This window comes from Lynx rufus, unplaced genomic scaffold (genome assembly GCF_022079265.1).
Source record: "Lynx rufus isolate CCGP_SWC_20201006 ecotype Redwood Valley unplaced genomic scaffold, mLynRuf1.p SCAF_20, whole genome shotgun sequence".
Taxonomy (NCBI): domain Eukaryota; kingdom Metazoa; phylum Chordata; class Mammalia; order Carnivora; family Felidae; genus Lynx; species Lynx rufus.
Genome location: NW_025814835.1, coordinates 9,077,379 through 9,221,557, shown reverse-complemented (window position 1 = coordinate 9,221,557; position 144,179 = coordinate 9,077,379). Strand labels below are relative to the sequence as shown.

Below are 144,179 nucleotides of genomic sequence, written 5' to 3'. Positions count from 1 at the left end.
GAAGAATTTAAAAATCACTGTATACTTATTGTTTTAAAGGTGTATCTTTCTGATTTATTTTCTCGGTAAGTTATCCAATTCTGAGTTACTCTCATTATTTTTGTTTCTTTCATTGCTTTCACAGAACATCCATTCATCCATTATTTATGCATTTGTACCTTCATCACTTATCCATATATTTGCGTATCTGCTAGAAACTCAAAGACAAGTACAATACTGTGTCCTTAAACGATTTACAGTTCCCTGAGGAAACAGGTAATTAAGTGCATGAATATCACCTTTGACTGTAGCATTCGCTTTCTGTGGGAATCAGGAGATGCCTTGCAGAGATTGTGAGAAATAGCTGTGAAATTAGGTAAAGGTTTTGATGGGGGTTTCCAACCTTACGGCTTCTTCTGAACTCCCCAGTTAGCGGATAGGGATCTGATTAATATGTTCCCCGTTGTTTTTCCAGTTAGATAGTGTTATAACTGTCCCTGGGCCTGGAGCTCCTGATCTAATCAATAAGGCCACCGGAGCAGACCGAAGACAGTGGTTTAACCAGGTGAGTTCTTTTCTCTCCATCACCAAATGCCTGCACAAGTCCGGTCATGGTCCTGGCTGCTTCTGCCATTTTCAATGTGGCTTTCATCTGAATTATGACCTCATGACCTCACGATCAAGTCATGCTTCTCCATCTCCAGCTTCCTATCCTTGTTCAAGTAAGGATAAAGAGAGAAGTGAAATGGAAAGGTATCCATGTAAGGAAGACAAAACTTTTCAAAAATGCTTATCAGGTTTCCACTTATGTTTTACTGCCCAAACTACCACATAGCTAAGTGTGTCTGTAATGGGAGTCTTGGTGACATAAGCTTTTTTTCTTTTTTTTTTTTCCAACTGTAGGGAGGAATCAGAGAAAAAATACTAGGTAGGTAAGTAGCAGACTTCATAGGGACAACCTAATATATAGAATAAAATTGGAATGCACACATACAAAAAAATCAGCTTTCACTGATGTGTGTTGAGTGCCTTAAGATATTGAGAACCTGGGGCTCCTGGGTGGCTCAGTTGGTTGAGCTTCCGACTCTTGGTTTCAGCTCAGGTCATGATTCCAGAGTTGTGGGATCGGGCCCCTCGTCAGGCTCCGTGCTGAATGTGGAGACAGCTCAAGATTCTCTCCTCCCTCTGTCCCTCTCTGCTGCTCACATGTGCTCTCTCTAAAAGGTATTGCAAACTTGCCAAGAAATGAAAACTCTAAGGCTGAATTTTCTCCTTCTTTTCTTATACTCCCCTTGGTTGTTATGGAATATTGAGCATTAAGATAATGAAGATGTTTGTGCACCCATGTGTGTTTGAGTACGTGAGCCATGGTGGCAATGTACTTTTTGAACTAAGATAGAGACACTGGATAACTTTGTTTCCATGATGCTGGTAGGTCCTATCAGTCAACAAAGCATTTGTGAGCCAGACTTGGTAATAAGCACAAAGCAGGATCCCATTCCACTTTATCTCAAGAGAAGTGAGGTTGTGTTGGAAAATGAGAAGAAACCCTACAGATATAGTCAGATTTTACTGAACAGTGATTTATCAACTTGAAAGTAAAAGCTCATGTGGTAAAACAAAAGTCTGATTGGTGTGGATTCAAAAGAGATGAAAGCAGATGAAATGAAGACAGAGAAATGGACAATTCTTTCAGGTTTTAGTATAAAATAAGTTATGATGTGTGAAGGGTGGAGTGGTATAAAGACTAGGGAATAAGAGAAAGGTTTCTAGCTTGACAGACTGCATGGATGGCAACATCATTATTTTCGATCAAGAATAAAAGATACAACAGGAGAGGTTTTGGAAGAAATATAAGAGATTTGCTGTTTGGAAATTATGGATTTAAGTGGCTCCTAGTGCCTATTCTCATTAGACTATTAGACATGCAGATCTGAAGCTTGATATTCTATTATGGGCTGGCCATATGAGTTTGGGAATTAAATGTATATTAGTGTATTTGCTAGGGCTGTCGTAACAATTTACCGCAAACTTGGTGGCTTAAAACAATAGATATTTGTTATCTCACAGTTCTGGATTGTAAATGTCCAAAACCAAGGTGTCAGCAAAGCCATATTCTCGCTGAAGGCTCTAGGGGAGGGTCCTTCCTTGCCTCTTTCTAGATTCTGGTGGTTGCCAACAATCGTTGGCTTATAGATGCACCGTTCCTATCTTTGCCAATGCATTCGCATGGAATTTGCCCCTGGGTGTCTGTTTCTAAATTTCTCTCTCTTTAGAAGGACACCAGTCATTGGACTAGGGCTCACCCTAATCCATTCGACCTCATTTTAGTTTGATTACCTCTGCAAAGACCCCATTTCCAAATAAGGTCACATTCACAGGGTCCAAGGGAGAGGACTTCCACACATCCTGTCAGAAGACACAATTTAACACACAATGATGTATGAGTGGCAAAAGTGGCCACAGAAACAAATGTGATCACCCAGACAGAGGGCTCGGAGTGAGAATAGGACCAGTGATAGTCCCTTGGAAGCACTCCACCTTGAAAACTAATAAAGGAGGGTATGGGGATATGGTACAGTCAGCAGGACAGAACAAGTAATCCAGAAAAACTGCATTCTGACAAATATATTGTAAAGAAGAGATTTGATAAGAGGGTCAAAAATCTTTAGAGATTTCAGGTAGCACGAGCAGTAGGAATAGGCCATTGTAACTCTTGCTAAATATGGAGAGGGGCAAGTTTTGAGACAGGCAAATAATTTAGGATACTGCAGCAATCCAGGCAGATCCTGATGGCTGCCTGAACCAGGATTTGGCAGTGGGAAGAGAGAGGACTGAGCATATTACTGAAGTAAAGTCAGAGCGAACTGGTCCTGGATTGGGTGTAGACTAGGAGTCAGAGATTACTTCCAGGGTTTTTCTTTAGCAAACTATAAGACTGGGTTGCCGTTATTGAGATAAACAATGCAGTGAGCCCATGGAGAGAAGATGATTTCAGTTTTAAATATGTTGATGACATATCTGTCACATTTTCTAGTGGCAGGGTCTAGAGTGCTGGTGCATGTAAGACTCAAAAGGAGACTCAAAAGAGAATTGAATCCAAAAACGAAGATACTTGAAAGTCATTTGAAAGGAAAGATAATAACTCAAATCATGAGAATGGATGACATTATCCTGAGAGGTAATAGACTTACATGGGAAAATATCTGATGTACACAGAGCGATGGGAAGGAAAAGAAGCACCACCGAAGAGACTGGGGAGAGCCAGCGAGAAAGGTCAAGAGGAAGAGGAGAGTATTGTGCTAGGATAGAGAAGAGCGTCTCCATGTTGGCAGGGGTGTGAACAGCGGTGTCAAAGGCTGTGGAGATGACAGGTACAATGAGTGCTAAGAGGAGTCTAGAAACTTAAAAAAAAACCCAAATATGCATGTATGTGAGTGCAAATGTGTGTGTTTTCAGAGAGTCACTTTGGTGCATTAAAGGGAGTAAATGGCAGATGAAATGGGGTTTTTGGAAAGAAATTTTTCAACTACCTGACCATGAAATGGAGGGGAATGGTAGCTACAAATGAAAATGAATTGACTTATGGACATAAGCGAAATGGACTGAAGCCTTGACAGTGTTTAAAATCTCCTGGGGGGATTCCAGACAGAAGGAGAGCTCAGAGGAAGAGGAGAGAGAAAGGTGATTGAGCACATCTCCAGAAAAGACCGGGGAAAGGAAACCTGAGCTCAGAGGATTAGTTCCTTTTCTACAGGAGAATGTCACCTCTCTGTTGCATTGGGATGTAAGGGGGAAGGATGCTGTTAAGTGGAAATGGATGGCAAACATATTATCCAGCTAAGAATGGTCATCCACACTAAGGAGGGAGAAAGACTAAAGGATCTGAAGACATTAACTCTTCAAATGCTGTTTCTGTGCTATTTATGAGGAATGTGCTCATTGTGTTTCTTGTGCCCTTGCCTCTTTCTTTGGGCATTTAGTGCTCGTAGCGTCAACCAGAGAAACTCTGTGGTCTGCCACCACCCCTTCCTCAGAGTGCTTCCTGACAGCTGGGTCCTGTCCCTGGAAAATCACTCCTTCCCTCCCTGCCGCCAGGCAGCCAGAGGGCTCTCCCTAGGGGGCTCTGGAGATGCAGCTCACAAGTCTGGCCACATGACTGAAATCCAGGGTTTTGACATACAGTTTTTGTATCATGATTTACCGACTTGAATATTCTATTAAATAGTCTTTCTTTTTTTTTAGCAACCTAATAAAAATCTTCCTGGACCAATGATATTTTCTATTGTTCCTGTGATCTGTAGTATAATCTCTCTTTAAATCTTATGGATAGATAACTTCGTTTCTTTCTTCTTGGCCATCTTGGTTTTTTCTATTAGTATTACAAGTTATACCCATTGCTGTTCAACACTTGTGGATGAAGGAGTGGGTATTTTCTTCCTTTTTCACTCACAGTACGTGGTTTCAAATGGGTTGGATGGAAGGATTTGGGTAACCATACTTAGGGAACATTAAAGTGATTTCATTTTGGTTCGCTTACTTGTGATCCAAAGAGGGTGTTGTATTGGTTTTGATAAAACTTCATAACCAATGGGAATCTTTTTTGAGTTAGTGCGGAGTGGCCTTAATGCTGGAAATAATCCTGTTGGCCAGGACCCCAGAGCTATACAGATGAGAAAAGGATGCAGGAAATTCTGTTGTTTACACATGTGTCTGTAACACTGAGCCGCTGGAGCAGCCCAGCAAGCCCAGAGGGTAAGATGCCTAATAACCTTGTGGTTTTCTATTTAATTATTACATTTTCCTGCTGGAGCAGAGCATGTGGTATTCTCGGAGCAAAGAAAGACAGTTGCTTATAAGATGCAGAACAAAACTACTGTAGGTCTGGGAAACAGAGGGATTAGGAGTTTCTTCTTAAAGTGGACTTGGTTCCTTCCCTCTTTCTTCCATTTTCCACTGTTGGTATTATTTATCCTGACAGCTTGCCATACTTTTCCTGTTTTCAAAAAATAATATACTAAGCAAAACTCAGGTAAGAATTTCAACTCTAAATTTAGAAAGTTATAGATTATGTTGATATTAAAACTTTATTTTGTAGTTCAAATGAATATGATGAGTTAGTCAATGTGCTGGAAGTAACCTATATTCTTAGAGTTTTAGAACAATGTAAAACTGTTATGCAAACCCTCATAATTCTGCCTCATGCATTCAGGGTTATTTTCATTTTGATGGACAGTCCTCATACTGAATTCCTGCTATTGTTAACAGAAAAGTATACTTCAAAGTTACCTGGGTTGTATGGAAGAGATATGGCATAGAATCAAACAATAAACTCCTGTACATAATAGAGAAGAAATGGATCTTTAACTATATGGAAAGTAATTGTAGAATTGAGGAGGGGAAAATGATCTTTGGAAACCATTTGGAAATGTTTGCTTATGTTTCCCACAAACATAAATTGTAAAATGAACGCTAAGTGGAGAAGTCTATTAAATAGAAATATAGGGAAGATATTCTTTAAAAAATGTAATTAGAAACCTGTAACATATGCTGTTGAAATATATAGTGATATTTCTTTATATTCTCGTTCACATCAATACTAGCTTTCTATTTTCTGATCAGGTGAATACACTTTTGCTAATATTTTTGTGGAGTAGGATACTGTTACAACTTTTGATTAAATGCCTTGTTTTTTAATCATTTCATTGTTGAATATCCTTGCATATACATTAAATATTCCTGAATTATGACTTTTGTCCACATTTTTACATAGGAATTAGATTAAGAAGGAATCTTAAAAAGCTAGTGATATAGTATCCGTATAGCTTTTCTGTGATTTTTCAATATTGATTTTAGATATCAATAAATCTATCTGCATGATATTTAGAAAAATGCTTTATGTGAATTGCTTTTTTCCCAAAACTTTAAGAAATAGTTTTCTTGTAAAATAATAGATTGTATAATGGTCCCCCTTTTACATTCTTCATGTTTTTATTGGATTCAGTAATTGCTTGATCACTGGGATATAGTTTCCTAGTGCTTTGCAATGGCTGTGGCCTTGAAATTTATGAAGGTTTCCTCTAATCATTAGAGCCACAAATATAATGGCGGTGATTCTTTAAAATTAAAAAATGATATAAGAACAGTTTCTATGTGAAGAAGTACTGTTTCTTCTGGGCTGATACCGCAAGGTTAATTGAATTTTTCTATAATGGCAAAACCTTCAAACATCCTCTTTTTAGCAAGATTTTAGAGAAGCCTTGAGAGAAAAGTCCAGCTCCCTGAGCTGAGTCTTGAAAAATCCATGGAACTTAGATAATTGCTGAAAAACAAAAAGATCATCCTACTTTGCAGTAATAGTTGGGGCAAAGAGTTTTGAGCATAAATTAATATGAAGCAGGGAAGGTTAGGGATGAGCTTCATCGGAGAAGAAATAAAACGGACCTTTGTGAGTAGCAGATATTGTGCTGAATAGATAGAACAGGGCAAAGTTATGAAGCACAAAGCGCTGTATACTCTGAATACACAGAGTAATTTTGCCCCTGTATATTATGCAGTGGGGACAACTGCAAGTTTCTTAAGAGATGAGAGTATTTATTCCTCTTTGCTTTGTCATTGTTGTCGTCATCCTCCTCCTCCTCGCCCTCCTCCTACCAGCAAAGAATAATGTTTCCTTGTAAGATGATTTACATACATACCTATGATCCTGACAGTTGTGTAATAGAATGAACTTCATTTTACGGAGTACCTTCATTTTATACGTGAAGAAATTTGATGTTCAGAAATGTTAAACGATTTCTTCAAAGCCACAGATATAGTAAGTTTTGGAGCTAGGATTCCCAATAATGTCTTTCTGGCTCCACAGCTATTTCCACTCTGCTCCACTGGTATTTTAGGAATGTGAATCTGGCCGGAGTTAAGCAGAGTGGGTTAGGATGGCTCTGGGGTTATAGAGTGCAGGGATGAGGCGGCAAGACAGCATCCGTAAATCCAAGCTAATCGCAATTTTCTCAGGTGGTGCGCTCTCGCCTTTGAGAACAGACAGAAGAAATTGATACTGAAAATAAGCAGTTTTTATATTTAAATTGGCTATTCTCGTATTCAACTCTTAGGCTTTCCTCTCATTTCCTTGGTGTCATGTTCAAAGAAGATGTCTTTTGACTTCTCAGAGGAAATTTAAGCATTGATTTTCATCAACTATCGCATATTCATAAATGAAATGCATGAGGTTACTGGAAATGATATGGGGAACACATTGGCCTTCTTTTGTTTCTTTTTGATGTGTGATATAATTGAATGCTTAGTGACCACACCTTCTTAAAATTATGGGAAGACTCAACTGTTATCAAAGAAAAGTGTCATGTAAGTTTTTTTTTTTTTTTCCAATATGTGAAGAGCATCTATCTGTTGCTGGCAGTGTGGAGTACTGTACATTTGTAGTAAAAATAATAAACCCTGTTTAACATTTTTCCTCATATATCTAAACCTTAAACATACTTTACTTTTTCTTTAAATAAAATATTTTATATATACATATATAATATATACATATATAATATAATGGTGTCTATGCTATCATTTTACAAATGTACTATCTGCTGTTTTACAAGTTTATTGTTATTTAAGTGGGCTTTATTGGAGTAATGCCTTTTGGCCATATGCCCAAACAGATGAAGATAGTTGAAATGTAAAGGTTCGTTCCTTTAAATTTATCATTACTAAAACAGTAAGTACATTTGTCAGTTCAGATACTTTCACCACTGACCTTATGACATTTCATTTTAATTAAACAGGTCTAGGCTGTATTCCAAGATTAACTTTTATAGAGGGTCTTTTGCATACCAAATGCCTGGAGCTCAACGTTTGGTCCTCAGTGCCCTGATCAACTCTAGATGCACAGTTGTTACCAAGTGTTGTAAAAAGGAAAACTGGGTATCTTCATTATTTTAAGAAGTTTGTTTGTTTATTTATTTATTTATTTATTTATTTATTTATTTTGAGAGAGAGAGAGAGAGAGAGAATGTGTGTAAATATGAGCAGGGGAAGGGTAGAGAGAGATAAAAAGAAAAAATCTGAAGGGTTCCCAGCTGTCAGCAGAGTCAGACGCAGGGCTCTAACCCACGAACCACAAGATCATGAGCTGAGCCAAGATCAATCATGACCTGAGCTGAAAGCAAGAGTTGGACATGCCTTCAGCCCCAGAAAACTGAGTATCTCACTGGCGGAAAGCAGCCTATCAAAGAGAAGATGAGTTGTGCTCAGTGTCATTCTATTAAAGTCATAGCTTTACAGAGGATTACTAATATTTTCATATATGTAAATATCTGGGTGATTTATATTTGATGATGTTTGCTAAGAGTTGCTATGTAGAAAAGATACAAAGCTATTTGATGTTAAACAACTGGTAGAAGCATTTTTTTTTTGGTAGCTGAAGACAGAAGTACCCTTTGAGTAAAAAACATATTCACTGCAGACCCCCAGAGCAGAAGGAGGAGCAGTACTGGGTGAGGTAGGAGGGGAACCATGGGCCAGAAGTCTTTCAGAAACCAAGTAAATGAGTCATTCCGGAAAGATGAAATGGCCAGTTAACTAAAATACGACTGATTGGTCAAAGAAAACAGGAGTTGGGTGCCTGGGTGGCTCATTTGATTGAGTGATAGACTCTTGATTTCAGCTCAGGTCATGATCTCCCGGTTCATGAGTTCAAGCCCTGCTTTGGGTTCACTGCTGTCAGCGCAGAGCCTGCTTCAGATCCTCTGTCTCCCTGTCTCTCTACCCCTCCCCTGCTCACTCTCTCTCTCAAAAATAAATAAATATTAAAAATAAAGACTAAAAAAAAGAAAACAGGAGTTAGCTATTAATTAGATTTAGCAATTTAGAAGTCATTGATTTCTGATTTGGTAGAGATCTAGGCTTAAAACAGAGCGAGTTCAAGAAAGAAAGAGAGGAGTGAAAATATCTTCTAAAGCTTTTTACCGTAAAAAATGTCAGAGAAATGTGATGGCCCCTGCATGGGGATCAAGATGATTTTTGTTTTTCAGGTCAAAGGTATTATAGCACGTCCATTTGCTGATGAGAATGATTTAGGAAGGAAATTTAATTTGATTAAGTAGGAGAGGACATATTTGCAGGAGCTAAGTCTAAGTCAGTTAGAGGGGATTTACATGGAACATACAAATGGGAAGTTTGGGCATATGGGTATGGAGGAGCCCGCCCTACAAGGAGGCTGAGGTAAGGGTATCCATCCGCAAGAATGGTAGGTGTGGCAGAACCAGAGTATGGCAGTTGTCTTTTGATCACTTTTCTTTTCTCAGTGAAATAAAGAAAAAAAAAAAAAGTTCATCAAGAAAGATGGAAGAGTAACAGAAGAAATGGGAAGTTTGGAGACAGAAAATGTGTGGAGTTGTTCAGGAGAACGGGGAAGTGAATTGATAAGGGAAATGTAGTACAGTTGGCGTGGCCGTGCTAGAGGCTTGTTTGATATTCAGAGTGAAGAATTTGAATTGAGACCCCATAGTGAAGGATGTTTTCTCTAAGTAATGCCGGGTGCTCAGATGCGTCTATAGAGGAGGCGGATAGTTGGATGCTATCCAGAATTGGAGTTTTCTAGGCAAGCACGGTTGAGAGAATGCCATTCTAGCTGAGAGTCATTTGCTAATAATGGAGCTCAGAAAAGGGAGGGCAATGTCGATAGGAAGTAGATGATACACAGTTAGAAGGCAATAGGATAAATTAGTAGGAGGTTCAAATTTGGTCAAAGAAGAGAGTTGTGGGACAATAGAAGGTAATCAGAGAGGTGCTTAACATTGAAATGGGAAGAAATGTTAGTATGGTAAAGCATCTAGGGTATAGAACCAGCATGGGTGGGTGAGGTAAAACCATGAGAATTAATAGGAACTGAGAGAGGAGATTATTGTAAGGACACTGCATGTGAAAATATTTTGGACGTTAAGTTAGGTTTTTGTCCCTGAAAACATTCCATCCCTCACGTACCTTAATAGTCAGTACAACAGCTGGTTTTACTAGGTACATTTTATTATTAATAAATGTTTTTGAATTTATTTCAATGTGGAAAACATTCCTGTTATAAAAATACATGGGAAAACATGATATTTCATATATGGCTCTTACAATGGTATAAAGATAGATATCCACAAGTGGACACTAACTTTAATTTCCCATTCCCATGCTGAGACTCCTATTTTGTTAGTGATTTCATCCACTTACCTTCTTGCTATATTTTAACATGTCCATCACCACCTATAGTTATCTACTTAAAAAAATTTAACTGAAGTAGAGTTGGCATATAATATTAAATTAGTTTCAGGTGCACAACATACTGAGTCAATGATTCTATACCTTATGAAATGCTCGCCATGCTACGTGTATTACAGTATTAATTGACAATATCCTCTGTGCTGTCCTTGCTTTTTTTTAAAATTTTTTTAATGTTTTTTTTATGTATGGTTTTATTTATTTATTTTATATATATATATATATATATATATATATATATATATATATGAAATTTATTGACAAATTGGTTTCCATACAACACCCAGTGCTCATCCCAAAAGGTGCCCTCCTCAATACCCATCACCCACCCTCCCCTCCCTCCCACCCCCCATCACCCCTCAGTTTGTTCTCAGTTTTTGAGAGTCTCTTAGGCTTTGGCTCTCTCCCACTCTAACCTCTTTTTTTTTTTCCTTCCCCTCCCCCATGAGTTCCTGTTAAGTTTCTCAGGATCCACATAAGAGTGAAACCATATGGTATCTGTCTTTCTCTGTATGGCTTATTTCACTTAGCATCACACTCTCCAGTTCCATCCACGTTGCTACAAAAGGCCATATTTCATTTCTTCTCATTGCCACATAGTATTCCATTGTGTATATATACCACAATTTCTTTATCCATGCATCAGTTGATGGACATTTAGGCTCTTTCCATAATTTGGCTACTGTTGAGAGTGCTGCTATGAACATTGGGGTACAAGTGCCCCTATGCATCAGTACTCCTGTATCCCTTGGATAAATTCCTAGCAGTGCTATTGCTGGGTCATAGGGTAGGTCAATTTTTAATGTTTTTATTTATTTTTGAGACAGAGAGAGACAGAGCATGAGCAGGGGAGGGGCAGAGAGAGGGGGAGACACAGAATCCGAAGCGGGCTCCAGGCTCTGAGCTGTCAGCACAGAGCCTGACACGGGGCTCGAACTCACAGAGTGTGAGATCATGACCTGAGCTGAAGTCGGACGCTTCACCGACTGAGCCACCCAGGCACCCCTGTCCTTGCTATTTTTAATGATGTTTTCTTGGTCTTACAATCTGTATTAGAGAAGAATCTTTGGGGAAAGATAAGAAATAGAATTTTTCACATCTAACAAATTATAAGCCCATAATTTTTCTAGATTTGTATTATTTTGCCAAAGTTTTGGATACAAATGAAATTATATTTATTAATGATATTCAGAAACCATGAATCAATGATATTTTTCTTGGGCTTTAGTTCATAGTAAAAGCGATATGTTTAACAACTACATATATTTTAGTATTTAACAATTATGTTTGTCTAAAAGCCCATGCTGTCTAAACAGCTTCAAATAAATGGTGTTTCTTTTAAACTTAGATGAGAATGTTGAACAGCCATATCCAATGTTTTATATCATGTTGGTTTACTTTGATGTGACTGACTAATACAGCATCTCTTGCGTATATGACCATGTGGCAGAGAATGAAAATGTCCTGTTCATTTGTATTTGAATGGTAGCCATGTTTCTTTGGCGTATATTTCCATTATCAATAGGATGCATTTTTCCAAACATATATTTGTGAATAATGTTATTAGAAATCATCTTAATTTGAAGCATAGATAGGAAGCCTCTGTAAGATAGAGACAGAAATTTTGTGAGACCCACTGGATATATTTTTGAAAAAATCAAAGCATAGCTTTCTGTTTCTATAAAAGTCTCTATGAAAAAGAAAAGCCCTTACATTTTTTCGATGTTCTAAAGTAGAGCTGTCCAATAGAAATATAATCCAAGGAACATTTACAATTTAGTTACATTTAAAAAGTTAAAAATTAAATGTGATATTGATTTTAATAATATATTTTACTTAACCCACATCTTTAAAATATTACCATTCTAAAATGTAATCAATATAAAATTAATGAGATGGTCTACATTTTTATTTTCCACCTGTGCCTCATTTCGACTTCTAGTACATCTCAGTTCAGACTACTCTCAAGATTTCACCAGCACCATCTGCCTTGTGACTATCCTACTGGACAGCACAGGCTATACTACTCCAGAATATAAATAATTACAGAGTACTCTCATAGCAAGTGTAGATCATGCTTAAGGCATTGCATTTATCTTCTTTTGGACGTGAAGATAGGTGTTTGAGTGAACTTCCTATGGAACAGATTTACCCCAGGTTTTCTAATTCTGAACCCGGTGTTCTCTGAGCTCCACTCTACCATTCTGATGATGTCCTGTTGATGTATTTAAGTTCTACTGATACTGAGAGGTATGTAAAATAGGGTGACCATTGGAGATTACTGGCACCAATATGTTCTCCTCTCATTATAATTTAAGAAAATCTAATTGGTTGAAAAGCAGGCAAGAATGAAAATGATGAAACCCAATTCTAGGATTCCACACATTTCTTAATTTTTTATTTTTTATTTTTGTTTTTTGTTTTTCTTTTTTCTTTTCTTCTTTTCTTTCTTTTATAAATTAAACAAAAGATCCAAATCCGGTAGAGCAGAGAAACAGAAAAAGTGAAATAAGAGTTTCAGAGGAAGATTTAAAACTGTGGCTTTATAGGGATTATTTGAGAAAGGATTGAAAGGAAATATTTATATGACTAAGAGGGTAAATAAAAACAAGCAAGTTTTCAGAAATGTATCTTTTTAATCTGGTCTTCAGCTTTTTGCAGTTCTCTTTGCACATGTCTTACATTTTCTATTTTAGGGACTGGAAAGCCAGATCTTTTGAGAAATGTAAACACGAGCTATTCACTTCCTGTTGTTTTGACATTTTTAATCCAATCCCTTGTCTTTGCTAAGGAAATAAAACACTATACCTACAATGCAAACAGATGAAAACTCATTTCAGATCAATTAGCAATTTGTTACGAACTCTGCTATATAGTTAAATTGCTTTTCTCTTTAGTGTTATCTTCTCTTCTGTCAAAGACAAAACCCTGAAATATCAACACTTAAAAAGCTGATTGTAGACTCTATGTCCAGAGTACAAAGACATTTTGGCTAATATAGAGAATGTATAAAGAGGAAAAAATTTTCACTTGCATGAATAGTAACTGAACTTCAAATAAAAATCTAACATTTATGCTTTGTAATGTTTCATGTCTTTTCTTAAGATAAATGAAATTTTCCCAGTGAAATCAAGATTTCGGATCTCATTATTATTAGTGACTTAGGTATTATACAACCACCAGATTTGTTTTTCTGGAGAAAGTATTTTCCTCCAAATAATATATCTGAAAGCTGATAACTTGTTTTATTTTACATGAAAATTTGAAAGGATTAGAACAAAATATATGGTTGCTATTATTTTAATCTTAGGAGAGTCCATAGAAATATAACAAGGCTATAAATCTAATGCTAGTAACTAAGATAAGAAGTCAACATTTTGTCTAAACATCAACACATTATTAACTGCTGTTCTGATAATTTGTATTCTGATAACATATTACTATTTCTCTTTTTGTTACATAGTATAAGAACGTTCAGTTTTGTGGGGTACCTGGGTGGCCCAGTTGGTTGAGCATCCAACTTCAGCTCAGGTCATGATCTCATAGCTCATGAGTTCGAGCCCTGCGTCAGGCTCTGTGTTGACAGCTCGGAGCCTGGAGCCTGCTTCGGATTGTGTGTCTCCCTCTCTCTCTGCTCCTCCCTTATTCGCGCTCTGTCTCTGTCTCTCTCAAAAATGAATAAACATAAAAAAAATTTTTAATAAAAACAAAAAAGAATGTTCAGTTTTGAACAATTCCAATATTCCTCCTTTGCTTTTTTGTATTATTTTACTTTAGTTTTTCTAAGTATTAGAATCTTCATGACCAAGAAAAATTAATTGATTTAATATATTTATACTACTGTAAGTGAATATAGTACTATAAATGACTATGTTTTAATTATATACAAAATCAAGTTTACATATCCCTTTTGTACTTTTTCCATTTATGTCACAAGAGATACAATATACTTTCTGGAACCTCTGCTATTTCTACTCACAGGTAGACAGCCTTGTGATTTCAAAATAGATTAATCATGTACGAATCATGTTTTAAGAAAAAACATAATTATGAAACTTGGGTAGGTTCATATTCACTAATAATTTTATTTTCTCATCATCCTCGGCAATCACATTCATAAAGACTTATAATTCACGGACTAAATCTGACCTGCAGTAATTTGGAGTATTCAAGGACTTACATGGGCTCCTGTGGTATTGCACTTTGAACACATTGCCATGGGTGGGTGGAGGCAGCTGGTTTCCTGTTTAAAATATTTTTGAGAACTTTTAGAAAGTTCAGTTCATTCTCAGCCCAGAGTTCCTTCAGAAAAGAATAGTTTAACATGTGCAAATATTTATATTTGAAAGATTAATTAGGAATATGTGATTAAACTCCAAAAATTGGGTTAGTTTGTTTGTGTTCTAGTTTATGCAATTCTGTTATACCCAGTTCTTCCAACATGTCCAAAATAACTTGTTTTGGTTCTTTCATAACAAAAATTTGGTTCCATTTTAAAATGTGAAAACATCTTGATAATTTGCTGCAAGGGAATCTTTGGAGAAAAAAAAATGATTTACACTTGAATTTCTGAGTCAGATTTCACATGTAATCACAATGTTAAGTTCCATGAGAATAGATATTTAAATCCATTTATTTCCTACGTACCTCCAAACGCCTGGAACAGTGTCTGTGGCACATAGGAGAGATTCAGTAAATAGCTTTTGAAGGAATGCATGAATATTCAGAGCTCAAAAGTGAAAGAATGTTTATCCTTATGCTATGTTAGCAACATGCAGAAATGAGTAGTCATTATTATATACACATGCATGTAATTTTAATAAAATTATTATCAAAATACACTGTTTTACATGCATTTTGCTGGTTTTGCCTTTTATTTTGCCTCTGCCTTACACAGGTTGCTGAAATGATTTTAAAACCCTAATCCTAAATTGGCTGAAAATTGAAATAAATAAATAAATAAATAAATAAATAAATAAATAAATAAATACAGTTTTAAATGATTAAAACTACGATTTTTAAGTCAATTAAACAAAGAGGTCATTAGACTGATGTCACTTTAGTGCTGTGGTGATCTTAGGACAGCCAATCACAGACAGACAGCTAGGCTTTCTCTAAGTTCTAGCCAATCAATAATTTCCTTACTTTGTTTCCGCCTTTTCTCTACAAAGGCCTCTCCCTGAGCTCCTATGGGTGGAGATCTCCTATCCACTTCTAGTTTGGCACCATTTAAATCAATTTTTGTTCAAATCTTTAAAATGTTTAATATGCCCCAGTTTATCGTTTTAAGCTATGGTTACCACTGCTTGCTTTTGATCCCGTGATTGTGAGTTTGTATGACAATTCTTCAGTCAAATTTAGTGACAGGGAGGTTTGTGAGAGTGTTCATCTTTGAGTAGGGTGCATTATGTAAAGCGATGTTGGTTTAAAAAAAACTAGTAGGACCAAAAATTTGGAAAGAGATAGGAAGCAATATTTTTCACATGGATTTTTTTTATCTTTACCTGTTTTTTCAACCAAGGAAGTTATTTGTGTACCTCAGCGAAGAACTTTCATAAATGGACATTTGCAGAAACACGCTCAGCAGGTGGTAAATCCCTGTTCAGATGTCACTGTGTATCACACATATGACTTCCATCTGATTGAAATGAAAATGCAGCAACAATAAAAACCCAAAGTATTTTTTTTGCAATTCTTTTTTTTTTAAATGTTTAATGTTTATTTATTGAGAGAGAGAGACAGAGCACAAGCAGGGGAGGGGCAGAGAGAGAGGGAGACACAGAATCCAAAGCAGGCTCTAGGCTCTGAGCTGTCAGCACAGAGCTCGACGTGGGGCTCGAACTCACTAACCATGAGATTGAGCCAAAGCCAGATGCTTAACTGGCTGAGTCACCCAGGCGCACCATTGTTTTGCAATTCTACAATGCCATTAGAAAAAAAAGTTCCCAATCTACCTTAATCCAGAAAATAAAGTCTTTATTGTTAGTGTCCTAGACTGCATAGTTTTTGAATGCCACCTGAATGCACCATATTCTCTGGGTATTGGTAAATTTAGTGATTTTTTTTTTTAAGAGAGACTCTATTTTGAAGAATTTTTTTAATTATGAAGTCTAAATATAAAGCCATACAGAGCTTCCATGGAAAATTTCAAGAAGACTAGGGCGCCTGGGTGTCTCAGTCAGTTAAGTGTCTGACTTCAGCTCAGGTCATGATCTCACAGTTTGTGGATTCGAGCCCAACGTCAGGCTCTGTGCTGACAGTTTGGAGCCTGGAGCCTGCTTCGTATTCTGTGTCTCCCCCTTCACCTGCTCCTCCCCAGCTCATACTCTGTCTCTCTCAAAAATATGTAAACATTAAAAAGAGAGAGAGAAAACTTCAAGAAAACCATTTCCTTGCTGTATTTATACAATGCAAACTGGAAGAAAGTAAGCGATTTAGGCAGGCAAACTCTTCTTTTGAAGAAAGGGCTTTGAAAGGGATAGCCAAGGTGATTGAGTGAAAGGCAGGATGCTTTCTGGAATGTCAGAACATGCGAGACAGCAGGGCTGACTTGGTGTTCCATGAAGCATGAAGGACAGCAGGCTGACTCTCATATGTAAGGAGAAAAGCTAAGTTAAGAGAGTCAATGCCTGGAGGTAGAGGAGACCTACAGTAGACTGACTTTGGATTTAATGCACTGAGTATGTTCACTTAAATGAGAAGATGATTTGGTCACCAAATGTGGTTATCTTCTAAGTTATCCATATGGGAAATATATAAGATGTTCCTACTGACACAGAATGAGAGAACTCCCCTGAGGTATAAGCATAAATATACTTTGAGTGTTAGATTTTCATTATTGCACAGTCAGTGCTTAATGTTTTATTGTTAACCACTTTATTGTTGAAAGTAGGGGGACTGCAAGAGCTGTAAGTCATGGTTGAGTTTACAGAAAAGAAAATCAGCTTTTCATGTTTCCATTAGGAAGTTTCAGTATGTTAATGGGAAAATAAATTTGAATAACTTTATTTAAAAGGATTCAAACTCTGCATTACATTAATATGTCAAGTAGTGTTTGTTCTACTTTATGAAAAGTGTTGTTAAAAAATGCATTTTGTGACAAATTTAAATGTTAACCAAAGCATTTATTTCAGAAGAAATTTCCCTTTTAAGTCCTCTGAGCTTTATAATAATTTAGAATTGTGGCTCTATGCGATCACTTGATTATGGAAGTTCTAATGCAGCAGAAAACAACTGTCATGTGGTGGTTCCGTTTAAGTAATAGAAAAGCATTTAAAAAAACATAATAATGAGTTTGAGTAGCTGCTCCTTATGTTAGCATGTCATAAATTATGTCTTTTACATGTTTAGTATTAATTGAGAAGGTTGATATTTTGCATAAATCAAGAGGAAGAAAAAGAAACCAAGGATTTAATGAATATTTAAGAATTATCTATTTTTAAAATACAAAACATACGTATTTTAGTTCAAGTTGGAACTTCTACACTTTTTGTGGAAGAAATATTCCTGCCAAAGAGTGAATATATAAGAATAGAGTATTGACACCCAAAGGAAGTTGAATTATTTTGGTAATCCAAGACTAAAAGCTTGGCTACAGTGGGACGTGAGATCTCCAGGTGTCCAAGCACAGGAGACTTGGAGATGCTGAAATGGAAAGGTGAGTAAGGGAGCCCAGCAGGTAAGACTGATGTAAGGATTTTGAACTTAATCCTGAGAATAATGGGAAAACAAATTGAAGGGGTTTCAGCAAAGATTAAATAATCAAATGAAAAATATATCTCTGCAGTTGTTGAGTGGCAAACAGTATTGGAAGGAAGGACTTTGGGGCTCCTGAAAGAGTGGGCTGTGTTTGCACGAAGGTAGCTGAGAAGGAGAAAAGTAAACATAGATGAAAAACCTCCCAAATGGTGAAATGAACAGGACTTGGTAATTGACTGGAAATAGGGGATGATGAAGAATGATCAGTAAGGGAAATCTAAAGTTTTGGCATACACAAACTGAGAGAATAGTGGTGACTTTGATTAATGAGGGAAAAAAATGGCGGAAAGCCAGTTAACCTTCCATAGAGTAAGAAATGTAAGAGCCTTCCCTAAACTCCCTGAAGCAGCAAAATTCACGCTATTTCCACATAAACACAAACACACACAGCAAATGCTCTTTTCACTTCCAACAGGCCTGAGGATTCCACATGAATAAAATAAGACTAATTTGTTAAGGCCCAATGGACATGCATAAACATAATTGCATACATATGCATTTTGGCAGATGTAAACTCTATTTTAATTGAATGGTTCAATTAGTTTCCTCTAGATTCATTAATTGAGTATCTTCTATATTCTAGTTCCCTCTAGGTTCATTAATTGAGTATCTTCTTTATTCTAGACATTGAGAAAACAAAGATAAATAAAAGGCAAGTTGCAGAAGTTTGTGGAAGCTCATAGACTGATTGTGGAAATAGATGTATTAAAATTACTATGCGATTTCATAAACCCAGAGTAAAATAATCAACCAGAGCATGGGGCCACAGATAAAAAAGGAATGAACTGACCTGGGAACTTAGTGTAGATCCATTACTTTTCTCATTATTAGTCATTCTTTCTCTTTCCCTACCTTTACATGCGCAAACAACACGACACACACACACACACACACACACACACACACACACACACATTAACAAATTGAACTCTATTTGGGTTTTCAAGTAGTTTCTACACAAACATCTTTTTATAGGCACAAGATCTATTCTTTTTATCTAGACCGCATAGCTCATATATAATAAGTGTAGGCTAAGAGTTGATGACAGGACCAGAGTAGAATAATAGAACAGCCTGCTTTTCATGTATGTGAGCCCTTTATTTGTGAATTGTGCATCCTATTTGGAGAGGAACCAAGGAAACGTCAGTTTGGATTGTTTATTTCAGTTTATCATTTCATCGTTCCCATGGCTTCAGATAATTTGGAAGTGGGATTGTTTACATTCCTAGAAATTCTTCTTTGTTTTATCTTTAAGTGTTTTGCTTTCTAAATCTTATTAATCTCACTTTTTCTTGATTTCATTATAGCAGATGATTTTATTACCCAAACAAGGGAGAGAGAATAGAATAAATTGTTTAAAGAGCTGATTCTCATGATAACATCTTCTACCTTCACTAGTCATAAGAAATGTGTGAACATTGATTTTATACTCTTTATTTTTGTTTTAGCCACAAATTCATGATATGCAGAAAGGGAATCTTATGTAGTAAAAAAAGAAGCATAAGAGAATATTTACCATTTATTGAATATCAACATTGTGCCCAGATCTTTTATGTACTGTAGCAAACATGCTCCAAGCAAACTGATAGGTATTATCGCTCCATGTTTATTATCAAAACTAGTGGGGAAAAAGTTGACTTCTCCAAGGTCTCACACACAGTCACAGGTTACATCAAGTCCCTTTGCAGTGTTCCCTTCTTCCTATTTTGTTCTCACTTTTCGGAGTAACAAAAGAAATTGCAGACATTTTCTTTGAGAGTTAGCTATTATAAAATCAGGAACAATGGCCAACGGCAGCCGTAAATAGTAAAAAGATCAGTTTGCCTAACGTTACAGTATAACTAAATGGGAAAGAAAATGTTTTTGTATTCAAGTTAACTTCTGTTATGATTAACAATATGTGCTTGCCTGCCCTGTTACTTCACATTATGATAGTGTATTCAAGCCAGAACAGTCCCGAGGTAATCAGAACACTTACTTATTCACTGTTAAAAAAAAAAAACTTCAATTTTTTTTTAACTTGTTGGGACAGTCTGCTGTTTTACAATGTTACATGTGTTTTTTTAGTTTCATTTTTTATTACTTTTATGAAATGCTTAAATTACATTTGATTATATTTGTCTGAGAACTCTTTTGACTTGCATTTGTATAGATTATCTTAAAGCATAGAAGAACTTTGAATATGGGTTTGTTTTTCAGATTTTAAGCAACAAAACTCAGTAGGAGACTTGGGACTCTGAGGTCAGATCTTTTATGCTGCCAAAGATTGTTAGAAATTTAAAAGTAGATCTGGCTTTCGTAAACATAATGAAGCAAGCGGAGTTGAGCATTTGAATTCAGTCATCTTCCAAAGTATCAAGTTACTTTCCTTCTTCCATTTTCCATTTTAATTTAAGCTTTTGAACAGCAAAATAATTATCTTGATTTTGTTTTTGTCGGTGCGAAATTTTTGAAAATGGAAATATGTTCAAAGAAGGTAGAAGAAGTAGTTGGCTTTGTCCCCTGCCCCTCCCACTACAATTTGTGTTAATACTCGTTATCTTGAAGCAAGCTCAGGTAATCTTGGCTATCTGTTGAAATGAAACGTTTTTATAAATGCAAGAAAGATAACTGTGAATGGAGACATTATCAAGTATTTTTTGATCTGTGTGTGTGTGTGTGTGTGTGTGTGCATGTGTGTGTGCATTTGTGTGTGTGTGTGTGTTTAAGGGAAACAGGACAATTGACTATTTTGTCATAAGACTTGTTAAGGACTTTGCAAACCATTTGGGGAGACTCATGCCTTCACTTCCATTAAGAGGAGGTATACTTGATAATGAAATTCTGATAATCTGAACACAATCGTTCTAATGAGCATTAATTTCATATAACAAGGTAACATCTGGAGAATTTAATCTCAGTGATTGGATAACTAAAGTGTGAATCAACCAGAACATTATGTTATGTTTCTTTGCATTAAAGAGACATGATTGGGGGGGGGGCGGGGAAACAAAAATTTTAATTGTAAATTATATGTACAGGTTTCATCAAGCTTTTTGTTGAAATTAAACCCAGTGAATTTATGGGGAGTTTTTTGTATTTTATGCTCATTCAAAGTCTGCATGATAAAACTATTTCAGTACTGGCAATCATTTAGTGTAAGCAAAGTATTGTCCTTTCAGGGAACGTATTTCCTTTCAAGCAGAGCTGACTGATCTACAATTTGCTGACAACGTTGACCAGTCCTGTTATCATGTTCTTTTCCCCCTCGTGTGACCAAAAAATTCTTACTCGCACATTTCCTTGGCCGCAAGCAGAGGGACACGTTCCCTCTCCTATGCTGCCTCTGAGCTCTGTGCTTCCATTAAAATGCACACTACTATATAGTGTGATAATATTCTCTTTATCATGTCTATTCTCCTGCCTCATCTGAAAGCTGCTTAATGGGTAGAAATCTGGGTAGATACAGTATTTGTAAAGATGGAGCCTGGCAACTGGCTGCTTTCGGATTATCCCAATGAGGCTCAATGTGGATGGCTTCATGTAAAGTGAACAAACTGTAAACATATGGTGCTCAATGAATTTTTAAAAATAACACGCCCATGTGCCCACCCCCAGATCAAATAATAGAACTGTTAGCATTCTAGAAGCCTCCTTCATTCTCACCAAAGGTAAACGCTGTCTCTAGAAATAGTTAAGTCTCTGTCATTACCATTCTCACCAAAGGTAAACGCTGTCTCTAGAAATAGGTAAGTCTCTGTCATAAGGAGTAGCGTTGCCTCTTTTTGAACTTGTTATAAATAGGATGATGCGAAAGGTATCATTTCATACCAGCTTCTTTCTCTTATTCTCTCTGTGAGCCGCATGTCTCACTAGTGCCAGTGCATCCACTTTTATCGTCCTATAGTTTCTATCACAAGACTATAATGAAGTTGATGTGTCCATTTTTAGTTTATGAAAATGGACAGATTTAGTTTTGAGCTATTTGGAAAAATGCTACCATGAAACTTCTTACGGCTAGTGGTTTTACATTGTAGTTTTAATTTGCATTCCCTTGATAACTAGGGACGTAAGGTAAGAACATTTCATTTGTTTAGTAACTATTTGAATATCACCTTTCACGAAGTACATTTAAAAATTTCTAGCATGGGAGCATCTGGGTGGCTCAGTCGGTTGAGTCTGGCTCTTGATTTCAGCCCAACTCATGATTTCATAGTTCGTGGGTTCAAACCCCATGTCAGGCTCTGCATTCTTAGTGCAGCGATTCTATCTCCCTTTCTCTGTGCCCCTCCCCTGCTGGCTCATGCGCTCTCTCTCTCTCTCTCTCTCAACAAATAACCTTAAAAAAAAACTTCTAGTATGATTAAAAAAGACATGTTAACTCTTTAAAATTTCTGATCATTCTTTATGCTTCCTACATATGAATCCTCGGTGGGTATACATGTGGCCGAGACCTCCCGTGCAATTGTTTGCATTTTCATTCTGGTAACAATATCTTCTCACAAACAGAAATTCTTACTTTTAATAAAATTCAGTTGATAAACGTTTACCCTAATGCTTGCCGTCCTATTTGCTGACTACACGGCAATGAGAGATTTTTCTTAGCTAACTTTTATTAGGAGCTTTATTGTCCTTTCGTAGAGATTTAGGTCAGTTCACTATTCGGAAGTGATCTTTTTATATGGTATGATATAGCAGTTAGTTCCATATGGATATGTGGTTGAGTAGCACCTTTTGTTGAAAAAAAAAGGCAAAATAATTTCACGTACTGAACTGTCGTAAATCAGGTATCACTGAGGTGTGGGTCTGTATTTGGAAATCTGTTCTCTTACATTAGTCTATTTCCCTCCTTCTGCCAAAACTTCATCGTCTTAATTACTGTAGCTTTATATTGTTTTCATATCCAGTTGTATAATTCCTCTTTTTTCTTCTTTAACATTTTCTTGGCATTTTTGGCTCTTGGCATTTACCATAAATGTTAGAATCAACTTGTCAGTTTCCACAGAATAAACTTTCTCAGGTTTTAGCTGGAATTACATTGAAGCTGTAGGTCGATTTGGGTAAAAATGGCATCTTTACAGTCTTGAGCTTTCCAATCCATAACCATGATATATGCCTTCATTTATTTAGATATTCTTTAGTTTCTTTCAATAATGTATCGTAGTTTTTAGAACATATGTTTACCCATCTCCTGTGATATCCCTAAGCTATTTTGATATATTTAATGCTATTATAAAATGGTATTGTTATAAAACATTTTATATTTGATATGTATTTGTTTCTAGAACATATACATACACCTGACTGTGTATATCCAGTAACCTTACTAACTTCACTTATTAGTTCTAATAGTTGGCGAATTGATTTGAATTTTGACTTATATAACCATGTTTAGTCTTATTCCTTCCTTTCTATTCTTATTTAATTTTCTTTTCACTAGCTGTACAATACTAAGAAATAATAGTATTAGTAGGTACTCCTTTCATATTTTTGATTTTGGGGGAAAAACATCCAATAATTCACTATTAAGGATTGTTGTTTTAGGTTTTGTGGAGATAACTGTTATCATGTATTTTCCCTTCTGTATTAGATTTTCTATGTTTTTAAATCATAAGCTAGTGTTGAATTTTATCAAATGCATTTTATTTATATATTGAGATTTTTCTTCATTTTATTAGTATGGCTTATTAAATAAATTGCAATAATTGATAACCAAAGGCTAAACCAAAGTTATATTTCTGGCATATATTCAACTTCTTTGTGATATATTAATTTTTTTTAATCACTACATTTTTCTTGCTGATGTTTTCATTCATGTTTTTATATCCATGTTAGTGGGAGACATTTGTCATAAAGTTCTTGTCAGGTCTTAGTATTAGGGTTGTTTTGACTTCATGAAATTAGTTGGGCTGTGTTCACTCATTTTCTTTTACGTAAAGTGTGGAAAATTGGTATCATTTCCAGATATGAAAATATTATCCTTACAAACTCTTTATAAATAATCTTTGCTAGATTCTAGACACTTTTCTCTTAAATACCTCTCATTCATTTAATCTTTCATTCAACAACAAATATTTACTTAATGTTTACTTTACCCCCCACACTGTCCCAGCCCCTGGGGATGGAATGGTGAGCAAACACAAACAAGGTCCTTACTCACACTGAGCTCACAGCTTAGTCAGTGGGAAATATAGAGAGTAATCAAATAATTTTAAAATAGGGACCAAACCATGTTAAACATTTTTGAAGAAAGGGGACCAGTCTTCAGAATTCACAGCAGGTGGAGGCTTATGGAGGCTTCCCGAGGAAGCTAACAGTCAGAAATAGATAGGCAACAAATTTACCTTCTCTTATTTGAATGGACATCTAACTCATATGGCTGGAATGCTGTGAGTGAGGACAGTTGTCCAGTGTGGTTTATTTTTCATGTTGTGTAGCAGATCTCCTAAAGTCAAGGAGCTTGGTAATCCAGAAGCAAAGTAATGTCCTTCACACTAAATGAAAATCTGGCACAAAAGCTGCATATCTAGGTCAAGAAAAGAAAACACAATAAATAAGCCTCACTGCGCTCTTAATACCAATGACTAAAATAAATACTTGCTGCTTTTCTTAAATTCAGTGCAGTGACTTTTCTTATCCTTTTTTCGTTTGCAAATATATTAAAGTTTGCATTTTCTAGGTTGTATTTTATATTTTATATTTGTTTTTTTTAATTTTTATTTATTTATTTATTTATTTTATTTATTTTATTTATTTATTATTTTTTATATTTATATTTTATATTTGTTTCTGTCTTTAATCTCATAAATATAATATTTATATTTAAATTAACTGCTATTACATTGGAAGCTAGCTAATGCAAAAGGAAGCCATGCCAAAATGCAGCAAGATAATACGCATAATATGTTGCAAAGTTCTTTTAAAAATTTTTTTTTCCTAGGGAAAAATCAGTAGTATTTAATTAGTAAATAAAACAAGTTACTTAAAATTTAGAACTACCAAAGAACATAATTATCTAATGTAATTTTAAGTAAAAGTATTTTAAGTAAAAATAAAATAAACTATCTAAAAATAATTCCAAAATTCCCTTAGGAGATAACTGTCAAAGAGTTGCAAGATTTGCATTATTCTATTTGGAACATAGCAAATTTGGAGCTTTCACTAAATATGCTGTCAAGTTTCACTTTAAGCTAGTGACTTGTAAAACTATAGACTTGTAGCCCATTCTAAATATCACAGGAATTGCTTTGGAAGTTTTCTAACAACAGTGGAGTTTTTTATTGTTTAGAACAGAAATTTTACATTTGCAAGTGCATTAACGTTTACCATATCAAATTGGTATTTTGGTTTGAAATAGGGAATTTTATTTTTTTATTTAAAAATTTTAAGGTTTATTCATTTTTGAGACACACAGAGAGAGAGAGAGAGAGAGAGAGAGAGAGAGAGAGAGACATAGCATGAGCAGGGGAGCGGCAGAGAGAGAGGGAGACACAGAATCTGAAGTAGGCTCCAGGCTCTGAGCTGTCAGCACAGAGTCTCACGCGAGGCTTGAACCCAGGAACTGTAAGATCATGACCTGCACCAAAGTCGGATGCCCAACCGACTGAGCCCCCAGGTGCCCTGAAATAGGGAATTTTAAAGCTTTGATTTTTAATTATATTCCTGAAATATATTTCGCTGAAAAAACAACAGCCAGAAAAATGAAAATATTGAAACGTGCACATCATCACTTGAATAATACAGAAGAGCCAGACTAAAGTGGTATTATAAATAGGTGGAAATCTTTTCTGTTAGGCCAGAGAGTCTGTGTAATCACAATTAATAAAAATTATTTACAATAATTAAATATTTACAACAGATTTTTGCTGAAGAATTTGTCTATCATACATGTACACATTTTTATACATCTACATATTCCCTCAGAAGAAATAGAAAATAAGGAGGCATAGAGAGATAAATACCATAAAATATACCACTTGGATTATGGTGAAGAGTAAAAACACTGATACATGTTAAATGCTTAAGAAAATATTTGATAATTTCTCTCACTCTTTCTCTGTCTCCAGACGTCATTGTAGATGCTGAGCTGTTCAGTTTATGATCATTTGATTTGTAGAAATTATTCTTATCTTGAGAAAGATAAATATTACAAAATATATTAGTTGATAAGCACTTAAAAACAAGTTATCTTCAAATTAATTTTGATAAACTTCAAGATTTTAAATAAAGTTAAATAAGGTGTTGTTTGCATGGACAGCCTTCCTCATACTACTGTACTTTGCATTCAAAAATGGGAAAGAAAAAAATCTAAATCATTGGTAGAGACTTCATTTTTCTGAAAGCAAAACAATATCTTGATTTCATTATAAAAACTCATTTTAATAAATAAATTTATCAGAAGGTCAAAATGTACAAATGAGCATGCCCAGTTTTACATCTCGCACAAGAAAAATCGTACACATTGCATTAAATGTGCGTCTCATGTTGCAACCTCACATCTTTGGTAATTATACGTAGTCACGTGCTCTTGAGAAACATTTTAGGAAAGTGAATCTGTACACTATTCGCATTTTCTGATTTTAAGTTTTTAAAGGCATTGTTGGATGCCAGTTCATATTTCCTGGTATTATTACCTCTCAAAGGGCCAACATAGTAATGAAAACCCAGAATATTTCTCCCTTGTTGGTTTTTGATTTCCCAACTATCAGCAGAGACTAAAAATGAATTTTTCTGAAAATTCACATTTTGTGTGTGTGTGAAAGCTGCAGTCTTTTAGCTATTTTAAAGTAATTTGTAAAGAAACTTTTCTCTGCTGGGGTATCTGAGTGGCTCAGTTGGTTAAGCATCCACCTTCAGCTCAGGTCAAGATCTCACGGTTTGTGGATTCGAGCCCCATGTCGGGCTCTGTGCTGACAGCTCAGAGCCTGGAGCCTGCTTAGGATTCTCTGTCTCTGTCTCTCTCTGCCCCTCCCCCACTCACACTCTGTCTCCCTCAAAAAAAAATAAAACATTAAAAATATATGGGGCGCCTGGGTGGCTCAATCAGTTGAGCCTCCAATTTCGTCTCCGGTCATAATCTCATGGTTCGTGAGTTCGAGCCCCGTGTCAGGCTCTATGCTGACAGCTCAGAGCCTGGAGCCTGCTTCAGATTCTGCGTCCCCCTCTCTCCCTGCCCCAACCTTGCTTGTGCTCTCTCTGTGTCTTTCAAAAATGAATTAATGTAAAAAAATTATATATATATATATATATATATATATAAACATTAAGAAATTGCAACTTTTCTCTGTTGTCAAACTAATATCGGAATTTTAGAGGAATGACTAATGACCAGAAGCTGTCTATAGACTGTACAGTTGAATTTGGATTTCAATTGGCTTAAATATAATAAACAAAAACAATGAAATGTAATTATGTTCATTGGTGGCCGTCACCCTGATTACGAATCTCATTTGCTTGGTTTGTGATGGCTTTCTTCCTTTTTGGATTGGTTACCTAATATTCTTCCTATAAACTGATGGCATGGGTAGCTGTCTCTTGTGATAGCTCTTAAAAAGACTAGTCAGTTTTACCTTATGTTTACACATCTACTTTAACCAAGAGAATATACTATTTCTTGCATTTGATTACTTGAATATATCTTTATAGCAATATATTTTTAGTGCCATGGACTCTTTACATTTTAAGATTATCTGAAGCTACATTATAAAATTGATTTACTTTAATCCTGTGATTGGCATTTGAATTGAGACTTACTGTTTCCTGTTCCCTCATTTTATATCATTTAACTTTCCAATTGGGCCTGACTTCAACCGGCAAATTTTAACATTTTTTTTTCTTAAGTACTTACATTTTTGTGTGAGGTTGGAACAAATTGCAGTAAGTGACAATGATAATTGGTCATTTGAGGAAGTGTTTTTTATAGTCATATATTGCCTTTCCGTATCGCTGTGTTAACAAATTACACCAAAATTTGGTAGCTTAAAACATTATTGTCTCACAGTTTCTGTGTGTTAGGAATGCAGGTGAGGGCTTAGTTGGGTCTCTGAAGGGGCTGCAATTAAAGTGTCAGCCAGTGCTGCACTGGTCCCCTGGTTCAACTTGGGGTGGGTCTGCTTCTAAGCATCTTTGGAATGTTGTGGGAAGGATTTAATTTTTCATAAGCTGTTAGCCAGTTTCTTGCCTCAGTTCCTAACCCTCTCCACAGGAATCTTAGGACATGGCTCTTGGCTTCATCAGAGTGACCACAAGAGAGGCAGTAGAGAGAGTGCTGGCAAAATCATCCTTTTTTATAACCTAACTTCAGAAGTGACATCTATCACTTGTGCAACATTATATTCATTAGAAGCAGGTCACTAAGGCCAGCCCCAGTGAATGGGAGGGAATTACGCAAGGTTGTGACTACTAAAAGGTGGGGATAGCTGGGAAACGTTGTAGACATATGCCCACTATACTCTCTTTTTATCATATTCATAATAATAATAATAATAATGATAATATAAAAACTTTATACGTACATTGGGAGGAAACATTTTGAACCATTTTCCTTTACCATTTTATCCTTTACCATTCTTTCCAATTTCCTGAGGCTAACATCTGAAACCATAGAACAAGCCATAGTTCTGTGGCTTGAAGTCATAAACATAATCTTATTTTTTATTGGAATTTAATTTTTATTGGCAACACCTGACTCATTACATTAATTGTTACATAGCTGCTACCTTTATTTGAAATTTGAGGATGAGTTAAAATGAAAAAATTCTATGCTATAATTTTCATATTACTTAATAACCAACACTGAATTCCTAATATAGAATGTCAACAACTTGGAACACCAACTCGAGTGGCATTGAATTTTTCACCTGAATCCATGAAACCCACAAGGATGTGGCACATTTGCAAATGCTGAGAAAAAAAAGAAAAACTAAAAACCATATACCTAGCGAAACCATCCTTTAGGAAAGAAAAGGAAATAAAGTTATCAGATGAAGGAAAACTAAAAACTGTCATTCACAGACCTACCCTTAAAGGAAGTTCTTCAAAGAGAGGTAAAATGTTAGAAGAAGGAATATTGGGACATCAGAACACAACAAACAAATGCCAGAAATATGATTACATATAATAGAATATCTTTCCCATAAGCTTTATAAATCATACTTGATAATTGAAAGAATGACAGAGCGGGGCGCCTGGGTGGCGCAGTCGGTTAAGCGTCTGACTTCAGCCAGGTCACGATCTCGCAGTCCGTGAGTTCGAGCCCCGCGTCGGGCTCTGGGCTGATGGCTCAGAGCCTGGAGCCTGTTTCCGATTCTGTGTCTCCCTCTCTCTCTGCCCCTCCCCCGTTCATGCTCTGTCTCTCTCTGTCCCAAAAATAAATAAACGTTGAAAAAAAATTTAAAAAAAAAAAAGAAAGAATGACAGAGCTATCTTATACTGAAGAAAGTGATTTTTAAGAATGGAGGAGATAGGAAGGGCCTCAAAGAAAGTAAGTTTTCCTCATTTCACTCAAAGTGGTAAAATACTGATTTTAATTGACTATGATGTCATATCCATATGTCTTAAATCCCCGAGCAACCAGTATAAAAACTGTACAAAGTGATACACTCAAAAACATTCTAAACGTATCAAGTGAACAATATCTTTAAAAATGTTCAAGTACTCCACATGAAAGAAAAAAAAATAGAGGGAAAGAAACAGGAATGAAATAAGGAAAACAAAAAAACACATAATAAAATGGCTGACATAAACTCTAGCATATCAATAATTTCCTTAAGTGTAAATAGCATAAATTCATTGATTAAAAGACAGAGATTAGTAGTGTGGATAAAACAACAGACAAAACAAACAAAAACTATGAGCAAAGTATATGCTTTTTAAAAAACTCATTTCAAATTCAATGTTATATGTAAGTTGAATTTTAAAAAAGGGAAAAGTACACCATGCAAAATCTGTTAAAAAAAAAAAAAGCTAGAGTGGCTACATTAGTATCAGAGAACTTAGAGTAAAACCAAACAAAAACACCACAGATCTACAGATAAAAAGAGAAATTTCTTTTTTTTTTTTCAAAAAATTTTTAATGCTTATTTATTTTGGAGATACAGAGACAGAGCATGAGTAGGGGAGGGGCAGAGAGAGAGAGAAAGAGAGTGGGGGGGGGATCCAAAGCAGACTCCACACTCTGAGCTGTCAGCACTGACCCCAACGCGGGGCTCAAACCCATGAACTGCGAGATCATGACCTGAGCTAACGCTTTACAGACTGACCCACCCAGGCACCCTTCAAGAGAGAAATTTCATAATGATAAAAGGATCAATCCACAAAGAACACATAATGATCCTACATGAGTAAATAGCAAAGCAACACAGTTTTTAAATGCATGAAGCAAAACCTGATAGAGCTGAAAGGTGAAAGTATAGTTGGGGACTTCAACAACCCCTCTCAGCAACTGATAAGTTAACTAATGAATCTAGGAAACAAGACCAAAAATCAGTGGAGATTTAGGAGATCTGAATAACACAATCAACCAAATTGATCTAATTGTTGTATATCGAACCTTCCACCTGCAAACTGTTCAATACACGTATTTTCAAGTGCCATTGAATATTCACCAAGATAAACCATGTCCTAGGCCAAAACTAACCTGCAATACCTAAATAGTTGAAATCATGCAGAGAATGTTCTCTTACCATACTGGAATCAACCAGAAATCAACAATAGAAATATTGGTAAAGAAATAGAAATTAAATAGCACATGTCAAAATATTCCCTGAGTCAGTGAGGAATTCTCAAAGGAAATAAAATTATGCATAACTGTTTGAAATGAAAATATAGCATATCAAATATTTAGGAGATACCTGAAGTAATGCAGAAAAGGAAACTTGTAGCGCTCAATCTTCATGAGAAACAAGAAAGCATTTGAAAATAATAATAGAAAACAAAATAGACAAACCAAACAAGTACAAGTTAAAATGGGAAAATCTGAATAAGGTCAGTGAGTTGTATTTATTTCAGTAACCTGATTGGACATTGTGCTGTCATTTTGGAAGAGACTACTGTTGGGAGAAACCAGCTAAAGAGTACATGGGATGTCTTGGTATTCTTTCCTACAACTGAATGTGAATCTACAATTTTCTCAGTAATAAATTCAACTATGACCAATAAGAAACTTAGGTCGTAACAAGTGTTTGTCTTGCTATTGAAATGAATTAAAGCCTCCCAATGTAATTGTACCATACGAGAGAGAGAGAGAGGGAGAGAGGAGAGAGAGAGAGAGAGAGAGAGAGAGAGAGAGAGAATATTACCTATTCATGGTCGGAAAATAAAATGGTTACTGTTAATCAAACAAAAATGAAAATGTGGTCTATTCAAAGTTCTCAGTAGTAAGGCTGGAAATCCACATATCTTGTGAACGTCTCAAATACTTGCACGCACACACACTCTTCAACACGTTGCTTCAACATCAGTGTCCTGCTCAGTGCTGGGCTCATAGTAAGTATTCTAGTCGACTGTTCTAATCCAAAAGAGAATTTAGGAATTAGAGCAGACTTACATTTAACTTAGCGTCCTTTTAGTTCTGTGGTATTAATTCCATACATTGCAATATGTTTTCTTGTCACCACATACCTATGATGCATCATTACAGTATCTAAAATCTACATAGTCTTGCTATTAGTTATGGTCCTTCTGATGGTTTTTCCAGTTTCTTCCAACTCCGCCATTTGTTGAATATTTTGGATGCAAATATGTTTAAAATTAGGATTTAATTCAAAATCTCTATTTTGTATATTATTGGGTTATCATTTGAGTGATTGTATATACAAATGCATGAATCTGTATATGGAAAACTGTGCTATATATATTATAAAGCAGGATAAAGAAGAAAAGTATAATCACACATATCTAGATAAAATCACTGTTAAAAGTTTACATATTTTTACTGCAATCATAATTGCTTTAAAAATTAGGCAAAAAACATTTTTATGCAACTTTTGCTCCCTTAATATTTTATCTATATTTTCAACATTGAAAATCGTTGCTATTTTAAATACATTGGTAGGCAGTATTTTTAAAAATATGACTTTTTGAGGATAATACGACAGTGCATCATTTAGAAGGCAATGGACTTGAGAATAAAAGTGCCCTGATTTCCTGCTAATATTTCAATCTCCTCTGCTTCGAGGTACTCACGTACTATAAAGTACTTACTAGTCAAAACCATAATCATTTGAAAAAGATTGCTATGGGTTAGGTGAGAAAGGATAGGACAAAGCATGGGAAAATTACTGTTTTTAAATATATACCTTTCTTATTTTGCTTTTCTCTTTATTTCTCAGTTTTTCTGGATCCAGAATATGAAAACAAAAAGTAAAAACCTCTCAACTATCTGATACATAGATTCATTACTACTTATTACAAAGAGCTTAGTAAAGATTGATATTTTAGAGTAGAGATATTTCAAAATAGGATAGAAGGTTCAGTTTACTCAATATTAGAGTGAAAATCTCATGTGTCTTTGGGGGTAGTTGAATTCCCTAACTTTTCAAATGTTTTGTGTTACGGAAACCTCAAATGTATTTTGTTAAATTCTTTACCCTTAAGGTTTAGACTCAAGTGTAATTTAAAGGAAATTCCATCCATATGTTTATAATTTAATATGTTAGGCTGTTCTTTTTTTCTTTTCTTTTTATATTTGGTGTCCAAGAACTCTCTTGAGCTACTTCTTTCAGGGATCTTTTAGCAAGATTAGACCAAGTCAAGAACTGAAAATTTCAGTTTGGAATTCAACATACATCCATAAGGTGCAGATTCTAAGCAATACCAAGAAATTTTCTCATTTTGATTCTAAATTTCACAGAGTTGAAGATTACTCTGTGGCATTAAAGTAACATTAAGGGACATTGAAAATAATTCCAGTTAATGTTGACTGAGAGTCAATAAATTTTCTTATTCTTAAATTATACCTTATTTTGGAAGAGTATTAGTATTCTTCTTAGCAATTCTTTAAAATTTCTTTACCATTTGCTATTTAACAAGAGTGACTGTTCAATGAACTACTTTAACCACACATTTTCATCTGCTCAACCAACCAGATCTGTCAAACAATTTCTAAATGTCTAGTCTTTAAATATAGATTGTACTTTTTTTCTATCATAGCATAAGCCATGCAGAGTAAACACGCATGATTTGGATTTAAAAATATAATCTTCATACGTGTTAGTGATTAGTAATGTATGGTCTATAAAGGAGCAAACATTTACTGAGAACTTGATAATATATGCACTTTTCATTTTCTGAATCTAAAAGAGACTTTATAAGCATGTGATATGAACCTCGGAAACAAAAATGAACCATAGAAATTCATATTCAAAATACATGAAGGGTAACTATGATTTTGTTTGAAGTCTTTGTTTCATGTAATTTTAGTGAAAATGGATTAAACAGAAAAGTGATTTGACATGGAGGAATTATTTTCTCCATGGACTGCTGACATTCTTAGATATACACTAAAGTTTAGCTCAGTCTGCTAAATAATAATATTAAAATAATATGCAACCCAATTAAAATATGTGTGTATACTGTGTGTGTATATTTATATGTTTGTATATAATATACACACACTTGTGTGGTATGTATTTTTTTAGGTGACTTGGGGAGGCACTATAAGGGTATGAGACATTGTGTTTTTTAATTTCCTTTTTTTGAAGAAGGAATTTAATGTTTGTTCATGGTGGAAAGCTGGGCTCCAAAAGAGTATCTTGTTCTGAGGCCAAGAATGGGAGAATGGGCCTGGAGTCTTGGTACCACCACTTTCCTCTGTGTCTAGTCCTCCTGGTCTATGGAGTTTTCTTTTATAATTTTATTTTTTTTAATTTACGCCCAAATTAGTTATCATACAGTGCAACAATGATTTCAGGAATAGATTCCTTAATGCCCCTTACCCATTTAGCCCATCCCCCCTCCTACAACCCCTTCAGTAACCCTCTCTTTGTTCTCCATATTTAAGTCTCTTATGTTTTGTCCCCCTCCCTGTTTTTATATTATTTGTTTCCCTTCCCTTACGTTCATCTGTTTTGTCTCTTAAAGTCCTCATGTGAGTGAAGTAATATGATATCTGTCTTTCTCTGACTTACACCGTACACAAAAAAAAAATGGATGAAAGACCCAAATGTAAGACAGGAAGCCATCAAAATCCTTGAGGAGAAAGCAGGCAAAAACCTCTTTGATCTTGGCTGCAGCACCTTCTTACTCAACATGTCTCTGGAGGCAAGGGAAAGAAAAGCAAAAATGAACTACTGGGACCTCATCAAAATAAAAAGCTTCTGCACAGCGAAGGAAACAATCAGCCCAAACTAAAAGGCAACCGACAGAATGGGAGAAGATATTTGCAAACGACATATCAGATAAAGGGTTAGTATCCAAAATCTATAAAGAACTTATCAAACTCAACACCCAAAGAACAAATAATCCAGTGAAGAAATGGGCAAAAGACATGAATAGACACTTCTCCAAAGAAGATGTCCAGATAGCCAACCGACACATGAAAAATGCTCCACATCACTCATCATCAGGGAAATACAAATCAAAACCACAATGAGATGCCACCTTACACCTGTCAGGATGGCTAACATTAACAACTCAGGCAACAACAGATGTTGATGAGGATGTGGAGAAAGAGGATCTCTTTTGCATTCTTGGTGGGGAGGCAAGCTGGTGCAGCCACTCTGGAAAACAGTATGGAGGTTCCTCAAAAAATTAAAAATGGAGTTTTCTTTTATAAGAAACACAAGAAGGTGGCATTGGCTACTAAATTCTGTAGCCTTCTGGATGGTTTCATGGAGGTTGAAACTGAATTCTTCTTGACCCTTACTCTCCCTAAGTTGAGGCACAATGAGATCACACACTTTGCTGTGGTGTTTGGGTCAGGATGCTGGTGTTTGTCCTGAACATTTGTAAAAGAAACAATTTGGTATGGTGGAGATAGCTCTGAATTTTGAGATGAAAGATCTGAATTAAGTCCTGTCTCTGCCACTTGTCAGCTGTTCTGACATTGGTCCAGACACCCATACCCACCTAATAGAATTTCCATAAGCATCATGCAAAATGTACATTAAAAGTGTTTTAAAATAGATATGTTATACACATGTGAAGAGTTACTACACTGGGAGGTTGTGCTTAAATTATACTAGCATTTTGTCCTCTTGATTTGAACCTTCAAGGCCTTGTAAAGTTACATACTCAGAACAAGGGAACACATTTGAATCCAAAGATCTGAGGGAAGAGCATTCCACCCACAAGATCCTAAGGCAAGAATGAACATGGCCTCTTCAAAGAATGAAAGGAAGTTAGCGAGACTGGAGCAAAAAGGGTAAGGAAAGGAAGGGAGATAGGAATCAAGGTCACGGAGTAAGGCTGGTGGGGCGGATCATATGAACCAGACTGTGATTAAATGTTTTCATTTTAGGGGCGCCTGGGTGGCGCAGTCGGTTAAGCGTCCGACTTCAGCCAGGTCACGATCTCGCGGTCCGTGAGTTCGAGCCCCGCGTCGGGCTCTGGGCTGATGGCTCGGAGCCTGGAGCCTGTTTCCGATGCTGTGTCTCCCTCTCTCTCTGCCCCTCCCCCATTCATGCTCTGTCTCTCTCTGTCCCAAAAATAAATAAAAACGTTGAAAAAAAAAATTAAAAAAAAAATGTTTTCATTTTATTCTAATTGTAATAGGCATTAGTAAGTTGTGATTAGAGTTATATAACTTTATTAAATTGTAAAAATTTTTTGACTGCTTCATACCAACTAGATAGAAGTATTTGTAGGCATTTCAGAAGTCGTAATGCTGTAAGGGTGGTGGTTGTTTCCACAGCATAGAGGCAGGGAAGGTGGAACGAAATACACGGGTCTAGGAAGTAATTTGAAGGAATGAGGTAATAGAACGTGCTAAGTGTGGGTCAGAAAGAAACTAGGTTTTTGACTTGAGATGTTAGATGGATGCTGGTCCCATTTCCTGGGATGCTGACAATGGAAAGAAAACAAATTTGCAGTGGGCTGGGGATCGAGAGTTTAATTTTGTAATTTAAGGTTGAGGCAGAGATTCCTTTAGTGGAATCCGAGTGGACGTTCAGAGGAACTCTGTGAGCCTGGAGCTCAGGGGAGGTTAAAAAACTGGAGATAAGAACTTGACATTCAACAGCAAAGACATTCTGTTTCGTATTTTTAAGCTTTGGACTCTCTAATACAGAGAGAGGAGTGGTAAGGAGAGACAAAAGAGGCCTAGAAGGAAGAGGTAACAGAATAATGAAAAGAGTGTGGTAATTAAGGGGGGGAAAAGACAGATGTGTTTAAAGAGCAAGGAATTTTCGATTTTTGTGAATAATGTTGAGGTCACATGAAGCAAGGATGAGGAATGAATATCTGATTTGGCGATATTAAGATAATGTGTGATATTGACAAGTGGGATTTCTGTGGAACAGAGGACAAGATTCCCAGTTGAAATGGGTTGATGAAAGAATGGGATGGGAGGAAATAAAAGCAGTGAAAATAGACAACACATGAGATATACTGTCTTCTTTGCCATAGGAGCAAAGAAAGGGGGCATTACTTCATGGAGAAGGCAGTGATGATGCAGTCAGTTGCTGAGAGTGTACTGAAGGAAGTGACCCACACAGAGGAAAATTCATGTGACACCCTTGAAACAACCATGGCAAAGCTATTAATAATCCCATTTTATAGATGAAGAGACTTTCACATAAATTAAGTTTCTAAGGTCACAAGATGGTAAATGATAAAGCAAGAATTTGAAGTACTATTTATGTGGTTTCCAAGTCCAATCTTTTTCCTCCCCCCTATATCAGCTGCTGTAGGCTGAACAATGCCTACACAACTTAATCTCTGGAACCTGTCATACCTTACTTCAGATGGTAAAAGAGATTTGACAGACATGATTAAGTTAAGCATTTGAGATAGGGAGATTATCCTGGGTTATCTAGGTGGGTCCAGTGTAATCCTGTAGGTCCTCATAGAAGAGAGGAAGATGAGTGTTGGGGATAGAAGACCTGATGACAGGAATGAAGGGGTGGAGTGGTCTCATGAAGAGGCCACTAGCCAAGAAATGCAAGGAGCCTCTGGAAGCTGAAAGGGGCCAGGAAATGATCCTCCCTTCAGCACCTCTGGAAGAAACCAGCCCCACCTACACTTGATTTTAGCCCAGTGAGATTTATTTTGGGCTTCTGAACTTCAGAAATATAAGATAATAAATTTGTGTTGTTTTAGGCCATGGGGATTTTCTACAATGGCAATAGGAATCTAACTGACCACCCTTCCTATGTTAGTTAACTATTTACAGAATTGTCTATTGCTCCTTAGTTCCAGTTAAATGTATTTTAGCATGTCAGCGTCCAATGATTATACTGAATCAGTAAATACTAACTACTGTATTAATTTTTTTATATGTTTCTTTATTTCTGAAGGAGAGAGAGACAGGGTGTGAGTGGTACAGGGGCAAAGAGGGAGACACAGGATCCAACGCAGGCTCCAGGCTCTGAGCTGTCAGCACAGAGCCCAGCACGGGGCTTGAACTCACCAACTGTGAGATCATGACCTGAGCCGAAGTCAGATGTTTAACTGACTGAGCCACCCAGGCGCCCCCCCCCAACTTCTATATTTAAAACATTGCTTTACTTGACCATCATTACAAGGATGACAACTTTGCACCACTTCTTGGGGGGTATATTTGAAACTTCTGAAGATTACTGTGACAAATATTTTGGGCATGAGGTCCTCAGTAGCCCTGGAGAGGAAGTAGCTACAAATCTGAGGGTTCCAAGTTGCCTTTTGAACTCTGGGGAGTGTGGGTTTCTTAAACCTGGCCTTGTCCAGAAAATACAAAAATAAAAACTATCTTACCCCATCCCTTTTGGATGCTCTCTGCAACTTTTGATGAACCAGTCATCTTGTCATCTGGGGGGAGTTGGGCTTTTTAAAGACTTCTCCTTTGATTTGATTTATAATTTCAAGAATGAATTTTAATCTCTACCACCAATATGGTCATAGGTCTTTACCCTGAAGATTAAATTTCAGATCACACATAAGAAATAAAACTTAATAAATAGTATCTTTCATGCCTTTATATGAGTATTACTTTGCTTTACCAAGAAGTAGAGTGAATGAAGTAAAGTGTTTGGAAATATTATGCATAGGTATGGCTCACAGAAGTCTACATCCATCATAACATTTCTGCTGCTGATTCCAGTTTTTTCTCGTAGCTTTTTGATGTGGGATACATTTAAGCCAATTTGGATTATTAATGTAAAGAATGTACAATTGGGGAAATGAAACAGACTTAAAGAATAAATTTTTTTTATTAAAAACTTTTATAACTGCGTTTCAAAAGTAAATATGACAATCATTTGGACCGTATTCTCCAAACTTCATTATTAAGTCTGTGAAAACTTTCCAGTCAGCTAACGCAGAGTAGTTGGCAGCTATGTGCGTTCCATCAAATGGGTGTGAGAAAATATTACTGAATCACACTGACATGAAAGGGCTTTCTCTTGTTCACTATAAAGTGTAACCAGATCTATGAAGAATTTGTGAGTTAGCCTCATACATTCTTTAAGAGCAAGTGTGAACACAGTAAATGGATTAGAAATTTTTCTTAGGAAATGCATAGGCAAACTGAAATGGCTTGTGGCTTTGTTTACTGAAACTCTGAAGTGGACATAAATATTGGAAAATGTCGATGGTTTCAACATTACCGAAAATCTAATAAGTAGCTTTTAAATAAAAAAAAAAAAAACCCAAAACTGGAAAACATAACACCGCTCCTTCAGCACTACCTGGTTTGTTGTGGAACTGGGATAGGAATTATTTTATAGGGTCATTCACTTTCACATTATAAATTAATAATAATCATAATTTTGAGTTGTTGGCTCTTTGCTCTTGTGGACTTTATTTTGATTTCTTTGTAACTAATATTTGTGGACACAGTTACAATGTCCTTTAAATTCTTTCAGTTTTATGAAATTATACAAAATTATATTTACATAGTGAGGCATATTCCAGATTCAGGGTCACCTGTCCAACTTCGGAAAATGGTAGGATCTTTGACACAACCACGTTTTTTCAGTGTTCCTTCCAATAAAATGTGTACTCTGACTGTTAGCCACCTGGAAATAGCAGCAAGATTATTCTTATATGAAAATAAGATTCAACAGGGCTTTGGAGTTCCACAGCTAATAATTTCATTTTTTGGCATAAGGTCTCAGCAGATATCTTGGCTTATTTATTTGGTGCTATTACGTTGGATTAGATTGCATGAGAAAATTGGGATCATTTGTGGTTTTGTTCACTGAAACCTTGAAACTTAAACAAAAAGTTAAGAAATGCCCAGGAATTCAACAAGTGCCAGACTTGCATGCAAATAGGTAATAAATAGCATAGACTTTGTACATACAGTTAGAAGAAATATATTTAAAGTGTAAACTCCGATCTTAGATAAAATATCATTATGCTGCAATATTTGCTCACTTATGAGACATTTCAGGAATATTTCAAAACAGAACTTGCTTGAACCTGATTGATACCCTAAGTTCTAAACAAGAGTAGTTAAATTATTTTACATTCTCCAAGAAATTCTAAATTATCTGAACCTAAATTGGTAATTGGCAGGCAAAGCACTATAAAGGCTTCAAGATGATCAGCCTGCCAGAAAAAAGAAATTTTAGTTTTCCGAGCTTCATTACCAATGATACATTGGCACTTTAAAAAATAGAAATGGATTGTGGATTCTAGATCTTTCATTGTTCCTTTATTCGTAGTCCAAAGAAGTAAGATTGACCACTTTCTATGTCTGACCAATAAGGTTTTTATTTCAAATGTAGTTTTTTTTGTACGTTTTGTTATTATTTTTGTTCTTTTTCTTCTTTTTTTTTTAATCTTTATTTATTTTTGAGAGAGAGAGACAGAGTGAGAGCAGGGGATGAACAAAGGGAAAGGGAGACAGAATCCGAAGCGGGCTCCAGGCTCCAAGCTGTCAGCACAGAGCTGGACGTGGGGCTCAAACCCACGAACCATGAGATCATGACCTGAGCCGAAGTCAGACGCTCAACCGACTGAGCCACCCAGGTGCCCCATGTTCTTTTTCTTCTTAAAGCATAGAAAACATTGCTGTTGTCTGGGAAGGGCAGTAATTACATCAAGATATGATGTGGAGAGATTATTCTGCAATAGATTTTTATAAAGAAATGGAGGTAATTTTTTATCATTGAGCATTATCTAAGAAATACATTATTTTCTCAATTTTTTACTGAAAATCTAGACTAAAGAAAAGGCGTCATGCTGCCGTGAAACAGTGACACACGGCTTCAGCAACACTGGGGAAGGTTAAGATTTAGGACTCAAGGAAGAGTCAGCTTCCAAGGGCAGGGCTTGTCATATGAGTTCCATGCCAATTCTTTAAAATAGAGTTAATTTTGGGCCCCTGGGTGGCTCAGTCTGACGTCGGGTCAGGTCAGGATCTTGTGGTTTTTGAGTTTGAGCCCCGCACATCGGGCTCTGTGCTGACAGCTTGGAGCCTGGAACCTGCTTAAGATTCTGTGTCTCTCTCTCTCTCTGCCCCTTCCCCGTTCATGCTCCGTCTCTTTCTCTCTCAAAAAGAAACATAAAAAAATTAAAAATGAAGTTAATTTCTAATTGATCAGATAATGCAATTTATAATTTCATGATGATTCTTAGCAAACGGAAATGTATTTTGTTTTATTTTATTTTTTTAAATTTTTTTTCAACGTTTTTTATTTATTTTTGGGACAGAGAGAGACAGAGCATGAACGGGGGAGGGGCAGAGAGAGAGGGAGACACAGAATCGGAAACAGGCTCCAGGCTCCGAGCCATCAGCCCAGAGCCGGACGCGGGGCTCGAACTCACGGACCGCGAGATCGTGACCTGGCTGAAGTCGGACGCTTAACCGACTGCGCCACCCAGGCGCCCCAGTATTTTGTTTTATTTTAAAAAAATTTAGTGTTTATTTATTTTTGAGCGAGAGAGAGATAGAGCGTAAGCAGGAGAGGGGCAGAGAGAGAGGGAGACACAGAATCGGAAACAGGTTCCAGGCTCATGACCTAAGCTGAAGCCGGATGCTTAACCAGCTGAGCCACCCAGGCGCCCCTAAATATGTGTATTTTAAAATGTTTACATTGATGCTTATACTACAATGCTTTTGGAAAACAAAGTTTCCAAGCTATAAATAATGTACGAGTTTATTCTATATTATTTAGTTGCCTTTTTTGTGCAAGTATTTCCTGCCTGTCTATGGCTCCAAGAGCTCACATTAACATCAACAAATATAGACTATAACTGCCTGTGTAATTTGTCACAGTGCATGGATTTTTAAAATATAAAGAACTTGAGCTCTGTTGAAGTGGTATAATCTGGCCATTACCTTACTGCCTACACCCGCTGTCTCACATTTCATATTTAGTGTTCTCTTGCAAAACTATCCTAAAAAATATCTTAATTTTTTCTGCTTTAGGCACATTCAAAATACAGATTTTTAATACTAATCACTTGTGCATGTTTGACAGGCCACATTTTAAAATACAATATGGTGTTTTACTTTCCTGAATATTAAAAACTGATTTTTCTTTTTCACTTTTTATCAGAGTGTATGGCATCGTATCTAAAGTAACAACTGTTCTTAACATTATATTTTGAATCTGTATTAATGTATTTACTCTTTTCTTATGGCTTTTCTTAAGTTTATTTATTTATTTTGAGAAAGGGAGAGAGAGAGAGAGAGAGAAAGAGAGAGAGAGAATCCCAAACAGGCTCTTCACTGTCATCACAGAACCTGATGCAGGGCTCGAACTCACAAACCGCGACATCATGACCTGAATCAAAATCAAGAGTCAGACTCTTAACCAGCTGAGCCACCCAGGCACCCCAGCTTATGGCTTTTATTAACATTATTGTGTATGCATTAGTTGTCTTATGCTTCTTAGGGGAAAAAAAAATCCAAGAAGGGTTTCATTTAGAATTCATTTCCTATAAGTTAATGGAAAGCAATAAGTATAAACAATAAAGCCAAAATCCCTTGATCAGGCAAAAATGCCCTGATAATGTAACTTCTGCCAAAAATGCTTTTATTTTTGGTCCACCTCATTCTTCGGATAATACATAAGATGTCGGTCACTTCAGAGAGACTTCTTTGAGTATATAGGTATGTGTTGAATCATAATACACCGTTTATTCCTTTCAGAGAGAGTTATAATTTGTGATCGTTAGATTTATTGCTTTTGCTTATTAACAAGGTTCCAGATTGGCAGCACAATCTGATTGCACAAAGGAGAAAGTTGAGGTTTGTGCAGGGGACAGACACGCCAGGGTGGCTGAAATCATGGAGCGTGGACGCAGCATGACAGAAAAGGGGCAACAGGATGCAGAAGCCCCAAACTTGCAGTTCCTTTAAGTTATGAGGAGGTTAAATTCACTCAAAGCACAATGTCAGGGATCACTTGACTAACTGTGCTGTGATTTAATGGGAGATATTGGAGCACAGAGCCTAGCGCAGGGCTGGAACTCACGACCCGTGAGATCATGATCTGAGCCGAAGTCAGATGCTTAACCAACTGAACCACCCAGGCGCCCTGATAAATCTTATTTATCTGTTCATATCCCTGTTTTTTGAGTATGCTGTCTCTCTTTCAAAAGAGAGAAAAGAAGCTGAAAAAAACAATGTTACATGTCCAGACCAGAGTGACATATTAGTGACTTGGATAGCACTGAGGAAAACTGTCCCCTTGCCTAAGAGACAGATGGGTCAGCCAGCCTGCAGGCATTTTTCTATTTAACAGTCACCAGAACTGAGATACATGATATTTCTGTCTCCCCTTACAGGTCAGGATAATGAGTCAAAGGCAATTTATATAATTTGTCCAAGATCATCCATGTAGAAAGTGGGAGAATCAGAGCTTGAATCGATAGAGTCTGGATGGAGCCCAATGTCTTATACATTAAATGTCTCTTTAGTGAGAGATAATGTTTAGTAGCAATATTTATACATTGTAGACCCATCATATTTCATTTATTTAGTTATTTAGTACCTTAAAAATACTTGTAGTCATCATGGTAGCCTGATTAAATGAACATTTTTAACAGCTTGATTGAGCTATAGTTAATACAAAATATTGCACATATTACATATATATATACATATATATGTATATATATGTATATATATATATAATTTGATGAGTTTGAACATATGCATGTATCTGTGAACCCATCACCAATAATCAAAGTAATAAAATGTCCGTTACCTCCAAGAGTTTCCCTGTGCCTCCTCCCTCCTTTTTTGTGGTAAGGACAATGCAAAATTTAGTGTAAGAAACCAGAGTCAATAGCATTAAAATACTTTCTCACGCATCAAAGGCTTTGTGCTACAACCGCTGACAAATCCTTTCACGGTCATTGAAATAAAACATGCATACATACAGATGCACATACATATAGGGAAAATGAATGCTTAACTAGATACACATAAGGATTCAATATCCCCATTTACAGTTGCTTGAGAAACACTTTAGAACAGGAAAAACTATTCAAGTTCAAGGACTGAATGATTAAGCCCAACTCAATTTTGTTTAGTCAGATGTGAAAAAATACATAGTTAATTGGTAGGCAAGGTCTCCACATACCAGAATCCAATTATAGAGTCTTCAAAACACTAGTGAAATAAAAGTTAATGAGACATTTTTAAAGACATTACAATTTTATGATACTGATTGATTTTGAAAAATGGCAAGGATAAATTTAAGTTTAATATGCTGAAATAAATTTTCTGTCTTCACTTTGGAATCCCAGCCAAAAGAAGTATCATTAAATAGGGAATAATGGAGATGAATATCCATATGATATGTGAACATATATATAAAATATTTGTGTGCTTCTAACTAAGAATTCCTTTTTTATTTTCTTTTTTTAAAATTGCTCTTGGTTTACCAGTGGTCTAAGAAATTTGGTGAGCTATATTATCATTGCCCTCTGAATTACAGTAAATGTAGGGAACAGTTTCTCCAAATCAGCACTAACTCAAATGTGATTGGACATATACCAATGCTAACAAAAATAATTACAACCATGAATCTATATTATTGTAAGTATTATAACAAGGAGTGAATTGTTTTGGCACCTCTACAGAATACTTGTTAAAATGTGTATTTTTCTTGCAACTGAAAAGGATATATATTTAATATTATAATAGCTTTTTCTTCAGTAAACAAAGACTTATTTTGTAAGTTGTTAGTATAATGAAACCCCTTCGATTGATTAAATGGATGGTTCATAAGGAGATAGTTTATGATCTGTAACTATATAAAAAAGCAAATAAAAAAATGAGAGGAATTAATGTCATGTGCATTAAATGTCACTTATAACAATAAATCTTACTTGATAATAAAAGTGGGTAATCTTATACAACCACAGACCTTTATTAATTTGTAGATTAAGCTGCATGTTTTAAGCATTTATTTTAAAGAAAAGGTTCTATTCACTATGTCATCAATATAGCTATGTTGCTATATTGAATAAAGTAATGGGCGTACCATACAGATAAGAGGGTCTACTCTTACCAGTTAATTTGCGTTTGTTATTATATGGCAAGCTGTTTGTAATTTCTTTATAAAGCTTTGATGTTTTTAAGACTGTTCAATGTTATCTGTGCTGTGAGGCGTCTTCATTTCTAGGAGACAGTTCAAGACTTCTGAGTATCTCCTATATATGGTAGCAACCTAACACTGATATGACACATAGTATGTACTGAAGAAAGATTGATTGAATAATTAGTGTGAATACGTATTTTTATTTTTATGTGCTTGTATTGCCCACTGAACTACAAAATCTTTGAGGAAAAACCCCATGTCTTATTCATAGTATTTGTGTAGAATTTATCATTATATCAACCATAGGGTGAAAGTGGTTCATCTATCAGTCTCATGTCATTTTGACTGCAAGTGACAGAAACTCAACAATCACAGCTTAAGTAAAGTCAGGTGATTATTCTCACATGGCAAGAAAACGAGAGGTGTGCATTCTAGATTTCATGGCATAGCTCAGTCACTAAATCAAGCTCTTTTCATCTCTGTTCCACCGATTTAAATGTTACAAGGTGGCTGTGACACTTGCCTTCTTCCAGAATCATGTCCTTGTTTTGGCGGGAAGAAAGCAGAAGAAAAGAGTTTCTCAATCTGATTTTTTCATGTTTTTTAGATGGGAAACTTCCCTGGCCGACTTCCCTTCAAATGTCAGCTAGAAGCAGGTCCTATGCTGTCTTGAGACTAGTGAATGGTCAATGAGATGGTAATGAGACTCTTCCGAATTCCATCATGGAAGAGTTAGACCAATCATGATTTAGCCTCTGGGATTAGAACACACATTAGAATATTTAGCCCCTGGGCTTCTCCTCCCGGAGATCATAGATGCCACCTTCCACTTAAGCAGGTTGTGGCTAAATTAGCACAGAAAAGAGGATCACTGAGTTGTTAATGGACAACCTGTGTTATAGTAAATATTACCTGTAAAGAACTGGATTTGTTAAAATGAATTATTCATGTCATGTGCTATCCTCAATTGCTCTTTATATTTTTATTTGTGTTCACTTGACAATATTTCATATGAGCAATTTCTGTTTCTTTCAGGCTAATTATAAATGCATTAGTTCTATATTTTTAGTTAATAGTGGAAAGAAAAATCTGCAATATTGAAAGATACATTGTTTTCATCAGCTTTCTTTTTTAATTTTTTATTTTACCATTTATTTACTATTGAGAGACAGAGAGAGACAGACCGTGAATAGGGGATGGGCAGAGAGAGAGGGAGACACAGAATCCAAAGCAGGCTCCAGGCTCTGAGCTGTCAGCACAGAACCCAACGCGGGGCTTGAACTCACGAACCGTGAGATCATGACCTGAGCCGAAGTCGGATGCTCAACTGACTGAGCCACCTAGGTGCCCATCAGCTTTCTTTTTTAAATGTCCATCTTGCTCTTGTAGTTGCAAGGGCAATTCAAATGTTAATTATGTTTTCTGTCTTCTCTTAGACCTGAAAAGATAAATATGAATTTAGATTCCATCCATCGGTTAATTGAGGAAACACACATCTTTCAGATCCGGGAGCCATCAGTTAAACCACCTTGTGACATGTTAGCACCTGCTTCATCCCCCAAGGACACTTGTCCTTCCTGTTTGCCACATCAGGGACTGCAATCACGTGCCGCTCACAACTTCTGCGCTCACTCCTGTAACACCAGTGAGTGGAATATTTGCGAAGAGCTTCGCCTGAGGGAACTTGAAGAAGTCAAGGCCAGAGCTGCCCAGATGGAGAAGACCATGAGGTGGTGGTCAGACTGCACTGCCAATTGGAGAGAAAAATGGAGCAAGGTTCGGGCCGAAAGGAACAGCGCCAGGGAGGAAGGAAGACAGCTCAGAATAAAATTGGAGATGACGATGAAAGAATTGAGTGCACTGAAGAAGAAGCAGAGTTTGCCACATCAAAAGGAGGTATTAGAAACTACCCAAGACCTGAAGCATCCTACTTTCACGGAAGTGCCTTCTGCACAAAGAGACCCATTTCACCTTGGTTCACAAACGTGGGAGTCTATCAGAGAGTGTCCGGTAAAAAGAGAATTTCCTACAAAGGAGAACCCGGATAGTAAGGTAAGAAAAACACCCACAGAGGAACCAGAGATTATGTGCACATTTGAATGCCCTATACAGTAATGGAGAGGAAAAGGAAAATGACACACTCATTGGTTGTGGTTTTCCAGAAACCTGAGTTATTCATTTTATCTCCTTAAATAGCATCAGTTTATATTGTTACCCCTTTCTATTTAATTCCATCTCTAAAAATATAAAACATATCTTGCTCTTCTATAGTTCTATCTAAACTTTTAAGCCTTTCTGTGATATATGGGATTTATGGTAGATGTAACCTAGGTTACATTGTAAATGAACAATTTGCAAAGACTGAAATATATTTTATCAGATGGTAGAACATAGAAGGGAAAAAGAAGGCTTGAGGAATGCTAGTTAAAGTTCAGTCGTATACCTCTTTAGAGACTGATAAAGAAATGAAAAGAGGAATTTGATGCTGAATCATAAGATTTGTTTCCTTCCAAAACTATGTTTTCTTTATGATTTTTCTACACTAGATGTAAAAATTTAACAATAACTGCTTTATTTTTTTTTTCAGGAAGAAGGTTCGAATATTGACCAGTTAAAATTAAATGAAGAGATGAAACTCAATCTTAACTGTCCTGATTCCTTAAAAAATGTTGTTTCTGAAAACGATATACTGAAATCTGCATTAAGGCCACAAGCAATAAACCTGCCTTTGGAGAATAAAGTGCCTGAAATTTCAGCTTTGCAGGTACATCTGGATGAGTTCCAAAAGGTTTTATGGAAAGAAAGAGAGTAAGTGCTAATCATTGTCCCCCATTAACCAAGTCTGATTTTCAAACTTATTAAAATTAAGTCTACCAAACTGGCCATTTGATAATGTATTTTATGCAAAATTAGTCATTAAGTACTAATATTTAAAATATGAGTTTGATATTTGTATATTTTTTGAACTTTTTAAAATATTAAATAGTTAATATGTAAATATTAAACAACACACTACTGCACAGGCATTGGGCCAAATAGGAAATCAAACAGCAAATCAAAATATACCTCAAAACATGAGAAAAAGAAAATACAATATTCCAGAACCTATGGGTTGCAAAAACAGATGTTAGAATGTAACTTATGCTATAAATGCCTGTATTAAGGAAAAAAGTTCAGGGACACCTGGGTGGCTCAGTAGGTTAAGCACCAAATCCTTGATTTCGGCTCAGGTCATGATCTCATGGTTCGTGAGTTCGCACCCTGCATTGGTCTCTGTGCTGACCGTGTGAAGCCTGCTTGGGATTCTCTCTCTACCTCTCTCTCCCTCTCTCTGTACCCTTCCCCCACTCACACTGTGCCTCTCTCCCTCTCTCTCAAAATAAATTAATTAATTTTTTAAAAATTTCAAATAAACAACTTAATATTATACCCCAAGGAACTAGTAAAAGAAGAAACTTAGCTGAAATTTAGTGAAAGAAGGAAATAACAAAGAAAAATCAGAAATAAATAAAATAGAGACCAGAATAAACAACAGAACACTGAAAGTAATGAGCAATTTTTCTAAAAAAATAAATGAAATTGGCAATGCTTTAACATTAAGAAAAAAAAAAGAGAACACTCAAAAACCAAAATGAGAAATGGAAGAGGAAATATCACAACAGATAACTACAGAGATATACACTGTGCAAACAGATTACCGTAAGCAAAATTAAAAAAAAAAAAAAAGATAATTCCTAAAAATGCACAAGATTGAATCATGAATCTTGAATCCAAGAAGTAGGAAATCATCTTAGACGAATAACAAGAATGAAAGTTGAACTGGGAATCAAAAATCTCCCAGCATAGAAAAGCCCAAGACCACATAGTTTCATTGGTAAATTCTGCCAAACGTTAAATAAATTTAATGACAACCTTTATCAAAATCTTACAAATAATGGAATAGAGGGAATACATTCAAAATCATTCCATGACACTAGGTCAACCCTGACACCAAAGCATAATAAAAACAATACAAGAACAAAAAAGTCTAGTTTGTCTGATATAAGAATTACTACTGTTTCTTTTGACATTCATTTGCATGATAGATGTTTCTCCCTCCCCTCACTATCAATCTGCAGGTGTCTCTAGGTCAAAAAAGAGTCTTTTATAGACAGCATATAGATGGATCTTGTGTTTTTTGTTTTTTTGTTTTTTTTTTTCTCAACGTTTATTTATTTTTGGGACAGAGAGACAGAGCATGAACGGGGGAGGGGCAGAGAGAGAGGGAGACACAGAATCGGAAACAGGCTCCAGGCTCTGAGCCATCAGCCCAGAGCCCGACGCGGGGCTCGAACTCACGGACTGCGAGATCGTGACCTGGCTGAAGTCGGACGCTTAACCGACTGCGCCACCCAGGCGCCCCGGATCTTGTGTTTTTATATATTCTGACACCTGTGTTTTTGAATAGAGCATTTAATCTGTTTACATTCAAAGTAATTATTAATAGATAGGTATTAATAGCCATAAACGGCTTAAGACCCTTACAACAGAGAAAAGTGTTACAAGAGAATTAGAGATGGAGAGTGAAATAAATGAGATCAGGAACAGGCTTGATGAAATGAACAGCAGGCTGGAAAAAATCAGAGGAACAAATTAGTCACCTAGAAGACAAAATAGTAGAAAATGATGAAGCTGAAAAAGGAGAGGAAGACAAATTATGCAACATGAGAATAGGCTTAGGGAACTCAGTGACTCCATCAAAAGTAATAACATAGGAGACGAGGAAGAAGAGAGAGAAAAGGGAGAAGAAAATTTATTTCAAAAAATAATAACAGAAAACTTCCCTAATCTGGGTAAGGCATCCAGATCCAGGAGGCACAGAGAACTCCCTTCAAAACCAACAAAAGCAGCCCCAAACCAAGACATTCTGTAATTAAATTTGCAAAATATAGTGATAAGGAGAAAATCTTACAGCAAAACAAAATAAGTCCTTAACTTACAAGGGAAAACCCATAAAGCTGGCTGGAGTTTTCTCAACAAGCTTGGCAGGCCAGGAGAGAGTGGCATGAGATTTTCAAAAGTGCTGAAATGGGAAGAATCTGCAGCCAAGTTCACTTTATCCAGCAAGTCTATCATTCAGAATAGAAGAGATAAAGAGTTTCCCGGACAAAAACTAAAGGATTTTGTGACCACCAAACCAGCCCTGCAAGAAATATTAAAGAGAACTCTTTGAGTGTAGAGCGGAGACCAAATATGACAAAGACAAGAAAGGATCAGAGAAAATTTCCAGAAACAATGACAAAGCAAGTCATTTTTTGGCTTGTTAGTTTTTAGTTTTTATCATTCTTTTTTCGTCATCTTGTTTTCATCATCTCTGGCAGATTCACCTTAATTATGTTTGAGTTATTAATGTACATGGCTAAAACAGCCAGTGTACTTTCTAATTTTTACAGCATTAGTAGACCTCAGCTAGTCAATAAAAATGAAAAATATACTGATATTTATAAGGGACAACTCAAAATTTGAGAGTTACTGATTGCAGAAAAAGGATGCTTTATTCATTGACCATTAGTGGTATAGAGCAAAGAGCACGAGACTTGAAATTAAATGACCTGGTTTTCGCCTTGGATCTGATATATTCAGCGACATGATACTGGGTTAGCTGAGAGTGTGCTGTTGTCTCCTTTGTAAGTAGATGGATCATCGTGCCTATGTCGCAGTTATCTATTGTTTCATAACAAACCTTCCCACAAAATGGTTAGTGTTGAAACAACAATCACCATATATTCTGTTCATGAAGCTAGAGCATGGTTTTGTGTGGACAACTCATCTGTCACTACATGAGGCTGCAGCCGGGATGGTTCAAGGCTGGAGATGACTGAATTGTTGGGGACCAGAATCATGTGAAGCCTCCTCTCTCATGCTCATATCTGGTGGCTGACTTTGGTTCTCCCCTGGGGTCTTACGTGGAACACCTGCAGGTGCCCTATCCATGTGGCCACTCTGATTCCTCACAGCATACTGGCTTGGTTGAAAGTGGACATTTTAAGAGCACAGAGAGGGGCGCCTGGGTGACTCAGTCGGTTAAGCATCCGACTTTGGCTCAGGTCATGATCTCATGGTCTGTGAGTTCGAGCCCCAGGGCGGGCTCTGTGCTGACAGCTCAGAGCCTGGACCCTGCTTCAGATTCTGTGTCTCCTTCTCTCTCTGCCCCTCCCCCACTTGTGCTCTGTCTCTCAAAAATAAATAAATGTAAAAAAAATTGTTTTAAAAGAGCACAGAAATATATGGCATTTTAATGACCTTGTCCCCAAGGTCACTTAGCATCACTTCTGTCTTCACTGATTTCTTTTTTTTCCTTTAATGTTTTTATTTATTTTTGAGAGAAAGAGAGACAGAGCATGAGCAGGAGAGGGGAGAGAGAGAGGGAGACACAGAATCCGAAGCAGACTCCAGGCTCTGAGCTGGCGGCACGGAGCCCAACATGGGGCTCGAACCCACGAACCGTGAGATCATGACCTGAGCTGACGTCAGATGCTCAACTGACTGAGCCACCCAGGCACCCCCTGCCTTCACTAATTTCTTGTGAGGATCAAGCACAGATAATGTCTGGGAAAGTGACTATTAGTGTGGGTTACTCGGTATGATGTTTTTGTTGTTGTTATTCCTTCATGATCACCTTAGGCAATTATTAGCATTGTGTGGAATATTTGATACACTTTAAAATGTGGTCCCAAAGTCTGCAAATAAGTATTTTTCCATCTCTTTAGTTATAAGACTCTTAATGGGCAGAAAAAAATGGAAAAAAATAAGTATGCATAGAATTCTATACATTATATAATGGTTTCAATTTTCCCAGTTTAAATGGATTGGAATAGTGACTACTCACACACAAATATTTCACAGATACTATAAGCCCTTTATCTGCCATTCTTTTTCTGTCAGCCAGAAGTTTCTCATTAGTCCCTCTGAAATTTATTCCCACCACTAATACCCTTTTCCAGATGCTTTGTCTACAACTTACCATATGAAGAGATTGTTATAATACAATCATGATACAATCGACGGTAGTAATATACCTGAGTGTATAATAAAAACTTCTTATTCTACCGTCAAGTATAAATTCCTAATAGACGTAATCAACATTGGTAGAAAGGAGAAAAAAAAAACAAATTAAATTTTAGGCACAGCCCCCTATTAACATTAATTTTATCTGGAGCTAAGTCTCAGTCAAGCTCTAATCTCTGTGTTTTATTTCCTGAAGGATTTAACTTGTTAGTGGTTATAGACTTCTCTCACACCCACTCACAATGTTACTTTACTGACATAATGTAGTACAGACCATATGGAACAGCTGTTTCCTACATGTAAACTCCCTGAGGGGCCGGTTTTAATGATACACACGAGTATCGCTACTCTCCGACTCACACACACATCCACATACATATATATCTGACTTCCTTGGAATAAGTTAACCACCTCTCTAGTACATAAACTCTTCGGTTCTCCACAACTTGAATATATAAGCCATAGACAGGCCAGAAAATAAGGGGGAAAGGGGACCTCTGATTCCACTTTGTCTCTTTAGTAAACAATCCCGTGGGCGTTATGTGTCCATGAATCAACATTAGCATGAAGTCCGCATGAGGCGATCGCGAAGCCTTTTTTCTATCACAAGAGAATGTTTCCCAAGGACATAGTATATACTGTTGCTATAAATCTATCTAACTTTTTAAATTCTGCCTCCTGGAATCTCAGCAAGTGGATGGCTGGCGTGGAGAACATGTGAATGTAATTTTGTCTACGTTCCCAGCTAGTGGGAAAATTCCCCTGACTAGAGCGCAGGAATCCGCCAAGAGAACTCAGGGGATCACTTCCACCACTCTCACTATGGAGAACCTCCTTATCAAAAGCAAGAAACTTTCTTCTATTATTTGTACTCTGAGTACCGTTCGCTTTTATGAAAATAATGATCCAGTATCTGGAACCTTCTCGTGTGTTGAGAATTTGTACATTTTTTGATCTCTTAAACTCTTCCCAGATAGAAAATTTGAGGTCCAGACAGGAACCTAATCCTCTTACCGAGCTAGGTGTACCTAGACCTTTCAGGAGAGGAACTTCGGCAATCTTAAGTAAGGGAGACCATGAGCTCTAAAATAGTTTAATGTTTAGAACCAGTTCCCAAATTAAACTGCAGAGGGCACCTGTATCCCTTAGCAAATGCTCTGCATTATTTAAGCTGAGCTATAATCAATCCTCCTTCTCAATTTTATTTCTTAGTTTATTTTCTATATAAGAAAAGTAGTATGCTTCAATTATTTTGCTTTGCTTCATTAAATTGTGTGGTTTTTTTCTCAATAAAATGAGACTGAAAATCTTAGCGGGATTACATAGATTCCTGAATGAACACAATGAACAAATTGTCATGCAAGTCTGGTTAATGTTATTTAATGTAATATTGTTAAAGATTAGACAGTCAGGGGGCGCCTGGGTGGCGCAGTCGGTTGAGCGTCCGACTTCAGCCAGGTCACGATCTCGCGGTCCGTGAGTTCGAGCCCCGCGTCGGGCTCTGGGCTGATGGCTCAGAGCCTGGAGCCTATTTCCGATTCTGTGTCTCCCTCTCTCTCTGCCCCTCCCCCGTTCATGCTCTGTCTCTCTCTGTCCCCAAAATAAATAAACGTTGAAAAAAAAAAAAAATTAAAAAAAAAAAAAAAAAAAAAAAAAGATTAGACAGTCAGGCCTACTTATTTATTTACTATTACTAATGGCGTATGCAGTAAACACATTTGCCTTTTTAAAACAGTAATTTGTGGTGTGTATTCCTTTATTTATACATACGTATTTATTTTTCTAGCTGTATTGAAGTATAACTGAGAAACAAAATTTGTGTGTATTTAAGTTGTACAGAGTGATGGGGTTTTACTGTTTTTTTAAGTTCTTATTTTAATTCTAGTCAGTTACCATAGAGTGTTCTATCAGTGCAGCTATGCAGTATAGTGATTCAGCAATTCTATATGTCACCCTGTGCTCATCCCAACAAGCACACGTGATGTACTACTATACGCCGTGAAATGATTACCACAATGAAGCTAATTAACACATCTATCACTTAACACTGTTACTAATTTTTGTGTGTGGTGAGACCTCTTATGAGGTCTTAGCACATTTCACATATGCAATATGATATTGTTAACTACAGTCTTCATGCTGTACATTCGATTCCCAGAACTTACTCATTCCTTAACTGAAAGTTTTGATTGACATCTCCTAACTAACCCCACTTCCCAGCTCCCGGCATTCACCATTGCACTCTCTGTTACTATGAGTTCAACTTTTTAAGATTCTGCATATAAATGAGATGATATAGTATTTGTCTTTCTGTGGTGGCTTATTTCATTTAGCCTAATGTCCTACATATGTACACACACACACACACACACACGCGTGCGCGCACATCTCACATGTTCCATGTCCGTTTGTAGATGGACAATTGCTTCTATATCTTGGCTTTTGTGAATATTGCTGCAATGAACATGAAGGTACAGATGTCGCTTTGAGATACTTATTTCCTTTCCTTGAGCGATCTACCTAGAAGTGGGATTGCTAGATTATAATGATAGTTCTATTTTTAATTTTTTGAGGAACTTGCATACCTTTGTCCATAGGGACTACACCAATTTACACTGCACCCCAACAATATCATTTTAACTACACTCTTACCAATCCTGGTTATCGCTTGTCTTTTTGATAATAGCCATTCTAAAGGGTCGAGGTGTTATCTCACTGACGTTATGGTTTGCTTTTCACTAATGATTACTGATTTAAGCACCTGTACGAATGCTTGGCCATTTGTATGTCTTCTTTGGAAAACTGTCTACTCAGGTCCTTTGCCCATTTTTTAAATGTTTGGTTTGCTTTGGTTTGGTTTTTGTTGTTGTTTGGTTGGTTGGTTTTTGCTGTTGAGTTGTTTCAGTTCCTTGTGTATTTTGGATATTAACCCGTGGTCAAATATATGGTTCCCAAATATTTCCTCCATTCCATAGGTTGCCTTTTAATTTTGTTGATTGTTTCTTTTTCTGTGCAGAAGCTTTTTAGCTTGATATACTGCCACTTATTTTTGCTTTTGTTTTATATGCATTTGGTGTCAAATCCAAAAACTTGTTGCCAATACCATTATCCAGGAGTTTTTTCCTTATGCTTTCTTCTAGGAGTTTAACATTTTCAGTCTTGTATTTAATCCATTTCAAGTTAATTTTTCTCTACTTTTGCAACTGTTTTTTGTTTGTTTGTTTGTTTGTTTGTTTGTTTGTTTTTTACTCTATAGTACCTTTTGTGTTTGGGTATTTCCTTACTGAAGGAAATTGAGTCTACTTCTCTGCAGAGACTGCAACATTGCTAGTAAGTCTCAACTTGAGTCTCCCTTGTCATGAAGGCAGACACTTGACATAGGAACAGCTTTTCAGATGTAGCCACCTAGACTTTTTAGCAGAAGCTAATGCTCCAAGAAGCAAGTGCCCGGAATCCATCCTGATGAGGGAGGAGGCTGCGGCAGTAACTATGTCTTGATCCCAGAGGCAGCAGTGGTCTCTGCTCTCTGGTGAAACTGTCCCACATCTGGAGTTGATGGTATTGAGGTCATGCTGGTTGTCTGTGCCTAACTGGTGGCCTCAATGACATGCTGATGGGAAGGTTGCTGTGGCTTCATCTTCATCAGACACTTAACGGATGGAGCCACTCAGGTGCCCCTACAGTATTTTTTAAATTCATTTCTTTCCTGAGGCACCTGGGTGGCTCAGTCGGTTGAGTGTCCAACTTCGGCTCAGGTCATGATCTCCCAGTTTGTGGGTTCGAGCCCCGCGTCGGGCTCTGTGCTGACAGCTTGGAGCCTGGAGCCTGTTTTGGATTCTGTGTGTGTCTCTCTCTCTCGCTGCCCTTCCCCTGTTCGTGCTCTGTCTCTCAAAAATGAATAAACATTAAAAAAAATTTTTTTAATTCATTTCTTTTCTACTTAAATTATATATGGATATTTGCTAAAAGGTGCTAAAAATGTTCCAGGATATAATTATAAATACTTGGGAGTAGAATCACAAAATGGAAAATATGTTGCTGATTAAAAGCATATTTTAAAACATTTTAAAATTATTTATAGTGGATACTAACTCTACATTTTGGATTAATAGAAAAACTGGTTTCTAGATGTTATTACAGGTTAATTATTTTTGCCTGGCCAAAACACTTCACATTAATAGACCTTTAGGAAAATACTTACCACATATTTTACAGTGAAATTTCACACAGTTCAAAAATGATGAATATTTATTCCCAAATATTAATGTTTCAGGAATTTTCATCCTTGAAAAATATTTTGGTTAATCTTGTTTTCTATATATATGTTCAAGTTGTATGCCCAATTATTATGGGATTGTGATAGTTAACAAAATATGAAAATATTGCATAGAAATATCATATCTTTCCATAAAAATCTTCTTGGTTCACTCAATATCTTTTAGTTCTGCAACTTTTATGTATTTTAGCAGTTAGATTCTTAAAAGTTTATATCATCGTATATAAGATACTACATTTTTGCTGAGCTTTATCTTATTATTTTTAGAAGAATTTGTGCATAAAATATGCAGTATCTTTTAGAGTAAATTAGGATTTTTCTTTGCCTTCCTGTAGTTCAAATGGCATGCTGATAGTTTAAATTTCAATTAGAAATTTAACTGTATAATTAATCAATTTTGAAAATCTCTCTAAAATATAGAATAAATTGATTAGGCCAGAAATTAAGAATTTAAAGGGTGCCCTCTGCTGCATAAATTTAAGTGTACAATGTCCATATGTCCTTCAGCTTTGCTTGCATTGAGTCACAAAATATTTTTTGATGAATGCATATTAAAAATATCCAAGTATCACATTATCATTAAGTAAGTTTCTATGAATTGCCAGTCTGCTGCCTTCCCTGACTAAATGGTACCATTTTACATAATAAAAATGCATAATTTTATTTCAGTAAGCCATAAATATAAATTACTATATTTAAGATGCATACTTAAAGAGATAAATAATACTACATTTTAAATGTTACTAATTTGTCTTAAATAAGGTAATAGGAATTTTCATTTTAATATACTTGGGAAAATTATATTATTTTTATTTCATGAACTGGCTTTGACTACTTGTTATAAGTCTAGATGTAATCTAGATAAAATCATATCTTTAGAATGCATCTATGTTTCACTGTAACTAAGATGAAATGTTTAATTAATATGTAGTTTGAAATGCTCTTTTTGAACCTCTTATAAAAACCTTAAAGGAATATTTACCCCAATATTTTTGGTGGCATTTTTGAAGATCGACATTTATTCAGTAGTAATAGTGAATCATTTTTGTGTTAATGTGAGCTTTTTCTGCTCATGTTAGCATTTGATTTATTAAAGTGTAATGTTAAAAACTGACAGTGATCGGAACATGTATGATTTTGAATTCATAAAATTTAAAATGTAGACTTTTCTCAAATTTTCAAGTAAATTTTTATATTATTCTACTGAAAATTTTTGAGAATATAATATTTTGATAAATAACTTGGGTGTCCTTAGCTGGCTGGGTCTGCTTTTCTATCAGGATTTTGGGCTGAGGTTGTTAATCTGGACCTGTAGACATTCATAGGCAGTGTTCATAGGACCTAGACTTTTATATTGAGTCCTTTTGTTGGTTAATTTTATATATTTGCTGTTAATAAGAGATTTAAAATTATAGTCTTATTAACGGTGAGGATCTTTTTGCAACCTGAGTCTTCTGAGGTTAAACTCTAACTAATTCTGAGACGTTCTCTTCAATTCCATGGCTTGGTTCATGCAAATATAGTTATATAACTTTTTAATGAGCTGCTTATCCATTCATTGGATTAAACTATTTATGACCTAATTCTATTTTGAATTATTTTCATAGTGTTGCTTCCTGGAAGATTCATATTTCTCATAATTATGTAAATGGCATTCAATTTTGATTCTGGGTGCATCTTTTAGATCTGTGAATATGTTCTAAGATCCTTCTAGTGACATTGTCATGGAACTAGACCCGAGTGTGTGCATTGGTTAATTAAAATTACGATAAGGTTGTAACTAACAGCCACAAAATCTCAGTGGTATACAACATTCAGACTTTATTTAGCTGGAGTCTGTGACCCAACTAACGGCTGACTGATATTGACTGGACTCTGCAGGGGAGCAGGGGAGACTGGTTATGATCCATATCTCTCCTACCCCCACTGGGAGCAGTAAGTCTGCATTGGTATGTACTTATTGCTGTAGCCAAAATATAAGAGGGTAAAACCTCTTACTGTATAAATTGTATAAACACGTTTGAAGGCTCGGCCACATGGTGCCCACTAGCATTCCACTGGTGATATCATTCACATTTTCCATTTTCCAAAACACTGCAAGTGATGATTTCATCATGTGTTTTCACTACTAAATAACACATATCACTATTTTTCCAGCTGCTTATGTTTTATCACCATTTTTCCAGCCTCTGCCCACAATCTAGTCCTGAAGTTAAGTCTACATATTTTTCATTTTTGTTACTGTAGCATCCCCCCCCCCACTTAAGTGTCATTTTCTATGTCAGTTATCTTTTGCTGCAGAAAAAACAAACAAAACAAAACACACACACACACACACACACACACACACACACACACACACACTCTTCAGTGTCGTAAAACAACTATTCTTTTTGCCCATATGGGTACAAAAAAGGTGGGGTCAGCTGACCTCCACTTGACCAGCAGGGCTTGGCTCAGTGGTAAGGCTGGGCTCAGATCTGCTTTATGTTTTTATTTGGGGACAGCAATTCCCGAGCGAAAACTCTTTTCACAGTGATGGCTGAAGCATAAGAGAAGAAGCCCAACCACACAAATTCTTTTCAAACATCTGCGTCTGTCATATCTGCTAATATCCCATTGTCAAAGACTAGAAGCAAGGGTTGAGGAAAGCAATTCTGTCCATGGGAGTAGAGAAAAGAGATTGAACATTATTAAGCACTAATCTAATGCACCACACAAATGAGGATTGTCCATCTGCAAAGGTCAATATATGCTAATTACGACCCGTAGTAAACAATTATTTTCAGTGACTCACTCTGATAGACATATGGGCATACAAAAAATCGATAATTGAGATATTAAAGGACCAGATTTCAATTCTAACTGAGTCACTTGTTCTACAAATGGAGAAATTAATGTCAATTATTTTAAATAAAGATCCCAGTGAAATTGCTTCATTAAACAAAATTGCAAATATTTAAAAAGTATTTTTATAGCCCCAGTAAATAATTGACTTCTTAAATTATTATGTAGACTCCTTGTCATTCTCTGTCATATCAAAGGATGCTTCATTCATGTATAGTCACAATATGAAGCTGGATAGAAGCCATGTTAAAATTAGAAATATATATATATCCTCCTATACAAGGAGAAATAATATGAATGAGATAATGAGACAAATGCATGAATAATATAGGAGAAAGCAGGCAGAAAGTTAAATATTTTGATACAGGCAAAGCCAAATTAAATATGTTTAACCTACTCTAATGCTAAGTGACAGAATAAAAAATTAAACCAAGTTTTATTCAATGTTTGTAATTGTTAATAAGCTGGAAAACTTTTCCTGTGATTACAATGGTCGTATACAAATATAAAAATAATGAAAACAGGAAATAAAAACACTGAATGTGTTCCTAAACTTGTCTTTAAATTGTAAGCCTGTTTTGCTTTTAATTCTTTATTTAGAAAGCGCTCATCTTTGGAAAAAGAAATAGAACGACTGGAGTCAGCTTTGTCTGTATGGAAATGGAAATATGAAGAACTGAAAGACTCAGAGCCAAAAAATCTGAAAGAGGTATGGAGACGAACAGTGTTGAGAAAGAAATGAAACTGCCAGTTTTCTCTGTTTAGATGTGTAAGCCAGTGGGCAGAAACCTCCACAAAGAGGAAAGGTTTAAAAATTGAATTTCCTCCATAAGAGGGGTATTTGAACTTACATGCTCATGTGAACTCGGTCAAACTCAGCCCATAAGAAATCTTGTTCTAAACAGATGAACATATGGGAAAGAAAATAGAGACGGGGGAAGCCAAGCATAAGAGACTCTTAACTGTGGGGGAAACTGAGGGCTGATGGAGGGAGGTGGGTGGGGGGTGGGCTAGATGGGGGATGGGCGTGAAGGAGGGCACTGGTGATGAGCATGGGGTAATATGTGTAAGTAACGAATCACTAAATATGACTCCTGAAACCAAGATTACCCTATATGTTAACTAGCTAGAATTTAAACAAAACTTTGAACAAAAAGAAAAAAGAAATCTTGTTCTAAATAACACATATTTTCAGTGATGAGCCTGACAGCATTAATTATCCATTCCAGGAACTTGTGAGGGGACGCTGCTAAAGAAGCCATTATATCATGGCACTTACAATAAACAATATTATCTTGTTCTTTTATGAAGCACTTTGAAGATATCCATTCATCTCAAGTGCATTTAGGTTCTTTTCATGCTGACTTTATAGTAATTCAGAATCAGCCTACTTGCCTTTATACTTTGCCTTTGCTTTTTCATCAATAAAACGCTGTCATAAACCTTTCCCATTTCCATGATTTATTAATATTTATGGTATAAACAATATTAATTGTACATCTTCTGTGTACTAAAGCATCGTTCCAGGTAAGTAAGTGGGACAGAATAATGAGCAAAGAAAAGAAAAATACTGACAAAATAATGGCAAGCCAAATTCTTCAAGTGAGTAAACATTTAGTTGTGTGTGTGTGTGTGTATTTATATGTATATTAATAATATGTATTAAACATCATATATTATGTATACACACACACACACACACACACACACATACAAACCATATACATGCTGAACAGCTGTGTGAGGAAGCTATCTAAATCAATTATGTAATTGTGCCTTAATCAAAAGTGCTGTTCTATCAGTTGTTAAAAAAAAAAAAAGTGGTAAGCAGTGTTTCTCTTTGTTTATGAAATCCCACATGAATGTTGCTTCAGATTTTCTTCCCGCAAGTGGTAAAGTTTAGACTCATTGACTTAAGTTTGCTAAAATTGCTTGAGGAGCCTCAGCTGGCCGCATACGCCTGATTTCTGAATCCTACGCGGGCATTCTGACTTCCACGGGGCAGCGTCATCACAAGGTTCAGATATGGTCAGCTCTGTTCACACAGTGGACCACTGAGATTTCGAAGGAGGGAGAGCTTTTCCTCATACTATTAAGCAAATATTTCCTGCTTAGAAACCACTTATTAATCAAAGGTAATTTCAGGGAGAGCCGCAGTGCAGGGTGAGTGAGACAAAGCTAACAAGCTACATAAAGTTTCCCCCTCCTTTGTTGATTCATGTGAGGTGGTCAGAGTGACTTCGTTTCTCGTTCAGACTTTAGGTACGTACACAGGGTATGCGTGTGTGCACACACATGCCTTTATATATGGATCCATGGTATGTATATTCACAGGTACCTAACTGAACGTGGTGTCTCTAGGTATGATTCTTGACAGTAATTGAATGTTATGCAGGAAAAATAGTTCACGACGCAATAATCATGTTATGTTTACAGTACACGTGTATTTGCCCTTTCTAATGGCTCTAAATTTGATTGAGAAAGCTAATACTGAAGATAGAATTCGTTTTAAATTGAATTTTACGAGGAACATGCATTTACCATCTCTTGCCACTAGTGGACGGTGCAGACTTGATAACGTTAGTTTCCTAATGCTTTTTGTTCGAGTAATTTCACATGTCTGTGCAACTGTGTTTGAGAAGTCATGGTTTTCAGTTGGTTTACAAAGTGATACGTATATTTTAAAACGCTTAATGTTTTATCGTCAAAGATGGTATTTTTGACGTTAAGCGGGAACATAGACTTTAAATTAACAAAGCTTTATAAATGAGAAAAAATAAAACCAATGCAGCATGGGTGTAAAATGGGTCTACGTTTTCACACCTATACAGAAAAATATATTAGTCCATACGTGATCCTTTTACTAGATGAAATTATAGGGCTTTTGGAACAGGGGAAACCTCAAGATTGTTGTGAGACACTTGTTCAACTATTTAAACTTTGAGTGTGTGTTTCGGTTCAATCAACTACACGTTTGAACACTGAAGGAAAGTAACAATGAACAAAAAAAGAGTTTTACTTTAGATGATGGAGAGCTAATTTAAACGGAAATAAAGAAAAACACATTGTTTGAATTATCTATATGAGATTATGTTTTTAAATGTCTCTTTCCACTCCCTAAAAAGAATTGGTGATATTCGTAAAGGCTTTTTGAAAAGATATGGGATGCACATACATTTAAATTACTTTAGAGATATTGTGGAATATTTAAAAATATTTAAAAACTGAATAAATAAAAACACTTTGTCACACGTAATGTTTAGGTATCCTTTGTTTAAGTGTTTTGTAATAGCTTATAACAGGAGAAGAATTTGACCGCACATTTGGAAATGGCCTTGTAGAGTAATTATAAGTGTAAAATATTCCAAGTTTTTATACAGTTGATTGACAATCAGGGATCATGCCATGATGCATCCTTTGGAACCTCATAGGAATTCTCTCTTCTTACTCTACCTCTCAAAAATTATGATAAATGATCTTCACTTTCACTGTAGCTCTTCATCTATAGAAAGTTCTGAATACGAGTGTAATTCTGTTTTACATGCCTGAAACTGTTACAAGCAAATACATATGTGGCCAGGAACTGCTTATGGAAAGATTAGCAATTTTTAGAGTCAGAAACAGATGTGCTTAATAGACCAAGGTTCTTAAAAATGTATTTTAAAATCTGGCATCTTTAGAGGAAAATCATTCTTAAATCACTGGTATTTAGAGTAGAGTCAATATAAGAATTTAATTGTAAAATCTAGTATTTCAAATGCAACCAAAACAATGAGTAGTAGAGATGATTATATTCCAAATGCTGTTCCTGTGCTGAATTTAATACTTATTCAGCTTTCCCTTTGCAGGTCTGTAAGTATTGATTTGAAATGGCATTATGAATTGCAAGTTTTCTGGGATGATCATTTTCATGAAATCTCATGATCTAGAGAATCAAATATTCATGGAAGCGATATTGATTATAAATAATTATGGTATCTTTGCTTTAACAATAAATGACTCTGATCCTTTCCAGAATGGAAGATATCTTTTACCATACGTGGAAAATACTGATAACATTTTAAAATTGGTCTCAAACTGAAAAAATGAAATGCAATCTGGCTTTGAAAATTTTGTGCTTTACCAGCATCTTTTTAAGGATTTTATTGAGGAGTTTTTTTGTCTTTTTGTGGTAATAATGATGTTTCTAGTAGTTTAGAATTTACAATGTTATTTTATAAATATTTATATTAAATATTTATAAAGACAAGCTTCATGGGGAGTCTTTATGGCACTAAGAGCTGACAGTAATGCCTTATCTCAAATACCTCAAAACACGTTTCTGATTTGGGGGAAATTGAAGGTTAGAATTAGGATTAAATGTAGCTAAAATTCTACACTAATACCTTCAATTTCTTTCCGAAATGCGATTTTTAAAAAGTTCTTTTTTCTTTTTACTTATTATTTTTTAATTGAGTTTGGTTGAAGATACCTTCACTTTTTGAAAGATTACATCAATGGACACTTAGGTTGCTTCCATATCTTGACTATCGTAGATAATGTTGCTGTAGACGTAAGAGTGTATTTTTGTGAATTAGTATTCTCAATTTTGGAGGTAAATGCCCAGTAGTGTAATTATTGTATCAAATGGTATTTTCATTTTTAATTTTGGGGGAGACCTCCGTATTTTTCACAGCGGCTGTACAAAATGACATCCCCACCAACGGTGCACCAGGTTCCCTTTTCTCCGCATCCTCGCCAACACCTGTTATTTCTTGTGTTGTTAATTTTAGCCATTCTGACAGGTGTGAAATGATATCTCATTGTGGTTTTGATTTGCATTTCCCTGATGATGAGTCATATTGTGTCTGTTGACCATCTGGATGTCTTCTTTGGAGGAATGTCTGTTCATGTCTTCTGCCCATTTTTAATTGGATTATTTATTTTTTTTTGGTGTTGAGTTGTATAAGTTCTTTATACATTTTGGGTATTAATGCTTTATTGGATATGTCATGTACAAATATCTTCTCTCATTCAGGAGGTTATCTGTTAGTTTTGTTGGTTGTTCCTTTGCTGTGCAGAAGCTTTTTATTTTGATGTAGTCCCAAAGGTTTATTTATGCTTTTGTTTCCTTTGCCAATATGGGAGCTATTCTGTATACATAAGGAAAGGGTCCTTGAAGATATTTATTTGAAATAGGTGTATGGTGGAGTGTTAGTACAGTTGGGAGTTCAAAACTGCCTCATTTTGCTATTTTTGTGGCTTAAAGAAATAGCCCATAGAAATGGCCAAAATTATTAATGTATCTTACCAGTTCTAGCCGTACACGGTAGCTCCTGCCATTGCTTTCTGTCTCTGCTATTTCCCCAGTCATAACCACCAGATCTACTACTTTGCCCCCTCCTGCCAGATCTTTTACCCATCACCGTTGACCTTTTTAGTTTTCCATCCAGTTGCCAGAGTGATATTTCTGAAAACAGAAATTGGATCATATTATACCCTTGCTTCAAACACTTAAGTGACTTCCCTTTTACTTCGAGTAGAGCTGCTTGCCAAGTAATTGGACGTCTAAGGAAATCTAAACCCACCCGGTTAAACACCAGACGTTTAAACTTCAAAGGATGCCCGATAAGGATACCACTCTTTTCTACCCTAACTGCCCTAACAAGCAGTGCCCCAGATTTCAGTAGATAGGACCCAGTAGATGGTAATTTTTGACTCACATACATTTTCTACATGTGTTTGAAAGTCAGCCTTCTCCTTCTATACAGTGACTTTCTGTCCCCTGGGCTCTCAGAAGTCATGCAGCTGAACACTCTGCATCTGACCAAGATTAGAAAAAAGAGAGAATGAGGATCATATGGGGATGTTTTGTGCTCCAGGCTTGGGAGTGGTGTACCTTATTTCCACTGAGAACCCGCAGGCAAGTACTCATTTGCACAGTGACACCTTATTGTAAGTAATGTTGGGAAGTGTATTCAAGCTATATACTTCAAAAGAAAAAGAAAATGAATTTTAAAACCATCTAACTAGTTTCTGCTGCAAGAATCAATATGATACCTAATTAGTAAGATTTACTTACGAATATGTTATCTTGTGAGTAAATCTATCAATTAATGTATTACTTTTATTGTTCTTGGTAAAACTTCTATTTAAAGGAAAGTGAGCTTCCTGATCCTAAAATCCGTATTAAAGAGCTTGATTTACATCTCCACAGATGGGCTGGACAGGTGAAAGCTGTGTTTCCCGTGAGACCCGTTCACTCTTCATCCTTTGTGCTTGAGAAAGATTGTGCAAGGTGTACTTCTTGCAGATATCTCTTACCCAAAGAACGGGAGAGGAAGGAACAGGGCGACAGATGCCCAATTTCCCCTTTAAATTTTCCAGTGAGATAACTCCTCCTCTTCCTGACAAGGAAAGAGTAACAGATGGAGGCACCCTTGGAGCTGTGGTCAAGTAGCTGGCCATCCACAGGGATGCATGCTTTGAGTAGAGAAAAGGCTCCCTTCTCTTGACTACTTACCATCACTTACATGATTTCACTTCCCCTTCTATGTTTTTATAATCAACTGGTGGATACCTGTTCCCGTACTGGCTGGGGTGATTGGTCCTGACTACTAGGGGGTAATTGGACTAGTGCTCTACCATGGAGATGAGGGGTGTATCAGGAATGCAGGAGGTCCCCTAGGGAGTCTTAGGATTACCGTGCCCTGCGATTATGGCTGATGGAAAACTACAGTTGGGAAACTGCCAACGCAGCCAGGATTAGTAATGGTCCTGAGCGTTCAGGAATGGAGGTTCGGGTCACCCCACCAGGTAAAGAACCACGACCATCTGTGTGCTTGCTGTACACAAGGGGAATGCAGAATGGATGATTGAAGAAGGTAGCTACAACCAGAAATGAGCACTGTCAGTTACAGAAATGAGCACTGTAGTGTCGTGAGTATTTGTTCCTTAATTTGCTGTGAATATGCCTCTCTCCCTGTCCATCTGTCTGCCAGCAGACAGCCCTGTCTCTGTATATTTATGTTTTCTTTCTCATTGCCTGCCATTAACATAAAATGTATCAATTCTATATCAGTATGTAAGCATGATTAAGTTTACTTCAGAGTATTTAAGTTATGGGATATCAGGAGAAGAGTAAACATCATTCAGGACTTTGCTTCCTCTTCTGGAGTAATGATTAGTGGATTTTTGAAAACTTGCATCATGTTCGATGGAATCATGTCCTTGTTTTTGTCTTTATTTGAAGATTAAATGTGGTTTTAAGTGATGCGTATGGATGCCGAGTTGCCAAGAGGTGGACTTGTGATGGTTAGTTTTATGTGTCAGCTTGACTGGGCTGAAGGGTGCTCAGATCTCTGACAAACATTTCTGGTATATCTTTGAAATGTGAATAGGTAAACTGAGTAAAGAAGCTCCCCAATGCAGGCAGACATCACGGAATCCACTGAGGGTCTGAATAGAACATAAAGGCAGAGGAAGGGTGAATCTGTTCTTTGCTTGAGCTAGGACGTCCGTCTCCTCTTGCCCCAAACATCGCCATTCCTGGTTCTCTGGGCTTGCAGACTTAGACTGAGAATTATACCTTTGGCTTCTAATTCTCAGGTATTTGGGCTTGTGCTAGAATTGACTCCCATTGGCTCTCCTGGTTCTCCAGTTTGTCGACTGCAGATCCTGGGACCTCTTGCTCTCCATAACCTCATAAGCCAATTCCTATCATAAATCTCTCCATCTCTCCCATATATAGAGAGATATTATAATATATATTTATCTATCTATCTGTATGTATATATTTATATTTATATTTGTAACTTATATTTTCTTTTTTTTTTTTTTTTTTTTTTTTTTTTTGGAGAACACTCACTAGTACCTTTTGGTCTATGCTGTTTTTCTCTGTCTAGAACAGTCACACACAACGCTTTCAGCCCCTACCAGCCAGTCACATCTTGCCACTAACCTCAGTTTACATATTACTTTATAAAAAAAGGAATGATTTCAGTCCAAAATATATTTCCTTCACTATTTGCCTTCAAAGAAATGTGCAAGATTTTAAAAGACGTTCTCAAAGCATGTAGCTATTTTTGTGTTTGTTTACTGTATACCTTTCCCTTTGAACTGTCAGCTTCGTGATAATATATATTGTTTGCTTTATTAATCTCCCTCTATCCAGTGCTGAACAAATGATGCTATAATTTGTGGTGAACAGCCCCCTTTTTCTTCTCCAGCTCTGTATGTGTATATTTCTGTATGGTAGCTGTGGCTACAGTGTAAAGAGGGTAGTTGAAACCCTAGACTTGTCTTGTATGAGCCTGAGGAGGCTACCACTCTATATCCCTGAGGAGTTTAGATTTTCCAGGGCGCTGGAGTGAACCTTTACCCCTAACATTGTATCCATCATGAAAATCTGTTCAGTTTGTTCTTTGCAAAACATAAATTGGCTTATCAGGCCAAAGAGTGAGGCTGATGAAATACTGTATTAGAATTCTATAAATGTATAAGAACAATGAAGCATATGGGACAGCGTTTTGCTGATATAACCGCCTTCAAGACCTTTTTAAACAAACCTAATTAAGAATAATATAAGGACTAAATGACATAAGTCAGAATTAATTGAACTACTAGTGGATAATTTATAGGCATTGCCAAGGTAACCCTCATAACACTGTGATGACTTACTTAATTTGAAGGCTATTATAAGAATTATGAATGAAAATTAGGCTATTCAAAACCTACCTTGCTTGTGGGTATAAAGATATAGTAGGTATAGATACACCTACAGATATAAAGAAAAAGACAGGTTGAAATCAGATGTTTCAATATCTATTCAAATGAAACAGTACTGTTTTATTTTATTTTTTTAATGTTTATTTTTGAGAGAGACAGACAGAGTACAAGCAGGGGAGCGGCAGAGAGAGAGGGAGACACAGAATCCAAAGCAGGCTCCAAGCCCCAAGCTGTCAGCACAGAGCCCCTCGCGGGGCTTGAACTCATGGGCCACAAGATCATGACCAGAGTCAAAGTCGGACACTTAACTGACTGAGCCACCCAGGTGCCCCAATACTATTCTACAAATAAAAATATAACACAAAGGAGTCAGCTGAGATTTAGTTAATTTATAGAAATTGATAGTTTGAGGATAATGATAAAAGTCGGTCAAAATGAAAAAATAAGTTCTCTGAGTTACACAGAGTTTCCACAGAGTAGCAACAGTTGGTCTATGAAACATCTTTATTTTATATCCCAGATGACGGGGCACTTTCCAGCAATGCATGCTTCATAAACCCCAAAATTCTTGTTTTACCTTTTCCTATAAGAAATCTCTATATGGAGGTATTCAGTTAAGACCATTCTGGAGATAAGAAACTTCCTTTAAGGGAAGAGCATTAGTATTCTTACTTTTAGGAGCAGTTTTCGTGTTGAAAAGGAGATTGGATCAGTACTCCTGTGATGCATAGGGGCACTTGTACCCCAATGTTCATAGCAGCACTGTCAACAATAGCCAAATTATGGAAAGAGCCTAAATGTCCATCAACTGATGCATGGATAAAGAAATTGTGGTTTATATACACAATGGAATACTACGTGGCAATGAGAAAAAATGAAATATGGCCTTTTGTAGCAACGTGGATGGAACTGGAGAGTGTGATGCTAAGTGAAACAAGCCATACAGAGAAAGACAGATACCATATGGTTTCACTCTTATGTGGATCCTGAGAAACTTAACAGGAACCCATGGGGGAGGGGAAGGAAAAAAAAAAAAAAGGACGTTAGAGTGGGAGAGAGCCAAAGCATAAGAGACTCTCAAAAACTGAGAACAAACTGAGGGGTGATGGGGGGTGGGAGGGAGGGGAGGGTGGGTGATGGGTATTGAGGAGGGCACCTTTTGGGATGAGCACTGGGTGTTGTATGGAAACCAATTTGACAATAAATTTCATATATTGAGGGGCGCCTGGGTGGCGCAGTCGGTTAAGCGTCCGACTTCAGCCAGGTCACGATCTCGCGGTCCGTGAGTTCGAGCCCCGCGTCGGGCTCTGGGCTGACGGCTCGGAGCCTGGAGCCTGTTTCCGATTCTGTGTCTCCCTCTCTCTCTGCCCCTCCCCCGTTCATGCTCTGTCTCTCTCTGTCCCAAAAATAAATAAAAAAAAAAGTTGAAAAAAAAAATTTAAAAAAAAAAAAACAAAAAACTGAGAACAAACTGCGGGTTGATGGGGGGTGGGAGGGAGGGGAGGGTGGGTGATGGGTATTGAGGAGGGCACCTTTTGGGATGAGCACTGGGTGTTGTATGGAAACCAATTTGTCAATAAATTTCATATATATATTAAAAAAAAAAAAAGAAAAGGAGATTGGACAATGGCCCCTGCATCTTCTCTCTTCCCAAGTGTATGCCCATTTCACCCTACCATGTACTGACACCGAAGATATTTGACTGTATACGACTGAGTGAAGAAACCCAAGCTAAAACAGTAATATATAGTATACCATTTAAATAATTCTGTATGATATACAAAATCTGGAATGATAAATTTTAAATTGTCCATTCTTTTCATATGCATTACATATCATTTTTACTTTAGAAACATCATCATCATTATTATTATTATTATTATTATTATTAATGTTTATATTTGAGAGAGAGACCAACAGACTGTGAGCTGGGAAGGGACAGTGACAGAGGGAGGCACAGAATCCAAAGCAGGCTCCAGACCTGAGCTGTCAGCACACAGCCTGACACAGGGCTTGAACTCACAAACCGTGAGATCATGACCTGAGCTGAAGTCAGAGGCTTAACCAACGGAGCCACCCAAGTGCCCCTAGAAACATCCTTTCTTATTTTTTTTTTCGAATATATGATTTAAAGGCAAGGATTCTAGAGTTGGAAGTTTATGATTTTGAGGGTTTGGAGGTAGCCTGTGTTTGGGAATTCCAAGTGTTTCTAATAATTTCTTTAGTTTTATTGGGCTATAATTGATATGCAAAAAACCTACACACATTTAACATATACATTTTGATGAGTTTGGGTACATGTGCACATCCATGATACCATCAGCACAACCAAGGTACTAAACATGTCCATCATTTTCTAAAATTTTCTTATGTGCCACTTGTGTGTACATATGTGTGTTGTGGTAAGAACACTTAACATGAGATCTATCCTCTTAATATATTTTATTTTATTTTATTCAAAGTTTATTTTTGAGAGAGAGAGAAAGCGAGAGAGCGAGTGCGCATGAGTGGGGGAGGGGCAGAGAGAGATGGGGACAGAATCAGAAGTAGGGTCCAGGCTCTGAGCTGTCAGCACAGAACCTGATGGGGGGCTCGAAGCCATGAACCACAAGATCATGACTTGAGCTGAAGTCATGCTTAACCAACTGGTGGCCCATCCCCTGTAAAGTGCATGATACCATATTGTTAACTTTAAGTACCATGCTGTACAACAGATCTCTAGAACCTATTCATCTTGCATAACTGAAATTTTATACCCATTTAAAAATAATCCTCCCTTTCCCTTTCCCTCTTAGCCCCTGGAAACTATCATTTTACTTTCCCGTTTCTATGAGCTTGACTATTTTAGATAGCTCATCTAAGTGGAATCGTGTAATATTTGTCTTTCTGTTACTGACACTTCACTTAGCATAATTTCCTGTAGGTTCTATCCTTGTTGCAAATGGCAGGATTTCCTTCCTTTTAAGGCTGGATGATATTCCACTGTTTGCATTTACCAGATATTCTTTATTCATTTATCTGTAAGTAGATATTTGATTGTTTCTATATCTTGGCTATTGTAAATAATGCTGCAGTGAGCACGAGGATGCAAATATCTCTTAGAGAAATTTATTTTGGACATATACACTTAAGTGGGACTGCTGGATCACATGTTGGTATTTTTAATTTTTTTATGTTTATTTATTTTGAGAAAGAGTGCACATGGGAAGGGTCAGAGAGAGATAGAGAGAGACAGAATCCCACGCAGGCTCTGCACTGTCAGTGCAAAGCCCAATGCAGGGCTCGAACTCACAAACTGTGAGATCATGACCTGAGCTGAAATCAAGAGTCAGATGCTTAGCTGGCTGAGCCAGCTAATACAGGCGCCCCAGTATTTTTTAATATTTTGAGGAACTTTTGTGTTGTTTTCCATAGTGGAAATTTCCCATATACCTCCGGCCCCACACACACGTACCAGTCTCCATCAGCCACATCACTCACCAGAGCATTTTTTACCAAAGATGAACATTTTTTACCAAGGATGAACATTGATTATCACCCAAAGTTCATCTTTTACCTTCAGGTTCATTCACTCTTAGCGTTGTACATTATGTGGGTTTAGGCAAATATATAAAAATATGTATCCATCATTATGGTATCAAATAATTTTTTTTAATTTTTTAATGTTTGTTTATTTTTGAGAGAGACAGAGACAGAACGTGAGTTGGGGAGGGCCAGAGATAGAGGGAGACACAGACTCTGAAGCAGGCTCCAGGCTCCGAGCTTGTCAGCACGGAGCCCGAAGCAGGGCTCAAACTCATGAACCATGAGATCATGACCTGAGCCAAAGTCGGACGCTTAGCCGACTGAGCCACTCAGGCGCCCCTCACATAGGGTATTTTTACTGTCACTGTCCTAAAACTTGTCTGTGCTCTGTGTATTTATCTCTTCTTGCTCCCTTAACCCTTGGCAGCCACTGATCTTTTTATGGTCTCCATGGATTTGCCTTTTCCAGAATGTCATATAATTGGAATTATACATTATATAACCTTTTCGAATTGGCTTCTTTCACCTACTAATATGTATTTACGTTTCCTCCGTGTCTTTTCATGACCTGCTAGCTCCTGTCTCTTTAGTGCTGAATAGTATTCTGTCGTCTGGATGTACCAGCTTGTCTATCCATCATCTGACTGAGGGACATCTTGGTTGCTTGTAAGTTTCAGTAGTTGTGAATAAGGCTGCCATCAGCATCCGTGTGCAGATTCTCGTGTAGTTTTCAGTCTCTCCGCATTTAATTATTACCCCTTCTGAGATGAGTTCCTGCATTAGATTATTTCATAGATCACCGGCCACCCTCTAGCTAGCAGCATCTGAAGGAGGCGTAGTCGGGATTGCATCCAGGGTAGCAGCTCAGCGTAGGGCAACTTGTATGGAAGTTAGCGGCTCTGACGAGAAGGGACTATAGATGGGGTGGGAGACTCGGAGTGTCACTGACTCCTCTCCAGGCTTGTGGTGCATTCTAGTGAGTATCGGTAGGGTTTTTTTTTTTTTTTCAATGTTTATTCTTGAGAGAGAGTGAGAGAGACAGACAGAGACAGAGATTAAGCGGGGGAGGGGCAGAGGGAGAGGGAGACACAGCATCCAAAGCAGACTCCATGCTCCCAGCTGTCGGCACAGAGCCCGGCACAGGTCTCAAGCTCATGGACCGTGAGGTCATGACCTGAGCTGAAGTTGGACGCTTAACCAACTTAGCCCCCCCAGGTGCCCCAGTATCAGTAGTTTTTATGTGAGTGAGAAATGAAAGAGACAGAAGGCTCCTTTAGTTGGTATTTTCACAGGAATCCTATGGGAGGACTGAAAAAGGACTGGATACTCATGGATGCATTTTAGAATGTGTAATTGTCACATGAGGCAGTGTCTCTTTGTAATATAGTTGTGAAGTTGTGATCAAAGACAATGGAAGATATAGTATATTCACATTAAAACTTCAAATGTAGGTGAAATGAGGTGCCAGTGGAATCTCATGTGGGTTCTCCCATGGATAATCTGAAACTTATAAAAAATAGCAAATAGTCCTGTAATGTAGTTGTACTGAATTAGCAGAATCATAGGATTCGTATGAAAGGAATTTTTAAATGTTTATGTATGTTTGTGTGTATGTGTGTGTATATATAAAATATATATGTGTGTGTGTGTGTGTGTATATATATATATATATATATATATATATATATATATATACATATATATATATAATCTCCAAGTCTCTTTGGACATCTTGGACATTTGGATTTAATTATTTAGGAGTGTTTATCACATATCTGTGTTTTGAGAAGCTTATTATTCTGATATGCACCCAAAATTGAGATCTGCTGCTATAAAGCATCATATCTCAGAGCAGAGTTGGAGGGACCATTGAGATCCTCAACACCAGTTGTGTGATCCTTCATTTTAAGTTATGGATCAACTTTATTCAGTCAATGTGGGCCCAGATATTTGGTCAGACATTATTCTGGGTGTGTCTGTGAGGGTGTTTCTGGATGAGACTAACATCTGAGTCAGTAGCAGATTGCTTTTCCTAACATGGGTGGGCCTTCTCTAATCAGCCAAAGGCCTGAATAGAACACAAAGACTGATTCTCCTCCATCTAGGAAGGAACGCCTCCTGCCTGCCTGTCCAGCTGGGACATCAGTTTTTCTCTTGTTTTCAGATTTGAACTGAAACATTAGCTCTTCCTGGGTCTCAAGCCTGTTGGACTCAGACTGGAACTCTACGTTGAGCTCTTCTGGTTCTCAGGTCTTTAACTTGGACAGGAACTTTCACCACTGGCTCTCCTGTATTTATGGAAAATGAAAATACAATTGGAAAATATATGGAGAGATTATAATGTAATATTACATAAAATAAGAAGATAAAAATAAAAAATTTAAATATATGAAAAGATTATAATGTAATATAAGGTTACATACAAATGTAATATATAGAAAAGTTAATACATATATATATATAGAGAGAGAGAGAGAGAGAGAGAGAGAGGGCAAGCGAGCGACCACGGGATTTTCTATTTGTTTCTCTGGTTGGTTAATACACCAACCTTAATAAAAACCCGTAGCTTAAATAGATCTACTCACTGCAAGTCCTGGCTTTTTTCTGTCCAATGAAATGTTTTCCTTTATCGACAGCCATATTCTTGGCACTTTAAGAACTACTTGGACTTCCTAGTTAGTAACATAAATGGTAAGATGGAATGGATACTTTATTTTACTTATTTCTCATACTGACTGGTAGATTGTATAATAATTTATTTGCTTATCATAGGAAAATATTGAGCTAACAGAGAGATGCTTGTTACTTGATGACTTAGTTTTTTGAACAACCCTCCCCTACTTTCGCTTCCACGAAGGACAAGGAGCGCGTTTCCTTCTCTGCCAAGGCCGCTGTGCCAATGAGCTGAAGAAGGTTCAGCTTCATGTCTCTGACATGGACCCCTTCTAGGACCTCAGCAGCTGTCCTGCCAAGATGTAAACATGGCCATATATTTTGGTGGTATTTGCAAACGTAGGATAATTGAGACACACGTCTTTAAACCTCTCCCTCTTCCCACTCTGAATTTGCCCCCAACAGGCTTGTCCTCCTGTCTCTTAGACACGAAGTAGCTGTGGAAATCTTTAGGATCTTGCCAAGGTGAAATTGAATTGAGGATACATACAGTTTGTATGTAGAGGAATATCTTTTCGGCTGTGTTTGTTATGTATACCTAGTCAATATGGAAGTTCTCTCAGAAACACGCTTGATACTTTTAAATGAAAACCGCATGAAAGATAATTTTTAGGACACCTGCCTTTGTGGGGTACAAGTTTCAAAACATGAATATTCCAAAAAGCAAATAGGCTTGTGTGTTCTGCTGTGATCTCATTTTATCCAACTTTCTTTCACAAAAAAAGTGATCAACTATTCTGGAAGAAAGACGAAACCCTCTGAAGTAAAAATGATATTACACAGTCGCTGTCATACTGAAAGCTGATGAAAGTGTATGCAGTCCAAAGTCCAGGAAAAGCATTTAGTTGTTATTTAGTAGTTATTGTTAGGACTTTGTATTATTTTTTCAGGATTTTGTGATATATTATGGTATTTGTCAGCTTTCCAAAGTTTGAGAATGGAGCTTCTTCATCCGAAATAAATTTTTACTCTCATTCCTAATTTTGTCTTCTCCCCAAATTGTAAAATACCAGCCTCCGTAAAACGTGAACATGGGTTCCTCTGCCTTCCCTTGCCTGAACCTCCCAGACTCCGCCGATGACTTTCTTCTGAAGAGTGAAGTTCCCTGGTATCCACGTGGTTATTTTGTTACTTACCACAAGTGCCTGCTTGCTTTTTGTGTTCTCACCTAGACCGGAATCCCCTTCAGGGCAGACTCCTTGGGGGCTTTTCCACCACCTAAGCCTGACTCAGTTTGACCAGTCTGTAGACATTTGCAGACAGACTTAATGAAAGCGGGTAAACATTTCAGGGCAAGGGAAGGAAGCTTGCTGGAGGATTCCAGCTCCTTGATTTTGGCCTGTTTTCCATTGTTCTGGCTCCCCCTCCCACCATATAGACGGCTTTTGCCGATTCTTCCTATCACATTGTTTGCACAAAAAGACACAAAGTCCCAAAGAAGGAAAGTGGATTGTCAGCTGTTTGTCAGCCTGACTTGCACAGGTCAGGCTTCGATATCCAAAGATTTCAAAAACGCCTTATGCTAGGGGAGAGGAGAAATGCATTAACTTCAGGTCACCAAATTAGTGAAAAAATTATATAAGATGGAGTGTTTCCAAGAGTAACTGATTTACATAAAAAGTAAACAGCATTACATGCATTTAATTAAACTTAAATCATAAGTTTAAGTACCATTCTAATATTGACAGAGTTTGGGAAGTATCAGATTCACTTTGAACCACAATCTCCATGGTAAATAATGAAATACACAGAGAAGCGAGTGGGTAGGCTTTTTAATTCTTCCTCAGATAGGGGTGCCAATGAGACAAATTAAGAGGTGAAAGCTCATTTTCAGGTAGTTTCATTAAGAATGCTCCTAATAGAAGCTCTTTGAGACTTAAAGTCAAAGGCATAATTGCTGTGATTCTTTCGATGAAATAATCTTTGCTCTTTACATATTTTTAACAAATTCGGTGAGATATGAGTCACCTCCTGTACAATTCATCCATTTAAAGAGTACAATTCGGTGGTTAATGTATTTACAGAGTTGTGCAATCGTCACCACAGTCAATTTTAAAACGTTTCATCTGTCCAAAAAGAAACCTCATATCCATTAGCATTGCCCTCCAACCACCAGAGTGGAGGCGATCACTAATCCAATTGAGTACTATAGATTTGCCAATTCTGGACATTTCCTATAAATGGAATTTTGATTTGCTTCTTCCACTTTGTGTTAGTTTTTGAATACACTTTCTGTAATCTGCTGTCTTAGCCACGATTCCTACCACAACTCAATAAAGAAAGAAACATTATGCTGATCTTCATTTTTAATGGAAACCTCATTTACAAAAAATATATATATATTAGGAGGTGTAATTTTCTATTCCCCAGAAGGAAAATATTAATACTGAGCTGTTTCGTACCTGTCTGAAGCAAGAGCTAAACATTTAAAAACATTATTTTCCTTAAATGAAAACTTTGGTTTTGACAGAAGTAAATCCTACCATTTCATGTTTAATACACAAGGACTAAATCAGAAAACAAAGAAAAAAATTCAATTTCTAAGGCTTTGCAGAAATGTAAGATCTTCTTTCACTGTTACCAAAGTTGGCACTAATTTTTTGCTTGGTGAAGTTAAATCACATCCTTTAACTCCAGTAAATATATTCAAACATGAGTATTTGATTTTTTTTTTACTTTGTTACTGTAGTAATTATATGTTGCTTCAGGCAATATTTAATTAAAAATTAAGCCAGCCTAATCCTTTAAAAAGAACATTTCCCTAAACGTAAAAATCTAAAATACCTTTTCCCCCCAAAACTTTGATATTCTATAATTTCATGGGTTTGTGGATTGTGTGTGTGTGTGTGTGTGTGTGTGTGTGTGAGAGAGAGAGAGAGAGAGAGCGCGCGCTAAAGGACTCAGGGCTCGTTTGCTGTCTCTCTTGTGTGATATCTCTCTCTGGTGTGTGTGTGTGTGTGTGTGTGTGTGTGTGTGTGTGTGAGAGAGAGAGAGAGAGAGAGAGAGAGAGATAACTTAAAGAACAATATCCTGTGATGCTTAAAAGCCTTAAAATTGATAGCTAAAATGCTATAAATTCAGAAATATATCTTGAAGATGCTTCTGTTTATGGATAGGAAGACTCAATTCTTTCCAAGACATCTGTTCTTTGCAATTTGATCTATAGACTCAGTGCAATCTCAGCCAAAACCCCAAGTTATTTTGTGGATATTGACGCCCTGACTCTAAACTCTATGGACGAAAGACTCAGAATAGCCAAGACAATATTGAAGGACAAGAATAAGGTAGTGGGGCTGACATTACCTGACTTCAAGACATACCATAAAAGTACAATAATCAAGAGAGTGTGGTATTGGTGAAAAAAACAGATCAATGGAACAGAATAGAGAACCCAGAAATAGGCCCACATAAACATAATCAACTGATCTTTGACAAAGGAGCAAAGGCAATACAGTAGATAAAAGATACTCTTTTCACCAACTTATGCTCTAATAATTGGACATTCATGTGCAAAAAAAAAAATCTAAACACAGACCTTACACCCTTCATGAAATTTAACTCAGAATACATCACAGACCTAAATGGAAAACACAAACTACCAAACTCCTGAAAGATAACATAGGAGAAAACCTGACTGACCTTGGTGTGGTGATGCCGCTTTTAGACACAGTGTTTGAAGGCACGATCATTGATAAGCTGGATTCGTTAAAATGAAAAACTTCTCTCTGCAAAGACGATGTCAGGAGAACGAGAGGACAAGCCACAGACCAGGAGAAAATATTTTGAAAATGTACCTCTGAGAGAGGATTATTATCCAAAATATATAAAGAACTCTTGAAAGTCAACAATAAGAAACACAAGCAACCTGATTTCAAAAAGGGGCCAAGGCCGTATACACCTCACTGAAGAAGATCCACGGATAGCAGATAGCCATGTGGAAAGACGCTCCGCATCTTATGTCATAAGGAAGATGAAACTGCAAGCAATGAGATGCTATTGCACACCTCTTGGAATGGCCACAGTCCAGGACACTGACACCACCAAATGCTGACAAGAACATGGAACGGTAAGAACTCTCATGCAGAATGGTGTGGCCACTTTGGACGGCTGCACGGTGACTGTAGTCAATGGCACTGTATTGTGTACTCAAAGTTGCTAGAAGAATAGAGCTTTAATATTTTCACAACAACAACGTCAACAAAAAGATAATTATGTGAGGTGAGGGGCATATTAACTAACTTCACTGTGGTAAACATTTCACAATGTAGAAGAGCGTCACATCACCACATTGTACACCTTAACCTTACGCTGTGCTGTAGGTCATACGTGTCTGAAGAAGCTGGAAAAAATTTCTCTTAGAAGACCTTTAAAGCACATTTGCTAGTTACAAGTGATGGGGGGTGGGGGGAAGACTTTTCTTCACTACTGTCTTTGAGCAATTTGATTTTCATATGTGTTGATATGATCTTTATATGTGTGCTTGAGCTTATGGAATTTCTTGAATATGTCTATGCTTTTTATTAAATTTGGAAAATGTTCGTCATTTTTTTTTTAAGTTATCTGTCCCCACCCATTTCTCAGGGGCTCCACTTACAAGTACATCAAGCCACTTGAAGTTGTCCTGGAGCTTGCTGATTAGCACTCATTGTAGTCCTGTGGTGAGCTAATGGAAATGCACTGGGGGGCTTTGACAGAGGAAGTTTGGTTAGCGGGCTATATCCGGGTCCTTGATCATTCCTGAGTTTTCAGACGGTCCTCTTTATGATTAGGTTATCTATGTATATTGAGTGGCACGGTGGAAATTGGGCTTCTACCCTCCAGATAGAGACTGGGCAATACATAGAGTGCTATCTCCTTTGTGATTGCATTTCAAAGAGATGGTTCCCACATCCTAGAGAAAGACATCCTGGATTATGCAGCTGGCAAAAAAAAAAAAAAAAAAAAAAAAAAAAAGAATGAAAAGAAAAGAGAAAAGAAAAGAAAGAAAAGAAATGAAAAAGAAAACAAAGAAAAAGGAAAAGAAAAGCCTGGGAGAAGATTTATACCTCAAAGAGGTAGAGAAAAAATTTACAATTACAGGCTGTTGTTTTCAAAAGAAACACTAAGAAAGTGAAAGTAAAGAGTGTGTAGTCACAAATAAAGGTGTCTAAAGTTTAATCAAGCTGAGGGAAACATTAAAGTCCTCTTGGTCATTTTTAATTCTATCATCTTTATTATTTCTGGACAAGTTGTTTCAATTGATTGACTTCCCTCCTCATTATGGGTCATGTGTACCTATTTGTAAGACATGTAATTTTTGATTGGACTCCTGTCATGAAGAATTTTACCTCATTGGGTGGGTGCTAAATATTTTCATATTTTAAAAAGTATATTTTTGAGCTTTGTTCTGTGGCTTAGTTCCATTACTTGGAGACAGGTTGATCTTTTTTGTCTTGAAGTTTCTAAGCCTGTTTAAATGAGACCAGAGTAGCATTTAGTCTATGGTTATTTTTTCTACTGAATCCAGAGGCAAAGCCAATCTGAATACTTTACCTAATGGGCCATGAATTGTAAGGTTTTATTCTGGCAGTTGGGAACAGGGATTATTATTACTGGACTTATTTCAGTCATAGAGATAGTTTATTTTAATCCTTTTGGGGGTAAGTTCCTCAAAATGATGCTCTGGTCACCACTCCGGTGAGGACTCTTTAGGCCTCTAGGGTTCTCCCTCTGCTCAGTACCCTTCTGGAACTCTTGCCCACACTATGACTCAGCCCTTTCACTGGGAGATCCGCCTCAACTCATGGAGACCCCCTTGCTTTTCCTTCCTAATCTATGAATTGAAAATTCCCCCAGGCAGTAAATGGGCAATTTTAGGGCTTTATTTATTTGTTTTCCATTTCTCAGGAATTGCCTGATAATCTGTGTTTTTACAACAATTTCTCTATTTTTCTTGCTCTTTTAGTGGTTTCGGGTTGGCAAATTTTGCTTCTGCTACCCCATCTTGATCAACGGTCATGGTTGTTTTGACCATATATTAGAAGTATGATTTTCTATCCTGTTTCTCCTAGGATATGACTTTTGAAAAAAGCAGTTAATTTTTATTTAGAATATGTTTTACATATGTTTTGTGAATGTTTTGGTTAGTCATAATAACTTGTTTGAAAAATAATTATCTTTTATTTTTATTGAATATATTTTCTTCTTTTCTGGATTAAAAAACAAAAGTTATTACCTTCTTTTAAATCACATTTTTTTACATAATTTCTAAGCTGTTAATCATTCTTCCTTTTGCTAATTTATCAGTCTCTAGATTCTCACTTTCATATCATATTCACACTGGAAAGTTACTTCGAATAAAATCTAGCTTATCTTACTCCTTTTATGAAAAGTAAAGTAATTTGGGGCCTAAAAGTCTGATTGTCCAAGGTCAGAAACGAGCTTTAGTAGGACAAGATCTAGAAAACAGCTTTCCTGTTGTTCTCCTAGCATCCTTTTGACCACTCTGCTGTTATTCTTTTATAAAAATGCTAGAAATTTTATTTGGAGCCTGTGACTAATAAATACAATTTTTATTGTTGTGATTTAGTATCTGAAGTTGTTAGAAATGGATAAATCAAAAGTGAAGGGGGAATAAAGGCAGTATCTCCACAATAAACATGGAATAAAGGAAAGTGATTGATTCCCCTGTTCATCAATCGTTGTACAAAATAACTTCTTTCTACTGATAAAAGAAGTCTGTATAAACCTCTCTCAACAGATATCCACAGAAAGAACTGCACACCACTGTATTCCCTTATTAGATGTTTTACATAAAATATATACTAGTTAACTTCTTAATGAAATACAAATCAGATTTCTCAGATGAACCTTATCCACAAGTCATGATTAATCCTCTGTTGACCAGTGTGATATTCTTTTATAACCTTGTGGATAAATCTGTTAAGAATCATAAATTATTCTTTGGGACTCTAATTGGCTTTCCTCTGGCCTTTGAGTGACTCTGTGGACAGAGATCAGCTATGAGCTAAAAGGCATAAACTTGGATTCTTGAAACAAGTACCGAGCCTGTATTTTAATGCAATTGGGAGAGCCAGGGTGTTACAGAATTGTGGTATTCAAAATGACCTTTCGAATAATTTTCAATGGACGCAATAGAAATGTGTTATTTTTCATACTCTTGATTTATAGTCTTTTTATGTGATTTTACGCTTGGATGAGCTGCCACTCATATTCATCCACACCCCCACAACCACATATCGAAGAAAAAAGTCACCTCCTATAACATGTATATTGCATGGCTTCTATATGAAAGTCTAATAATGTCTTTAATAAAGACAGGTTCTGGACCTGAATTACTAACAGCGAAAAGACTATGGATTAATAGAATCTATACTTTAAGATAAGCTGGAGTTGGGCAACTTTCCAAGTATGTTCACGCACAGGTATAAGAGATAGATTTTACAAGCAGGGGAACTTTTTACTATAGGAAATCTCAACTATCTACAAAAACAAAAATAATACTATCACAACTCCCAATTTTTCCATCAGCTATATTTAGTAATGATTGTCTCTTGACTAATCATTTTTACTCATATCAAATCCATCCATATTATCACTTTGTATTATTCTATCTGGAAGTATTCTGTATGTATCTCAAAACATAAGGACTCTTGTTAAACATAGCAATACGATTTTGAAATGTAAAAAATTAACAATTTTCTGATATCAAATATTTGGTGTTCAAATTTCTAGTTTACCAGTAAACATCAGCATTATTTTCATAGTTTACTTACTTGAATCAATATCAAATAAAGCTTAGCCATTTTAATTGAATGTCTTTTTTTTTTAAGGTTTACTTTTATTTATTTTGAGAGAGAGATGGAGAGCAAGCAGGGGAGGGTCAGATAGAGAGGGAGACAGAATCCCAAGCAGGCTCCACGCTGTCAGCACAGAGTCTGATGCGGGGCTCGAACTCACGAACCATGAGATCATGACCTGAGCTGAAACCGAGTGTTGGATGCTTAACTGACTGAGCCACTCAGGTGACCCCTAATTGAATGTCTTTTTAAGTGCATTTTAATATATAGTTTTTTTTCTTTATTCAACTTTTTTCCTTTTTTTCTTCTTATAATTTGTTTATAAAAAAAAAAAACAGGTAATTTGTCCCATAGGGTTCTATTCTGGATTTTATAGATTGAATTTATACATTGTATGGTTAAATATGTTATTCTGTCTACTGTATTTTCTATTAAATGTTAATTGGATCAAGAGGTATGATTTGATTCTGTTTCAAGACTGTCTCCTAGATAATGTGTTCTTCCATTAGGAAGCACATGGTATTTGTTTCTGGTGCTGATAGACTGATGCTCATTGCATTAATTAGGAATTCCAAAATTGTGATATTCTAATTATATTATTTCTGCTTCAGTTATTATTTGGAACATGTAAATAGAAGAACTTCCTCTCATACAATATTTTGTTCATTTAGGGGCAAGTGGGTGGCTCAGTCAGTTGAGCATCTGACTTGGGCTCAGGTCATGATCTCAAGGTTTGTAGGTTCAAGTCCCATGTAGGGCTCTGTGCTGACAGTGCAGATCCTGCTTGGGATTCTCTCTCTCCCTCTCTCTGCTCATCCCCCACTTGTAGTCTCTCTCCAAATAAATAAATAAACTTTAAAATAAAACACAATATTTTGTTCATTTAGACCGAGTTGGGTTACAAGATGGATTCCTTTTCCTTTCTTTACCAATCTACAAAATAATGAATTGGATCACTAGTATTCCCCAGTGTTAATCAAATTAGTTTTTTTTTTTTTTTTTTTTTTTTTTTTTTTTTTTTTTTTTTTTTTTTTTTTTTTTTAGTCAAGGGGCACCTGGTGGCTCAGTCAGTTAAGTGTCCGACTTCAGCTCAGGTCATGATCTCGCGGTTTGTGAGTTCGAGCCCTGCTTCCGGCTTTGTGCTCACAGCTCGGAGCCTGGAGCCTGCTTCAAAATCTGTGTCTCCCTCTCTCTCTGCCCTTCCCCCACTCACACTCTCCCTGCCTCTCAAAAATAAACAAACATTAAAAATTTTTTAATTATTTTTTTGTAAAAATTTTTTAATTATTTTTTTGTATTGTTATAAATTTATGAATTTAAACTTCTTAGATTTTTTTTATTGTCTACTGTACTAATTATCCTTAATGATATTCAAAAGGTACCCTAGTTAGAGAGCAAAATGTTTTTTTTATATTGGCAATTGAGAACATTTGATGCAATCCTAGTAATATTTCAAGTTTACTTATTCTAATGTATGACAAGATATAGACTCAGTGGTATGATCCTTCTTCAAAGACACCCGGGTTCTTATAATGGGAAATACCTTAAGACCACCGTCTGTGCATTGATACACTGGTGCAGTGATGGTCACTATTTCAGGCCATTTTAGTGGGAAAAAAATGGAAAATGTAACACTATGTTAAATCCTTGTCACTCTGCTCTGTCACAGTTTCTGATATCCTTTTTAATATTTATCTTGGATTTTGGTTTTTTTGCATCTTATTTCTTTTTACCTTATCTCTTAAGACATTGTCTGCTACATTTATCTGTTCTTATGTTCCTTACAGTTTATTCTGAAATAAATTTCTTATTTATTTCATATTATATATAATAATATATATAATAAATATATAATTATATATAATATATAACATATATTATATATAAATGTTATATATAATAAACATAATATATAATATATGTAATAAATTCATATTATACATAATTTTTGTTTAGGTCGCAGTGAAAAATTTGATTATTGTTTTCTTTTTCTCTAGTGGGCATGTATTTTTAGAATGTTCTCATCAGCATACTTACACTGTCTGTAAGAGCATTATTTTGTTCTTCATTCTTTTGTCCTTATAATAACATCACACATGATTCAACTATGATCCTTTCCTGTTACTCATTCTTACATAGATTTAGGTTTTTTGTACTTAAAAAAGAAGAAGCATAGACCAAGAAATGTTTCTGCCTTCATCTAGAGCTCACTACTCAGTGTTTGTAAAGTGCCCTAAATTATGACTTAGTCTTATCCTTTCCATAGTCCCCTGACTCTGTTCCCTAACTGATTTATCGGGATCATTCTCCCTTTATTGCCATGGTTCCTTTTAGTATGGATTCTATTCTCAGCATTTTATACTTTATTGTAGATGTGTTTTTAAAGGAAGTTTTGTCTCTTTTTGTTTTTGCTTTTATTTTTTATAGTATACAGAATATAGATTGTTGTACTTCCTTATAGTATACAGAATATAGATTGTTGTACTTCTTTGGACTTTTCTATGGGCCTTTTGCACTCACACACCAATTAGAATGTGTAAACCGCCCCCCTAGTTTCATCTACTGTTTTCACATTGACCTTGCAGGCATACTTGCAGGGAACGTCCGTTGTCAGTTTTGGGTTCTCATGTTCTCAGGGCATGCTGCTTCCATTTAGTTTTCTCAAACAGGTGCTGATATTCTGCAGTTCTTGAAGCTGAGTAGATCGTCTTAGGGTTTACAGGGAAAACTTGTCCTCTAATTTTGCAGTGGGCTTCCATAGGTTTTTGATTTTGTTCTTGACATTGCTCTGCCTGTTTCATGGAGAGATTCGCAGACACTAAGAGTCACCACCACACTCTGCCATTTTCCCACAATTCCCCATGGAAATAGTTATATGGATTTCACCTCCAAATTCCCAGCTTTCATATGTGGTCTTCAAAAAACCATCTGCCTAAAGACGTACTTTTCAAGCAAGTTCTCTTTTCCCACATTACCCCCCATCCATTTCTCAAATGGAAATCATGCTTACTTCCCAACCCAAGTGTTATTTTAGAACATTTTGTCAGAGTGGGAAAAAATCAAGAGTACTAGAGATATTTTGAAAAATTGGTGTTGAGAAACCCAACTAATCAATGGTTCACAAAGTCTTTGGCATTTCAGATGGCTTATATTTTTTCTTCTTCATAAAAATACTGGAATAAGACCTAATAGATTAGTCAGTTTGTAGATAATAAATGATATAAGAACAAATGTGACCTTGTCATTTATTTAGAAAGTATATATTAACTAGAATTTAAATAAAAACTTGAAACAAAAAAAGAAAGACATTAAAAAACCAACACAAACAGTGTGTCTGCTATAATGAAACATCTGCTGCTTCTATTAATGTGTGATCAACTTTCTCAGTGTCTACATTTTAAAGAGAATAAAGAAAACTGATAATAACTCTTATTTCATTCTATCAATAAGTAATTTCATCCATGGATACACAAACTAATTGAAAAAATGTATCTATCCATCTCATTAAGAGATGCATTTCCAGTAAATGATTAGTTTATATTTAATAATTACTTATCACAATATGTGCTATCTTGTCTTGTTTTTAAGTAACCATGTACCATAGCAATTCTAGAGATAATTCAATCCAAAGAAACATTGTAATGTTTGGAGCCTTACAGTCATAATATATACATACATATTTTATATACATATTTTTATTTCATATTATTGAGCAAAACTTTTTCAAATATAAACATATGTTAAAGAAATAAGAATTCAAGAAATAAAATTAATACAATTTTTTGAATAGATGATAGTGAATATCACATTTCTGTGGCTTTTCTATATTAGCATTAAGTAAAATGTGAAACAACCATTTTATTTAAAATTCAGCAGAAATTTCATTTATTGAATCTAGATAAATATACTGTTTAGTCCACCATTTATAAAAGTAAAAGATACATCAGTATGAGAGCAAAACAGTTTAAACACCACTAAGATTAGTTATTTAATGTTTTTATTTTGACGTGAAGGACACAATAAAATTTGCTTTAAACATAGTTAAACATTTTTTGTGTCTTTACTACCATTCTTTAAGGTTGAGGGAGGGAATCAGGTAAAGTTGAGTTTGAATAGTTTTGGCTACAATTTTTGGAGCTATGATATAAGGCTTGGAATTTTGGAGGCTTCTCCATGCACTTAGAGTTAATTAAAATTAGTTGGAATCTTAATTGTTGTTAGCTATCCCTGGGTCCACTGCATTTAGGTGACCTCCCATTTGGGCATATTTCCTCTTTACTTTCCTCACCTTTCATAAGAATATGGTATGGCTGCCAGAACCTGCCTAACTGCTAAACACTTGGTCTTCCACTCTGTACTATTTGATATTCAATACTTAGGGGCCCAATTATAAATGTATACGTCAACATGAAAGCAATGGGAAAAGCCATTGAAGTGTGTTGACCAAGGTCAGTTTGGTTAAGAAATAATGACTCAAAAGGCACCTAGGTAGCCCAGTCAGTTAACTGTCCCATTCTTGATATTGGCTCAGGTCATGATCTCACAATGGCGAGATCGAGCCCCATGTCAGGCTCTGTGCTGAAAGCATGAAGCCTGCTTTGGATTCTTTCTCTCCCTTTCTCTTTGCCCCTCCCATACTCTCTCTCTCTCTCTCTCTCTCAAAATCAATAAGTAAACAATTTTTAAAAAATAATTCAAACTTCAGTGTGAAGAAGAGATTTGGGGGCATGGCTGATGAGGAAACTGTTATGAATCTGTCATGGTAATCCAGAAAGAAATTATCAGGTGTCCTAAGTTTAGTGGGGGATGTGGAGAGTTCAGAAATATACAAGTGAAAGAAATTGTGATGCTCTCTTCAAACTTAGTGATTAAGTGAATGTTGGAAATGCTAGAGGATGCTAGGGGGTTAGAGAGGAGAAGTTACAGATTGCTGACCTTATCTGTGGGGTGGCCATCCACCAAAGAAGGCATATCATGAAGAAGAGAAACTTGAGAGGAAAGGACAATGGATTCAATACTGAATATATTGAGCTTGAGGTAGAAATATTTGGTGAGATTTTGGATTTATTAGTGCAGGAAACAAATGTGAATAATCATAGCGAGATGGTGGTTGAAACCATGGGAAGAAATGGGATCCCCAAGGTTGATGTATTGAATGAAGCAAAAGAGAGTTTGGAGGACTAGCACTAGGTAAGGCAGACAGAGGAAGGGAAACTGCCCCTAAGTCAGAATGTCTGGAAAGGATGAGAGCAGGGAAAAACCTTTCCTGGGGCGCCTGGGTGCCTCAGTCGGTTAAGCGTCCAACTTCGGCTCAGGTCGTGATCTCGCGGTCCGTAGGTTCGAGCGCTATGTCGGGCTCTGTGCTGACAGCTCAGAGCCTGGAGCCTGCTTCAGATTCTATGTCTCCCTCTCTCTCTGCTCCTCCCCTGCTTACACTCTGTGCCTCTCTCTCAAAAATAAATAAAACATTAAAATAAGAAAAAAAACCTTTCTTCCCATGAACCAGAGGAAAAGAGTACTTGAACAAAGACATTGTTAACAGTGTCAAATTCTGCCAAAGATTCAAGTTAAGGACAGGCTGAATATTGTATATTGGAAAGTTGAGAATGGGGGCAGCAAAAGCCAATGGAGGAAATGAGTCAGAGGGGAGCATGTGGAAACCAAACCGTGAGGGCAAGCAGCTCTTGCATGACAGTTGAAGGTAAGAGGAAACAAAGAGCTGGAATGGACAGTTCAAAACCAGAAAAGAGATGGGGCAGGAGGGAGGTGTGGGGCGGTTTTCTACACTTGGTCTCTCATATTTCCCTTTCAAACCTAAATGGTAACTATTAAGCTATTAAATATTGATGCAAGAGAAACTAAGAGATCTTGCAAATCCAGGAGAGGTACAGTTCTTAGAATGAGTTTTCCAAGTACTCCAAAGGTACTAAATCCTGACTGCAAATGTAATGATTAGTTTTTAACTCTAGGAAGGAAGGGTATTTAAGTTCTTTGACAAGAGGAAAGAAGAAAAGATTTGTACAGATGCATGCAAATTTGTAGATTATGTTACAAGAGGTTGAAGATCTTTCCTATGCATAGCTTTTCTGTTTCTCCATGAGTGAAGCTGCAAGATCGTTTGTTGAGAGTTAGGGGAGAAATGGTGGATTTGGTATTTGAGGAGATTGAATTATGTTGTATTATTAATAATATGGACATAAATATTGAATGCAATATCCCACAAAGGCCAGATCTTTGGAATAAGAAATAACTACCTAATTGTTTTAGATTATTCTGAAGGGTAAAATTGTGAGGCAGAATCAAAATAACAGGGTGTGTTAGATTATATTTTTGTGCCCTTTTGAAATGAGATTTTCTTTTCCCACTTGATCTGAATAACTAAGAAAATATTTTTATTTATATGTTACACAGTATTCTTGTTTTCCAGAATTATCTTCAAAAAGACATTCCACTCCATGCTAATTTGAATGTACTAGAATAAATATTTACATATAATGTTGCTGATTTTCCAGAAGCAAATTATGGCAGATATTTCTGAAGCCAGAGAGATGACAAGTTGCCTGGTTTAACCTTTCACAAATACTGCAGTATGAAAGGAGGAATTTTAAAGAGGAATTTTGGAATTATCTTATGGTGCAGTTTCAGAAAAGGAGTCTTAACAAGAGACTATACTTAAATAAATATTAAATAAAAGGACCTGAACTTAGAAAATGCTTTCTAATGCTGACTCATTCACTTTTTCAGGTACTTTCTATTTCTATCACTTTCAATTGAAGTAATGTGATAGATCACTTGTGGGTGGCATTCATAATTCTTCCAAATAATAATCTTTAACATCTATACATCCACAGCTTTCAACTTTTCAGCTCCTAATTAGATTTTACTTATGCCTCCATTAATCTGAACCTGAAGGTGAATAAGTGGCAAAATTAAGGTGATTTTGAGTTCAGAGTATAATTTTAAAAGGATCATAATAACTCAAGTTTTCATAAGGAAGAGTATAGTTTTATTAATCTGGCCATCAGGCTTTTTTTCTTGTTATATTGTCTTAATTGCCTTCACTGTACAATATTTTGTTTACTGTTTTCATCTTTCTTTAATTTAATTTAATTTAATTTAATTTAATTTAATTTAATTTAATTTAATTAGTTTTTGCTGTTTCGAGCCTGGAGTGTGTAGGAACAGTGAGAAGTCAGAGTGACCAACAGAATACAGGCTAGGAGTAGGAGATGAGGTTTGGAGGTTACAGGACCAGGCAGATGGTAAGGACTTTGACTTACACTCTGAATGGATTGGGAAGCCACAGGAAAAATTTGAGCGACAGAGTTACGTGACCTGCATTACTTTTAAAATGCTTTATTTGATTGCTGTTTTGGAAGGGGAACTACAGAGCTACTTGAAGAAGCAAAGATCATGGCAGCTATTAAAATAACTGATGTGAGGGGCGCCTGGGTGGCGCAGTCGGTTAAGCGTCCAACTTCAGCCAGGTCACGATCTCGCGGTCCGTGAGTTCGAGCCCCGCGTCGGGCTCTGGGCTGATGGCTCAGAGCCTGGAGCCTGTTTTCGATTCTGTGTCTCCCTCTCTCTCTGCCCCTCCCCCGTTCATGCTCTGTCTCTCTCTGTCCCAAAAATAAAAATAAACGTTGAAAAAAAAATAAAATAAAATAAAATAACTGATGTGAGAGACCATGGTGGTGGTGATCAGGGCAGCAGTGGTGCAGGTCGAGAAGTGGTTGGATCTATTATATATTTTGAAGGCAAAATTGAATTATTTTTATTTTACTTTTTACTTTGGATATGACACGTCGGAGAAAGAAAAGAGTTAGAAATAAATCCAATATTTTTGGCCTGATCAAAGAGAAAGATGGGAGTTGATCCTTACTGAGATAGCAAAGTCTGGAAGAGACACCTGTTTTAGGGAAATTCTTAATTTGTCTTTGCAATGTGTTAAGTTTTGGATACCTACGGAAGTGACAAGTAGGAAGTTGGACACATGGGTCCAAAGTTCAGAGGAGAGCTACAGGATAGAACAATTTGGAGATTGTCAGAATTCTGACTAGAATGCAGGGCTATGGGTGCACATCAGCTATCCAAAGGCGTAAATGCATCAAGACCACAGGTCCAAGAACTGGGCCTTGAGACACTAACTTTTCTCATAAAGTCTTCTAAAGGATAGGATTACTAGACACATTTAAAAAGCTTTCTTTTGGGGCGCCTGGGTGGCGCAGTCGGTTAAGCGTCCGACTTCAGCCAGGTCACGATCTCGCGGTCCGTGAGTTCGAGCCCCGCGTCAGGCTCTGGGCTGATGGCTCAGAGCCTGGAGCCTGTTTCCGATTCTGTGTCTCCCTCTCTCTCTGCCCCTCCCCCGTTCATGCTCTGTCTCTCTCTGTCCCAAAAATAAATAAACGTTGAAAAAAAAATTTTTTTTAAAAGCTTTCTTTTATTGTTCTTTTTTCTTTGATATTTTGAAATTGCTCTGTTCTTGATTTATGAGTGCAGTATAATATTCATTTTCCCCAAAGATAGTGATTATATTTTTAATAACATTTACTTTCATATCTTAAATTATACCATTTATCTTTTTTTTCTGTCAGACATTTTGTTTTATTATCTTAGATATTTTTTTTTCATGTTCTTGGTTTCTTCGTATGTCCAGAGATCCTTGATTTTCCATTGTCAATGAAAAATGAAAATGGAATTATTTTAGGTAATTAGTCTGGACTTCCTGTACTGTTGTGTATGAAAATTTATTTTCCTGCCTCCTCTCTCCTTTGAGTGGCAAAGTTGATTGGAAGTTCGGTTGACAACGAGAAGGCTTATTGATTGATGTAATTCGCTGAGAATTAATGGTCAAGATTTCAGAAGTTAAACTAAGGGCATTCAGTGACCAGAATGAGTTGGATTTTACTTTGGTGAACTTGAACCCAGAAACTGTTGCTTTGATTCAACCCTCGCAATTCATTATTTTCTTTAGCAAGTTGACTTATTTTATTTTTATTTTGGCCAGAGATTAATACCACATTGTTTATTTACACGAATGTGAGGTGAAACGTGCCTAGACTGACTTGTACTGAACTCCGTGGCATTGTGTCCTGTTCCACATTTGCCTTCCGTGGTGTATCCTCCACGTTATTGACTCTGAACATGGAGCTTCTCTGTACTCGGCAAATCAGCCCCCTAACTCCACTGTAGTTCGTTTTTAGTATGTGTCTATAAACTTTTTGCCTTTCAGTAAACTATTCCAGTGGCTTCCAGCTTTATAATTATAGATGTAGTACCGGTTTATGATTAAGCACTCTGGTAATGAATTTAGCAAGAACATTCTTAACTTTTGCTTCTTCCATTACTAGCTTTGTGAATTTGGGAAAGTTGCTTAAGCCTAGCAAAAGTATGGTTTATTTTTCTTTAAGGATAATAATAATACCTAACACATAGGATTACTCTAGCATTAACTAAGGAAATATATATCAAGTTCAGTTCCTAGAGACTAATACATACTTAATGTTATGAGTAATGTTATTTTTAATTTTAAATAGGTAGTATAATGTTTGCTTTTATTTTCTAATTTATAGTGGGATTGCACACAAATTATATAATATAAATTCTGAAAACATTTACTACATATTTTAGGGGAAAATGTAAGTTAATAAAACAATGTTTATGTGTATTACACATTTTATAGATTTACCAAATTTTGTGTTTCTGTTGAAAACTATAAGAACAGCTATGGAGAAAATTTACTATGTATTTACAGGATTTTTCTCACCTTCCTGTGTTTCACTTTATAGACTATTTTTTAGAGCAGTTTTAGGTTCACAGCATAATTGAATGGAACGTACGTACATTTGCCATAGGCTCCCTGTGTCCACTTAAGCATACCGTCCCCCCCATTATCAGTGTCCTCCACCAGGGTGGTACATTTGTTACAAATGATGAACCTATATTGACACATTACTATCACCCAAGTCCATAGTTTACCTTAGGATGTATTCTCGGTGTTGTACATTCTCTGGGTTTAGACAAATGCATAATGATATGTGTCTACCAGGGTCATACTAAATAGTTTCATTGCCCTAAAAATCTCTGTGCTCCACCTGTTCATCCCTTCCTACCCACAACCCTGAAAACCACTCATTTTACACTATCTCTATACTTTTTCCTTTTTTAGAATGTCACATAATTAGAATTATACAGTAAGTAACCTTTTCAGATTGGCTTCTTTCACTCCGTAATATGCATTTAAGTTTCCGCCATGCCTTCTCATGGCTTGAGTGCTCATTTCATTTTAGTGCTGAATAATCTTACATTATCTGGATATGCCACTCTTTACCCTGTTTTTCTGTAGGAGTTCCATATTGCATTTTATTGGCATCATTTATAAATATGTCTTTCCTAATTCGAGCGTTATATAGATGTATTTTTTCCATCGCCCAAGTTTGTCTCTGTTGTAATCTATGTACTCTTTAGACTTCATAGAAAATAGACATTAAGTAGAGTCACAAAGGGTACTGTGTTACAAATATCCAAGACTGTTAAATCAGTGTTAATTGGATTCATTTAGAATCCAGTTGGTCAATTATCAGGAGTATGTGAGGTAACCAAGTTTTGCCCAATTTTCAAATGATTAGTTTAGATTGCTAAAGCTTTGCTGATTTGTTTTTGAACAACTTAGAATTTTTCAAGTACAAATAAGGAAATAAATGATTTAACTACATTAATTATCACAGCAACGGTAAAACCTGCCAGAATCCACATAGAAAACAAACAAACAAAAACTAAACTAAAAGTAAAATGAAGGACTAATGTGGATTATCCTGGAGCCAGCCTTTGGAGCCTCATGTGATTATAATTCTAACTTCTGGTTTTGTTTTTGTTTTTGTTTTTGTTTTTCAGTTTAATATTATTCCTGGTCAACATGAAAATGAAATGAAAGAAATATGGGGAGATATAAAAGAAGAATCAAAATCTCAAACCGGCAAGGATAGAGTGATCTACGAGTTAAGAGCTGAGGTAAGGTATTGGATAAGGATTATAATACCAAAATATACCTGATTTTATTAGGTGATATACTATTTTAAGAAGTATAATTGGGGCATCTTTGGTTACTTTATGAAGAATAATGCTGCCAAAAATAAAAAAGAATATAATCAGTTTGTATGTGGTTTAAAAATGCTGTGGGATGATACTGGCTCATTGCTAGATTGGAATTACCTGACTTTTATAAAGACAGAATATTTGGTTAAAAAACATTTCTAGGCCATACGATTCTAACTGTGAGTAAATACTTATTAAAAGTTCAGTCGGCTGCTGGGTCTAATGGGTTAAGTTATCATCAGGACCAGCGACACACAAAATGTGTTGCATGTAGTGGAATTGACGTAGCCTTTGGCAGCTAGCAACGTGCGAGACAGGCAGGTGACCTCGCTTTCGGTAGTTCCTTCATTTCTTCGGTGTGCCAAGGGAAATGGTGGAAACGTTTATTTTCAACACTTCTACCGCGACCAACACCAGAAGACTTCTCACAGATTGTAAACTCTGTTTTTTCTATGTCATGTTAACAAAGGAAGAATTGTTTAGGGGACTGAATATTTTCACTGCATAGAAAATTGCATTAGTGCACTAAAAGTGAGGAATCATAAATTACTTATTTTGTATCATAATTCTGGAAGAATGTCTTGGATGACTAAGTGTAGGAACAATTCAAGAAAAGTAGGCTGGGAAGAAGATTTGTGTTTGATGGCTTCTTCTTTATAAAACTCACACCCCAGTATATTTTCCATCAGATGAACAGATAGCAGAAAATGAATAAATCATAGATTTTGGAGCTGGAAGCGGCTCCGTCACTGATCACTTTATTCTGGACAACTCCTTCTGCCTCTCCAGGTCTCAGTTTACAGAGTAAAATAATGGAAATAAGAAGAATGAAGGTTATCATACAGGATTTTTGAAAAGATCGCACACTGCAAAGGAAAACTTTTTGGAGGCAGTGTGCCTTAACTTGGGGAGTCACCACTAAGTCGTTCAGGAGAAATAGCTCTTCCTGCTTGCATCAGTGCTGTCCCTTCCCACCTCTGCCCCGAGTCAGAAAGGGGTGTTGGGGAAAGGCGAAGACAAATGGAGAGATCCATGATGAGAAAGGCTGATGTGTTGAGAACAATTCTTCCTACCAGCTAGGTCCAAGGGGAAACATGGTGGTTTGCATGATGGCTGTTTTCTAAGAGGAATCAAACCATCAGGAGAAACACTCCTTTCTTGGCTTTGAGATCTGAGAAGCATCTTAGATTAAGCTTTTGTACAACATGTATAAAAGCTTACTTAGCAGTTAGAGACAAAAACAGAAAAAGACACGCCTGGCTGTTTATTGTAAGTCTCCTCAAAGGTTGAGGGCATGATCTTATATCATCATTTTCAGATGCACTGGGAGCCATTGCAATATAGGATCTCTGATACACAGCTTTTTTAGTTTGACTTAGCGAAAAGTTCTGAGACTCATTTATTAGCCATGTGACCTGTTGTGACCGTGTGACCTGTCAGCTATTTCATATCTATACAACCCAAATGTGATACAGACTTTTTACCCAGCTGAAGGTAATCTTCCACAAGACATTCAAGTACTATGATAAATGATGTTATGATTTAAAACTCGTGGTAAAGCACTGCAAGCTGAAAGCAAAGACATGAATTGGCTATGTCTTTTACTCTGTGCACTTGAGTGGTATATACAGTTCAATTAAATACAGAAAGAAAGCTTTGTTCAGAAGAAAACAAACAGGGGCGCCTGGTGGCTCAGCTGGTTAAGTGCCCCGCTCTTGGTTTCGGGTCAGATCATACCTCACGGTTCATGGAATGGAACCCTGCTTCTGGCTCATGCTGACGGTACGGAGCCAGCTTGGGATTCTCTCTGTCCCTCTCTCTCTGCCCCTCCCCTGCTTGCGCGCGCTCTCTCTTTTCCTCTCTTTCTCAAAAATAAATTTTAAGAACTTAAAAAAAAAGAAAGAAAATATTGAGACAGATTCTTAATAGAAACGATCAGCTTCCGTGTGTGTATGTTTATGTGTGGATGTGTATGTGTGTGTTATGTATGTGAGTATATATGTGTTCATTTAAGCCTTAAATTAGGATAGAAGCTACTTTCTTTCCTTAGAAGACAGATAACCACACTTTGTTGGCATCATTTTACGTTTTACACTGGCTATGTTTAGGTCTCTAAAATCATATCATAATGTGTAATATGTTTTTTTTTAATTTTTTGTTTAACATTTATTCATTTTTGAGAGTGAGAGACACAGAGCATGAGCGGGGAAGGGAAGTGGGAGGGCATAAAGGCCATTGTGTGACTCTCTCACAATCTAATTAAAGTATAACTTATTTTTAAAAATCTGGGTGTTTTAGCTATATAATCAATACTGTAGTATGTATGTGCACATATATCTTTGGACATTTAAAAATGGCTTAGGGTAGGGGTGCCTGGGTGGCTCAGTCGGTTGAATGTCCGACTTCGGCTCAGGTCATGATCTGGCAGTTTGTGCGTTCGAGCCCCGCGTTGGGCTCTGTTCTGACAGCTTGGAGACTGCAGCCTGCTTGGGGTTCTGTGTCTCCCTCTTTCTCCCTGTTCCTCCCCCACTTGCCCTCTGTCTCTCTCTCAAAAATAAATAAACATTAAAAAATTAAAAATAAAATAAAATAAAAATGGCTTAGGGTGAATTCCTAGAAATGGTGTGGCTTAGTCAAGAGAATGTTTATTTTTTAAATATTTTATACACATTGCCAAGTTGTCCTTTAGAAAAAATTATATCAATTCACATTCTCACTCACCTGCAGAATATAAGTGTGCTCATTTCATTATTCTATAGCCAACAGTATATATTGCTATTTTTAATTTTTCATAACTGATAGGCAAAAAATATAATTTTAATTTGTATTTTTCTTATCTAAACATAAACTAATGGTTGTTTGCTCATTTTTGCTGATACAGTATTTATTTTAATAGCTACCATGTACTGATAACTTCAAAAATGTCATATGTATTGGGCTGGACCATTGAATTATAAGATCTCATTTAATATTTAGTATTTTAACCCTCTTTTGATCTATATGTTCTTTTTTAATTTCAGTTTTATTAAGTTTTTAAAATTTTAATTCCGGTATAGTTAACATACTTTTTTAAATGAAATTTTTTGTTTTATGATCTCTATATATCCTTGTCTACTTTTAAAGGAAACAGGCTTAGGTTTGTTTGGTTTAGGTTACAGAATCACCCCAAACATTGTTGAAATAATTTTTTACCTGTGTTGTCATTTAGTTCCAGTTTTTCAGAGGTGCACACTCAGATTCAGGCTGTCAGCAAGTTAGGCCACTTACCAAGGCCACGTAGCTAATGACTTTTTATCTAGAAACCAAATGCTAGCAGTTGATATTCGACATTGCGGATCTGGTCTGTCACCTGTGAGTTTACTGGAGAAACCTAACAGATTTTCAAACAATATTGTTCAAATTGGGGGAAAATATAGTATTTTCATATCAAACATCACAATTTTTTAATATTGATGACCCCCATTTATGATGGACAACTTTTAACACTGTTACTAACAGACTCACCAATCTGATAATAGTATTGCTTTCACTTGACCAGGGTGTTCTAGTTATTTTTTGAAATGCCCATTTTTTTCAGAAGTAAGCTTCTCATTGTAGAAATTTGGTCAAAGAAGCTCAAAATGGAGTGTTGACAAAAAGGCCCCAGAGTATTTACATAATTGGCTCTTCTGGCCAATGTGTAAGGAGGTGAATTCTCTGAGCACAAAGTGACTGGATAAATGAATCGTTCTCAATAAATGTATATGCATAGCAAATACATTTAATTTTTTCTCCATATTTAAGATCAAGGCCCCTCAAACTGGAAATGAAAAAAAAATGTTTTAACTTTACTTATTTATTATTTTGAGAGAGAGAGAGAGAGAGAGAGAGAGAGAGAGAGAGAGATTGAGAATGCATGTGTATGGAGGAAAGGGGCAGAGGGAGAGGGACAGAGAATCCCAAGCAGGCTCCACACACACAGGGCTCGATCTCATGAACGTTGAGATCATGACCTGAAACAAAATCAAGAATCTGATGCTAAACCGACTGAGCTACCCAGGTGCCCCAATTAAAATTTTGCTTAGAATGGAAATTAACTAGCATTTTGAGTCAAGAAGTCACTATTTCTTTCTACAATCCGGTTGCTGCTTGAAAGCAAACTCATAATCAGGAAACACTCCTTTTACAATTATTTTTAGGTCAACATTTTTTGGGATGCATGTTCATCCAAGGGAAAATAGCTGTTTTATATTATATTATTCTAAAAAATATATATCACCAACATTTCAGTTTCAAATTTTTAGGAATTTTTATACCTTATTTTCTTATTTCTTATTTGTGAATTGTTCTTTTCTCTCCAACCACACATTTACATCCCATTTCTCTTTCACTTTGGAAAGATGAAATAGACATACTTTCCCCTATTTATCCCAATAAATGCAACTAAAAACTCTAACCATGATACTTAAAGTAAGCACAAGAAGATTCACAAAGTTGAAGGGAAGAGGCATACCACCTAGGTAACTAGAACTTACAAAATGATATGGCAGGGGGTTTCCTGGATTTTCTTTTTGCTGCATGTATCCCAGAATTGGAACTTGAGAAGGCAGCAACCTAGAAACACCAACAGTACAGATAACAACAAAACTGAAAACGAAACAGAAACATGCAACCAAAATATTGTCACTCGAGCCAAACGACTAGGGAATGTCAGTTTATCAAGACAGAATGTTTTAGATAACCATTTGAATCCAGCCAAATAAATATCACAGAAAAAAAAAAGGGTGCCCCATCTCAGCCCCTGTTAGCAAAGTTGAGTGGGGAGCTTGGACCACCACCCTTGCTAGGCCACAAAAGAGGTACCCGTCCCTCCCTTCTGAAGGGGGGGCAGAGAAGGCTGAACAGGAGCCAGGACTTGTATCTCTGTTAGACAGCGGTGAGGCCCACAGCCCCCAGGGGTGCCGGTGGGAAACATGTCGGGAGCCTGTACTCCCACACCCACCCTCCCCCAGTTAGGGAGGTCTGGTGGGTGGCTGGAACTCTCATTGTCACCCAGCTTTAACCAAGAGCACCCCCGACTAGGTGTCAAAGGAGGTTTAGTGAGGAAACGGAACTTCTCCATTCACCTGGAAATAATAAGGCAGAGCTGTACCCTTCCCCTCCAGAATGGTGTAACAGGAACCCGGATAAAACAGAATGTTTACGTAAGATTTAGAGTCTCTTCACACAGTACCCAAAATATCCAGGATACAATTGAAAACTATTCATCACGTTAAGACCAAAAATATCTCAAAGTGAACAAAAGAAGATAATCAGTAGATGCCAACACCGAAATGGTGGAGCTTTTTTAATTACTGGTGAGGATTTTAAAATGACTAACATAAAGGTGCTTAAAGAACAAATTGTGAACGTGCTTGGAACAAATGAGAAAAACAATGGCAATTCTCAGGAAAGAAAATGTCTCAGAGATACAGAAAATACAAAGAAGAAACAAATAGAAAAGTTAGAATGAAAAACAATAACTATTTTTTTAAAAAATATGAATGGAAGGGACAGAGGAAGGAATCAATGACCTTGAAGACAGAACATTAGAAATTATTCAATCCAGAAAAAAAAATAGAGCCTTTGCTAACGGGTTGAGATGGGTTGAGGTCGTAACAAAAGATCGCATTCTTCCGCCTTTGGAAGCCAGTATAAGAGAAGAAGTAAGTGTGGGACTGAAGAGAACTCAAATAAATAATGGGCGAAAATTTTCCAGATCTTAGGATAAGAGTCAAATCTATAGTTTAAAAGCATAGTAATCCCCAAACAGCATAAACTCAAGAATACCCACATCAAGAAACATCAGTTGAATTTATGGAAGATTAGGAAAAAGTAATCTTCATAGCACCTAGAAGGAAATTACACCTGACCTACAGGGGGGAAAAAAAGATAACCTGGGTGACAGTAAATATCTCATCAGAAACCACAAAAGCCAGAAGGAAGTGGCATACAATTGACCAAGTTCTACACCTGTCAACTCAAAATGCTGTACTCAGTGTAAGTATCCTTCAGGACGTCCTCAGTGAAGGAAGACTAAGAATTTGTCTTCAGCAAGTAAGCACATGAAAAATGTTCAACACAGTAGCCATCAGGGAAGCGTGAGCGAAAACCACGATGAGGTATAAATCACACACCTTTTACAATGGCTGAAAGAAGAAATAGTGACGAAGGCAACGCTGGTGGAGTTGGAGAGCTCCTGGGCCAGACTTTGTTGCTAGAGGGAACGTAAATGATACAGACGCATCGGAAAACAGTTTGGTAGATTCCCACACAGCACCTACTATGTCACCAAACAGTTGCGCTCCTGAGCACTTCTGTCAGAGAAATGAAAACATATACTCACTCACAACCTGTATGTGAATCTTTAAAGTAATTTTATTTGTCAATGCCAAAGCTTGGAAATGTTGTCTGTAACGTTCTGTGCGTAAAAAAAAAATGAAACAAGCCATACACCCATACCTTGGAATACTCCTCAGGAATAAAATGGAATTAACTCTTGACTATGCAGCAATCTGGATGAATCTCCGAAGAAGTATGTTAAGGAGAAAATGCCGATCCTGTCAACAACGTAGTCTGTGATTTCATTGTTATAACATTACTGAAATGACAGAATTTTAGAAATGAAGAGATTTGTGATTGCCAGAGATTAGGGGATAATGAGAAGGAGGGAGTGTGTGTACAAAATGGCAACATAATGCATTCTTGTGATGGAAATGGCCTATTTGGTCAAAATATAGACTATATAATTGTCACTATCTGATTATGATACTGTACTATGCAGTTGCAAAATGACACCATTGGAGAAAACTGGGGCAAGGGCACATGGAATTTATCTTAATTATTTCTTACAGCTGCCTAAGGATCTACAATTATCTCAAAAATTCAATAAGCAAATTCTGATCTCTTTCAGTATGGATGACAAGTTCCACCTTTTCCACATACTCGTCTGAAAATATGCATTCCTAATTTTATTTCCATTTTTGGTATCCAAGAGACCTTGGTCATAGTTGTTATCCTGGTAATACCTTGCTGTCTGACCTTCTAGCAATTACATAGGGTTTCTGAGTCTGTCTGATTATCTGCAAAATAGTGTTTAACAACTTTTCTAAAGGATTAATTCATCTGTATATGTAAAGTACTAAAATTGTACGTTACATGTTAGGCACTCGATAAATACATGTTTTCTCCCTTGCCATTTACATTTCATTTAGTAACTTCCAAGTTGTGTATGTTCTTCCTCTTCTCAACTGTAAACTCGTTTGAATTTAAGGATGACTGTACTGACCAGTTTCCAGCTCAAGTAGGTTTCCCCAGATTTTTTTGTGGTGAGGTGGGCGAAAATATAAAGAACATAAAAATGCTTTTATTCTGTGCTTAAAAAATATTTTCAAGGTGTTTTCTTAAATTATAGTTCAATCTTTGATTCTGTGTATATTGTATGGTACATACTGCGATGGGTCTAGTAATCGACTGACTGCTGTCTATATGGAAATGAACCTGCCCTAGAGAACTGCCTTCAGTGAGGGATGTAGAATTCATCCAGAATTATAGTTAAGTGCATGTTTTCAGCTGCATGGGAACTATGTAGCAGATCTGCCTGATGCTGGGGGAGTTGACCTAGTTATAAATTTTAAATGAAGAGATGCCTGGGATTTTAGTTACTGCCAGCGTTAAATAGTATCACCGTTGACTGGCAGGGAGTTGTATAATTAGAAGTCCAGTGCCATCATAACTTAATTTTCCGAGATTGTCACAATAGATGCTAATCTAATTTGATTTAAATCTGTTGTACCTCATGCCTCTTACTGACTTACATGTTGTAGCGAAGTGAGTTAGATTACTGAGAATACTCTACATGTATCAGAAATAATTATATAATTTTGAAACAGGATACTGATGGTTGAAAGCAAGTCAATTTAGAAGTCTGTTAGTGATATGGATTTGAGTATTCTGGCACATGCTAGGTTTATATTGATAAAACTCAGGAAGCAGAATTTCTAAAGAGAAATTTGATATGAGTAAGCCATTAGAGAAAAATAATATTCTGGGAAAACTGAAAATTAAACTGTCACACGTGGATATGCATTCTGGTTATTTAGACAAACACAAATCTAAATAGTCCAATTATCCAAGACCAAAACTGTCACTTGTCTTGCATTTACAGAAGACTGACGAATATAAAATTGGGTAACAGATGAAAGCCTGTGATGATTATCCAAAAAGTATTAGGTGGCTTGAATAACAACTTTCCTTCAAAAAAGGCTTAGAATTGTGCAGAGTGGGTGAAAGTATTTAAAACTCCTTTGCATAGATACCCCATGAGCAGTGTTTTTTTCCTGGTGGCCAGTTGTTCAGAAAGCTTTCAAGCTATATCAGATTGATGATTTATTTACAACCTGAGATTGTTTTCTCAACCATAAGTTTATCCAAAAGATACAAAATGCTGGTTCGAAGGGGCACATGCACCCCAATATTATAGCAGCACTATCAATAATAGCCAAAGTATGGAAGGAGCCCAAATGTCCATCACCTGATGAATGGATAAAGAAGATGTGATACACACACACACACACACACACACACACACACACACACACACACACACACAATGGAATGCTACTTAGTGATGAAAAAGAATGAAATCTTGCCATTTGCAACAACATGGATGGACCTAGAGGGTATTATGCTAAGTATGAAGTAAGTCAGAGAAAGAAAAATACCATATGATTTCACTCATATGTGGAATTTGAGAGGCACAACAGATAAACATAGGGGAAGGAAAGGGAAAATAAGATAACAGAGAGGGAGGGGTGCCTGGGTGGCTGAGTGGGTTAAGTGACCAACTTTGGCTCAGGTCATGATCTCATGGTTTGTGAGTTCGAGCCCCACATCGGGCTCTGTGCTGACAGCTCAGAGCTGGAGCCTACCTCAGATTCTGTGTCTCCCTATTTCTCTGCTCCTCCCCTGTTCACGCTCTCTCTGTCTCTCTCTCAAATAAATAAACATTAAAAAGAAAATTTTTAAAAAAGGACGACCATATCAAGAAACTAGTGGCTAGTCACCTGAGTCCTAAAGATATGCCCAATTTTCCTATTATACTCTACCATCAGGGGTTAACTGAAGAAATTCAGTGTCCTCTGCACTTCTTATTGAATTCATTTATTTTTTAATAGGGTAGGATATTTCTCTCAATTATTAGAAATTCTCCTATATTTTAAATATTTAAGCAATAGAAAATACTGTTAATTAGATAACCTTTATAAATATAAAAATTTAAAACTTTATTCACAGTATGTTGTTATCCTGGTAAGCATGAGTGGCTATTGTAATAATTATTTTTTATCAAGTTTTTAATTTTAATTCCAGTGTAGTTAACATACAGTGTTGTATTAGTTTCAGGTGTACAATATAGTAATTCAGTAATCCTATACATTACCCAGTGTTCATTATGGCAAGTGTACTCTTCAATCCCCATCTCCCATTTCTCCCACCCCCATTTCCCATCTCCCCTCTGGTAACCATCTGTTCTCTACGGCTAAGAGTGCATTTTTTGGTTCGTCTCTCTTTTTTTTTCCTTCATTTGTTTTTTTTCTTAAATTCAACATGGATAAAATCATCTGGTATTGTCTTTCTCTGAATGACTTTTTTATTTGCTTGGCATGTTACTCTCTCCCTCCATCCATGTTGCAAATGACAAGGTTTCATTCTTTTTTATGCCTGAATAATATTCCATTATAGACAGATGGATAGATAGATAGATACCACTATTTCTTTATACATTTGTATATCAGTGGACCCTTGGGTTGCTTCCAAAATTTGACTATTATAAATAGTGCTTCAATAAACATAGGAACGCATATATCTTTTTGAATGAGTGTTATCTATTCTTTGGGTAAATACCCAATAGTGCAATTACTGGATAATAGGCTATTTTTAATTTTGGGGGGAACCTCCATGCTGTTTTCCACAGTGACTGCACCAGTGACTGCATTTCTACCAACAGTGCACAAGAGTGCCTGTTTCTCCACATCTTCACCAACACCTGTTTTTTCCTGTGTTGTTGATTTTAGCCATTCTGACAGGTGTGAGGTGTCATTGTAGTTTTGATTTGCATTTCCATGATGATGAGTGATGTTGAGTATCTTTTCATGTGTCTGTTGGCCACCTGGATATCTTCTTTGGAGAAATGTCTGTTAATGTCTTCTGTCCATTTTTAAATTAGGTACATTTTGGGAGTGTTGAGTTGTATAAATTCTTTATATATCTTGGATACTAGCCCTTTATTGAATATGTTATTTGCAAATATCTTCTCCCATTAAGTAGATTGTCTTTAGTTTTTTTTTTTTTTTTTTGATTGATTCCTTTACAGTGTGGTAGCTTTTTATTTTGATGTAGTCCCCAGAGTTTATTTTTGCATTTGTTTCTCTTGCTTCAGGAGACATATCTAAGAAGAATTTGCTATAAACAGTGTCAGAAAGATTACTGGATATGCCCTCTTCTAGGATTTTTTATTGTTCCAGGTGTCACATTTAGGTCTTTAGTACATTTTGAGTTTATTTTTATGTATGTTTTAAAAAAGTAGTCCAGTTTCATTCTTTTTCATGTGGCTGTCCAGTTTTCCCTATACCATTTGTTGAAGAGACTTGTCTTTTCTCCAACAGTAATTGGTCATATAATCATGGTTTTGTTTATGGGCTTTCTATACTGTTCTAATATTCTATGTATCTATTTTTGTGCTGGTACCATACAGTTTTGGTTATTACAGCTTTGTAATATAACTTGAAATCTAGAATTCTGAGACCTCCAGCTTTGTTTTTCTTTTTCAAAATTGTTTTGGTTAATTCAGATCTTTTGTGGTTCCATACAGATTTTAGGATTATTTGTTCTAGCTCGTGAGGAATGCTGTTGGCATTTTGATAGGGATTGCATTAAATCTGTAGATTGCTTTGGGTAGTATAGACGATTTAGCATTATTTGTTCTTCCAACCCATGAATATGGAATATCTTTCCATTAATTTGTGTATTCTTCAATTTATTCTTCTCACGGTTGTATAGTTTTCAGAGTACAAGTCTTTTACCTCTTTGGTCAAGTTCATTCCTAGGCATTTTATTATTTTTGGTGCAATTGTAAATGGGACTGCTTTCTTAATTTCTCTTTCTGTTGCTTCATTATTGGTGTATAAGAATGCATTGATTCCTGTACATTGATTTTGTATCCTGCAACTTTACTGAATTCATTTATTAGTTCTAGTAGTTTATTGATGAAGTCTTTAGGGTTTTCTATATATAGTATCATATCACCTGCAAATAGTGTAAGTTTTAATTCTTCCTTACCAGTTTAGATGCCTTCTGTTCCTTTTCTTCCTTATCTGATAGCTTTGACGAGGACTTCCCATACTAAGTTTAATAAAACTAGTGAGAGTGGCTACCTTGTCTTATCCTGACATTAGTGGGAAAGCTCTAAAATTTTCACCATTGAGTATAATGTTAGCTTTGGGTTTTTTATATATGCCCTTTATTACGTTGAGGTATGTTCCTTCTAAACCTACTTTGTAGACATTTTCTATCATGAATAGATGCTGTATTTTATCAAATGTTTTTTCTGCGTCTATTGAGATTATCATATGGTTTTTATCCTTTCTGTTAAAGATGTGATGTATCACGTTTATTGATTTTCAAATAGTGAACCACTCTTGCATCCCAGGAATAAATCTTCCTTAATCATGGTGAATGATTTTTTTAATGTATTCTTAGATTCAGTTTGCGAATATTTTGTTGATGATTTTTGCATCTATGTTTATCAGAGATATTGGCGCGTAGCTTTCTTTTTTTTGTAGTATCTTTATCTGGTTTTGGCCTCATAAAATGATTTTGGAATTTTTCTCTCCTCTTTTATTTTTGTAAAAGTTTGAGAAAAATAGGTATTAACTCTTCTTTAAATATTTGGTAGAATTCACCTGTGAAGCCATCTGGTCCCAGACTTTTGTTTGCTGTAAGTTTCTTGATTATTGATTCAATTTCAGTGCTGGTCATTGGTCTGTTCAATTTTTTTTACTTCTTCCTGATTTGGTTTTGCTAGGCCATATGCTTCTAAAATGTATCCATTTTTTTCTAGGTTGTCCAATTTGTTGGTATATAATTTTTCATAATATTCTCTTGCAATTGTGTTTCTGTGATGTTGATTGTTGTTTCTCCTTTCTCATTTCTGATTTTGTTTGAGTCCTCTCTCTCTCTTATTTATTTATTTATTTATTTATTTATTTATTTATTTACTTATTCACCTATTTATTTATGTGTCTGGCTAGAACTCCATCAGTTCTGTTGATCTTTTTAAATTACCAGCTCCTGGTTTCATTGATCTGTTTGATCTGTTCTATTGGCCTTTTTTAGTTTCCATATCATTTATTTCTGCTCTAGTCTTTATTATTTCCTTCCTTACACTGGTTTTGGGTTTTGTTTGTTTTTTATTTTGTAGCTTCTTTTGGTGTAATATTAGGCTACTTATTTGAGATTCTTCTTGCTTCTTGAGGTAGGCTTGTATGGGAATAATTATTGTTAACAGTAATGGATCAGATTAGTTTTTATTTTCAGTACTGACCTGCTTAAGTTAAAAACAGTTGTTACAGGCTGTGGCCATTTTGTATGTGTTTTTAGCAGGGGTTGAAGTACCCTGGGAAAAGAACAATTCTCCAAAGTCCATATTTGAGTCTCCAACTTTAGGTTTTCTAGTAATCGCCACAATAACAATTATCGTATGAAAGAACTAAATCAAACAAGTGATAAAGCACGATAATTACTCTTACAAACTATTTTATCAACTAATAAGAGTATGTCTTACAAAAGTGGAAGGTGTCATCTGGAGGTGAGCATAAATAGAAGAAAGAAAAGGCCAAAAGCAAAGGGAAGAAGAAAAGCCTTTATCTATGCATCTTTGCCTTAAATATTAAAAAATAATGGAAGGTGATCATATAGTTATTAAAATACATGTTTCTGTTTTCTTTCATAGCGAGAATCACTAGATATTTATACCTAATGTTTATGGATGCTTTGTAGGCTCCCTGTGCTTTATACGCCCTTAACATACGTGATTTCATTTCATCAACACATCAACTCTGTAAGAGAAGTATGATTATAGTTTTTTCTTTTTACAGATGAGAAAGCAGGCTCAGAAAGTTTAAGGAATGTGCCCCAGGCTTCACAGCTAGTACATAGCAGAATTAGATTTAAACCTCACACCCTCATAAATCAACTAAATATTTTAAGCATTTTTCATCTTATTATTTTGAACTTATTTTTTTGCATATTTTTAGCATAATTCTCCGATGTTAGAATACCAAATAAAAATATACAAAGCAAACAAAAATGGCTATATGATGTGGTTAAATAATGATACAATACATGGTTCTAGGAACATTTTATTTTTCAATATATTAAAAATATTTTAACCATGATTATCATTCCACCAATTAAAAAAATCATCAAGCATCCTTAAAAAGGAAATGATTATGTGCAATACAAAGGCAGGCTTTACATTGCCACACTTTAGAGAATTTGAATCTGAACCACTTGGGTAAGAATGTAAATAAATAAGACAATTATTAATACTCAGACACTGTAAATTCATGTCCTGTAGCACAGAGAAATAAAATGGGCAATAATATTCATTATCACTGACTTTTGTAAGGTGATCCTACAATCCTGACCTTTTCTTTTTTTTTAGGTCTGATTCTTTAAAATTTTCTATATTTGTTCTGCATTTTCTCTTCTTCTGAGACAAATTCTGGCCTCCCCTAAGGTTTATCCTCTTGTAGGTTATATCCATTAGTCCAAGTTAAGTAGAAACCATTGTCATTCAAAACTCCTTAAATCGGATACTTTGACTACCCCTGAAGGGAGAGGGAGGAGTTATTTCTTTCTTTCTTCTATTTTATTTTGTGGAGGTGAGGAGATGTAGAAGAGTATGGCTGGAGGTGAGATAAAACCAAGTACATTAAGAAACTAAAAACTAAAGAAACAAAACAAACAAAAAAACCTACTTAGTTCTAGATACGAGCCATTTAAAATTTTCCTTACAAGTGATTTTGAATTCTGGTCAGAAATAATTATTGGAAACCAAATTTCAAATAATACTCAAGTCTATACTTTGACCTTTATCAAATCTGTTGGGAAGATCTTTCCTCGACCATAAATGTCTAAGAATTTTTCAGTAAAAGGTCAGGTGAGTTGAAGATTCTCACGTAATCGATCCATACTCATTGACATTTGTTTTTGAATTTGGACAAATGTTCGTGTTGGACTTTGGCTCACTGACATATTTGAGTCATTGATTTTTTAACTGACTCACACTTGAGAAATATCCTTTCTTTTCTAAAAGAGAAAACTTAAACTACAGATATAAAACTACACTAACACACACCTCTAATGTTGGTACCAAAACTCAAAACAGTATTTTGTCAAGACTCTTAAACTTTTAACCTTATCAAGTGACTAAAAACATTGAAACATCTCAAAATCATAATATATTTATAGTGCACCGTGAAAAAGCATGTTTGACATAGATGTTTAATCTTTCCCTGTCAGAGAATAAATAAAATTCTACGAACATTGAGAATAATGGCGACACACAAGGAATAAAGGTGACAAAAACCAATCCTACTTTCATACATTGGTTCCTGGGCATATATATTCAATGTACTAGGACACAGCCTCATACATTGGCCATTGGCCTACACTGTCTGCCACAAATAGGGGACAGTGTCCTACCTTGTAGAGTACCTCCCTCAAGATGGAAAACATAGATGTCATTTGATAAACCATTCCCACTTTCTCAGGCTTTCTGTTGACTTGTGATTGATATTTGGAGGACCGGTCTTGGTAATGCACCCATTTTTTATTTCCTTTGCTGTTAAATGTGCCCGAGCTTTCAGGTGATGTTTCATAGGAATTGATGTTGGTAAACCAGTTTCTGTGTAAGGTTGTAGATCATTCTGCTGGCTGAGACAAGAGAAAAGACAAACAAGAGTACTTGTCAATTTACGTGACAACTATACATTGCCTCCTACAGAAAGGGTCTGGTCTATTGTCCCTAAGTGGCTGTCGGTTGAGCCTCCCAGATCAGGCATGCAGCAGGTGAATAGCTAGATCAGCTCTGCTGGGAGGAAGCCCATTCCATTGGACCCAGGCATAACCTGCAACCCTGATATTATGGCAACTCACCCGTTATTCAAGCACCAGTCTGGTGGAGGACTAAATATGACTCATGTTGACCGGATGCCAACATCTTTTCCACCTGGTTGCTAAAATGCCTCTTCTGTGGCGGAAAATCTGGCCGATATGATATGGGAATCAAAAAAAAAAAAAAAGCCACACTTTTTATGTCCAAAACCATCTGTCCATCCCTATGCCTCTTGTACAGACCTCTTTATCTTTAGTGTTTCAGTTTTGCTTTGTCAAGGCCCCTAGCCAAGAGGCCAGTGGTTCACCGCTTTCCAGTCAGTTGTATATATACTTACCTTCGGTCACTTGTCCCTTCAATCCACATTGATGACAAGTGTATTTCTCCAAATACTGGAAGGATTTTTCCTCATCGTTGTCCTTTAGAGCCACCACTGAGTAGGTTTGTAGTAAAGTAGCTTCCTTTTTTATCTCATGCTAACCTATCAAGATGACCCTCTCATGGGTCATCCCTTTTGTTTTTGCCCTTCTACATTAGCTCATTGAAAGATATTGCCCGTGGACTCATATGTGTGAACTAAGAGAGAGGCATCCATGTCATATAGATAGGTACCTTGAGGGTTTGGTCCATCTGTATGTGTAAATTACTGTTGTCCTCTGCACCTGTTGGGCCTGATCCTCAGTATATTATTTCCATTAAAAGAAGAATTGCTATTAAGTCTCCCAGATTTTATAGTTTCATGGATGAGGTAATATCCAGACCATGATGGGCAGCTCCAGCCACAGAGTCACTTATCGTCCCATGGTCAGGACTCATTCTCTACTAGGAACTGGTTTTAGCAGATGAGGAGCTAGTTTTCCAATAAAAAGTAGTTCACTTCTGGAGATGGCATTGCCTTGTTTGAGAACCCTCAGGGTCTGTTCTGTGACTCCTCTTTGGGGGTCTGTCAAAGTCTCCACAATACATTCTTATCTGTGACATATTTTAATGCAACAGCTTGGACCTGATGCTCCCTCCCTTGCTCTAGGCCCCACTCAAAAATGCCATGCTTTAAGTTACTCCGTAAATGGGTCAAAACCTTATTTCCAAGTGCGGCATCTCCAGTCTCCAAGGCCAACCATTCTGCCTCTTTCTTAGTGCTGTTAACTTGTTCCTCACCTTAGAGGTGATGATTCAGCATGCTCCAGAAAACTGGGTCCCTAAACATTTTATTGGATCCTTAATCTGTGTGAATGAACTTCCTACTCTCTGACATGCCTGTGAGCTATCGGGGCACCCAGAGCACTTCCCACTTCTTGTTCATCATATGTAATTAGTATGATGTCTTCAATATCATGGACCAGTGAGATGTTCTGAAGAACATCAAGGTCATTTGAGGTCCGGCAAGGATACGACATCCAGAAAGAGAACGTGAGATTGGGTTACCACTTGATGACATTTGGCTGTCCATCATCACCCACCATTTGTCTGCTGTTTCCCAGGGCCATGCGGGTGGATTGTGTCTACATGGTGTTTGAGGAACTCGTTTCTGCAGTCCCACTGGGACAGGATATTGCTTCAAGGTGTTCAAGTGCATCCACTCAAATAAGCTCTTTCTAGGTTCCAAGGTCCCACTGCTTCCTTCCCGGGGCCCTCTGGAGAACTGTCAAGACTGTTTTGTCTCCTGAGAAGCTCTTCCACATAAGATTAATTCCTGGGACTGGAGACACTCAGTCTGCCTGCTGGATTCAGGAGATAAGAGCTTCTTTAAACACAGTCAGGAACAACTTCTGGCTTTAATAACATTCTGTGATTTGAAAATTGGCTGACCCGAGCCTGTCAGCTATTTTCTTTATGGCTTCCAAGTCATTTAATAAAATCTGGCCACACCCAAAATCCATATCATTACCATTGCTTCTATATCATTTAACTGTTAAGCGACTACATAAGGTGTTTCTCCTTCAACTCTATGCTTCCCCTCAATGTTATCCTAGATCACAGGTGAGAATCATAGTTTGTATCCAGTACCACCAGGGGTGGGGGGATCCATTCATTCAAGTACCAGAATCACATCCAGAAGGTCTGTATTTCAGGGCCACTATTAGTACAGTTGCCTTCATTTGAGTCTTTCCAGAAAATATATATTTTTTCATTCTCTCTCTCCCTTTTGATTTCTTCACTGGAGTCAACCATAATATGTTTCTTTTTTAAAAAATACAATTATCTCTTTGAATTATATTTTGGCCCTCATGTATACACTAATATTTATATTTTGATATGTGGATTCATTTTGCTACTCTGAGGCAGAGACTTTTACTATGCTATATGCCTTAGTTATGGAACGTTGTCACTATGGGTCTCTGCAAAGTCCCTGTCTTCTTTGTATTCATTCATTCATTCATTTTTTATTGTCTATACATCCCTGTCTTGCATGCATTCCCCACATAGGCAACTATTGCAATATGTATCTATTCTTTATATATATACTTGAAAATGTACATTTTAAACTGTTGTAAGTGATATTATCATATGCCTCATTCTGCTTATTAATTTTTAAATTTAACATTATCTGTTATCTTTTAAGATTAATCTCTGTAATTAATGTACCTCTTGGACACAAGTTGTATTCATCATAATACTTTTTTCAAGGGGCACCTGGGTGGCTCAGTCGGTTAAGCGTCTGAACTGGTTTCAGCTCAGATTGTGATCTCACGGTTTCGTGACTTTGAGCCCTGTGTCAGGCTCTCTTCTGGCAACATGGAGCTTGCTTGAGATCCTCTTTCTCTCCGTCTCTCTCTACTCCTCCACCACGCGCGCTATCTCTCTCTGAAATAAATAAGTAAAAAAATAAAATAAAATAATACTTTTCTCAAATTCTTTAGCATGTATCATCTTAGAGTGAGGGCATTTTCCTATATAACCACAATTATCAATCCTAAGAAGTTATTAGCTGTAATATAATCAAGATCTGGTTCATATTTAAATTCCCTCTATTCAGGAATATCTTTTTGATCTGCTTGTCTTAATGCAGTTGAGATTATTAATGCATAGGTGTTATCTTATTTAATCACCCTTTTACTCTAGAACTGCTTCTCCCACTATTTCCTCATACATTACTATTTTAAAAAATCAGATTAGTCCGGTGGCAGAATATACCACATTCTGGAGTTGTCTAATTGTTTGCTAATAGTATTGGTTATTCTTCTATGTCCTGAATTACCGGTCAAGAGGAAAGTAGGTCTAGAGCAGGATTTCTCCACCTCAGCACCGTTGACATGCTGTGAGGTGTCGTTCTTTGTGTTGTAGGACATTTCACAGTATCCCTGGCTTCTGTCCACCAAATGCTAGTAACATCTCTCCAGATGTAATGACCAAAAATGTCTTCAGACTTTACTAAATGTCCCCTTTGGGTAAAACCACGCTGGCTGGGAGCCACTGATTTACAGGCTAGTTAGAGTCAGACTAAACATTTTTTAGCAAGAATACCATGTACATTACATACGTATTTCTTATGAATCACATAAAGAGAAACATAATGCAGTGTTGTTCTGCTGTTAGTGATGCTGAACATGATTGCTTAATTAGGGTGTGGATTTGTAGCTTTCTCCAATATGATACTCATTTTCAAATTAGTGAATGATCTTTCAGAAAATTGTCTGATATCCTAAAATTACCCTGTTCTCTAAATATCTTTTCTCTAAGGATTTTGGCACCCGTTGATTGTTTTTATCTGAACTGGTTATAATTGTTATAATTCATAGTTTCCAGAGTTCTAACTCCACTATCCCTCTACATTTATTAGCTGGCATCCTTTTGCAACAAAGAAAAAAAAGTTTTTAAAAAGTCTTCTCTTTGTCTCTTTTTCTATCTTTGAGTTGTATTATAGAGTTATGAATTTATTTTTATTCGATGTATTCTATGTTAATATTGATTTCACTTTTGATGTTCAAATTGCCCCAAATTTAGCCAGGAGGAGTCCTTTGAAGCTGGAACTAGTGTCCTTATGACATTTTCCTATTAATCGCCGAGTGATTAACTGTTTTCAGACACAATTATGTTCTGAGTTCATCTTGTACTTTCTAGCTAGCTTCAGGTCTGGAGGCAAGGATTTCTCAATGTGCTATGGTTTATCTTACCGGAAAGATTTGGGTGCTGAACATGTTAATTTCCCTTGCAGTATATTTCTGTAGACACGTCCTTTCTGTAGACAGAAAACTGAAGTCACATTCATATTTCAAAATTTTCATTTAAATTTAGCATTAAGTATTTATTGCTGACCTTTTCTGCTGAGGTATAATTTACACACAATTTAAAGAACAGATATTGAGTGGTACTGGTCAGTGCATCATGAAATATGTAAGCATTTGTAAAAAGCACACTCTTTGCAAGATATGGAATATTTCTGCCACCCTGTAAAGTTCTCGAGTTTACTAACGCCCCTTCCCAGTCAATTTCCCACCTTAGAGGTACCACACATTTTGCCCATTGGGCAGCACTTCATATAAAGGGAAACATACCTAATAATACTTGATGGCACCAGCCTTCTTTTGCCTATTACATCATATTTGGTTTCATATGTGGTGTTTCGCGTATCAATAGTTTGTTCCTTTTTACTTACTAACAATATAATAATACTCCATTGTATGAATACACCGAAAGTTGTTTATCCCTCTTCCTGTGGCTGAACATGTTTTTTAAGATTTTGATTGTAATGAATACAACTTTGAACATATTTCAATTTATTTACGTTTATTTACGTTTTATGGTCATGTTTTTATTAATCTTGGGAGTGGAATTTATATCCCTAGGAGTGGAATTGCTGGTTGATAGATAGTATAGGTAAAAACTTAAGCTTTTAGAAAATTACCAAACCACTTTCCAACGTGAATGTCTCATTTCTTAATTTTTTTGTTGTGTCTTTTCTTTTTAAAACTTTGTTTCTTTCCCAATAATGTTGATATATAAAGTTATTTGTTTTGTCTTAAAACATACATAAGGGGCGCCTGGGTGGCTCAGTTGATTAAGCGTCCGACTTCCGCTCAGGTCATGATCTCACAGTTGGTGGGTTTGAGCCCCACCTCAGGCTCTGTGCTGACAGCTCAGAGCCTAGAACCTGCTTCAGATTCTGTCTCCCTCTTGCTCTGCCCCTACCCCACTCATGTTCTGTTTCTCTCTGTCTCAAAACTAAATAAGCATAAAAAAATTTTAAAAAACATGCATAAAATCATTACAAATTCACAACATCAATGTTATTACCCATAATAGTCCTCTTAAGTGGAATTGAAGATTTCTGTGCAGTCCTCACTGTTCTCAGAATATATCCCATTGGATATTAAATGAGAGTTTTGTGTTAAAAATCACTTGAAAAACTATATTCCGGGTTATGTAATCAATATGAAATACACTCTGTTAGTTCACTTGTATCCAATATTATGGTTTACACTTTTTTCTCTTTTTGCTTTCATAGAATTTATGTTGGAGTGTGGTATTATAGTTTTCCTTTGTCCTGTGATAGTTTCACGAGGAGTATTTTCAGCAGTTGAAAGTATTTTTTCCTATCTATGTTGTTGCAAATAGCAACATCCGGCTCTTTTTTATGACTGAGTAACATTCCATTGTGTGTGTATATACCTCCCTTCTTTATCCATTCATCTATTGATGGACACTTGGGCTGCTTCCATAATTTGGCTATTATAAACAATGCTGCAAAAACCACAGTAGTGCATATATCCTTTTGAATTACTGTTTTCATATTCTTTGGGTCAGTAACTCCAGAGTGTAATTACTGGGCCATAATAATAGTAATTCTATTTTTACCTTTTTGAGGTAACTCCACATTTTTCTCTGGAATGGCTGCACCAGTTTGCACTCCCACCAACAATGCACCAGGTTCCCTTTTCTCCACATCCTCACCAACACTTGTTACTTCTTGTGTTGTTAATGTTAGCCATTCTGACAGGTGTGAAGTGATGCCTCATTGTGGTTTTGATTTGCATTTCCCTGATGATGAGTGATGTTGAGCATCTTGTCATGTGTCGGTTGGCCGTCTGCCTGTCTTCTTTGGAGAAAGGTCTGTTTATGCCCTTCTACCCATTTTTTAATTGGATTATTTGTTTTTTAGCAGTTGAAAAGTTTTGATCTTTATTTTATTTTCTACTTTTAGTAGTTTTGTGTGGATATTGAATTTCTTTTTGTTTGTTGTGATGAAGGGGGTAGGGTTTTCCTAGACAAGCAACAATGACAAGTATTTCTGTGGGAGAAGGTGGAATAATGAAGAGGGTGGGTTGTGTACTTAATTTCCTAGTTCTAGAGTGCTCCCCTTTGTTGACACACAAAGGACTGGGTTTTTTGTTTAAGTAAAGCTTTTGGGTAGAGGGATGCAGATTAATCTGTATTCTTATTCTTTGATAGGACCCTTAAGAGCAACTTCTTACTTTCCAATTTTTCTTTACCTGGAAATACCCAAATGACACTCGTGCCTTCTAGGATATATCTCCCCCATAACTGGTACCACCTCAAGACTGACAGCTATTATCCTTTGTACTTTCTAAGCTCCTTTCTTACATTCCTTCTAGTAGAGGATTTTCTGGTCCTCTCGGTTTGAGGTTTACTCTCAGTGTTTCCTGGTGGAGGGTGATGTGACTTCCCCTGCAGCGGTCCACCCTAGCTGGGGTTCCATCTAATGCCCAATTCCATCCAACTTTGCTCCTGCATGGTCTCTGGAGAGGACTCTGCAGCTCCTGGATATATATTGTAACTCTTACATGTGAATCGAGGTTTCTAAAAAACTAAGTCTCAGGGCGCCTGGGTGGCTCAGTCAGTTAAGCATCCAACTCTCGATTTCAGCTCAGGTCATGATCTCATGAAATTGAGCCCCTCATTGAGCTCTGTTCTTTTTTTTTTTTTTTTTAAGGCTTTAAAAAAATTTTATTTATTTATTTATTATTTATTTTTATTTTTTTATTTTTTTTCAATATATGAAATTTATTGTCAAATTGGTTTCCATAAAACACCCAGTGCTCATCCCAAAAGGTGCCCTCCTCAATACCCATCACCCACCCTCCCCTCTCTCCCACCTCCCATCAACCCTCAGTTTGTTCTCAGTTTTTAAGAGTCTCTTATGCTTTGGCTCTCTCCCACTCTAACCTCTTTTTTTTTTTTCCTTCCCCTCCCCCATGGGTTTCTGTTAAGTTTCTCAGGATCCACATAAGAGTGAAACCATATGGTATCTGTCTTTCTCTGTATGGCTTATTTCACTTAGCATCACACTCTCCAGTTCCATCCACGTTGCTACAAAGGACCATATTTCATTCTTTCTCATTGCCACGTAGTACTCCATTGTGTACATAAACCACAATTTCTTTATCCATTCATCAGTTGATGGACATTTAGGCTCTTTCCGTAATTTGGCTATTGTTGAGAGTGCTGCTATAAACATTGGGGTACAAGTGCCCCTATGCATCAGTACTCCTGTATCCCTTGGGTAAATTCCTAGCAGTGCTATTGCCGGGTCATAGGGTAGGTCTATTTTTAATTTTTTGAGGAACCTCCACACTGTTTTCCAGAGTGGCTGCACCAATTTGCATCTCTGTTCTGCCAGCTTGCGATTCTCTCTCTCTCTCCCTCTCTCTCTCTACCTCTCTCTCTGCCCCTCTCCTGCTCATGCATGCTCTCTCTCGAAATAAACAAACTTTAAAACAATAAAATAAGTCTCTGGGGCACCTGGGTGGCTCAGTAGGTTAAGTGTCCAACTTCAGCTCAGGTCATGGTTTCGCAGTTTGTAAGTTCGAGCCCTGCGTTGGGCTCTGTGCTGACAGCTCAGAGCCTGGATCCCACTTCGGATTCTGTCGCCCTCTCTCTCTCTCTTCCCCCTCCACCACTCGTGTTCTGTCTCTGTCTCTGTCTCTCTCTCTCAAAAATAAACATTAAAAAAATTTAAAAAACAATAAAATAAGTCTCAATTATATTTGCAGGATGAGTGATTTTATTTCTTCTTGTTGACTTTTGGAGGCTGTGTGGAAAGATGGGGACTTAGTCTGTGGTCATGTTCTAAGCTGTGTAATTCCCAAAAGATACTATTTTTTGACCATGAATGGTCATTTGTTATGGCATTGATTATAGAAAATAACTTCAAGAAACTTGTTTATTTGGGTATTGGAAAACAGACATCTAAATAACTTATAGGTCAAAGAAATAAATTTAATGGGATATAAGATTGAAAGATAAAACACTGAATTCTTGAGGGATTCTGCAAAATTCAGGGATATTTATAACATTAGTGACTATATTAGGAAACGGTTATGTGCACCATGGGATGGTGACTCTCAGATCTCAATTACAGGGAGTGTAATTAACCCAGAATTCTAACTGCTGTACTCTGAAATCCGGGCAATAAGATCATGCTTCCCACCGGCTACTCCCAACAGAGGGCAGCCTCCTTGTTTCTGGGAGATGTGACCTTCTCGCTAACAGCTCCTCTGTGACCTCACCTAACTCTCTTTGGACTGCAATGACATCTAAGATGATTCCACCCAACTGTCTTTTCTTCCCTCTCTCCCCCTGACTCAAAGTTAGCCCTGATTGCAATCCAGCTGCCCCCTGCCTCTCCTGACTCCCTTCTCATTTTCTCTCCGATGCATTCCTCCTAATAAAGTCATTGCATTTTTAATCCCATTGTATAGCTGCTTCTTGGAGTACCTGGAATAACAAAATAACAACGACAAAAAATTAAGGAGCTAATATTCTAATAGAAAAAGATAACAATGGCTGTAGAAAGAAAGGAAAAAAAAAGACAATATTAGGAATTAATAATATATTTAAAAAGTGTATTACAGTCAACAAAACCAGAAGTTGGTTCTTCATTAAAAAAAAAAGAAAAAAGAAATAAACTGAAATGAAATTCAAGTAAAATTAATCAAGATCTATAATTAGAAAAAGCTAGCAATTAAAAAGGGACACAGCCTTAGATAGAGCAGAGATTTACAAAGATAAGGAAACACTATGAAGGGACAGTGCTAATAAAAATAAAATCTTACATGAAATAAATTATTGATTGGAAAAATATAGCTTACCCACTATGACTCTTATATAAATAGAAAGCCTGAATTTATTTATAACATTATATAAAGTCAATTAAAATTAATAAATTAAAACTCTTCCTACAATAAAACTCCAGTATCAGAATGCTTTATGGTTACATTGTACCATTCAAAGTAAATAATTCCAATTTTTTTAAATGTTTTTAATGTTTTTATTTATTTTTGAGAGAGAAAGACAGAGTATGAGTGGCAGAAGGGCAGAGAGAGAGAGAGAGAGAGAGAGAGAGAGAGACAGAGAGAGAGAGAGAGACACCCAGAATCCAAAGAAGGCTTCAGGCTCTGAGCTGTCAGCACAGAGCCTGATGCGGGGCTCAAACTCATGAACCGCGAGATCATGACCTGAGCCAAAGTCAGACACTTAACTGAGTGAACCACCCAGGCATCCCAATTATTCCAATTTTATAGAACATATTCTAGAAGAGAAAAAGAGGAAAAAATTTCCAACTTTTTCTACTGTGTTTAATCCTAATGTTCCACCTAGGCAAGTATAAGACAGGAAAAGTACAATCATTCTCACATGTATATGTAGAGTCAATAATATTAACCAAGTAGAAGGAGTCTTAATCTCATAGTAAATAAAAACGGTTGATTTGTCACAGAAACGGAAGATATATTGTAACTTTGGGTAATTTGTCACATAAATCAGCACATTAAACAGAGTAAAAGAAAAAAATTATGTGGTTATCTCAAAGATTACATAAAAAATAAAAACAGTTGCTACAACTTATTTCATTATTGTACGGAAAAATATTTTAGCACACTAGGAATCAAGAGGACTTTTAAAACTTGATAGAGTAGCAAAATTTTAGAGCAAATTCTTTATTTAAAGATGGAGTTTCAGAGTGTGCTATCCCTTTCTTGATTCAAGATTCTACTTCAGATGCCAGACAGTTCAACAAAAAAAAGAAAAATAAATAAAATAATAAGAATTGGCAAGATACAAAATTGTAATTATTACAGATGACATAATTATCTATTTGGAAAATAGAAAGTAACCTACAAAATATAATTCACAAGAGTTTAGGGATACTGCTGGGTATAAGATCAATTAAATATGTATACACCAGCAAAAATTTATATTTACATGTATATTGTGTATATAATACATATAATAAATAGAGTAGTATTTGTGCAATGATTGGTAGACCAAAGAAATAGAATAAGAGACGAGAATCAGAGCCACACACGTATGGACAGTTGATCTATCAACAGATTTGTCATTGCAAACCAGTTGTGAATAGGGAGCTGGTAAAAAGTGCTGACTTTAGACTAAAGATGAAGGAATTAACTCCCCTCATTATAATATTAATCTTTTGAATGAATGATCTCATTTTAATGTAAAAAAATAAAGATTGTGTAATTCTGGCTTAAGACAAACTATGTTTTATTCTTATGTATTTTTTAAAGAATTCATCAACGTATCTTTTAAAAAAAAAAAGAATTCGGGGCGCCTGGGTGGCGCAGTCGGTTAAGCGTCCGACTTCAGCCAGGTCACGATCTCGCGGTCCGGGAGTTCGAGCCCCGCGTCAGGCTCTGGGCTGATGGCTCGGAGCCTGGAGCCTGTTTCCGATTCTGTGTCTCCCTCTCTCTCTGCCCCTCCCCCGTTCATGCTCTGTCTCTCTCTGTCCCAAAAAATAAATAAACGTTGAAAAAAAAAATTAAAAAAAAAAAATAAAAAAAAAGAATTCATCAATGTATCTCTTTTGTGCAATTTCCCCCCAAATCAGATACTAAAAAGCAGCATATCTGAAACATAAACGTGTTCTACTAAGTCATTCTTGATGTAAAGTAGTGATTTAGGGGAAGCTCGTAAGTCCTTGCCACTATTTCATTTTTAATTCATTGTCCTTTTCTACTATTTTCTTCTGTAAATTATATATGCACTTTTTTTTTCTCCTTTACAGCTCAGTGTTAATAATTAAAGTTATCTTTCTATTTTATCTGAACCATCAGAGTACGTGCAGTTAGTCAATATACCTTCTAGGTCAAATGATACTGCGAGCTATCAAAATCTCCGAGACAACCTGTTTGTTAACTCTGGGGCCAAGAGAGTTTGTCTACTTTTAAATTTAGTTTTAGGAGAGATTTTGGAAATAAGGAAGGTCTACCTTTCATAGCTTGCTTAATTTCATCTTTCTTATAATGTACTTATTTTCCTACCACAGATCTTGCTAAGAACTGTGTTACCATAGCTTTCCTTAGTACTCAGTACTACTGTAGGGTGTAGTTAGCCCATGGCAAAATTAAGGTCCGTTAGACCTACCTTACCTAAACCTCCGGTCCTGTTCTCATTGGAACAAAACCCGTATCTTTAAAACTCTATTGTGTTTCACTTCTCAAGTTCTGGAAGCACTGCTTCTGTGAAATTCATGCCTGATCAAGTTTATGAGAAATCCACTGCAGCATATCAGAGCTTGGCAGGAGAGGTGCACAAAAGCATCTTTATGCTGTTTTGTGTTTAGGTTATCGCTTTTCTCTGGTTGTTGTAGGACATGTTCATAAACAGTTTTCTATGCTTGACATAATAACAGCGTGTTTATTCACATTTTAAAATCCTGACAATTACTAGGATGTGAATAGATGATTATTATATCACCTACATCATTGTTCGATGATTGTACATTGAAATGGAGAAAATATTTGTGTATGAAATTTTGTAACACCAGTAAGAATTTTTTAGACTGCCACACCATTGTTGTAAAACCAGGGATCCAAAATACCCATTTTGAGTTTTTCTTTGTGAAATCCATAAGTTATCTCTGCCAGGGTATAAGCAAGTCTTTATAAATGTATTTCTCTTCTCATTCTAATATGTATAGACTTATTTATACATAGAAACACTGTTTTTTTGTAATTTAATTGCATTGCTTTTGATTCATGTTCAATCAAAAGTATGTATTTTGGCCTCCATTTTATTGAAGTATAATTAACATATATTGTCTAACTAGTATCAGGTATAGAATATGATTTGACAATTCTATAAATTACTCAGTGCTCATCATGATAAATGTTCTTTTATCCCCTTAATCTGTTTCACCCATCCCCCAACCCACCTCCCCTCTGGCAACCGCCAATTTGTCCTCTATATTTAAGAGCCTGTAATTTTTTGTCTCTTTTTTCTTTGTTATTTCATTTGTTTTGGTTCATAAGTTCCACATATGAGTGAAATCGTATGATATTTGTCTTTCTTTGTCTTTATTTTACTTAGCATAATACCCTCTAGGTCCGTCCATGTTGTTGCAAATATCAACATCTCAGTCGTTTTTATTGCTGAGTAATATTCATATATATATATATATGTATGTATTCATGTATATATATGTATATATATATATAAATGTATGTATGTACATATACATATACATATATATAAACACCACATCTTATTTATTAGTTGCTGGAAAGTTGGGCTGCTTTTATGTCTTAGGTCTTGTAAATAATGCCCCAATAAACATAGAGATGCATATATCTTTTCAAGTTAGTATTTTTATTTCCTTTGGGTAAATACCCAGTAGTGGTACCCATGACTGGATCACATGGTAATCCTGTTTTTAATTTTTTGAGGAGTCTCTTTACTGTTTCCTACAATGTCTACACCAGTTTGTGTTCCCACAAACAGTGCACGAGGGCTCCCTTTTCTCTGGCTTTCCTCTTTTTTTTTTGAAAAAAATGTTCGTTTGTACTTTATCAAAATTTATAACTTTTGCTATGAAAGACACTAGTAAGATAATTAAAACACAAGCCAAAGATTAGTGAGACATGTTTGCAGAACATACATCTGATAAAGGGTAAATATTCAAAATACAAAAATATCTCTTTTTTAAAAAAAGCTTTTTATTTCATTTTTTTAAAAGAAGTTTTAGATTCACCACAAAATCAAGGGGAAAGGGGAAAGTGTAGAGATTTATGCATCCCACCCCTGCACATGCATAGCCTTCCCCACTATCAGATCCCTCCCAGAGTGGCCCATTGTAACAACCGATGAACCTACCCTGACACATCATTATCACCCAAAGTCCACAGTTTACATTAAGGTTCAGTATTGGTGTTGGACATTATATAGATCTGGACAAACATAACGTATCCATCATTGTGGTATCATGCACAGTACTTTCACTGCCCTAAAATTCCTGAGCTTCACCTACTTATTCTCCCCTATCTTCAGCCTCTCCTTTAATCCCCTGCAACTTCTGAAAAGCACTAATATATTTCCGTGTCTCTCATAATGTTGCCTTTTCCAGAATGCCATATAGTTGGAATCATACAGTATGAAGTCTTTTCAGATTGGCTTTGTAGTAATATGCATTTAAGATTCCTTCATGTCTTTTCATGGTTTGATAGCTCACTTCTTTTTTCGGCTTCATAATATTCCACTGTCTGGACATATCTCAGTGTATCCATTTGTGCCTCCTGAAGGGCATCTTGGTTGCTTCAAGTTTTGGCAGTGATGAGCTGCTATAAACATCCTTGTGTCGATTTGTGTGTGTGTGTGTGTGTGTGTGTGTGTGTGTGTGTGTGTGTGTATTTTTGTGTGGACATAAGTTTTCAGCTCCTTTGGGTAAATACCAAGGATCGTGATCACTGGATAATATGATAAGAATGTTTAGTTTTGTAAGAAACCTCCAAACTTCCTTTCCAAGTGGCCATATTCTTTTGCTTTCCCACTAGCTAAGTATGAAAAGTTGCTGTGGCTCCACGTTCTTGCCAGCATTTGGTGTTGTCAGTGTTCTGGATTTGCATCATTCTAATAGTTGTGTATTGGTATCCCATTGTTTTAATTTGCATAATCCTGATGAGGTATGATGTGGAGCATCTTTTCATACATTTATTTGACATCTGTATATCTTCTTGGTAAGATGTCTATTTATACATCATCAGCCTATTTTCAATTGGGTGGTTTGTTTTCTACTGTTGAATTTAAAGAATTCTTTGTGCATTTAGGATGACAGTCCTTTATCATATATGCCTTTTGCAAATATTTTCTTTCAGCCTATGGTTTGTCTTCCCCTTCTCTTGACATTGTTTTTCACAGAGCAGACATTTTTAATTTTAATGATCTAGTTTATCAAATTATTTCTTTCATGGATCGTACCTATGGCTATGTATCTAAAAAGCCATCTCCAAATCCATAGTCATCTAAATATTCTCCTGTGCTACATATCTTCTATGAGTTGTTACAGTTTTTTTTTTTAATTTTTTTTTTCAACGTTTTTAATTTATTTTTGGGACAGAGAGAGACAGAGCATGAACGGGGGAGGGGCAGAGAGAGAGGGAGACACAGAATCGGAAACAGGCTCCAGGCTCTGAGCCATCAGCCCAGAGCCCGACGCGGGGCTCGAACTCACGGACCGCGAGATCGTGACCTGGCTGAAGTCGGACGCTTAACCGACTGCGCCACCCAGGCGCCCCTACAGTTTTGTGTTTTACACTCTCATTATAATACATTTTGAGTTAATTTTTGTTAAGGGTATAGTGTCTGTATCTAGATTAATTCTTTTGCATGAGGATCCCTCTTCTTCTATGTAACTTTGGCACACATTTTATTTCAAATTACTTCTGGGGCTCCTTACTTTTAGAAATTTTCCTAAGATTTAAAATGAAATTAAAGTAAGTAAAATACATGTGACATTACCCTTTACTAAAATCATTTATTATTCTCTTGACTTTTGGTAGAAGAGGGTGTGAGCTGTCAACTGAGCTGTATTTAACTGTGGACAAGTGGGAAGTAGATTTTTATTTAGCAGAGAATTTACGCAATTCTTTTCTTTTCTTTTCTTTTTTTGATTCTAAGTCTTGGTTAGAGAAAGAATGTTAAAAGACTCAGGGCAGGCTGACATCAGTAATATGCACAGTGCATTAGCTTTGAGTTGCCAGACTTTTTCATGTGAGTCCACAGAATTGCTTTCCCTCTGAATTAATTTGCTGATAGAGAAAGACGAAGCAAGGATCAAAATCCCAAAATATATCAAAAGAAAACATACTTTTGCTGTAACGTAGTACAATGGATTCAAAACGTGTTGGTTGTTACTGTTTGCAGATATATACATACATTAGCAGCTGTTAGCGTGGTATGGGTAGAATGAGCTCAGGACTGGAATCAGAGAGGGCCTCTAGGTGAACCATAGACCTGGCTCTCTGCCTACCTTGAGAATTACTTCTACTCTTAAGGACCCCAGTTTCCTCATGGTAGCAAGTACAAACTTACAGGATTATTGTAAGGATAAGAGCCTATATGGTTCTTTACCAAGAATATATATTACCCTCAGTAAAAGAGTAATCATCTTACTGCTAGGAAATAGCAAGCTTCCTGCCTTTTACCTTTAACTTCCAAAAATCATAGTTTGTAGTCCGATTTTATGGCTGACTTGGCTGAAATGAAAATTCTGAGTATCTGCAAATATAGTATTGGCATATCCACATCGGTTGCAGGTGACTCCTCACTGGCCTACACAATGTTACACAGTGCTCTCTGTTGGGGCTTTCCTCAGTTGACAAGGTCCATTTACAAAATGATCATCATGTTGATAAAATAGGAAAAAGAAATAGACTATTTTCATCCGTCCTTATTTGATTTGGCCATTGCTATGTTTTATTCTTTAGAAAACAGATTTATCACATGAAATATTTGAGTTTGGAATAAATATTTCCCCTAAATAATAGAATTTCTGCCTCATAAGACTAGGCTCTAGGAAGTATTTTCTACATTTTATAAATGAAAAATGGAGGCTTTCAAGATTAAGAGAATTGGGACCCAACTCTAGGTCATTTTGCCGTAAGTCTTGTCTTTACGTCACTGTGTTCACCTGTCACAAAATGCAATGAAACTATGCTGAGAAGTGACTTAAGAGTAAAGCTGAGAAATCCTCCTGGTGTTACGTACTGTCGGCTAAATGACTGGTTCTTCTAGGATGCTTTCTTAATTTTGTTTTGTGTGTAATTGTTGTGATTGAAATATAGGAATGCTGTTTCCTAGAGACTACCATTGTGTACTTTCTCCTCATAGATCACTTACGTAGCTTGTGTCAGGTCCCAGGCTCATGAACAAAATGGCACAGCTCTGGTTTCATAAACCTACATTCTAGTTATTGCATTGGTTGGGATCTTTGATGTCTTCTCAAAATTGTCAAGCACTAATAATTGGTGAATATCTAGTGAGTAGGTGTAAATGTTTATAAATGACCCCGTATTCTATCTTTAAGGATAATCACAATATTACATTTCCCACAAGCAACTCAAATGATTGTTGTGTTCACACTTACTTTCAAGAATCATTGCCTGCTTGTCCAGATTCCTTTTATATCCTACTCTACCCCACACCGTGATTGAACACTTGCCTCTTATAATGCTCAAACCTATTTCCTGCTTCCTCTATTGGAACACTCTTGCCTTGATTCTGACTCTTTCCTTTCTGAAACTTCAGATTTCAGCTTATATACTATTCACTCAAATAACCTCTGATTGCCTAATTTATCACAGGCCTTTCTCAGAACAGAGGTTGTTTCCTCCTCCGTGAATCTCTACCCAATTTATAGCTATGTGTTTATTTGTATTTTGGAAATGGAATATTCATTGCCTCTTACATAATAGATACTTAATAATTGTGGAACACCTGAACAGTTGGGTATTTATATATTTTTCTCGGTGCTTAATATGGATAACATTGGAAATCATTAAAGCAACAAATATTTCATTGATTACTCTGAAGAGAATATATTTTTACCTTAAAATTTTTAGAAAACATTTTTTCAATAATTTTTCATATTACCTGAAATTTAACAATAGTACCCATGATTAGTTAAAATTCATAGAATTTTAGAGTTAGAATTAAAATATTTTAAGATGTTCTCTTGATCAGTAGAAGCAAATCAATGGAATTGCATTCAATTTGGTGATTCTTGGAATTGCTTACCATAAATCTGAGGGCTTAAAATAGTACCTGATGTTTATTTTGTCTTTTTAACTTGCATTTAGTTGAATGGCTTTTAATGTGGTAGATTTTCATATGATTCTTGGAAAAGAATAATTTGATAAGAAAAAATTTTGTGAAATGAAAACAGAAATAAAACTGCTTATAATATCAGGCACCTGGGTGGCTCAGTCGCTTAAGCATCCGACTTTGGCTCAGGTCATGATCTTGAAGTCTGCGAGTTTGAGCCCTGCATCGGGCTCTGTGTTGACAGCTCAGAGCCTGCTTCCGATTCTGTGTCTCCCTCTCTCTCTGCCCCTCTCCTGCTCACACTCTGTCTCTCTCAAAAATAAAGAAATGTTTAAAACAAATTTTAAACTGCTTATAATATTTGTGATGTTCCAATTTCCACATAACCTTTACTTTTTTGCTGTGTCTTGTATACATAAATTTATCATATAATCACACTGTGTTAATAGGCTGCAAATAACAAATAATCAGACGTGATTATTTAAGATTTGTTGTTATGACTGGTAAAATCATTCCTTTATTTTTTTTAAAGATTTAGAGTTTATTCAATCAAACAATCGATTACTTTTTTAAAACCTTAGTTCTGTCTGTTACCTGTTATTAGTAATAAAAAGGACTTCATCAATTTCTTTTAAATGCCTACAGTTTCATAATACCCTGACATACCATCATATTATATATCCCCTTGGCCAAAATATATATTTTTTTCCTCAAATTAATTTTTCTTTTTAAATTTTTTTTTAATTTTATTTATTTATTTTGAGAGAGAGAGAAAGCATGAGTCAGGGAGGGGCGGAGAGAGAGGGAGAGAGAGAATCTCAGGTATGGATCCCAAGCTCTACACTGTAAGCATGGAGCCTTGAACCCACAAACCATGAGATCATGACCTGAGCTGAAGTTGGATGCTTAACCAACTGAGCCATTCAGGCGCCCCTAAAATTAATTTTCATCACTAAGTTAATGATTTTTTCATACAGCTTTATTATTTTAATTCTCATAAGTGACATGATGATAGCCAAAAAGCTTAAGCATGAACCTTAATAATTAAAGAAATGTCATGTTGGTAATTGGATTTTGAAATACTGTTTTCACCTTAAATCCCCCAATAGATACTCCACATGTTTAACCACATCGTCTAAAATTTGGTCCCTTAGTTTATGATATTTAGTTGATACACAAGGTCCAGTCTCAAGAATGTAATTTTTGTTTCCTGTTTTTTAGAAGCCAGAACATCTCTTTGATTTGGGAACAGACTATTTTCTATAATAATGGTATAATTATGTGTATATGAAAAAGGGTGTTTTAGAAATTTTTTAATGCAAATTCATTTCCAATGATATTTTTGAAGTCTAACATTTTCCTTAAGTTGATCTCTCTTTTAGAATTTAAAATGTCATGAAAAATACTTTATATTATAATACTAATCAGTACTTTGCAATCAAGCCGTTTAAAACTATGTAAAAATGAATAATTTCCAATTTCTATCCTTAACAGTTTAAAAATGTCTCACATTTTAATCATGTTACATAGTTTACAAGGCATTTCAAATAACTGATTTCATCCAGCCCTTATAATTCCACGGATTTGGTGGGTCTGGTGTTCTCATCCGAATTTTATTTTTAAAAAAGGAACAAAAAGAGGAAACGTTTTATTCAGAATCAGCCAAAAAATGATAAGTGACAGAATCAGGACTAGGTTCTACTTGTTTTTCTACTGTGAGGTGTGGCTTCACCATACAGATGTATGCCATAAAATTACTTTGACGTTTGGATATACATCTGCTCAAATTATGAGAGAAATACGTATATAATTATTTCCCCCAAATTATATGGCCACAGTGTTTTTTCTCTAAGTAGAACATTGCTATGCAAAGTGTTTTCCTGTCAATTTAATTAATTTTACTTCTCACAGACCCTGTTACATTAGAGAATAAATTGTCCACATGGGGAGATTAAGTTGCCTGACCGAATTTACCCACAGAATACATGGTGAAGTCAAGATTAGAATTCAGAGCTCAGGATTAGAATTTAGAACTAAAAAAGCTACTAATCATTTCTACTTACAACATCCAGAACAAGAAAAAAAAATAATCATAGCAGGCAATTATAATTTAATGTCATTATAATAACAAGCAAATATTTAAACATAATGAAACTGAATAAAATAAACACATTTGATATTGCCTCTTTAAAATCTAAATAGAAAAATATTAAAACAACAAAAACTGACCAAGGGAGAGAGACATTAAAATTACCCTAAGTTCAATAAATCAAAGCTCTTAGAGGTGGGTTCTTGTTCACCAGTAATTACCAACATCTCCCTAAGGCAATCTCATGTGCAGCCGTGGTTGAGAATCATGGGACAGAATTGGAAGTGAGCAGACTTTGTCCCTAAGGGGCCAGATAGTAAATAATGTAGGCTTTGCTGGTCATACAGCCTCTGTCTCAACGGTTCAACTCTGCCATTGTTAGTGTGACAATAATCATAAGCAATATGTCAATGAATGAACATGACTGAATTCCAATACAACTTTATTTTTTTGACACTGAAATTTGAATTTCGTATAATGTCAGTGTGCCTGAAGTAGTATTCTTTTTTAATTGTTTTCAACTATAAAAAAATGAAAAACTACTATTATCATGGGGTATAGTAAAAGAGATGGGTTAGATGTGGCCCCCTGGCCATGGTTGTCAACCTCCAATTCTCTGGAAATCCAATTAGCCACTCACTCATGTGTGCTTGACTATATTTTATAGTACTTTAATTATGGATTACACTATTTTGTTTCACTCGCTTGTCTTTGTCCTCAGTGATTAGTATAATATGTGGAACTTGAAAGGTATGGTAAATAAATAAATAAAGGTAGAGTAAATAAATAATAAGTGAACGGATACATGAACTATATCCATCCAACCAAAATTACCCAAGAAATTATTTCGTGCCTTCCCAATGGATAATGTTCATCATTTAAGTGGAGATGATCGCCAGAATATTATCGTTTTTCATTTGACATATTTATTTGACAAATATGGTCTGTACGATTATAGAAATAGTCTCATGAACCAAGAGGAAGACTGCATTTATCTAGGGCATGGCCTGGTCTTAGGATCTTCGTGTTGTTCACAACTTTTCAGACAAATACAGTGTTCTTTTTAAAAATTATATAAATCTATGTGTCTGTGAACCTTTCTTAGTGGGAGCTTGTTTGCTGGGTGCCTTGCCCTTTGATAATTACAAATGCTACATGTTGCTTCTTTGTGTTTTCTGTATTTAGCTAGAGAGATTGCAAGCTGAAAATATCTTGGAGCGGGACAAGAGGGAAATACTTGAAACAGAAAAACAAGGACTGGAAAGAGAAAATAGAAGGCTAAAGGCCCAAGTGGAAGAAATGGAAGAGCTTCTGGAGAGGAGAAATGTATTAAGTGCAAACTCTCCAGGTCCTGACTTCAAGACCTCACAAATTGAACTGCAGGAAAAAATCAAGGTATCGGGGTTTCTTGGAAGCAAATGTTCTCACTCACTGTCAGTTGCCTTCCTCACGCTGCCTTAACTTTTACCCACCTCCAAGTCTGAATATTTCCTTTGTACTATTTAACATCTAATGCTTGCTCTTTTTCTCATTGCAAGTAGAATAATGTTGTTCATGCATATGGAAACAGTGTAACAGATTTTGTATGAAATGTTACACTATTAGGGTGCCTGGGTGGCTCAGTCGGTTAAGCGCGTCCGACTTCGGCTCAGGTCATGATCTCACGATTTGTGAGTTTGAGCCCCGCATCGGGCTCTGTGCTGTCACTTCAGAGCCTGCAGCTTGCTTCGGATTCTGTGTCTCCCTCTCTCGCTGTCCCTCCTCCACTCTTGCTCTCTCTCTCTGTCTCTCAAGAAAATGAATAAACATTAAAAATAAATAAATAAATAAATAAAATATTAAAAAAAGAAAATGTTACACTATGACAAATCCAACACTTTCAAGCTTTTCCAAAAGGAAGAGAAAATGAAAGGATGGACCTTTGTATTTTTCATTTCCTTTTACAGTTTTGCCCCAGTGTTTTTCAAGCAATTGATCTTATTTTTAAGTAAGTCTATTTCTCCATTAGTTTGAACAACTGTGTAATAGGCATTTGTCAGTAACTTTAGTAAGGATCTGCATAAACGTTTCAATTTAGTTTCAATTCCATTTACTCTTCTCGGGTTCTTTTTTAGTCTCAGTAAATTGTTTTGGAGTCAATACAATGCATCATGTTTCAAATAGCTTTTGTAGCCTATAACATAAATGTTAAAACTAGATTTAAATTCAAAATCTGGCTTTGAGAAATTTAGGTTGTCTTGGAATTATTTTATCCTAAAGTCAGTAGACATAATTACTGCTATAGATGGGATTGCTTTAAAATAAATTGTTTTTAGATTTTAAAAATAATCTCTTAATGGCAGTTGCAATTTGTGTGTTTTAGTGTCAACATGCTGCAAAACATTTACATCTTGTTTCTATTTCTTCCATTAAAGTACATATAGTATCTTTTTTTATTTAAAAAAATTGTTAATGTTTTATTTATTTTTGAGACAGAGAGAGACAGAGCATGAGCAGGGGAGGGGCAGAGGGAGAGGGAGACACAGAATCCAAAGCAGACTCCAGGCTCTGAGCTGTTAGCACAGAGCCCAACCCAGGGCTCAAACTCACAAACCGCGAGATCATGACCTGAGCCGAAGTCGGACGCATAATGGACTGAGCCACTAAGGTGCCCCTAGTACATATAGTATCTTAATGCACTCTTCTGTCTTTTCATTCCGTTTCTTTACCAGTGAATTAAAAGTGAGTTTGATAAGCTCATATCTTTTAGTTATATAAGTAGTTCATACTCATATGAGCTCTAAAAGCTAAAGATGGCCAGAAAAGTTGAATTCCATTTCACCTTTCCTTATTTCTTGTGATTCTAGAGATTAATTGCAAATACAAGATTAAATTGCATTGTGTTTTGTGACTTGCAAGTGCAAATATCCATTTTGTTACAGCAAAATGTTGTATGAAACCAGCCTTAATAGTGGTTCCGATATACATAACATCTGTAGAGATGTTTTTATGTGTTTCTACTTGTGGAAACACAGAATTATTTCAGTTATGAAACAAGTTTGATCATCAAAATACCTGGGTGTGTTTGACTCACCTGAACTAACAAACATTTATATTATACTCTGTGGGTGATGTGAAGATGAACGAATCATTATCCCTGCCCAGAATGGGCTTAAAGTCTATATAAATACATAAATCATTATCAATAGGACATCATGTTGATTGCTAAGAATAAAGTATAATGGGAATACAGGCAAAGTAATTAATCCTATTTCATTTTGATTCCTATGTGGTTACCTCAAAATGTTATAACATAAAGTATGTCAGTTAGGAAATACAAGAGTTGATTGGGGACTGTTTGGAACTGGCATTGGTATATACGATTGGTATATATATTGGTATATACGATTGGTATATACCAATCGGCATGTCCTGTCAACAGGGCACAGAGTCCGTCCCTGGGGTCTTTGAGACAAGTGCAGTTCTTCACTTAGAACTAAACACAACTTGGAAACTGAGAAGATTCTGGAAGGCCTAACCAACCCAGTGGGTGTGTTCATCCATCAGAAAACTATTCCTCAAGTATATATTATCTTGACGACCAGGAAGAGGTGCTAGTGATTCTTACTCTTCATTAAGAATTCAGACTCCCTACATGAACCAAAATAATTATCATAGAACAGCTGCAGGTCAAAATCCTTGGTGCCACAGAGATCCCCACTGGGATCAAGATTGTGTCCCCAAATGCCAAACGGATCAAAGCTGCATATAGAACATGCCTAAGTCCAGAGAATAGTGCAGATTTTATTATAACATGAAACTAAATTGTAATTTTAATATTATTTTAATAAAACCTAATTTATATGTATATAAACTATGCATGTAAGTTCCATATAGGAGTATCATGTGTATATAGGTATATAATTATCGTATAGAAGTAACATATATCTATATGGATGTAAATACTGTATATGAGGGAGATAGTGGAAATAAGTGTTGGCATGTAAGTGATAAAACAGTAACCACTCAGTTATCAGTCTCTAAAAGAGGTGCAAGTTCTCTTACTACATTATATTTATATCTATTGCATTTAACAAATGTATGTGACAGATACAAAACTACCGGGTATTCATAGAAATCTCCATATCGATAAATTATGTTAATTTCTTGAACTGTAACATTCTCATTGTTTGATGATTTTTTTGTATAAATCCTTATTATACAAGAGGTGAAGAATTTTGCATATATATTTGAAATATATAGAGTGCTGTATTTTGCCTACATTTTTGCATATTTTGGCTTCAGTATTACAGGGAATAGATTTTTAAAGAAAACATCTTTTAATTTTAAATTGCACTGTTAATTTAAAGACAAAGATTCTCTTCAACACAGATGATCTCATCACATGAATGTCCATATTGTGGTTGTTTTCCTGTCCTATGTTAAGGCTATGTGTGCATCAATTTTTTACAATTAAAAAACAAAAACAGCAGCACACCTGAACTTTTAATGAATACATTGCAAAATTACTAATCAATATGAGATATGAGAGATGGGACCATGCCTACGAGAGACACAGAGAGAAGTAAGTTTTAAGACAACCCATAAATTGTGAGGTTAAGAAAATAACATCTTCAGGGCTTGGGGAAAAGAAAAAGAAAAAAATTGAAGGACTTCACCAAATCTAATCTCTTTTTGAGCTTTTACTTCCACCTCTCTTCCTCCCTTTGTTCGTTTCCAGGAACTTTTAGGAGGACAGAGAGGAGAGGAGAGAAGAAAGGACAAGGGAAGACAAATGAGGGAAGAAGAAGGGAAAAGTGGAATTTGTGCCGACTATAAAGTGAGAGGACATAACAGAATAACCAAAATGGGAGCTAACACAAATAGGCTAATGTTTATCAAAATATGTCCTGATTTTGCTGTAATGGAGAAAAGTAGAGTTGTAATTCCCAACGATTTTTCTAAAAATGATACCTTTCAGTGCTCGTTTGCTTTACCTACTTTATTCAGTGACAGGGAGGTTTGTACTTGGAAAGCCTTGATTCTGTAGATATGCAGTGTTTGTATTCTCCATTCCAAATAACACATTTTGAAGTGAAAAGTTATTGGAAAAAGTGGTCAGTATTCTATGGGGTAAAGCCCATGAACTAGTCAACATGCCTTTTGTGGAGCTTTTTGGAGGCTTGTTTTCTTAAATCATTCTGGCAACTGACTCTCTTCCTTCAGGTCACACAATGGGTCATTTTCAGAAAGCTAATGTGACAGAGTGGTAATTGATGTGTCTCGGGAAAATGATGAATTAATCTAAGAGTAGAAAGGCCATCAAAGTCAATTCCTAATGAATTTACATTACTGACAGTGTCCATTTCTTGAATAGGAATGACATTATATTTATTTTGGTTAGTAACTTTATCCTCAGAAATGTTTTGTTTTCACTCGGAGGTTTATCAGGCAAACCTATGGCTCTGTTAACTTCCTCACTCATTATTTTTCTTTTAAAACCTTCATTGCTCATACAATTATTGAATAATTTAAGAATAAATATATCTATTCTTATGCTGTTGTAAAATAATAATTTTAAATATAAAATAACATCATTTGATGTTATTAGACAGGGTTATTTCACGTTTTTCTTTAACCGTTCTTACATAGCTTTGCTTTCTGTGGTACACTAGAAATTTTAATTTTCAATACAGTGATTAGTAAAAATTTATACTACTGTAGAGACTTTAGAGATATGGAAATTTTTAACCCTTTCATATGTGAAATATATTTTGGTATATAAAAATGAAAATAATTCATTTTGAAGAATGTCTTAGTTGTAGCAAAACACTGAGCTACACACGAGTGTCTTTCATGAATTGATAATTCAGTGATTTCATAAAACTTAGAAACACATCCGTGATTTTGTATACATTTTAGCAAAAGTGAATTAGATTGTGTGGGTTGACCAGAACAATGTTCTTTTCTCCAAGAATTTCTGAAGTTAGCAGAGACAGACGCTTAAGTACCATTTGTTAATGTCATAAAGAGGTATCTAGTGAAAGTTCACACTGAATTAAAATAAATCAATATACTACAAAAGAGGGTGGCATTTTCTCTAATATAATGACTGCCCTCACTCACCCTGAAATACTCACATGCGTTCATGCATTCAAACGCACATGTAAATGCAGACAATGAATTGATTTTTATAAATAAACTCAAAAGTAAAAGTTTTATTTTTCGTTGTTTTGTGATTATTCACTGGAGAAAAGATACACAAATAAGATTTTGTACATGTGAAGCATTATTTCTAGGAATATATTATCACTGGGTGGAGTTTCACTTTTTCTTATAAAAAAAAACAAATGCTGTCATAGATTATTAAATTAAAATTATGAATAGTAAATCCCAACCCATCCCAACCCAACCCAAATAAATAAACATATGTTCCATTTCCATTAAATTTCATTGTATATTTTGATTTATCTTTAATTCTTATACTCTCTTTTTTATTCTATGTTAGAGGGCAATGAGGTCTATAAGATTGTTGCAGGCTTATAATATCCTTTAAAATTTGCTTCATGTATACCAGATCAATGATATTTTACCCCACAGCCAATTAAAACCAAGATGTAAATTTTGACACTTTAGGTGACTTATATATTCTAGATTTAGAACTTCATGAAATTTTATAATATAAATTGTGACATTCAGATATGAAATTATATCATTTTCTGTTGATATGCCTAGCATACTACTAATAATCCACTATATTATTACAAAATGATTGGCATTTCACATAGCTGTTATCAGTTGATTTATATTAGCTTGATTTAAAGCAGTGATGGGAAATAATATTTAGCTTCTTATTTAAAATGAAAAAAACACTATGGTTATAATATTTCCTTAAAACTAAAGCTAAAATACAAATAAAAAAACAAAACCACAAGTTGAGGGGAAAAACCTGTAGGCCTGAGACACTCACTATTTTGTTCTTTTTTCTTTTCCTTTTTCTCAAAGTCAAGTTATATTACATAATATTCTCTTTTTTGTTTGTTTGTTTTTTTTTTTTAATTTTTTTTTTCAACGTTTATTTATTTTTGGGACAGAGAGAGACAGAGCATGAACGGGGGAGGGGCAGAGAGAGAGGGAGACACAGAATCGGAAACAGGCTCCAGGCTCTGAGCCATCAGCCCAGAGCCCGACGCGGGGCTCGAACTCACGGACCATGAGATCGTGACCTGGCTGAAGTCGGACGCTTAACCGACTGCGCCACCCAGGCGCCCCTGTTTGTTTGTTTTTGAACTCATGACCCTGGGATCAAGAACTGAGCTGAGATCAAGGGTCAGATGCTTAACTAACTGAGTCACCCAGGCACCTCCATAAAATTAGCCATTTTGAAGTGAATAACTTAGTGGCATTTAATGCATTCACAGTATTGTACACCTACCACCTGTAACTGATTCCAAAACGTTTTCACCATCCTCAGGGGAAACCCAGTAAGCATTAGTAACTCCTATTCCCCGCCCCCAAATCTTCTGACAACAGCAAGTCTGCGTTCTGTTTCTAAATTTTTTTTTTTCAACGTTTATTTATTTTTGGGACAGAGAGAGACACAGCATGAACGGGGGAGGGGCAGAGAGAGAGGGAGACACAGAATCGGAAACAGGCTCCAGGCTCTGAGCCATCAGCCCAGAGCCTGACGCGGGGCTCGAACTCACGGACCGTGAGATCGTGACCTGGCTGAAGTCGGACGCTTAACCGACTGCGCCACCCAGGCGCCCCTGCGTTCTGTTTCTATGGAGTTACCCATCTAGGTATTTCATGGGATCATACAACATACAACATTTTGTGTCTGGCTTCTTTAACATACATAAGATTTCAAGGTTCGTGTGTACATCAGTTCTTCATTCTCCTTTTCGGTCGCATAGTATTTGATTCCATGGAAAGACAACAATTTGTTCATCCGTTTATGTGCTGATGGACACCTGGGTTGTTTTCATCATTTGGCTCTTTTGAACAATGTTATTATAAACATGTATGTACATCCATTTATTTCAGTACCTGTTTTCAATTATTTTAGGCATGTATCTGGGAGTAGAATTTTAGGGTCCTATGGTAGTTCCATATTTAATGTTTGGAGGAATCAGCTCCCCACAGTGGCTTAGCCATGACATTCCTGTCACAGTGTATGAGAGTTCCGAGCTCTCCATAACCTCAGAAACATTGGTTTTGGTTTTGTCTTTTTAAAATTATACTCCTGCAAATGGCTGTATAGTGTGGTATCTTATGGTGGTTTTGCTTTGCATTTCCCTCATGATTAATGATGTTAAAAATCTTTCTATGTGCTTCTATATCCTTTTTGGAGAAATGTCTGTTCAAATTCTTTGCCTCTCCCCCCCCCCCCCACCGTCCCCCTTTTTAAACATAAGGTTGTTTCCCTTTCTGTTGCTGAGTTGTAAGAGTTCTCTATGTATTCTGGATATTAAACCCTTATCAGATACATGATTTCCCAACACTTTGTACCATTTAGATTGTCTTTTCACTTTCTTGGGAATGTCTTCTGATGTACGAAGTTTTTAATTTTGATAAAATCCAATGCATCTAGTTTTCTTTTGCTGTTTGTGCTTTTAAAGTTTCATTTCTAAGAATCCATTGCTAAATCCAAGGCATGAAGATTTAGCCCCTATGTTTTCTTCTAAGACTTTTATTTTTGTGTATGGTGTAAGAAAGTGACAATAAATTATATTTATAAATTTTTAAGACAGTTAAAAGTAAAAAACAATAAAATAAAAAATTGAAGAATAAAAAAAGAATTTCATAGTTTTACCTGTTTTCAGTTAATTTATATATATAGTATAAGATAGGAATCCAACTGCATAATTTGACACGTGAATCAGTTGCTCCCACACAATTTATTGAAGAGACTTTTTGTCTCCTAGTGAATGGTGCTCGCACGTTTGTTGCAAATCAGTAGTTTATAGAGCTATGGACTTATTTCTGGAGGCTCGATTTCATTCCGTTAGTTTACGTAGTTACCATTATGCCAGTACCACATTCTTTTGATTGCTGTATCTTTGTAGTAAATTTTGAAATCAAGACATATGGCTCCCCCAGCTTTGTTCTTCTTTTTCAATATAATTTTGTTTATTTTGAGCCAATTAAAATTCCGTATGAATTTGAAGATCAGCTTTTCCATTTCCGCAAAAAATGCAATTGGGTTTTTGGTAGGGACTCCACTGAATCTGTAGCTGGCTTTTGGGAATATTGAGATCTACTAATGTTTGTGTCCCTCCAAAGTTCATATGCTGAAACTTTATTGCAAATGTGATAATATTTGGGGGTGTTGCTTTGGCAAGGTGAGTAGGTCTGAGAGCAGAGTCCTCGTGAATGAATTAGTGCCTTTAAAACAAAGACTCCAAAGATCCTCCACATTATTATCCAATGAAAGTGGTAACTGCTAAATGTGTGATTCAGTACGTCCATAACAGGAAACTAGGACCAGGGTTTAGAAAGAATAAAATTCTTATCCTGGTTCAGACTCAATATTTTGACCAAATAATCCTCCTTGTGCTTTAGTTTCCTCATTTTTAAGAAAAGAATCTGGAGATTCTAGCTGAGATTCTTCCAGCACCAAAATCCCATTATCTTATGTTTTCCAAAACTTAGCTACTAGGTTTAAATAAAGCACTAATTTGGGTTCATGAGGATAATGTAATATTTCTTTAGAATTTCAGTTTATTTTCACAAAAATAGCTGTTGGCTCCTGATCCCGCGTAGTGTACTCTTCCCACTTGCTGGATTTATTTCTTTTTAATTCACACAGTTAAATTTAATATGTTTGTTGACATAATTGAGAGCATTTTCATTTCTTATTTCTCTTCCACTGCCCATCACTTTGTGTTTCCCTATCATTTCATTGTGCTTAATTTAATGGTATTTAAATTCCCACAGCATTTGGCAGCCTTTCTAATTCTCTTTAAATTCTAGGAAAACAGAAGACAGGAAGCATCACTATGTCAGTAACTAACAAAAATCATCTCTTTGCTTTTTAACCAACTTTAATTCTCCATTACATACTTCCTTGTCCGTGTGTGTGTGTGTGTGTGTGTGTGTGTGTGTGTGTGTAAAGGTGGTTCTATTTTAGTGTACAGGGAATAGAAAGTCAATCAAGAAAGAATAATTGCCAATTACATTCATATTTCACATTCAGCTCCTTTTCTAGCATTCTGAAATCATGTTATGCCATGTATGTTCAGTTAAATTCACACGGTGGAGAGAAGGAATTTAAAAGTAAACTAGATGTTCTTGTCTCCTAAATCAATGTTTCTTGAACAATTGAATCATGGTCCTACTGTACCAGATAGGGTGCTTTCTGAAAATAAAAATTCTGAATTAATAGGCATGCGACTTGACAAGTGGGAATGTATATATTTTTTAAAGAGTAATTAGGTGTCCACTGATGAATGGATAAGGAAGATGTGCTGTACACACACACACACACACACACACAATGGGATATTACTCAGCCACCAAGAGGAATGAAATTTTGGGGCGCTTGGGTGGCTCGGTTGATTAAGTATCCAACTCCGGATTTCAGCTCAGATCATGATCTCATTGTTTGTGGAATCGAGTCCCACGTGGGATTCTGCAGTGACAGCATGGAGCTTGCTTCGGATTCTCTCTCCCCCTCTCTGTCTCTCTGCCCCTTCCCTGTTCTCATGCATGTGCTCGCTCTCTCTCAAAATAAATAAATAAACATTTAAAAAAGAATAAAATCTTGCCATTTGCAATGACATGGATGGAGGTAGAGAGCATTATGCTAAATGCAATAAATCCGTCAGAGAAAGACAAATACCATATGATTTCACTCATATGTGTAACTTAAGAAACAAAACAAATGAGCAAATGGGAAAAAAGAGAGTAAAACCAAGAAACAGACTGTTAACTACAGAGAACAAACTGATGGTTAACAGAAGGGAGGTGGGTGGGAGGACCAGTTAAGTTGATGATGGGGATTAAGGAGTGCAATTGTGATGAGCACTGGGTGATGGACGGAAATGTTGAATCACTATATTATACACTTGAAACTAATTACATTGTAGGTTATCTAGGTGGAATTTTAATAAAAACTTTAAAAAATTGTTTTAACAGCGAAACAATAAATAAAAATAAAATGTTGATAGATTCAGCCAAAATCTCTTAAAAAAAGAGAAAGAAAGAAAGAAAGAAAGAAAGAAAGAAAGCAAGCAAATAGCTAGGTGATTTTTATTTTCACTAAACTTGGAAATCTTCGAGTCAATAAAGAATGTTACAAAAATATATTATACCTTTTGTAATAACTATAAATGACTTTAGGTTATTTCTGATTTGAAGTGTGTGTGTGTGTGTGTGTGTGTGTGTATAACTTTAGGGGTTAAGGTAAATATCTTTTGTTAATGGTAATTTCAAATTACTTTCAAGGATGTTTTGTATACCTCATAGTTAATTTAAATAAATATCACAAATGAAATTTATTTTCTAATCTGCTCTAATGCTTGAAAACGTGGTTCTCTGCCCTGGAGGCAAGTTGGTGCCTGTTTTGGTGGCATGTCCTTGACAACATGGAGAAGGGCAGGGAAATGTGAGAGGTCTTCTGTGCCAAGGTGAGGCAGGTGTGGGGAGAACGGTAGCATATGGAGAAATAATTAGCCGGCTGAGTCTGTATTACAAGAATAATTTTACCTTAAGCCAGTTAAAATTAATTATCCTACCTTAAGCCGGATAGAATTAATTCAATTTCTCCCAAAGAAACTGTTTATTTGGCATGATTTGGGCAGACGTAGCTGGAATGTTTTTTTACCCATATTAATGAGCATTTCATAATTAGAACTATGTCCTTTGGCTCAGTATACAAATAGGAAAAAAAGAGAAAATTGGGATTTACAAAATTTAAAAACCCAAATGTGTCCTTTTCTCCAGATAATTATCTGAGTTTTAATGTTTTCTAGTCTTTATATTTGAGTGAGTCACTGCTTATTAGCTTAGCTTGTACCATAGGAGGAATGCCTTTTTCATTCTTTTTATTAGATTTGTCTTATCTGCTTTTTGCTTATTAGCATGTAATGCACTTGAAGAAAAAAATCCATTTTAGTTTTTATTTTTAATGGTTGTAGAGGAAGTATCAGTGTATTTTTTTCAAAACTAGATTAAAAAGTATTCAGTTTTTTCTGTGATTGGGCAATATGAATTTTCGGAAGGAGCAAACTATCCCATTACTTATTTTGCATATGTTCATAACTTATCATTTACTGAGAACAGAAGAATATTAAGACATAATTTTATAAAGGGCGAAAGGTAATCTCATCTATCATAGACAAAAAAATCATTTAAGGTCACATAATATCTACTCTTTCATTTGTTTATGGATTGGTTCAACCAACATTTACTGAATACTCACAGTTTGGTTGTAGATATCAAAAAATAGACAAATAACAGAAAGGTATATAATATAAGGAATCGGATGACTTAGAAGGCCTCGGGGGGCAAACTCCATGTTGGATGTATAGGAATGACCTCTGGTGGATTACCACGGAACAGGCCTGACTAAGGAATGAGTTCTCCACAGAAGGTGTCAGGAAGAGACAGAGTTCAATGACACGGTTTCATCGCTGCCTCCATGATCACCCACCTTAGCTGTAAGCTGGGGATACAAGTCACCCTATGACTGCCAGCTCTATAATGTGTTGTTGGCATTCTTCCTCCTCTGAAATCAGCTCCAAATTTAGGTCTTACTTAAGCACATTTATTTTCCAGCATCTAAAGATTATCTGGAGCTCTAGCTACAAGAGATTCAGGAAAATGCAGATGTTTAGCAATACAAGAGGGAAAACTGGAAGCAATCTGGAATAAATGTTGAGATAGCCAATCTATCTTTCAGACACAGTGTAGATGGGGTTTATAAAGGTGGCAAGACACACAGTGTAACAGCTGTCCTCATGAAGCCTACGGTCAAATCAAATGATCAACAAAGAAGTCTATAGTGGCGACTCTCTGAAACGCTGAAAGTTAGTAGATTCATGTCATCGCTTCTTCCTGGAAAATGATGATTCAGACTGAGTTCAGAAAAAAGAAATCATTACCTGGAGAGGAATGGTATTCCATATGAAGTAAACAAGTGCATGGGCTCATTTGCTTCTGGTGAAGTTTGGGGAAAAGCAAGTGAAATCTGCTTGAAATCTACTAATTTTCTGAGATGAATCTAAGTGTGTGCAGTAGAAGAGACAAGTGGCTGTTGGGCAGAGATACTTGGAAGAAAGCTGAGGTTCTGAGATTCTAAAATTTGTGTCCACTCCCTCACAGGTCCCTGGCGTGATGATGGAGCTCCAAGGCCCATTCTGAAGACTGCTGGTGGGCCTCTGGAGGAGATGTGCTCAGCAAAAGTCCATGTGCTGTGGAAATAGCGGGGAAGGCACAGAAAAAGAAGTCATGGGATCGCCTAAATTAACTTTGTAGGTACTCCCCTCCAAGGATCTGGTGGTTATACTTAGTTTGTGTAGCTAACAGAATTGTCATGACCTTTCCTAGTTGCTTTATCCTTAGATCCTGTTGTTCCTTTCTGTCCAAATTTATTTGCACTGAGATTAAAGTACCTTTCTATGTTGTTTTAAGGACTTTATCCATCAATTCAGATATTCCTGGAGTATGTTAATGATATAGCTTAGTTTCTTTAATTAAGGAGCCTGTTCTGAATTGTTATTTTGGAAGTTTTCTGTTAGCATCTGCAGCAAAATACTTGTTGATTACTTCTTTACCTAAGAATGGCTACAGTTTGCTCTGTATCTTTATCTCTTTGTGTTGCAAACATTGCACAGTATAATCAATGTTCACCTCACCACAGAAATAGAATTACTTTTATTGGTATACAACCTGAAAATGAATCTCCTCTTCAAGTCCAAAATGGACAGAATGATCCTTATATGTAAGAATATGTCCCACCATTTTATTTGCCTTATGCACACTATAGAAATGCATATATATTCTATATATATATTACATATGCCTATTTTATATATATTTAAATACATATATATATACACACACACACATACACAGTACACAAAGCATTCCTCCACCCCCATTACACAGACATGCAGAGCTACATATACATGAGAAAAGTTTAACAGTGTAGTAGGCCAATATTGACAAATCCAAGATGATAGAGACAATTAGGAAGTTCCTAAGTCATCTAAGATCGGCAGATACAAAATCTACACGAAAATCTTCATGTTGTCAAGGCAAAACATAAAATTCAATGTGTGTGGAGACTCAACATCCATTTTGTGTGATAAAGATTACTGGATGGTGGTTGTTTTGGGAACCATAACATCTATTCACCTGGCTTCTACTTAACATGCACTGATTTTCCTCTAGGATCAACTCCACCCTCAAATTTCAGGCCACATCCTGTGGTTAAGGTTGATACCTGCCTCTGCCTTCAGGTTGGGTAGGAGATTTGTGTGTATACAATCAACACGTTTAAGTTTTCTGGGCACACTTGCTATTTATGTACAAGTAACCACATCAGAAAAAATGAAATATAATGATGCTTAGACTTTTTGAAGAGATGCATTTTCCTGCTGTTAAAGTTAAACCTGAGAAAATATAGACTCAGAACTGTAAAAAGTATCATCCTTTCACTTGTTGCTACATGAGAAAGAGAGTTGAGGTGTGGAGAGGGGCCTGACCTGGAGACATAATGAGCCTCTGGCTTAAGCAATAATCTGGATCGAGATACCCCTGGGAATTGTAAATAACGCTGCTATAAACATAGGGATGCATGTATCCCTTGAGTTAGTGTTTTTATATTCTTTGGGTAGAAACCCAGTGGTGCGATTACTGTATCATAGGGTAGTTCTATTTTTAACCTTTTGAGGACCCTCCACACTATCCTCCACAGAGGCTGCACCAGGTTGCATCATCACCAACAGCGTTCCTTTTTCCTCCCCAACACTTGTTCCCTGTGGTTGTTGTGAGTTTAGCCATTCTGACAGGTGTGCAGAGATATCTCATTGTAGTTTTGATAATTTGCAATAGCCAAATAATGGAAGCAGCCCAAGTGTGCACAGATTGAATATTATTCATCCATTAAAAAAATGAAACCTTGCCAATTTTAATGACATGGATGGAACTAGAAAGTGTAATGAAATAAGTGAAATAAGTCAGTCAAAGAAAGACAGATACCATGATTTCACTCATATGGAGAATTTCAGAAGTAAAACAAACAAGCAAATGGGGGGTGGGAGAGACAAACCAAGAAACAGACTTTTAACTACAGAGAACAAACTGATGGTTGGTTACCAGAGGGGAGATGGGTGGGAGGGATGGGTGAAACAGGTGATGGGGATTAAGGGGGCACTTCCGATGAGCACTGGGTGATGTATGGAATTGTGGGATCGCCATATTGTACAACTGAAATGAATATAACACTGTATGTTAACTATAGTGGAATTAAAATAAAATTTTAATTTAAAAAAGATACCCCTGGGATTTTCAGTTATTTGTGTCCATGAATTTTCTTCTCCATTAAAAAAAATTGAATTGAGTTTCCAGTAAATTCCAATAAATAAAAACGTGTTTTCCAATAAATCAAAACACGTTCAATAATAATAGCAAATATATTCTTTAAAAAGGGCAACTTTAAATTTTTTTAAATGTTTATATTTGAGAGAGGGTGGGGAGGGGCAGAGAGAGAAGGAGACAAAATCTGAAGCAGGCTCCAGGCTCTTAGCTGTCAGCACAGAGCCTGATGCAGGGCTCAAACCCACGAACCGTGAGATCATGACCTGAGCCACCCAGGCGCCCCAAAAGGCAGTTTTAAAAGGAAAATATAGGTTAAATAAATAAAATAATAAGCTCCTTTGTTTCAAGAAAAAACAGGGAATCAATCTCTATATTTGTTAATCATTAGGATAGACAAGTGATATTTAGTTTTTAGCTATCAAGTGTTACATGTGTTACATATATGTATATGTGTTACATATAAACATAAAAGGGAATGGTATGAACATATCTACATGCACAGATATGGTATATAACACATGTGGAATATGGGGAGATGATTTTTCCACATCCATGTTGGAGAAAACTATTCCCTAAAGTATTTTGTAGGTTTATCTCCTATTTGAAGCGGTATATTCCATGATACATGTCTTATTACTTATCAATGTCATAATGTTAAATAATTTTTGCCAACTACTAGTTATCAATGCTTAAATTAAAGTGCTAAGGAAACTAGATTATTCAGTATATATGTAAATATTTGGAAGGGATTCACACTAGTAGAAGATGGATTGAAAACTTTATTATATTAGCCACAGTCTTATTAGCAGAAATCCTGGTTCTTCTTACGGAAATACCTAAAAGAAATAAATATAACTTTCTCATCTGTTTTTACCCATACTAAGCTGAAAAACATTGGCTTCCTCATAAACTCTACCAGGTGTATTTCGGTAATTAACTATTAAAAATTTGGAAATTCAGAAATAGCATTTCAGGGTCTAGAAAAAGTATTCACCTTCTTAAAATAACAATTATCCTGGGATTTATGGAGAGTCAACCTACAGAACTGTGTTCCCCTGAAGGTTCTTTTATTCTTCTAGAGACACACAGGGTGAAGTTGAATTCTGCTGCAAACTTAGTGCCAAGAGAAACCTTTTGTATTTAATCCCTAGTTAGTTATGATTCGTTTGGTATTTGTGGATGTGAGATGAGATCATTGTACAGTTGATCCAATAAAAATGGTGTTGAGGGATTATAGTTTATTCAGACCTATGTTTCCAAGATGTGTGAGAGAATAACTTCAATGTTTGCTGTGGCAAACCTTGTGTATATTCTTGCATTCTTGTTTTATAACAGGTCTTAATTACCAAGATGCTAGTATTTCAAAATTTTAGTTGAATTTTGGCAACATTCGGAATGATGCTGTATCCTGAAGAACCACATCATAAAACATTAAAAAAGCCACCATTTCCTCTTGTAGGTACATTGGACAGAAAAATCAAACAAATAATTTAAAAGAAAACCCCTTTCCTCATGGATATTGCATTTTAGTGACTAATAGAGACAACAGTAGGCAACATATAAGTACGTATTCTGTATGAGGAAGTACCTCAACTCCATGGCGTAAGCAATAACAAGATTCCAAAGGAGACAACTATGTTCGTATTCTGGGGCTGTCATAACAAATCATCACAAATCTGTCGCTTAAGCATAAGAAACTTATTCTGTCACAGTTCTGTAGGGTAGAAATTCAAAAGTTACCAAACGGGCCTCTCTCCCT

The 144,179-nt window shown here is 36.2% G+C and overlaps 1 protein-coding gene across 1 annotated transcript; it reads left to right on the top strand.

Annotated features, from left to right (window-relative positions):
- Positions 1 to 46,082: 46,082 nt before the first annotated feature.
- Positions 46,083 to 131,916, top strand: CCDC102B (coiled-coil domain containing 102B). The gene is given in 7 exon segments (XM_047086182.1): positions 46,083 to 46,682; positions 47,218 to 47,438; positions 59,401 to 59,509; positions 92,397 to 92,513; positions 128,081 to 128,290; positions 131,616 to 131,872; positions 131,874 to 131,916. Coding segments are annotated over 7 exon segments (1,557 nt in total).
- The last annotated feature ends 12,263 nt before the right edge of the window (positions 131,917 to 144,179 follow it).